Genomic DNA, 144,179 nt, shown 5'->3' with positions numbered 1-144,179 from the left:
CGTCAAACTTGACCAATACGGCCTTGAATTTACCAATAATCTGTAAAATTGCAATATACATGTATATTGTTTTGTGAGTACCTGTAATATTGATAAATGGGCTGATATTGAAATTAATAAAACAATTCCTTTCCCCAGTTAACAAATGTAACAGGAACAGAGAAAATTTACGGCTGCATGGACCATGAATTGAGCCTGGGTCCCAATATCACTTGTCAGGTCATCTTTGCTAGCCAAGGGTTTTCAGTCCACTCATTGGACTTATGAGGAGCAGAGCTAGTGGACCAAAAACCCTTGCCTAGGGAAGATGTAGTCAGGTGCTCTTGCCACTGAGTTAGCTAGGCTGATTTACACAGTCCACAAAGCCAAAACCAATATATTACTCCCTCCCTAAATTGGCTTTACCCTAAGGCCTTAGAGACTCACTACCCATATTCTTTAGCCCTTTGCAGAACTTTCACCTGCAACTAGTCCGAAATATCTGACATTTTCCTGGCTTTTTTCATGATTTGATATTTTACGTGCCAGGAAAACGTCAGAACCGGCGCCATTACTTAAACTGGGAATTCGCTGCCTCCAACCGGAAGCGGCATTCTCGGGTTGATTTTCGATACTTGCGATCCAAATTAAATGTCAAACTCACATCTTATCAATAGTACAATACTTTTAGTACTCATCAACATCGTTTTCATGTTTTGTTTATAAAAAATACAATCCGATGAAAACATTTTATCTGTCTGTCGAGATTTGTTTTCATTTTGTGCATTTTAACATTTTTAAAGTCCTGTATCGAAATGTGGAGTGGTGTTTTCTTTTCATCGATATTGGTGAGTACTAGAAGCATTGTGCTATTGATAAATTGTGAGTTCGGCATTTAATTTGGTTCGCCAGTATCAAAAATCAACTCTGGTTGGAGAAGGCGAAATTTCCAGTTTTCGTAATGGCGCCGGTTCTGACGTTTTCCTGGCACATAAAATATCAAATCATGAAAAAAGCCAGGAAAACGTCAGATATTTCGGAATAACCTGCAACTTGCAAGTAACAAGTCCATATATTGAAAATGGCACTAAATGCAACAGGAATGGAGACAATTTTGGCAGAAATGGAAATCAAACCCTAGATCCATGCTTTATTAGTCAGGTGCTCTAATTACCGAGCCACCCAGACCGACACCCCCAGTCCACTCAACCTAGTTAGAATAATCTAACTGTGTCTCGGGACAAGCCCTCACCCACTCAACCTAGTCAACTACACAAATAAGATTTCCATCATATGGTTAGAGTTATCTACCTTGTCACACTAACTCCACAGGAGGAAAAAAACAGATGTAGGCAAAAACAATGACAGCAGTTTCTTTTGATTAAAAAATATACTTTTCAAATTTGTTTCAGGTGGACTTTTATATGTTATAATAGTATACTTCATGATTATTACACAAGCCGAATATATGCACGTTGTGCACAACTACTTGCAGCTGATTACCTTGTCAAAGACACCACTATTTAACAGAATGGACCCCTGAACAGTCTCTGACGAAACATCGTTGATTCCCAGAAAAAATACAAAAGCCAGGCACAATTTTGCACCGATCTGCAGCATTTTGCCACCTTCCGGCTTATCTCAACACGCGTAATGCTAATGTTTTAGTGCCTACGTATGGTTCGATAACCATGAGTGGAGACACTAGGTGGCTCTTCCAAAAATAATACAGGATCTACTAAATGCTGCAAATCACTTCTGTAATTTCCTAATTTAGGGAAAGCGTTTAAGTGGAATGTAAAATTATAACTGCTATTCATTTATTATCATTTGTCACACATTGAAAATTCAAGTTTATCTCATCCGTGTGAAATATACAGTCAATAAATAAATAAAAATAAAATAATTAAATAATATGTAATATTTACCAAATAATAGGAAAAACAATAATAAATAAAAATAAAGAATTTTTGTCTAGAAAAATTATAATATATATTGAAAATTCAAATGATTCTCCATTTACAAAGTTATGGCACAAATTTTACTTTTTTTCTGCCAGTGACCTTGAACTTCTGTAATTGACCTTTGGTCAAGATCGAGACACACCCTTAAGCTTTGTGTCAAGTATCAACTTCCACTGTTTCTCTGTGTTAGAGTATCATAAACTGGACACAAATTTTACACTTTTCTGCCAATGACCTTGAACTTGCTGAAATGACCTGGTCAAGGTCAAGACACACCCTCATGTCATAAGCGATCCTTGTACTTATATGGGCTTCCCATGCTTCTCCTTTACACAATATGGTCTACACAGGAATATTTATTCATTTTACTAAAAGTGACCTCACTAAAGTGGCCATGAAATTTAAGTTTTTTTGAACAGCAATCTTTGTACATGAGGTATGGACTTCCAATGTTTCTCCATTATAGAAAGTTATAGACCGGGCACGAATTTACACTTTTTCCGCCAGCTAACTTGAACTATTGGAATTACCTTTGGTCAAGGTGATTAGGTCATACGCAATCTTTGTTTCAAGTATATAGGAGATTTAAATGTTTACCCATTCAAAGTTATGGCCCGGAAACGATTGCTCGGACAGACAGACAGCTAGACCGACTGACAAGGTGATTCCTATGCCCCCCCCCCCAAAAAAAGCTTCGTTTGCGGAGGTATTAAAGCTCTTATGACAAGCATGCAGTACTCATACGAAATATCGGAGCCCTACTTCTCATGCTCGTAAAAGTATATATGCTTATTGATAGCATGAATTTTTTTTTTTAAATTTACAATGTATAACAAAGTAACCCCTGTGGAATTAATACAGGAGTAATAAATCCCTACATCATAGGATCCAAGAATTTATTGTAGAAATCATCGTGTATCCCGATTTGAATAGTTTGTCTTAAATTTAGCAAGAAATAAGTTTACGCGATTTCTGTGTCGGTCCGAACCAGAGCGACTTTAGATTGAATGTCATCAAAGCAAACAGGTTATAAATATTGCCTTAAGAACAGAGAATTTGAAAGAATATTTAAAGTCTTCTAGTTTCTCCTCTTTAGGTATTGCAAGTTACACTGAGTATTCTTGCAATTTAAAAAAAATTGAATACTCTATACTTATGAATTTGAGATATAAATTTTCTCTCTGTCCTAGCTATCTACGAGAGAGAGAGAGAGACTGCAATTTTACAAGCACCCCGACTACCGGTACTTCATAAAATTTGTTTAGTATACGCGATATTGATATAATAATTTAAAACCTTCAGTGTATCTTTTGATGGCAATTAAAGGGGCGAAGATTGGTTGAGGACATTTATAAATCTCCCAATATTTTATAATAAATTATAAACTAGTTATAATTAAAACATTTAGCATAAAATTAAATCGCATGTGTATATATTAAAACTGATTAAAATATTTTTAACTTTTGCAACGTGTCACTCCCTCGTTTACCTTGATGTACTAACGTGTCCTTAAACAAACGCTCGCTGAATATTGATTATGAATATTCATGAAATGTTAGTAGGGTTTGGCCAAAAAGAGCTAAGAACCCTGCAGATAATAGTCTTTCGGCAAAATTTATTCTTTGAGTTTTAAAAAAGGTGATATTCTTTGGGTTCGAACCCAAGCAATAAAAATCCTGATTATCAATTTCTCCCTAGAGACCAAAACAATAACCACTAAGCTATAGCGCTCCTATCAAATATTGGCATTTAAATGTTTGTGATATGAACCTTTACTAAATGGACTTCAAATATTTCTCGGAAAGATACGAATGTTGTATCATAAAAGTGTATTTTTAAGGTATAGTGGGTCTATGCTCCACATTTTTGTTGACAGAAGAAACTATATTTTACGCATACTTTGAGAATAATCCCCCCCCAAAAAAAATGGAACAAAGACCCACTCATATGGAAAATTGTGTTGTAATATAAAGAATCGATCATTTTTGTTGTCTTTCGTGTATGTATGCTCTTTCATAGACGAATACTTTCAATCTTTGTGAGATTTTGCGATTTGTAGAGATTCTACATAAAGTATTCGTTAATGTAAAATGAAATATCAGAGAAAACTTTAATTTGTCATAATTTAGGTTTTCTTTTTCACTTTCTTAATTGTCGTACAATAGGCATTTTGCTCGCCTTATTTGCCATTCTTTCTAAATAATTTTTGAATTATTTACTACATAGTTTCGTCACGTGCTATTTTCATCTTTTTATATGTGCAAAAGAATTTTGCCCCGTTTTGAATTCACCAAGACACAGTTGTATTATTTAAAGAGTTCACTCTATTTTCTTTGAATTCTCTCCGTTTTAAATTTGCCCATTTGCGACGAGGTCGAAAAGGACAAAAATTACACGAAGGTGATTATTTACTCTTGCAAAGGATTTTGCACCAGTTTAAATTCACCTAAACAAAGATTTGTTTCAAAGAGTTAACTCCGCTTTCTTTGAATTTGCCTCGATTTAAATTCACCTAAACAAAGTTTTGTTTCAAAGAGTTAACTCCGCTTTCTTTGAATTTGCCTCGATTTGAATTTACCCCCTTGTGACGAGGGCAAAAGGGGCGAAAATTTTCCTGCATACAGTATTACTTATTTTATTTCTTAAACATGTTCTGCCCGTGCATTATTGTTCTGGTAGTCTTTGGTAGCTATATATTCTATTATATATAGGAAAAACAAATTCCTCTGAAAATTCTAACAGCAAGGAACTACAGATCTGTAGTTTGAAAGTTCAGCATCAATGAACTACGTTGTGCGATTGTTTATTTGTTGGTTTGTTTTTTGTTTTAGTCCCTTTCGATAATTTTTCACTCATATTGAGATGGCACCACTTGCCGGCGGAGAGCTGCAAATTTAGATCTTTACTCAGCACTGAGAGCCATTGAGAGTGAGGGATCTTTTTCGTGTCAGCACCTACTGCGACACGGAATCTCGGTTTATACGGTCTCATCCGAAGGACCGATCTCCATGTCCGCAGTGGATTCGAACCCGCGATTCTAGAGCGAACGCTCCAACCACTGCGCAACGCGAACAAATAGACAGTCAGAGAGGTCTAACACCATTGCTCTGACATTCCAGTTTGCTAGACTATATGCTGAAAATGCATCTGCTTTATTGTTCTTTAATCGTTTGGTATTTAGTTTACAGTCCACTTGGCAAGATGAGTACAGTGTACCTCCGTAATCCCTGCAGGTATACTGTTGCTTATCAAGAACTTGCTAGCTTGCGGTCACCCAATTCAAAGAAGAGGATAACTGATTGGGTGTATTGAGTCGTCCCAGCACTTTAATTCGTTTTGGCTAAATTTTTATTCACAGTCTCAGTATGAGTAATATTTTTTCTTATGAACCATGACCTCCTATTCCTTCACCAAAACCAGGAACATGAGGAGCGTTACACACATTCTTAAATGCAAAGGTTCTCTGGAGACACAAACTTTATGTATTTAAAAGTTACAGAAGAGTTATACCCGGTCAATATTACAGTAAATTATATCACTGAATTATTCCTAGCTCTCTGATTGGCTGAGATCCAACATTGCAGAAAAAAAAATACTACGTTATGTTTACCTGCACTCGACCTTCCAGGTGTACATTGGGATCTATTTTTTCTACATTGGACTAAAAATAGATTGAGAACTTCCAAACTGATACAGTCAGTTTTGAAAAGTTATTAATTTCATCTGCACTCAACTTCCACTCAGGTCAAACAAAATTTCAGGCACATAGAATATGGGGAGTGAAGGGGTGCTCCCCCCGCCCCACTCTTTTCTGAATGTAAATTTTTACTATAAATTTAGCTTTTAAATGTCCATTGAATCTCTGGTTGCCCCCTTTTTTGATACAGTATTGTAAAAAAATCCTCCTACATTAATGGAACTGGTGAACATAACATTCAGGCACATAGAATCAGGCTGGGGGTCCCCTTTTTTTCTGTGCGTATTTTTTTTAACTTTTAATTTAGTTTGAAAATGTTAATTAAAAGTTTGGTTGCTTCCTTCCTCCTCCCCACTTTTTGATACAGCATAGTAAAAAAAACATCTCCCTATATTAATGGACTCTAACCGATCCACCCCATTCCCCGAAATAAGATATGAGTTTGGAGAATTCTCCTCTTGTTTTCATGTAAGTTGTCTTTTTTTTTCTTGTAACGCCCCCTTTCAAATCAATTCTACGTGCAGGATATTTTTTTTTCTACATCGCACCAAACATAAATTAAGAAATTCCAAACTAATACAGCTGGTTATGTTTATTTTAACCTGCTTCTCTCACTGGGTTTGGATAGGTCTTCAGCAAATGTAAACAAGAAAGATGGCATGGTTTGCTTAAAATGAGTTTGTATCTTTTAATCATTGAATCAAATACGTAAAAAAAATATTGCTGGAGTTTTTTTCAGTCAATATCAAAATGATGATATAACCACCCTCGGTGCCCGAAGGGCTCGGTGAATATTGTATTCCTCATATGTTTAAATCACCATATTGACCTCAAAACCAATTAACAATAATCATTTTGTAAACAAGATGTGTTTGTGAAACACTGATGCCCCGTATAGCAGCTCATGGCAAAGGTTAAAGAGTTAAACTCCAAAGGCAAGGTCAAAAGATTTCCTTGAAAACCCTTGAGCCAACCATTCAAAAGTAATGGCCAAGTTTAAAGTTTTTCAAAAGTAGGTCAAACTCCAAGGTTAAGGTCAAAAGGTTAAAACTGTGCGTACCCAAGAAATGTCTTGTCACAAGGAATACATAAATGAAATATGAAAGCCCTAGCTCTAACCATTCAAAACTTATAGCGAAGGTTAAAGTTTTTATGCCACCGTATCGAAGAATCGGGGGTATACAGTTTTTGCCCTGTCCGTCAGTCTGTCTGTTTGTCCGTAAAAACGTTAACATTGCCCATAACTTTTGATTGGTTGGAGCTGTGGCTTTCATATTTCACATGTGTATTCCTTGTGACAAGACCTTTCTTTGGGTACCACCACATTTGACCTTTTGACCTTGACCTTGGAGTTTGACCCAGTTTTACAAAATTTTACCAAACTTTAACCTTGGCAATAACTTTTGAACAGTTGGTGTTAGGGCTTTCATACTTCAAATGTGTAATCCTTGTGACAAGACCTTCATTTGGATATCAACAACTTTGACCCTTTGACCTTGACATTGGAGTTTGACCTACTTTTGGAAAACTTTAACCTTGGCCATAACTTTTGAACGGTTGGAGCTAGGGCTTTCATACTTCACATATATAATCCTTGTGACAAGACCTTTCTTTGGATACCAACAACTTTGACCCTTTGACCTTGACATTGGAGTTCGACCTACTTTTGGAAAAATTTATCCTTGTTCATAACTTTTGAACGATTGGTGCTTCGGTTTTCACATTTCACCTGTGTATTTCTTGGGAGAAGGCCTTTCCTTGGGCACCATTAATTTTGACCATTTGACCTTGACCTTCATGTTTGACATACTTTTGAAAAAAAATTTAACCTTTTCCATATCTATTCAATGGTTGCTGCTAGGGCTTTCATATTTCACAGGTTTATTCCTCGAGACAAGACCTTACTTTGGGTAACTACATATTTGATTTGCATTTGAGAAAGTTTAACCTTTGCTATAAGTTGCCATACGGGGGCATCAGTATTTCACAAACACATCTTGTTTAAAAGTTAGTCAGATTCCAAGTTTAAGGTCAAAATGTCAAAATATTTCTACCCAATGAAAGGTCCGATCACAAGAAGTACACATGTGAATTGTAAAAGCCCTAGCTCTAAAAGTTATGACCAAGGTTAAAGTTTGGTAAAATTTTGCATAACTGGGTCAAACTCGAAGGTCAAGAGCTCAAATATGTTGGTACCCAAAGAAAGATCTTGTCTCTAGGAATACACGTGTAAAAAAATGAAAGTCCTAGCTCCGACTAATCAAAAGTTACGGGCATGGTTAAAATATTTGCGGACGAACAGACTGACAGACGGACAGAGCAAAAACTATATGCCCCCGAATCTTCGGTTACGGGGGCACCGGATGCAGAACAGTAGATTATGGTATATAAAACAAAGGGAGCAACCGGAAGTAAATTAGATAGGAAGCAGTGTTTGCAAAGACACAGAAGGATTTTTCTTTTGACACTTTTTTAAAACTCCTTTTATTAGTTCACATGAGATGACTTTGACAGTGATAGATTTATTCATGTTTATCTTAACGAGATTATTTCATTTGTATCAATACATTATAAAATTTGTCATTTGTATCAACACATTTGTCATTATAATATTTGTGCAAATTTAGTTTGACATAGCTTAGTTGGACTGGATTCCTGATTTCATCAAAGCCTGCTCTGACAAGGGAATTCAGTATTTAGTGGTTTTGTATGAACGAATCTCTATGCTCATTCATATTACTAGCCCTCGGCAAAGACAAACAGGCAAACTTTTGTGTGATTCCTCTTGGAACCGATCCTACAATGTCACCAAGTAAACGCTCTTCATTTTAAGCTATCGGAGGGGACGAAAGACTATCGGATACACCACTAGGGCATTTGAAGGACAGCAATATAGTTGATTATGTCGCGGGAGCAGAGACACTGTCTCGATAGCTTCAAAAATAAATATATCTCTCAGCTTCTAAAAGGTCAACTGTTATGTCCACCAGGCTCAGCTGAAATAAATACTGTAAACAAGGAGGGCATAATTAAGTGTAGAAGGAAACTCCGCAGTGACATTAGGCTGCGGATGCGAATGAGATATTTACTACGCCTTAGAGATTCATACCAAACTAACAGGCACAAGAGTAAAAAATTTAACAATAGAAATCCCTTTGAAATGAAAACAAGCAAATTCAAAGAATTGTGGTCCCCCGCTTTCGGTGTCTTAGTGGATGGGATGTCATTATTTATGGCATATTGTAACGTTTTGTTTAATTGTGTGTCCTTTCTACAAAAAAGACTTAAATTATTGAATTGATAACAGTTATGACAAAGATTATACCTTCTCAAAACTACATCAAACTTCATGAATAAGGTCATGAGGTCAAATATCATAATACCATCCCAAAGATCTTGTCACAACTTGTCATGCACATGTGAAAAAATATCAAAAACCAGAGTATACAATGGGAAAGGTCTTGAAACAGGTAATGCACATTTCAAATGAAAATGACATATCTTCTCTCAACCAAAAGTTATCAGCAACGTTAAATTTTTTTGAAAATTAGGTCAAACTTCAGGGTCAAGGTCATGGGAATAGAATCATAGTGCATTTTGAAATGCTTGTCACAGGTAATGCACGTGTCAAATATGAATGCTCCTTCATAAGTTAGTAACACTGAAAATTTTTTAAAAATAAGGTCACTTGAAGGTCAAGGTCACGGGGTCAAATAGCATAGCACATTCGGAAACATTTTGACACAATCACCAAAGTTAAAATTTCTGAAAATTAGGTAAAACATGAAGGTCAAGGTCAAGGGGAAAAATCATAGCAAGCTCAGACACATATTGTCACAGGTAATGCACATGTCAAATATGAAAGCCCTATCTTTTCTCAATCAAAAGTTATAAGCAAAGATAAAATGTTTGAAAAGGAGGTCAAACTTCAAGGTCAAGGTCACGAGATCAAAAACCATAGTATATTTAAAAGGGTCTTGTCAAGGTTTTATACATATATAATATAAAAGCCCTATCTTTTCTCTATCAGATTTTCTTACCAATTTAAAGTTATGATAATTTTTTTTGAAAAGTAGGTCAAACTTCAAGGTCATGGTCACGGGGTAAAAAATAATAGTTTACTTGGAAAGGTCTTGTCACATGTAATGCACATGTCAAATTTTAAGGCCCCATCTCTTCTCAATCAAAAGTTATAAGCAAAGATAATCTTTTTGAAAAGTAGGTCAAACTTCAAGGTCAAGGTCACGAGGTCAAAAATCATAGTATATTTGAAAAGGTCTTGTCACGGGTAATATACATGTTTAATATGAAAGCCACATCTTTTCTACATCAAAAATTATGACCAATTTAAAGTAATGTGAAACTTTTTGAAAAGTAGGTCAAACTTCAAAATCAAGGTCATGGGGTCAAAAACCATAATATATTTTGAAATGTCTTGTCACTGGAAATGTACAAGTGAAATATGAAAGCTCCATCTCTTCTCATTCAAAATTTTTGTCCAAGTTTTAAGTTTTTGTGACACACGGACAGACTGACATACAGACGGATGAGATTTAATGTCCCCTCGCTTTCGCGAAAGCGGGGGACAACAACTGGAATACACACTGATGTTAACTTGAATTGGTCGAAAGAAGGATCTCACTTTTTTAAAATTTGGAAAACTATTTCTAGAGTTCAGCAACTTCATGATTTTTTTTTTAAATATATACATATATATATATATATATATTTGGCAGTTATCGGTAAATAATGGCATTGTTTTAAAGTTAGAATTATCCGATCGAATTTCTCAGTTTCACTCCGACTTTGATGCAGACATATTGATAGGATCTTTATGTTGACTTTTCCAAAATTATGTTTTTCACCAATAACCAAAAGCTCATCTGGTGATCGGTAGCGTCAAAGAATCAATCGGATGCATTTCCCGCAAACGTTGCAATTTTTTCCCGATTAAAGACGTTCTCTTAACATCCATCCTCAACATCCTTCGGAAAATGGTTGATTTCAAATGTCAACAGTTTTCACATTTCCCAAGACGTCATTTATTCTCACCATAACCTTTCCAGGATAGTTGTGAAAGAGTAACTTAAATGTTATACGATTAAAGTGTATTTTTGGTCGTATATAGTACCAGTTTAATACAAAGATAATTAGACTAGAAGGCAGGGTGAATTTGCTTACTAGTAAATGATGTTCTATGGACAACTTATTGATTTGGCACCCACCTTCACAGTGAATCAGTGCCTGGCTATTGCGGATAATATATACATTGTTCCGGATCAATGCTTCTAACTCTATGATATATCAAAGAGAATATACTCATTGGTCTGAAAGGACATAAATGATTTTAAAAAATTCAAATATGAATTCTGGCTAGATAGGCTGCTTCTTAACTGGCATGTTCATCCGTCTTATAACCATGTTCTCAATCACCGTATCACTATATTTGAAAAAATAGAAGAGGTCAAAGAGCATTAACGGTCACCTGAGTATTAAACAACCCTGTAAAGGATCCAAGGAATGGTAAATTGATTATATAATAAAACAAAATTAACTAAAACTCAACATTGAGAAAAGGAATGATCAGGGAAAAACAAAATAATTAGAAAAAAATAACAACTCAGAAACTTGCCTGTATGGGCCAGTGCTATTTCCCCTCTACTCAGTTTTGCCAAACATAACAAGACAATAGTGCACAATATTCACAGGGTGCACCAAGTACACTTCCCACACCACAATGGCCTCTCTTGATCTTTGAATTATATCTAATGTACTTGAAACATTTCTGTGACGTCATCTTTTGTTAAACCTGGTCCAGTAAATTTCTTATTGTCCTGTACTATGTCCAATAAGTTACCTGTAGGTGTATGATATACAATTATTGCTGTTTTTTAGTCAATATGATGATTTAGCCACCTGAGGAGTACAAGAGGAGTATTCAGTAATACTCCCCAGGTGGCTAAATCATCGTATTGACTGAAAAAAAAAGAAATATTTGTTTTATTATATGATTCAGTGATTAAATGATACAAAATCATTATGCAGTTCATCCCATCTTACTTGTTTACATTTGCTGAAGTCCTAGCCAAAGCAGGGTTAACTAAACATTACCAGTCATATTAATTTGGAATTTTTTAAAATCTACTTTAGATGCTTTGAAAATTAAAACATAATGTCAGGCTCTTTTATAGGATCGATTATGAAAGGGGGCATTATCTGAGAAAAATGACAGCTGAAAAAAATCTTTGAGTAACCTCCATGAAAATAGAATTCTCTTAACTTCAAATTTTTTTAGGGGTTGGGTTGGGGGATTAAGGTCCATTAATGGGGGATCAGCCTTTCAATGAATATTTTCAGTCTAAATTAAAAGTGAAAATTTACGCTCGAAAAAAAAAAGATGCTGCACCCCCCCCCCAACAATCATCCCCACCCCAAAATCTACTATGGTCACCTGAGTGGAAGTCGGTAGCATATGAAATAGCTTTCCCAAACTATTTGTATCAATTTGGAATTTCTCGATCTATTTTTAGACTAACGTAGAGAAATAAATCCTGATATTCTCCTGGAAGGTCACGTGCAGGTGAATATAACGTAGTATTTTTCTACTTATTGGATCTCAGTCAATCAGAGAGTCAGGAATTATTCAATCATATAATAATAAGATTTATTGGACAACTGTAGGTAACACTGAAATTAAAACAATTAAGGGGGTGCAGATAAATAAACAGCACTGGAAAAATAATTTAATATGAGCAATGTAGAAAATGAGCAGTGCAAATTATAAATTTTTCACAAAATCATACTATTGAAATTTGTATTAATGATCCACGGTAAACTGAATGTTTCATATGAAATGTTGATAAATAATCCGTGGCACCGATCTTAAACTTCCATAGATTCATCTTCATTACTTTTTATGTTACACTGTTTGATAGACGGAACATCACAGAATCATGGGGACACAAAAGAATTAAGAATCAGATGCATGCGTTTGCTAACACACATTCTTGGGCTTTTTTGCTTAGTTGCACATCCATTTTTTTTTCTACCTTTCACTATTCCGCTTACCAAATTTCAACTGATTCTATGATGTAAACCTGTGTTTTTGTAAGGTGATATGTGACCACCATGTGCCCTTCCAGTCCTACGTTGTTTGAGCGAGTGTCTGTCGTTGCTTTTAAGGCGTGATTAGAGAAAAATCCTTCAAAACCTGCGCACAGTCTAGAAACCGTTGCAAATAAAAAAAACAAATATCAGAAATAATTTAACAATTTCATACTAGAGATAAAAAAAAATCAAGCTGAAAGAGAGGTGGGAGGAAAGTCCTTCAAATCCTGTTGTTTTGCGAAAATCGAGAAACTGTTTCTTGCAAACTCCGAAATATAAGTATTTCTCCGGATTTCACAGAAGAAAACTTCAAGCTTGAGGAATAGAACTAACTTTTACGCATGCGTAGTATACATGTATATTAAAAATGTCCCAATGCAGATAAATAAGACTAAACAAATTTAATGTTCATATCTATTGATATAAAACAGTGACTCAATGATTCCTACTATTGAAAAGGTACAGTGGTAAGTTCAAAAACTAGTTTTCTTTGGCCTAACCTAATGGAAAGTGCCAGACAAAGTCATCCAAACAGAACGAGAACAGTTTACTTGTAGCTGTCCAATAAGTTTACAATGGAAGTGTTCTACATTGTTGAAATGTAAGCCTAAAATGACCATTATGTCAGATATTAGACTCTCTTCCGACGCGCCTCATACCATCTAACATATCAATGGACACTTTTTTTGCGTATAACCATTACATATATATGGTATTTTGTCTCATTTTTATTCATCTATCATTTATAGTTCTAAACTAAGAAAGTACTTTTTATATTTTACATTGTACATGTGCATTTAAAAAAATCTTGTATAATTTTTTTTTCAATGTACCTACCAATTACATTATTTATATTGATTAATTATTATTAGTGAAAAACAAAGGGGAATAACTTCTCTTCTAGCAGCGTAAATATTATCATACATGATCATAATAGAGCCCCACCCTAATTCCATAACCCCTGTTTCAGGGGCTATGAATTTCACAATTATGGAAGAAACACTCTCGCTCATCATAACCATGCACGTAGTTTTTCTGCTTAATGCTCAAAGGCAAAGAAGAAGACTTTCAAAGAATTAATTCATTTTCATCATTTGAGCATAAGCACCTCACCCTTACTCCAGAATCTCTGACCTAGGGGCCATGAATTTCCACAATTTTGGAAGAAGCAATATGTTTTCATTATATAATCAATGGAGCCCCGGCCTAACTCCATAACCCCCTGTCTCAGGGACCATGAATTTCACAATTATGGAAGAAGCACATTTACTCCAATCGCATTTTCTCGGGCCTTTCAGGCAAGCTCAGAAAACACCTCGAATGTATTTACCTCAGCGAACGTTAATTAAATTAAATTACTGGATAGACAGAGTTGAAAGTCCCTTCTGTGGTGTAATTTAGGTAATATCTTTACATTCAATGAAGTTTAGCTCCATAATCTACAGATAAGAGGTCTCCCTACATTTATTTCAAAGTTTATGAAAAGGAGAGTTGTCATGGACGCCTTTGTAACACATTCGCTTGCCGGAAAGGCCCGAGAAGTTGCGATTGACATTTACTCATCATAACTATGCATTTAATTTCTCTGCAAAATAACTAGGTGCAGAGAAGAAGATTTTTAAAGAATTTATGCATTTTCAATATGTAATCAATAGAGCTCCTCCCTAACACCAGTACCTCTGACTCAGGGGCCAGGAATTTCACAATATTGGAAAAAGCACTTTGCTCATTATATCCACACACTTAATTTCTCTGCTAAATACTCATAAGGAAAGAAAAAGATTTAAAAGAATCAATACATTTTCAGTATGTGGTCATTAGAGCCCTGCCCTAACTCCAGAATCCCTGACCCAGGGGCCATGAATTTCACAATCCTGCTTATCATATCTACTCACTCAGTTTGTCTGCTTAGTATACAGGGAATAAGAAAATAATTCATTAATTTCACTATATAATCTATAGAGCCCCACCATAACACCAGAACCCCTTACCCTGAGGTCAAGAATTCACAATTTTAATAGAGGGCTTAATGCTTATTACAATCATACCAACAGTCTGACTGCTTGATGTCCAGGAGTAAAGAAGAAGATTTTTAAAGATTGCAATAATTTTGATGTTTTTTTAATTCATCACCATTATATTATTATTATTCATACATTGTGTTTGCCTTTTTTAAGTAGCAATACATTTCTGAGATATGATTGACATCGTAACATACAAACAGTACACAGCAATAGTCAGTGGCGGATCAAGGATTATTGACGGGGAAGGGGCACTAGGTTAGGGGTCTGGGGAACATGTAACACACGGTTGTCCAGTTGAACTTAAAGAAAATAAGACAATTCATCCGACGGGAATTAATGCTTAAATTTGGATCTTAGGATGACACGTCAATTCAAACGACTTCTCGGCTAACCCATAGTCGAATACCCACGGGAGATCTCGTCTTTTACTTATCACCCAGGGGCAAACTCGCTGAAATATCATCGTCGAATATGCAAATTCGTCGATTATAGATAACCAATCAGAAAGCTGGAACTCTTCAAGTTTGAAAATATTTTCTTATGAATTTGCTATTTATGGTTAAATCGTGATTGTCCGTTAAAACTTGCGAAATTTGTTGTAAAACGATTAAAGGCAAGTCGTACAGGTCACTGGTATCCAATACCAGTCAGGAATAACATAGGAGTAACTTTCTCAAACTGCTAAATGCACCGATGAGTGGATTTGTTTGCAATCGGTGTGTTAACTATGAAAAAGATTTGTCATTGCTGAACATACATACGTAACGCAAACTGTGATTCGTTGATTATCCATCGCGATTCTGTGCAGCAGCCAATCAAATGACCTGTACACATAAATTACATATGACGATATTTCAACGCGTTTGCCCACGAGTGATGAGTAAAAGACGAGATCACCCGTGGATATCCGATGATGCGGTTAGCCATAATTAACCCTGACTAGCATACTGGTTGGAGAAGCTGGTTGGATACAGAGGAGTGGGATCCAAATCCTAACACAATATTATAACACCAGATTGATGTCATGGGTCAGGTATTAAATGAGACACCTTTAAACGACTACAAGTATATTGAATTAAATGTAACGAACATCCCAGTGCAACCAGTCAGGAATAACATAGGAGTAACTTTCTCAAACTGCTAAATGCACCGATGAGTGGATTTGTTTGCAATCGGTGTGTTAACTATGAAAAAGATTTGTCATTGCTGAACATACATACGTAACGCAAACACCAGATTGATGTCATGGGTCAGGTATTAAATGAGACACCTTTAAACGACTACAAGTATATTGAATTAAATGTAACGAACATCCCAGTGCAACATTCCTAAATTAACCTAAAAAATAATTATTTGAGAGGTATATACTATTAGACAATATTAAAAAAAACTGTAAAGATGTAATGATATATCATAGTAACATATCCTATGAAATTTCATGTATTTAAGGAATAGGTGTCTTTTTTCTTGGTTTTATGATGTGATCAAACGGTTTGGACACGTGATAATTTGCATATTATTTATCACGTGAGCAAAGTGTTTGATCATCATCATAAATAAACAAAAAGTTATTACTTATATTTACATTTTACCTAATTCTTGATTCAATAAAAAATATTTTGTTCAATGTTAAGAAATTTCAGCATCCCCACCAGGTGTATTGCTAAGCAACACATAGCGAGAAAGCATGAGTTCTGTGATGTGCTGAGCAAATTGCTTCATGGGGTTATAAAGCTATTACCTTAACTGTAGTTTTATATTGGAGAAAGACATTGGAAAATGTAGATATGAAAAAATGAGATATTTACATTATTTTTTATTCAACGATTAGAAATCTTAGTCTGAAGCCCCGCCCAGTATATTTCTCAGCCACACACAGCGAGAAGGCAGTTCTATTACCCGATCAGCAAATGACTTTATGAAGATATAAAGCTATTTCCTTATTTGTAGTTTTATCTCGGACAAAGAAAATGTAAATATATGATGAAATTAAAAAGAATGAGGTAAACCATTACAAGAGTTCAAGAGTTTACAAGAGTGATTACCTTAATTGCAACCTCCAATATCTTAGCATGGCCACTTTTCTTTTATTCAAGATATTGAATGTTAAAATTTGATAAACACAGGAAACTTCAATTTTATCAGCAGGATCATAACGTTGTATATTTTAGTCTTTGAACAGATGGATGATGGTGGATGGAGGGATGTAAAAATAGCTTTAAAATGTGTTTGCAATTGAATAAAATTCCTCACAATAGCAGCTAAGGTTCATTGAAAATAGATCCTCTCCAACAACTCCACAAGAACTTTTCGCTTCTTAAAAATGAATCGTCTGATACAATTATTGTTCAAATGAAAAACTGCAAGCTGATTTGGAAGAAAGCGCAAAAGACAAATTAAAGATCCTCCACAACACCAAAATCGTATATAAACCTAAGAATTGAGTTCTCTGCAAGTATCTGTAAATTAATTATGTGTAAGAAATGAATTAATGCCCAAAATTCACTACAGTTAAACTTTGGTATTTTGAACACTGATATCTCGAATACCATGCATATGTATGGTATTCTCTTATAATTTTCATTTTTCCTTTCTTCCACAAGGAAGACTGGGTTGTATTTAAAGTGCGCCACTTTTAATGTTGTTTTCTGACACGCTACAATAAGGTGCCATTTCTCCATATAAGCATTTCTACTTCAATTTCAAAGAAACATTGCTAGTCGTTGGAATACGACGGCCATAGTAGCTGTATCTGGGCAAACTACCGTAAGATTTCTATTAATTATATGCCTTTTTTTGGTCCAACATTATGCAGAAGTGACTTTAAACATGTAGTAACTGGTGTTTATATTAATCTTTATAAATAAGGATATAGAATGGTACATAAAAGTGCTTCAAGGACTTGAAGTGGTTCAAACATTCACCGAAGGAAGCAGGAGTGTACTAGCAATTGAAATTATCATAAAACAGCAGTATCACTGTTCATACATTCACATCAGATAACCATTCCAGGAAGTAATAATAAACATGTTATATCTTCATTGGAGACGACGGGGAACATTTCCGTGACATAATCAAACAATGAAGTGTCGACCAATGTAAAAAGAAGAGTCACAATCGTTCTCTCGTCTTGGTGCTCTTTGGGACAAATTAAGAATGAAACTCCAGGCAAATATTAAGCTTATAACCATTTTGTCAATAAGTCATTATCTTTTGTACATTTCGTTTCTGTAATTACCACTACCGCTGGACCGACCAATTAAATCAAACGCTGGTTAAATAAACCGAAAAAAAAAACGTATAAAAATGTAATTTAAGGAAAAATGACCCTTTGATCTAAATTTACATTTTTTAAACTTCCCAAAATTACTTCTCAGAAACAACCATAGCATGAGATTCAAATCGAAAATAATATGAAGTATGTATGAAACAGTGCTTACATTTTCAGAAATATATTTTATGTCCAGTCTTGATATGAAGAAAGTTTGACCAAAGCGACCACAGCGCCCATGTGCCAGTCATCAATTGAGGCTGACAAAGAGAATTGGAAACATCAGCAGAGCGGCAAACATACATGTAGGAGGTCAGGATGCAGCAGGCGAAACCAAATAGTAAAGCTAAGATAAAGTGGCCAGCTAGTTGCAACAAGGTAAAATGGGAGAAGTTCGATAATGATGTAGATACCATTCTCAACGCATCATTGACATGAGGAATAGATAAGAAAATTGAAGGCATGACAACAATAATGTACAGTGTAGGTCTTGAGAGACTTTGCGAGGAGGATAAACAACCAAGAGGAATAGTGAAAAAGAAAAGAAGACAAAGAGAGATCACCATCTTGAGACGAGAATTGCGACATCTAGCAAGAAGGTTTAGAACATCAGAGGAGGAGGAGAGACCTGCTTTGGCTGAATTATTGGTGATCATTAGAAAGAAGCTAAAGATCATGAGAAGGACAGAAAGAACAAGAAGAAGGAAGGAAGGAGCAAGATTTACAGCCAATCCATTCCAATTTACATCCGGACTTTTAGGCAGCAAAGGGTCAGAAACGTTAACATTTGGGAGAAAGGAAGTTGAACAATATCTGCATGATATGCAGAGTGATCCAAGGAGAGACGAAGATTTAGGAGATGATGAGAAACTGATTCAACCAGACAAACCAGATCATTTGTTCGATGAATCAGAACCAAAGCTGCAAGAAGTCAAAGATGTCATTAGGAAAGCTAGAGAAGCATCATCACCAGGACCAAACGGAATCCTATACAAGCTTACAATAACTGCCCGACGGTAACAAAACGTTTATGGAGACATCTGAGAGTCGTGTGGAAAAGAGTGCAGTTAGCTTATAGTTGGCACCAAGCTGAGGGATGCTTCATCGCAAAAGAGGAAAATACGAAGACACTCAAGCAGTTCTGTACCATCTCACTGTTGAACATTGAAAGAAAGATTTTTCAAGTATTTTGGCTAAGAGGATGACTACCTATGTGCTATCCTATCCAATAGGTACTAAATATTGCTGTGCAGAAAGGAGGAATTCCAGGGGTTTCGGGATGCGTTGAACATACAAGTGTTCTAAGACAAATTACAAGGGAGGCAAAAGAGGTGAGAGGAGAACTAGCAATCATATGGTTAGGTCTAGTCAATGCTTATGGTTTCATGCCTCATAAAGTACAGTGTAGTCCAACTTACACTACAGCGGTATCATAATTATACCAGATAAGATACGGTTACTTCGACAAGCTGCCACCTCTCAGAACTTCAAAACGTTGTCGCAACGCCTGGAAGTTGGAATTGTCACAGTCTGTACAGTTTCAGTAATTTTGTTCTCTGCAGCCATGAACATGATGGTGAAGTCGGTTGAAAAGATGAGCATGGTCCATGGATGAAGGTAGGCGTAAAACAACCCCCTGTCAGAAGGATGTTCATACAATAAGCGCAAAGACCAAGATTATAAACGCAAGAAGGACGTTGAAGGAGACTGAGGACATCGTCAGCTGGACTCGTATGGAGATCAACCCAACAAAGTCTAGGAGCCTTGTATTGAAGAAGGGAAAGATAAAGGAGAGAAGCTCAAAGTAGGAGAAGAGATTATTCCATCAGTCACAGAAAAAAAACGACCAAGTGTTTGGGAAAGATCTTTGATGATTCACTGGGAGACAAGCAGAATGTGAGTGATGATACCAGCAAGCAATTGGAGAACTGAATGAACAGCATATACAAAAGCGCCTTGCCAGAGAAATACAAGGTATGGACGTACCAACACTGCTTTCTATGGTCTTCTTAGCTTTTGCCTATGATAGAAAAGGTTTCACAATGTTGTAGGCTATAGGGAAAAAAACGAGGGGCTGAAAGTTCATAAGATTATACTCCTTCAGTGATACATAACACTTGCTCTATGGCCTCTACTTGTGTACGACGTGCCGTTGACATCAGTGGAATTGTGGCGGTCAGACGGGTTCGATCGCCGGTGGCCAGATAGCTCAGTTGACATAGCACCTGACTGGAGATTCAGGGGACCCGGGTTCGAATCCTGGCCTAGTCCGCTGCATTATTTTCCTCTCCCGTTACATTTGCTGCCGTTGACCACCCCTGGACCTGCAGATGAAAGTCCTGCCAGGGGCTAATAAGAACTTGGGTTGTGTCTTCTAGGGAGAAGACAATTTAAGGAGGGTGGAATGTAATGGCTTGGTCCGTGGATATCGGCCTGGGTAGCTCAGTCGGTAGAGCACCTGACTAGTGATGCAGTGGTCCCGGGTTCGATTCCCGGTCCAGTCATACATTTCTCTTTTCCTGTTACAGATTTGGTGCCGTGACCAGGGTGTGACAGTTGAAAGACCTGCCAGGGAAGAGCCTGGGTTGGTGTCTTCGGGGGCGAAGACCTTAAGGAGGGAGGAATGTGGCGGTCAGACGGGTTCGATCGCCGGTGGCCAGAAAGCTCAGTTGATAGAGCACCTGACTGGAGATTCAGGGGGCCCGGATTCGAATCCCGGTCTAGTCCGCTGCATTATTTCCCTTTTCCGTTACATTTGGTGCCGTTGTCCACCCCTGGACTTGCAGGTGAATGTCCTGCCAGGGGCTAATAAGAGCTTGGGTTGTGTCTTCGAGGGCGAAGACAATTTAAGGAGGGATTTGGTCCCTGAGTATCAGCCTGAGTAGCTCAGTCGGTAGAGCACCTGACTAGTGATGCACGGGTCCCGGGTTCGATTCCCGGTCCAGTCATACATTTTTTTTTCTTTTCCTGTTACAGAATCAATGGAGCGACTGAACAATGATTACTTTAGGATATAACCTACAGTTCCCAGAGCTTTAGTAGTGTCGGCTTATACAGCACGAGAGCTATGTTCGACTACCATTAACATCAACCGTCGAGGAGTTTAAAGTCACCAATGTCAGGCAGTTCCTGATGCTGCAAGACAGCAAAGGTGCCAATTAAGGTACGAGAGGCAAGAATGAACATTCAGACTGGCAGAAAGTAATCAGCTAAGAAGACAGTGCAAAAGGCAATATCACGCCTGAGGCATGGTGAGATCGTAGGAAGTGTAGCAATAGACAGGCAAGAATAAGGCCTAACATCAAAGTGAGATGGTGCACAGCGTCCGACGTTGAGAAGAGGCATTTACAAAATGTAGTACAGAGGGATCCGATAACTGTTCACTGCATGGGAACGCTTTCATATTGATTCACACTGTGGGCTACTTATGCCCTTCAGGGATGGGTCGATTACTTTCAAAAGTAATTGATTAAATTACAGTTACTTAGATTTTGAAGGTCATCGATTACAAGCAGATTACAGTCAATTTTAATAGTAATCGATTACATCTGATTACTTTTCTGATTACTTTTCCATCATGCAATCATAGTTCCTTGTGATTACTCTACATTACAATAATGTTGAAAAAGTTTTTTTTCTTGCTAGTTTTTTTAATGTTCGGGAAAGTAATAAGTTTTTTTACAGGACATTATATTCAAAAACAAATACTCGTTTTACACATTTTTTAATTGCATTAAACATCATTTAAAATTTAAAGGCAGGGTTCGGACAAAGCTTGAAATGGTTTATTTGACCAACTGATTTCAGTCTCATATACAAGTAAATATCTTGTATGCACTTCTTTTTCACCATTGTAATCGTAAAGTAATCACGATTACAAAACTTTTTTCAGAGTAATAGATTAAATTACAATTAATTGAAATCATAAAAATGCATGATTACTGATTATTCATGATTACACAGCAGTTTGTAAATATTTACATCCACTGAATACTATGTCCTTTATTTCTTATAAAAAAAAACATTGCCGTTAATCAGTCCATAAACAACACTAAGCAAGCCACCTGCATAGATTTCTTAAGCAACTGCTGTTCCATCAATCATGCATACAATGACATACACATCTTTAATACAATATTTAACATATTTGATTTACTTTGAACGTTTTTTTAAAAAGATATAAATATCAACAATAAAATGAATTTCTTTGTTTGTTAGTACGAGGATTAACGTCGCAGCTATTGCAGAAAAAATTCACATAACCCGCTTACGCGGGTTATGTATTTTTTTCTGCAACAGCTGCGACATTAATTCCCGTACTAACAACCAAAGAAAGCATTTTATTGTTTAATTGATTACATCTGATTGTGATTACCCTATCGATCCCTGTTAACTTTATATTGATGTTTAAAATTGGACATACGGTGTTAATCAATTAATTGGTGTATGGATAGGATCATTTTATGCATAAAATGAACCTAGCTCTTTATTGCAATACATAAATATCACTTGATAAGTTGATTACATTCTAAATTGCACATGGAGCAAGGCACAAGGTAAGCTTAGAAAACTACATAAAGGAAGAGTAGTGCAGATGTAATGTTTCAACCAGTAAGTTCTCTCCTATACGGTTGTTGGACAAAGAATGCACTTATATTTTTGTTAATTTCTCATAGAACACATGATTTATTTTAATTCTATTCCAAAAATTGCCATGTCCTTTAAACTAAAAGGAAAGATTATCAGTCTACAAACAGGCTTAGCTCCACGCTTATACACCTTAAACGCAGGATGGAGGAAGGAAATGAAAGTATAGTATTTAATTAAATCATTAGAATACCCGAGAGCTGTTCCTTCGGAATATATCATATAACAGCAACAGCCACCTCATGTCTTTTCACACAGGAGGAAACTAGACATCCTATACTAGAATGGATCAAATGAAATATATATCGCTGTACTGCAATGTACTACACACGCAAACTCTCGATTCCCGCTTATATTTTACTCTCCTTTAATTCAACGTTAATTGTTATATGACCATTAAGAGGTAATTCGTAATCTATTAAAAATGTTAATATCAGTGTCACATAGTTAATTCCTCTTAATTATAACTCTTTTTATAATGGATATCAGGGTTGTCCCTAAGACCTGGGGGCCGGGTAATTTCCCTGCCTATAACGATGTACTCCCCCGGTTATCCTGGTGTTCCCCCTCAACCCCCTTTTAGGAGAGGAACAACAGAATCCATTCTACTTTTTTAATGTCCCCTGCTATTTCAATTCTTAGGGACAACCCTGGGGAAAGACGATTTTCCCATTAAAATTAAGCTTTAATACATCACCAGATTTTAAAATACTAGTGTCGCCCGCGTGGCGCAGTGGTTAGAGCGTTCGCTCTAGAGTCGACTTGATCCTTACGTCTCGGGTTCGAATCCCACTGTGGGACGTGGAGACCGGTCCTTCGGATAAGACCGTATAAACCGAGGTCCCGTGTCGCAGTAGGTGCTGGCACGAAAAAGATCCCTCACTGCTCAATGGCCCTAAGTGCCGAGTATAGGTCAAAATTTGCAGCTCTTCACCGGCAAATCGTGGCGTCTCCATATGAGTGAAAATTCTATAGAGGGGGTTAAACAATAAACAAACAAACAAAAAATAAAATACCGGGGGTACTCATGTATATGGATAAATGACCCTTAAATCTTTCCGTATGTTTAACTTATGTAAAATTAAACATATAAACAATTACAATTTTTTAGTCGTAATCTCATTTGAAATTGGTAATAAAATAACCATATTCGTTTTATTTTTATGTCTCCGTAATCGAAGATTCCGGGGTATATAGTTTTTGCCATGTCCGTCCGTCTGCCTGTCTGTCAGTCAGCAAAAACTGTAACATAACTTTTGATTGGTTGGAGCTATGGCTTTCATATTTCACGTGTGTATTCCTTGTGACAAGAACTTCCTTTGGGTACCAATATATTTGACTTCTTGACCTTGTCCTTGAGGTTTGACCCACTTTTGCAAAAAATTATCCAACTTTACCCTTGGGCATAACTTTTGAAAAGTTGGTGCTAGGGCTTTCATATTTCACAAGTGTATTAATCCTGACAAGGCCTTTCCATAAATGTGAATGTTTTTGACCTTTTGATCTTGATCTTATAGTTTGACCTACTTTTAAAAAATTTTAACCTTGGTCATATCTTTTTGACAGTTAGCAATAGGGCTTTCAAATTTCACAGGTGATTCCTTGTGACAAGCCCTTCCTTTGGATACCAACAACTATGACCTTTTGACCTTGACCTTGAATTTTGAACAGCTTTTGAAAACCTTTAACCTTCGCCATAACTTTTGAACAATTGGTGCTGGGGCTTTTATATTTTGCATGTATATTTCTTATGACAAGGTCTCCCCCTGCACACCATCAATTTTGACCTTGACCTTGGAGTTTGACCCACTTTAAGAATACATTAACATTCGCCATAATTTTTGAATGGTTGGTGATACGGCTTTTATATTTTGCATGTATATTTCTTATGACAAGGTCTTCCCCTGCGTACCTTCATTTTTGACCTTTTGACCTTGGCCTCGGAGTGTGACCCACTTTTAGAAAACATTAGCATAGACCATAACTTTTGAATGGTTGGTGCTTGGGCTTTCATAATTACCAGGTATATCCATTAACACAAGTCCTTTCTTTAGGTAACAACATTTTTGATCCCTTGACCTTGATCTGGGAGTTTGGCTTCCATTTCAGAAACTTTAACCTTCGCCATAAGCTGCCATACGGGGGCATCAGTTTCACAACCACATCTTGTTTTCTGTAAACATGCCCCCCTCAGCAACAAAAGCTTCTGTATGAATTTGATAAATAACAATTTATAATGCATGTGCCTGCAAACGTGATTTTTTATTCCCCTCCCCGGGGGGGGGGGTGTAAAAATATTTCCCGTTTTTCATTGATTTCTATAGTGGAAAACACAAGTTTTACCAAAATTATAGAATGACCTCTCCTTGTTTTCTTAAATAAGTGATATTTTGTGAAAGTTCATTTGAATGTGTACATAAATATGAAAAATCATTCAAATAGGAACTTTTGAAAATTGATTTGGAGGTATGCGGCAGAACAATGCTATCGCTCGCAGTTTTTAAAACAGTTTGATCTCTTTTTAACGACATTAGAAAAGGATTTTTTAAAAGTATAGTCATTCTGAATATTTACTTAGGCTTGACCCTCGAAATAAGATCTTGACTCAGCATTGCCTAATTAACCAAGATCGATCAACACATTTTTTGAAGTATCGTGAAATTTGGATAATATTTCTAACACTATGTTGTAACAATTACCCGGGCTTGACCTTCTTAATACCTTCATATATTATAAAAATCGAGGGTAGAAAGGCGACAGTAAATATTATTATACTTCTGTTAAAATGTTTCCTATATAAAGTTAAGAAGGTAAACTAACTATCTTTATAGTCTCAAAATTTCCACACATAGCAAAGCTATACCCCGGGGTATAGTTTTTGCTATCCACCCCTCGGAAAATTTTCATGCAATTTTTGCCGCCAAGTTTGATTTCCTGTAATCAATCTATAGACTTATGATGTCATCCTGACTTCAATAGCATTGTGACGTCATCAGGATTTCAGCTCATTCTAGCAGTGTTATCTTATTCCAAATACTTGTTCAAAACTTTTATAATTTTTTTTTTCATGTTTTTACTATGGAACTGTAGTATCAGGTAAATCCAACCCTCAGAAATTATGATACACATCAGTATAATAAAACGCTTATCCACTGGCTGTGAGTGGGATAGCTCTTTCATCAAACCCTTGACAGGAACTATTCCCCTCGGGCAAGCCCTCGGGGAATAGTTCCTGTCGCGGGTTTGATAAAAGAGCTATCCCACTCACAGCCAGTGGATAAGTGTATAATATTGTTTTATGCAAAAAAATTCCACATCATGTGGATTCGTGTTGTTCAAATTGTTGACAGCTAGGTTAGAATGGGGATCAATTTTACATACTAGTTATACTAAGTACATATATATGCATATAGGGAAAATCTTTTTAAAATCTCCAAAACAGTAAGACCACTCCATTCAGAATTCTCGTGTAGTATGGATTCTGGTTTGGTTTGGCCATGACCCCTTGGGGCTAGAGAGAGGCCACAATATAGATCAGATTTTTTTTTTCAAGTAAACGACAGGACCAAGGTGACTCAAGTGAGCGTTGTGGCCCTTTGGCCTTTTGTTATTATTACATATGTACCTAACTGTCAAGTTTCATGGTCTATTAAAATAAGCTCAAGAAAATACCCTTCCTCAGACAGATTTGTTTAATCGTGCCAGGACATCAAGCAGTTGAACAGTTGCCTTGATTATTATAAACATTAAGATGTTTGGTATTAGGGTGGAGCTCTGTTGAATATATAGTGAAAATGCATTATTTCTTTGAAAATCTTCTTCTCTAACCGAGGGTATTTAGGATGAGCAAGGGTGCCTCTTCTAAAATTATACATTTCATTGTCCGTGGGTCAGGGGTTCTGGTGTTAGAGTGGGACTGTGATGCATCTATGGTAAAAATAAAATTATTTCTCTAAAAATCTTCTCTGCTCCAGGGCATCTAACCAGAGTACAAAGTTGTAATAAGCAAGGTTATTTTTTTTACCAGATTTTTAGGTCATCTGAATCAGGTGACCTATTGCTTTTCGTTTTTATCCGTGTCGTGCATCATCCGTCGTGCGCTAATATTTGAACAGCTTCAATATTTCAGCTTCTTCTCTGGAACCGCTGAACCTATTTCAACCAATTTTGGCATAGAGCATGTATGAGTAAAGGGGAGTTATGAATTTCGTGCCCCCCCCCCTTTCCGGGGCCTCAAAATTATTGCAATCTTTAAAAATCTTCTTCAGAGTAGATCAATGAATATAAGGTGAGGTCTCTGTTCCATATTGCTTGAAATGCTTGGAAGATGGCATTTTCATTTAATTCGTGTATTTGGCTTTGGTTTAAGTACAAATAAGTGATTAATAGATTACGGAATTGTATTTTTAAAAAAATGTAAAATCATTGTTCTAGTTATTTTAGTTCCATACATTTTCTGCGTGACAAAACCACTTACTGGTTTATAAGTATTTTATTCTAGTTATTACATGATGTGGAAGCACATCTCCATATACCAGTATGTTATGAAAAAAAGAAGAATTTTTATGACAATTCTTAAGAACCCCTCTATACACTGCACATTAAAGAGTTCTAATTCCATGGTATTTTATGCAGTTAGAGTAATCTGTCCTTGCATCTAAAATTAAATAAATTGAATTCTAAAGTTTATTACTCAATTTAATTTGTAACAAATTAAAGCATCCTGGGCATTCATTTGGCCTAGATGAAATAACTGGATACTTTATTTGCATGTATTTTCCCATTTAAGTAAGCAACAGTGATTTGTGTTCACCAACACTTCATTGTCTTTGAACGTTTTTCCTAGGGATAAATGGCAGGTACCCTCAGTTAAAAAGTAAATAGAAAAAAATCCATACGTGTATTTACATCTTTATGTTGTGTTCCTCAGAGTCCAATAAAAGATTTTGCATTGGTGTATAGAGAGTCTTAACATATACTTAATTTTGCTTGTGTACATTGAGTACATTGTAAATATATAAATATATAATTTGTCATCCCCAAGGATGCTTTACGCCAGGTTTGATTAAAATTGGTCCAGTGTTCTGGTAAAGAAGCAGAAAATGTGAAAAGTTAACAGACAGACAGACGGACGTACGACGAACAACCTTCGATCGGAAAAGCTCACTTTTCAATGCAAGCCTTTGGCTAAAATTACACATCTAGTTCATCATTTCAAAAATGCATATGAACTGTTGATTTATCACATCTACCTAACAGCTTAGTGACATCTCATTGTTTAAAAGTTCATTTTCTCATACATGGGAAATTTAACTTGTATTTATTTTTGTATGGAGTTGTATCAAGTAATCCTTTATGGAATGCAATAAGACTGACTAAAAGCAAAATCAGAAAAAAAGTAAAATTAAAGGTGATAAGGAAGGTCAAGATCAGAGAGTTAAGAGATCCCTGAATTGTTCTCACTAATTTGTAGCACTGTATTAAGTTTGATGACAGTAACTTAAATTTAAGGTAACTGTAAAATGATGGAATAGTAAAATCAAGGTATAGGAAAGATCAAAGTAAGAAACAAATGAAACAACTGAATTGCTGTCGCCAATATTTTTCCTTGCATGAAGTTTGATTAAAATATCTTCAACATTGAAAAAGTCATAGCTAGGAAAGTTTAAGGTCAGAAACTTATACAGTTGTATACCTCTAGTCAATGTTTATCAGTGTGTGAAGTTTGATGCAAATATCTCGTACAGTTTTGTTTTTTGTTTTTTTTTTTTTGTTTTTTGTTTTTGTTTTTTTTTTTTTTGAAACCGAGGTACACGCAAAAAGAGGAATATTGAGTTTCGAGGACATAGAGAGGCCAAAGTGTAAAATTATGAAATAGTTGAATAATTCTCTATTCTATACGAAAGGATAATGAAATGAGATTACAATAAATATATTATCACTGATGAACAATTTAGATTTCAGGCTGGCCGCTCAACTAGCGATGCAATATTTATGTTAAAAGTTAAAGAACAAACGTTAACAACTTTCATATTCTGGTTTATTTATTACAAAAAAGTCTCTGATACAATTAACAGAGAAAAAAATTATGGTATAAACTGATAAAGTTTGGGATAACAGGAAAATTCCTCAGAATCATCCGATTGTTTTACATTGATGTACGTGCCTGTGACAGAATGTCCGAGGAATTTCCAGTAAAACCGGGGTATAACAAGGGGATGTACTAATCACCTATACTATTCAATATGTATGTTAACGACTTGGAAAATCATACTTGATAAATGTCCATTCGTAAAATTAAGGAAATTATCTTTTTGTTTTTTTAATGTTCGCAGATGACACCGTAATATTCGCTAACTCGCCAGGGGAACCACAGAATATGCACGACGCTTCACATGAATATGTTTCCTTGTGACATGTGACCGTAAACACTGCATGCAGCTGGAAAATCCAAAATGTTGGTATTCAGAAAAGCAGAATGCGTTAATTTTTCAAGGACTTATAACAACGAATTCTTGGAACTTAATTGTTCGACTCCTTCTACTAGGGTTGTGTTTACAACGGTAAATTTAATGTTACTTAAAAGAAATTAGCTGATCAAGGTCAAAAAGCATTATTTGGTTTGAACCATAATATTCAGAAGTTTGAATTCAACATGAAAACGCGTAATCAACTTTTTGATACATATGTTATTTCTCACGGAAGTGAAATTGGGGATTTCATAAATTACCAGAAATTAAAAGATTGCAATCAGTGGATGAGTTCTGATAGAGAATTTGTTTCCCTCTCTTAAGGAAAAAAAAAGAGAAAATGGTGGAAGACCTAAAAGAATAAAGGTCTACCTTGACCTTTCAGTTTTTGACCTTAAAGTCAGTAAGAATCTTTTAAGTACATGGCCGTAGGAACCGGGGGAGGCACGGGGGGGGCGTGCCCCCCCCCCCAATAATTTTGCCGATATATAGATTACTATAGTAAACATAGATACTATATGCTTGTGCCCCCTCAATAAAAACGTCTGATGACCTTTTTTTTTTTTTTTGCTTGTCAGGAAATTTTTGGTAGTGCCCCCTCAACTGTCAATTGAAAATGTATGGCTGTGCCCCCCCCTCCCCCAAACAGAATTTGCTTCCTATGGGCCTGAAGTAAAAGAATCCAATACCTTAAGTTTCGTTGCAAAATTAAACTAACAAAGAACTAAAGTTATGATCTGAAAACGATGTATGCAGTATATGAATTTCTGACCTTGATATTTGACCTTTTGACCTCAAAAACCAATAGGTTTTTTTGTTGTTGTTTTTTTTTTGGTTTTTTTTTGTTTTGTTTTGTTTTGTTTTGTTTTGTTTTTTGTTTGTTTGTTTGTTTGTTTTTTTATACTGACTAACTGTATAAAATTTTATTGCAAAATTTCACAGAGCAGAAGTCATTACTTGGAAACCATTTTATGGATACGAATTTTTTCCCTTGATCTTTTGACCTCAAAATCATCATGAGTCTTTTTAAAGTCATTAAGAGTTATGGCATAAAATTTCATTGCAAAGTTATTACCAGGAAACCATTTTTTCAATTTATGAATTTCTGACCTTGACCTTTGACTTTCGACCTCAATATCTTTTTAGGCCACAGGGAGTTGTGATAATAAATTTCGTTGCAAAAGCTCAAAGGCTTTTTTGAGATATTGTCTGGAAATGAAAGTGTTACATACAGAAAAAAGTATGAACTTCTGATCCTGATCTTTGACCTTTTGATCCCAGAATTGAAAGCGGACTTCTTTAAGACGTTGAGAGTTATGGTAAAAAATTTCATTGAAAAAGCTTGAAGAAAACTAACGTTATAATCTGGAAAACATTTTATTTCCAATAGATGAATTTCTGACCTTTACCTTTGACCGTTTGACTTCAAAATCAAAAAGTCCTCTTTAGGTCATAGGACTTGTGATATAAAATTTCGTTGCAAAAGCTCAAAGGCTTTTTGAGATATTGTCCGGAAACGAAAGTGTTAAACACAGACAGATTGTATGAATTTCTGACCTTTGACCTCAAAATCAATAAGTGTCTTCTTTAGGCAATAGAATATATGAACTTCTGATCCTGGCCGTTGACTTTTTGATCCCAAAATTGAAAGAGGTCTTCTTTAAGACATTGAGAGTTAAGGTATAAAATTTCATTGAAAAAGCTTGAAGAAAATTAAGTTATAATCTCGAAACCATTTTTTTTTTCAATGGATGAATTTCTGACCTTAATCTTTGGCCCTTGAGTTCAAAATCAGAAAGTGTTTTCTTTAGGCCATAGGGAGTTGTGATATAAAATTTAATTGTAAAAGATCAAAGGATTTTTGAGATATTGTCCGGAAACGAACGTGTTCCACACAGACAGATTGTATGAATTTCTGACCTTGACCTTTGACCTCAAAATCAATAAGGGGTCTTCTTTAGGCCATAGGGGGTTGAAATATTAATTCATTGCAAAAGTTCAAAGGCTTTTCGAGATGTCCGGAAACGAAAATGCAGTATATCCCTCACTTTCAGTGAAAAAGGGGGGTGGGGGCAAAAGTATCTTAAGTGATGTTTTGAAAGTGAGCTAAACACAAAATGGGGAATAGTGGGGTCAGAAAATTATGATACAGTTGAATAGCTCTCGTCAATGTCTATCAGTGTATAAATTTTGATATAAATATCTTGAATAGTTTCTTTATAGGTGAGATGAGCAGAAAGTTCAAATTCATAGGAAGGTTAGGGTCAGGAAATTATGATAAAGTTAGATAGCTCCCATTAATTTGAATTAGTGTATGAATTTTGATAAAAACATCTTTCAAGAGTGTCTTTGAAACTGCCCTCAACGCAAAGTATTACGGACGGATAGATGGAAGGACGTCTCGACAGCAATTTTATATAAATCAGGCCCCCGTTTTACAAAAGAACTATTAGATTAGAATGTAACTTTGCGAATAACTTTTTTTTATATATTAATTTGAAACTGGTCTCAATCTTTGAAAAGAAATAAGAGCGACATTTTTATGCCAGCACATTTTTAACAGAAACATTAATTTTGCAAGATTTTACAATCAACTGAAGTTTTTGGTCTTAGTCTTTTATTCTTTTGTAAATCTGACCTCAGATTCTCTATCCGCTCCTTTTTTTATTGTTGCTAAACCTCGTCAAAAAGGGGAGCGGATCGAGGATCTGATTTTAATCAGTTTAAGATCAACGGAAGACGGACATGACAAACACAACATGCCCTGGTCATATTCGTGGCGGGTCATAAAAATACATGTAGCCTCTAGAACAGCAAGGCCATGTTACTCGTATTATTGAAGCATCTAAATCTTGTATGGATTCAAGTTCAGTTGAATCATAACCTCTTGGGGCTGGTTTGGGGTCGCACTGTAGAGTCAAAATTTTTCATGGGATTAAAGGGGAGAAAAATCTTTCAAAGTCCACAAAGAATAATTTTTTTTTTCTATTTCTTGATTAGCATTTCCTAACAAGCGTGTTCAGAAATGGCTATTTTAAATCCCTAAACTCGAATGGGATTTATAGAATTAAATGTGAATCTGTTATGATTCTATTGTGAATCTAAAGGCACCTCTTATGAACAGAACCACTTTAAGTAACCACGACTATAATAAAGATATCCCGTATTTTTAAAATATATGTGCATTCCTAGTATGTGATTAAAAAATCGCAAAGATCTGGAATATACTGGTTGTATCTCTTGATTTATTTCCTCATATGGAAAACCTCGCTGAAGTCACTTAAATCTTTGATGTGGAAACCAACATGTACATTAGAGGGTAAAAAATAAAATGCCCATCCTCTGTGAGTCATTCCATTCAGTAGGCCTAAAGAAATGATTTTTAATTTCTCTGTCTGAGTGGGGCATAATTATTTGGATTTAGATACAAGTGACATGCATACAACATGATGAAAAATATGAATTATCCTAATTTTTAATTAACTGAAGCTGTTTATATGACTTTATTCTTACTTTCAGTATATATCCAAATGAGTTTTATTCTAATATAGCCTACATGTATAAAGTTCCATTGTTTAAACATAATTTACAATCTATAATGTCTTTCTTGAATGCGATTTTTTGTGCATTCATGCACTGCCTGGAACAGATCACGGTAGAAGAGAGAGAGAGAGAGAGAGAGAGAGAGAGAGAGAGAGAGAGAGAGAGAGAGATTTTAAAAATTATGAGCTAAAGCAAAGAAAGAAATTCAGGAAAGCAGATTTAATTCAATTTAACACATAACTGCTTTGACCAATTAACGCGATAAACTGAGTTGGTATCTATTAGCTATATACTGCTCATTGCAGGTGTAGCTTTAAATTTCAGCCGCATATCTAAGACCGTGTACAGATTAACAAAGAAATGCTGATGTAGCAAAGATATCTCTTATTAAAATTATATATTTATTGTAAAAAAAAAAATGCAATTCTTATATTTATAGTTAGGCTAGAAAATATTTGAAATATTGAAGAGATTAAATTAGCAACCTGTCACAGGAGGCGGATCTCGTTTTTCGTAAGGTGTAAATCAATAATCAGGTAATTCAAGTTATGAAGTTGTGATCCATTCAAGTAAAAGATAAATAAGTCAATATTTTTCTTGTCTCTAAATCACTTGTTTGTTTAATCTTTTCTCGACATTCCAATGCTACATTATTTCGGTGTAGCGGACCGCGGAGGAAAATATGAATCAATTGAGTTGTTCGGCCATATTGTATTTGTTCCGCCATTAGAAAGAGTGGATGTGTTTTGACTTTACTTCGATATGGATTCCTGTTTATGTTATGTTTGATTGGAGTTCAGATGTCCCTTCCTCATTATCTATTGACTATTACAAGTCAATTAACGAGGATGACTTTTGCCTCCTGACTAGGATTTTCCGATGGAAGGCGATCAAAGAAAACAACAGCGCTTCACAAAACGCCGCGAAAGAGTGCACAGTAAGCTAGACCCGGACGGGGGCAAAGATGAGATGGACAGTTCTCCCTCTCGGTCGGATAGCGACAAACCCAGGGCCAAGCCACCTCGACGACGGAGGAACCGTTCCCATTCTCATGATGAAGACATTATTGATGGATTTGCCATCCTAAGTTTTAAATCTTTAGAAGATTTGGTAAGTTTGATAAACTGACTTCAATGACTTACAACATTTTCTACACACCATATATCACCGTGTATTTTGTTTGAGTTAGTGCCTTGAAAACATATTTAGAGTGTTGAAAGCATTAAGATGTTTATGCTTTATCAAGAGATGTGGGACGAAGAAAGATGTAATTTAATCCGAGATTCCTCTGGCCATCATAATCATTCATGGTCTCTCCCCAGGATATTGTGCCTTATGGTCTGGCATTTCTGGTTCCAGTATTGTTCTCATTAAGTGCAATAATCTATAAACAAATTTATTTAAATGGATTTTACTCTGTCATTTGTATATTTATCATGAAATTTACAATCAGCTGATCAGCCTAGACATCAGTCCTGATTAATTATCATGTGTATTGAACTACTATCTAAGGCAGTGGATCAATTATTCTACTGTCACATTCTTTTGACTTTTGTCTGCATAGTAAATGACCATTAAATGTATTATGATGAGAATAATTATTTTATTTTATCATCGTTCAAACAATAATGTTGCCATAATTTTTATTAAAATTCAATCATGCACATATGACATCGACCATGTTAACAATTTGAACAACATGAACATAGGCCTAAAGTGCACGGCACAGAATGAAGAATTATATCAAAGAAATCAAAAGGGGTATAAAATAAAATTGTATTTTATTTTAATCAGTCATCTTTTTTTTATCTTTTTGATACAAAAAAAAAAATGAAATGTACAGAAAAATTGCTAGCAGTTTGAATAAAAAAGTGTTCCTTCAGCACACTTATTATTAAAAAAGAGAGATGGTATTCAATGCACTTACTGCAAAAAATCCCTATATTTTGGAATTTTTGGGAGATCAGTATCAAGCAGTGTTTAATTTGTTATGGAAACATTTCTGGTATAAAAAGTTGTCACAGTCATTACTGAGGAAAATAAACCCTGATTGGATACGGAGGACAGTCTTTTATGTTGAAAGCTTAGGTGATAATCTTGTGAAATATAATGATCTGAATTCAAGGCATCATTAAGAAATATCTGAAATGTTATGATAAAGGTATCATAGTTTTTAGTTATTTTTTCTATGTGGGAATGAAGTAGAATCCCACTCTAAGAATTTGTTCTTGATAAGGCAAATTTTACTGAGATATTACAATTTTAAAAATGGATGCTAGTAAATTTAGATTGTTGCAATTGTAAAGTTTAAGAATAAGGACCACCTTAATATTTTTCAAGGGCAATTTTGAAGAAAATCCCTTAGAGGTGATAATGAAAACTGATATATTTTAATAAAAGATCAGTGTAACATTTGTATACGATAATATGTTGTGTTATTATGTATTTAGCAACTTATTCATTTTTAAGTGGATGTAATTTACACCACATAATTAGTGTCTGTGATAAATCATGAGCAAGAATGATGAAATAGAATTTAATAAAAGTATATTTATATATATATGTAGGACTACATTCTTCATCCTATCAAAATTAGCAAGAAGATTGTATAGCTTTACAAAGGATGCATAGACAATCAAATCAATCTTGTTAACATTTTGTTTGGTGTTACCTTCAAAATTCCAAGACTCAACAAAATCATTTCAATGAATTAAGAAATATTGGTACTATGCACAATACCTGAAATGTTCAATGTGTGAATTTGATGAACTTTACTCTGCCTGTCTTACTGAAAGCTATGTAATGGCAGTGTCTAATTTAATCTGATGTGAAGTATTTTTCCCTATTGCACAAAAACAGATTAAAATTTTCGAACATGAATTTCCTCTTGTTGCTCTGAGGTGAACCAATACTCAAGTAGGTGTACAAATATTATAGTGTAGACTGTAGATAGTCATACAGTGTTAGATGATTCTGATAAACAGCCATGTAGCTTCAAATGACAGTGCTTGTTTTGTTAAGTTCATATTAGATGGGTTTTCATATTTATAGAAACATTCTTTCAGTGCACCTTATATAATAAATTCATCCAGTGGTAATACTTGAAGTTAATTGATTGGTGCATGCAAGCTATGTCATCCCACAGCATACAACAGAACAAAGGAAAGTCTAACAGTTTTTTATCGTTTGTACTTTCCTTTCAGAACAACTTGATGAAACCCTCGAAAACCATTGAACAGAAAGACAAAAAGAATGATTTTGTTAAAAGAAAGAAAAAGAAGACAAGAATAAAGGTAGTGTTGATGTTTACTGATTATATGTCATTAAGAGGATTGTTACATAACAGGGCTGTGATCAGACTTCAGAGCTCTGGAAACCTGAATTGTCAGGCTTTAACCTTCTAAACAAACATCAGATTTCGTTACAACATCTGACAATGCACAGTTTTAGAATTGTTAAAAATTTTAAAAATGAAGGATCAGTAAAATGAAAAAAAATCAATTGTGAACAGGTGACATATGCAGTTGGTATGTCTTGAAATATGAACATGTGTTTTCAGTTATTAGATTTCTTTGAGGGGAAATTTGAAGGAAGGAAAATATTAAATGATCAGTGGAGGTGGTTATTGACACAAGTTTGACTAGATTTTTGTTTGTAGTGGATGTACTGTTGAGATTCTGTTTGGTTTAGAAGACTTTTACAATAGAGTAGCCAGTTAACTTTAAACTCAGGTTGATTCATGTTGGGAAATGTGTCATACGAATATTGTGAAAATTAAACAGTGTCAAGGTTCTTATAATCATTCCAGTAAAACCAATTTATTACCCCCACACCAATATTTTCTCTCTGAGTCATTATCCCCCTTTTTTATCTGATTGTCACTATAATAAATCACATGCAAAGTAGTTACACAAATATGTTTTCTCACATTATTTCTTTCAGTTGGATTCACCATGTAAATATGTGGACATTCTTTCACTGTTTCTCAACATGTGATAGTTTTCTATGACAGAGTCCTCAATGTACTTCATACACAAACCCTTTCCCCCATTAATACCCCCTTTTATAAAGATTTTGGGATAAGCCGCTGCTATAAACAGAAAAGGAGTGACATGGTTAGAAAGGACAAGCCTGGGTCACAGGGTGGGTAATGAGAGTGATGGATGAATTAGTCCTCTGTATAAAAGCTGTCAATGAGAGAGACTCGCGCATGTCATGACAGGAGACTAATAATTAGCTCACATGCAACTGATAAGAATTCTGGAAAAAAACTGCCCTCTAGGAGCAATGATACACTGGATTACATTGTCATGTTTTAATGTAATATGCATGCCTTTAATGTTAAGCTAACCACTTTCAATACCTTTATTCCTTTTAGAGGGGGAGTCATATGCCACAGTGAAAATAAGTGTAATACTCACTGGGAGGCTAAGTTCCACAGCCTGGAGCCCGTTTTAAAATTGGCTCAATGCTTGATTTAATTCAAGATAGATTTTGCGTATAGTGCAGTCATAATTAGAAGAATGGTAGCCAGGATTATGAGAGGCTAGCTGTAGGCTTCTCTTTAAATGTGCACTTTTCAGATTTATTTTGTCAAGCATGATGATTGCCCTTTCATGTCCTTAAAAATACGGCATTTTATTATAGATTCAAAATGTTATATCAGTACTTCTTATTCATTTTAAATATTCTGTCATTATATCTGGAGTCAATTCAGATGCTGAGTGTATTTACCATACATCCCTTGGTTGGCCCTTGATATGTGAATAAATACACAATATATATTACAAGACAATCTACCTTATAGATGCAAATTAATTTTGATTTTTCGTTAAGACCTAATGTGTCTAATTTGCATCAATCTTATGATCTTATGTTACCCACTGGCCAGAACTATTTGGAGATAATTGTATTGAAATCTCCTCCATATCCCTCTGAGTGATCTCCCCTACATACATCTGTAGGAATTTTCTATGAATATGAAAATAAGTAATATTACAAATACTTTAGACATTGCTAAAAGAGTACTAAAATATCTTGTGATTTATGACATTATATCAGCGTAAATTATAACACTGTGTCATCATCTTCTGGTCGTTTCTGAAGTGAGATGTTAAGGTTAACAAGTGCTCTGTAATTCGTAATTTGATAAAATTGATCATCAAGTTTAAGTTAAATGTTTTTATTTCTATGCTTTACTCTACTACTTAGGAAAATAGAAGATCTGTAATTTTAATAATGTATTATTATATAATATATCCACTTGTCTGTTAGTTTAATTTTGTAACAGGCACTCTAATTGACCTCTTACTTTCTCTTTGTATGATCAGTATCAGTGTTTAATAATTGTTTAACTGGAATATATCTTATTATATGATATTAATTACTAATTCTGACCTTTAAGAAGGTACTTAGAGAGAGAGAGTGGAAGTAAAATACAATATATATTAATTGTAATTAATGTCAAAATGTAAGATGCCAAAAAATAACAACCTGCATTAAGCTTGATACACAAATTATACATATCTTCCTGTGCGGTCTAGAACTGAAGTAATCATACACAGAATTCTGTTGATGTGACTAAGACTGAAAAAGGATTACGAAAAAAAACCCCTCAATTTTGATATGATTAGTTTAAAATTCTGGAGGAAAAAGCTGTTGAGAAAGATTTTAAATTTGCTCAACGGACACAAATGCAGAGATTTGTTATTCTTCATTTCCATACAACACTGCTTTTGATATCTCATACCTGAAATAAAAAAATATTAGAATCATACAAAATCATACAAATTATTATGGCTCTTTATACATTTTGTTTATAATTTTCTTATTATTGTTTTCCTTATAATAGAAATTTATTCAAAAAATATGAAATTTGAGTTGCAAATAAAAAAAAATGATTTGAAATTTTTAAAAATATTTATTTATGACATGCATGTATACTACTTTCCCTGTGCATTTTTAACATGATAAGAAATTTTGTTTGCTTCAGTACCATGCAATTTTTCTTTCTTTCAGATTTGCTAAACAAATACAATTTATCTGCATGTTATCTCTGTCACTATCATCATTATTTTTTTTAATTATTAATTTCAGTTATTTACTAATTTACAAGTACAAATGTTTAAAAGATCACTTAATACTTTTTTAATTTTGTAAAGGACTGAATTCAAAATCAAGTGTATGATACGAAATCTAATGGAAAATTGATTTTTATGAAATTCTTGATGAGCAAATTGATGTTCAACAAGTAATGTATTGGACTATAATATAAAAATGGATATATTAAAGGTAATGCTACCATGTATAGAGTGATTATTAACATGGATTGACATTAAGAGTGTAGAATTGCATATAATTTACATGAATTTCCTGAGCCAGAGATTTCAGGATAATGAGGATTTGTTAAACATATTGGAATTATATCTAGGGTCTATGATTCGTTATTGATGATAATTTCTGTTTTTCTCATTGCTAACCTGCACAGATTCCCTATGACTATTAGATTTATGTGATTTTAGATTTGGGGAATGGTTTCATTCAAAATTCAAGCACAGGCAATTTAGGGTTAGGTAACTAGAATTGACTATTGAAATAGTTGCTGAATATGTGACCTTTTAACACAATCTCTAACAAGTGGGGGTGAGGGTAGGGATTGCTGATTGCAGTGCAGGAGGCTCCCCTAAATTCCCTGAAACTTTCTGTGTGCCAAGAAATTTTTTTCTATCCATATTGTAATTTTTATAAAATTGATTAATGCAAAGGGTTAGATTTTATGCTCTCATGTGGTATAATGCCCCATATAAATGCACATTCATATGAAGCATGAAGGAGTTAAGAGTGTCATATGAAGACTTGTACATCTCCTAGAGGTCTGATAGACAGAGTAATACTGAGTCAATGTCTTTGTCTGGAAATGTACCTGTGTACGTTTGTCAGTATTGAGAAAATGTAGATAAGTTGGGAAATTTCAGGACATATATAAACTAAGAGAGACAGGACCAGATCTAGAAGTAAACTTTTGGTTCGGTCATGTAACCCAGTGAATGCACTTCATCACTCAAAAATGTATTATAGAATGTAATGGGCAGTGGCTTGACTTCATCCTCTTGACTCATTCAATTTTTGAAGAACTTTCTTGGAAAACAACTGCCATAAGATATGCTGTCAGAGTTCTAATGCAAAACTTGACGTTTGTGTAAACAAACAAAGGAGAGGGCAGTTGATGAGAGAACTCCTTTGTCTGGTGTCTTGAAGACTTCTGTAACTTCTGGTTAAAAGTTCCTTGCTGGCCGACTTTTCATTTTCTTAGTGAAGATAATCCTTGTGTTAGCTTCAGCATCAGGTGCCTTGTAATAGTTTTCTTGTTTTCTTATTACTGATAGGATTAATTAATTTTGTTCATGTGAAACAAGCAAGGAAATGCATCTCTCTGCATGCAGAGTTCTATGGTTTCCATATCGCTTTTTGTATTCATTACAAATGAACACTACAAAGAACTTTGTCATCCATGGATGATTTGTTACAATTTTTTAGAGAAAGGAAGATACCAAGACAGAAGTTGCTCAGAGCTAACATAGCATAACTTTGCATTGCATTGATATCAAGATGTATAATGTATTAGGTGATTTATATGTATCAGATAGAGCTCAAGTCAACATTAAGATACATCTAACTGACGGAGTCTAGTTATGTCTGGATTTATAAGTTTCCTATTGCAGTAAGCCTGATCAAGGTGTAATGGACAGTTTAAGGTTTCATTTTAGTTTTAAAAAAATTCAGTACAGTAAATGGTGTGACTGAACATAGATATAAAAACCTAGTCATTTTTTAACTCCGAAATGTCTGAATTTTCACTGTAAGTTTACTTTTACTCTGAATTTATACAAGTTGTATTTTAAATCCCCATCACATTTCCCAAAATGACCAATGGCTGATGGTTTTTGAGGCAAAAATAGGATTCTTCTGGCGACAGTTGGCAGTACATTGGCTGTTGTCTTGCCCGACTATGACCTCTTTTTTTATCGGCTGACCAATTTTGTGTCCGTTGAGCAAATTTAAAATTTTTCTACGTCAGTGGCCGATTCCTTCAATTGCAGCAGTCCTTGAATAGTCCGCCAACCAACCTTCGATCATCGTCCGACCATCAGCAGACAGTTTGTTAAGTCAGTTGTTGGTCAGTTGACATTTAGGAATTGTGTTTTTGTAAATGTCGACCAACAGTGAAAGTCAAACTGCAGCTCAGCAAACAATGATCGGACGACGGTTGGTCGAGTCATAAATATTTTTAACTTTTAAAGACATCAGTGTTCTTAGAAATTAATGTAACTACTCTGTGTCGCCCGATACTAGTGTCAGCAAATCATGTTTTTTCAGCTGACGATTCGAGAAAATTTGGTCGCGCGACCATCGGCTTAAATTTGATCTAGGTATTATCAACAAGAGGACTGATCAGCGAAAAGAGTTTATTGCAGTGTAGAATATGGGGTGTAGCTTTCAATCATAATTTTTACTAGATATGTAATATTACAGTGATTCATCGATTGTATTTGATTGCAAGGGCTCATGATAGCCACATCGCATCATCAGGTGTGTATAGCTATACAGTACAAGTTACAGTACAAGTTAATTTTTATTGTTTTGAAAAATCTTGAAATTTACTTGAAATTTAAACATTCGAATTAACTTTTTTTCAGAACTAGCCCAATCAGGCTAGTGATGGCCAAACTTTACAGACCCTAGTAACAACTTTTTACTAGCCAGAAATCAACTGGGATATGAAAATTAATATTTAATCAAGATAATTTTTTTCAGACAAACATTTTTGATTTAAAAAAAATAATACAGGTAACTCTTGATGGCTGGAACTTCGATCTCTCGAAGTTCTTGATCACTCGAAGTGAGTCTCCGGTCCCGAATTTTTCCCCTATATTACTAAGCAAATTTACTCTTGATTTCTCGAACTCTTGATCTCTCGAAACCCTTGATCCCTCGAAGTCAAAATGCAGTCCTGCTTTGCATATTCTATTAAAATTTACCCTCGATACCTCGAAGTGGCTACATGTATGTGTATACAAGGTTATATAATGAGCACCTTTACCTGGACATTTAAATGGCCCCAGGCAAAAGACGCGGGTCTCGAGGAACGGGATGTTTATTCAAGTGACACTTATGCTGCAAGGTGATAATTGGTTTATAATTAATCATATTTTGCCTATATGCTATTGAAATAATTATCGTCGACTGTCTTACGATAATTTAGAGGAAAGTAGTAATTGATTAAAAGACAAAACACTAATTTAATTTTTATTTAGAGTCAGTGTCAAAGTTAAACGAAATATGAAAAAGGCAGAAACAGCCTCAATGTCAATATGATGACTATTATTGGACAAATACTTACAGAACTGCGTTCAATGATCATTTTAGAATAGTCAAAGCTATGTACGATGCTGTACAATGTCGTTTTCATGTAACGAATGCGTAGTATGATGTCCGTATTACAAAGAATAAATAAATATACATGAAATGACGATATACATTTTTTGCTTTACTCAGTTTAATGAAATATTCATCTGAATTACGAAAAAAATATCGTTGTTTTATAAAAACAACGTGTAAAAGGTTAGCACTGCATGAAAATCATTACATCCGGTAATACTAATTCTAAAACCTCTCAACAAACCCTGACAATTCCATACTCTTGAAAACTCGAACTCTTGATCTCTCGAAGTTTTTCCTCGGTCCTGCGGACTTCGAGGTATCGAGAGTTACCTGTACATATATAACACTAAAAATTCCACTAGTCCAATCGGCCTAGTGTTGACTTACATTTTACAAGCCCAATCAAATTTTACTAGTGTTAATTAGGCTAGTCCTTTTGGTGCACACTGGCTAGCATGTAGTGTTAGGCCTACCTAAGTTTAGGTGGGATCTAGCAGATCTCTGGATGCTAGTCCAAATGTTCTAGTCATGAAAAAAGTTAAAGTTGAACCCTGAAAAAAGTCCCTTTTGCAGGTTACCAGATGTTTTCATGTTAAAAGCCTTAAGGATGCATTCACATTATTTGATTGATTTGACTAATGCTTTAAAATTTTCATAATAGGGCATGGAATAAAAGTATAGCATATTTTATCTTAGAATCTGACAGGTTGACATCATGTTTTAACTGTCCTAGTCCATGTCTGTAGTAAATCTAGAAACAATTTTCCTAAGTACTATTCATAATTGGATGGTAAAATGAAATCCAGAAAGCTCTTGCTGGCAGAGAGAATTTGATTTCTAAAGTCGAGGGCCACAGTGTGCAAGCTAGTAATTCATTTGTTTGTCTTGCAGGAGTGTTGTTATGCAATGAAGGCACCATCATTTTAAAGTCAAAAGACCCTCTATAATGGGCAAGAGAAATCAATAAATCTCAAACAAAAAAAAAAGATCACTGCTTATACTGGAATATTTGATGAGATGTTATGATTGTTGGCACTTCATTCAGAAACGAGAATGAGGTTCCATGTCGTCCTGAATAATTGATCTGGGTAGATATTTTTTGAACATCAAAATTTAAAAGAGTTATAGTTCTTGTTACTTACACATTTTTGACAAGTTCATATTTTGACATGCAGGGTCTCCCTGCTCAGGAAGTTTAGATGTAAAATTGATAAAGTGAAATGGCTTGCATAATGCGTAACTGGGAATAAAAATTTCTTTCAAATTTGTGGTTTTTAAAAATGATTGGCACTTGACAACCATAGCATTAAAGGTGTTTAAATGAAGTGCATGTGGTGTTTTAAAGCTGTACCTATCTACAGTTGGTGAAGCATACCAGTGGAGTAACGGTGTATACTTATACATGTAGCATGACATATGACAACTCTATTACAGTATACCTGAGGACAATTTATTTAGCCTTGGTGGTCCCATCAACAGTGAAATCTAAAGACTATTTTATTGTACACATATAGTTTACCTGTATTTTAAATTGATTAAAGACAACACTCACAAATTTAATGTGTGAATTTTCCCTGTGTTGTATCTTTCCAATTCTTCTATGAATTCAAGATACTCCAAATAGTCGAGCTTCCAATGAACAGGTCACAAGAAGCTTTGTATTTAACTTTTAAAATAGAATAGCATTTCTTACCAAACCAGTTGGCCCAAATGGGCATAAATATGTAACATATATTATAATTACATATATAGTAACAAATAATTGGATGCCTCTTTAAGAAGGTGCATTTTCCTTGAATTTAAACTTGCATGTGGTTTATATAATATTAAGCTTAATTTGCAGAATTTTGCATTCCCTTAATTGCCATGTCAATTATTAAGGAAAAAGCTCACTGTACTCTCAAAGCTATATGCAATCTGATTAAAATACAAATACAGCGCTCTGCGCTTTGTGCTATGAAGAGATCTGTATTTTAATCAGATTGAGCTATATGATACATTTTTCATACTCTTTTTGTCACTAAGAGGAGAAATGCAGCATTAGCTATTCAATAAGGTCAAAGAAAAAAATGTTTGTTACAGTTACCCAACTGACCCTAGATTTATGTGCTGATCCAAATGCTTTTGTTGTACAATACAAAAATTGCATGTCTGTGTATTCCTCTATATATTACATTTTAGACATAAGTTCCCTACCACTTTGTGACAGCTGTAATGTAGATGCCAAAAGTTCTTACACAGAAAAAAGTGAGCTTCATAATTGAGTGGTCAAAAAGTTTTGTATTTCAACTTCATTTAAAAAAAAAAGAATTTAAAAAATATAATCATACCTACTGACCTTTTTTATTAGCATGTAATACATGTAGTAAACTACCTACAGACTTCTTTTTTAAGCAGTAAATGTAGTAAACAAACATATTTTTTTCTTAGGTCTTATGATACTTAGAAAAGAGCATTTATAAATGAAGGCAAGGATGCCTCAGATACTACTGCTTCAGATTTACATACAATCTGTTTTTATTCCTTGACATCAATACATTGATTTTTCTGTCCCATAAGTAATCCCTGAGATTTATAAAAACCATGCATTTTGCTTGGTTGTGGCAAGGAAATTGACCTGGTGCTAGGTTTAGCCTGGGATTTGGTATGTTTGTGCTCATTCGCAGATTGAAATGATGCGTAATTCTTTCATCTCTTGGTTGGGACAGAGTAGGATCGGAATTCTAAGCCTCCTTGAATCTGATAAATGTCTTCCCTTCTAAGTAATCTTTTTCAATACTACCAATTTAGACTTGGGAGGGGTGTACTGCATAAAACGTGTTTGTCAACAGATTTCCGTTGAATTAAGTGTTGGTTTATTGCTAATTACAGAAAGAATTTCTCTCTCTTTTCTACCTTTGTGGCTGATGTGTTTTTGGAGTATTCTCTTTATTGTTGCACCTACATGATATTTTGGTAGCTGGATTCTCGTCAGGAGATTCATTACGTTTCTCGTGTTCTCAGTAGAGTGCATGAAAGTGTTACGCCTGTCAGCTAAGGCACAATTAGTAGAGAGGGCTTTTTATTTGCATGAGGATTTTGTAATACCAGACAAATTTAACTTCATTAGATAAAGTGGAGGTGTGATCTATGTATATCTGTAAGTAACTTGATTTATTAATGAATTACTTTAATTTTATGCACGTAGAATGTGTTCAACATAGATTTGAATAAGCTTTTGTGAGGAGATTTATGATAAGTTATGTTTAATTTATATTGAATAAAAAAAATGTATATTAAGATTATTGGATGTTAAAAGTAATCTTTCAGGCCACCAAATCAGGACATCGTTGTAATTAAAAGAAAATAAATTTTGATTTTTAACGTTATTGTCCAGAAAATATAGGTTTATAATTTCTTTCAGATTCAGTTTATAATCCCTATTTCATTTGAGCTTTGTTAATGTAAAAACAAGTGGCATATTATACAAAATTTTGAAGTTGAACACCTTTACTTTTAAAAAAAACTTTGTGAAAATCTGGTTTGAATTAGAAAATCTTGGTATATTAGAGTGGGAAAAAAGATGCTCGTGATATTAAGTCATTTACAACAGTTAGTAGATAATGCCAATTTGCATTCATATTAACAAGAATGAACAATTTCCCATGCTTGTGATTGTTGTGTTGGCATTTCTGTCAGGCCTGATATTGTTACAGTGGAGGAGATCTGTCCCTTCTGGGGATCCTTCCAGCAACACTTGATAATATCAGATCTTTTTCCTTCTACTCCGGAGACTTTCCAGAAATTGTCAGGAACTGTAGCATCAATATTCATTTGCAATCTTGTGTGTGTATGTCTGTGTGTTGTGTGTGTAGTTTTTATGTTCTGATAATGAACTTTGCAGCTATTTTGTTTATTTCTAAGAGATAAGACGTCAGATAATAAAGTGAGAGTACTTTATTTTTCATGCATGACTTTCTTTGATTGAATATTTAATTTAGTACAATAATTATTATGTTTATAAATTCATGTCGCTATTGAAAACAAAATTAGCTTACTGCAATGAAGCAGAATGGGATTGTTAAGTGAAAACAAATTTGGAGGCTTTTCTCTTTGAAAATAAAAAATGCTTCATGTGATGACTTTACCAGAGCATCAAATCTTTTTTGTTCAATAGTTAACACATGCTTTTGAAATTCAACCCCCCTCTTCGTGATTACTTTTCAAGATGGCTGCCAAAAACAAACAAATGGTCAAATAAACAAAACAAGCAAGAATGACAATATAAACTTTTCATTCCTGCCTTTGATGATTAAGTTAGAAAATCTGGAGGGAAATAACTTCCTCTAGCTCCTTTCAGTGACATATTGAATGGGAGTTGACTTCATCAGGAGGCTTAGAAATCTGTCAGAAGCTATAAAAACTTGTCTATCTCTTCAGAGGTTGTATGGCTGATGGAGATTCAGTGCTGGCTTGTTTAATGAAGATTTGTGCTGGTGATAGGTTCAGAATAAATCAATTGACAGAAATGTTAAACCTCTTTTATGGAGAATTAATCCATTTTCACCTTAGTTATAGGAATTCCAATTATCAGAATGCAATGAGTCCCTGATTACTTATTATATCATCATTGATTAAACAATTAGAACACAGAGAAAGATCTGTTACTGCACACACATATTAGGAAGTGGTAGGGCAAAGAGATTTATGGTGTTAAATTGTCTTTGTTAATGTCATAAAAAACAGAATTTGTCCTTTATTAGCACAGTCTATTAGCTTAGAAATGTAAAATTTCATCACAACTAAGCTTGCCTTTAGAAATTTTTGATTACCCAAAGTAATAGTATTGAAGTAGATAACCTGCTTAAACATATGAAATACACTTGCATCCTCCTATCCTAATCTTGACAGTTGATTCTTTAACACCTCCCTCCATGCCTTTTTTAATTTTGCGTATTTATTGGTGATTGTATAGAATATGTATCAAACCTTCACAGTAAAAATAAGTTTGTTTTAAAAATAATGTTTATTAAAAGGTATTTACAGTTTGTATAGGAAATTGAAATATGTACACTGGACATGGAAGCATTTCCTTTTATAAAGAACATTTAACCATATGGCTCTTTAATCCTTTTAAGCTACTTTATGGACTGATTTTGCATTCTTTAGCCAGGGTGCCTGAGTACAGTTCTTATCAAGGCCAAATTTGGCATTCGAAAATGTCTAATTTTTTCCCCTTTGAACTTAGTACGAAAAACATAATTTTTAATTTATTCTATTTTATTTTTTTTTGGGACTCAAATTTGCTGAGCAATGTGTCCATATTTAGCAGCTTTGATACTCAAAAAAAAAAAAAAATACATCAACTTGTAATCAGCAGGTTGAACAAAAAGCTTAAAAGATGAATTATGCATAAAAATGATTAAAGAAATCATTTTTATGGAAGAAAATTGGATGTTATTGGTATAAAAAATTCTTTGTCAGGGCAGAATTGTACCACAACATGCTTTCATGGGATTGAAATTTAATGACATGTTTGAAGATAATTTGAGACATGAACTGAAATGTAAATGAAATTTAGTTCACAATTGAGTGAATATGCATTTAAATGCTCTTGTGAAGTCCTAAATCTTTTTCCTGAAATAAAATATGCACATTAAGTCTTATAAATGTGCTACCAATTGATGCCAATCCTTTGTGCTCTTTATACTTTAATGTCATAATCATTTTAAATGAAGAAGCATCTAGAGCTTTTGATGTGATCGTAGTTTTATTTTTTATCACTGAGAAGAAAATTTTGACACTGAATAAGAGCTCCTTCTCATTAAGTACATCCCTGTTGGGCTGGGAGAAAGAGACAATTATTTTGAATCTGATATAAAAAGCAGGACTGTCAACCTAAAGGCAAGCATTCCCACCATATAGGAGGACGAGAAGCAATAAGAGATAATGGTCAGCCAGTCTATAAAATCAGTGTCTGCTGATGGGCATTTTTCACTGGAAGCAGATCAGCTCTCCTTTTCCTATTTGCTCATTGTCTAGTCTCTGCAGAAATTTAAAGTAAATTTGATTACTTGCTTGAAGAGTTGGACCGTTCAGGCAGATATTATTGCCATGTATGGTGTACTGTATGGAGATCAATACATTTTGAGAGAATTAATATCGGTTACAAACCTTCGGCCTCATATCGATTCACAGTGTGGAGTGAGGAAGGCGACATATCTGTATTTTAGCTTCTTAAAGAGGGTGATGAACATTTGATAGCACAAGGGAAATTTCTCTGTCGCTGGATAGTTTACTGGTAGCCATTCACTTTAGCAGGTAGGATTTGTAGAGCTTGAGCAGTGATGTGTGTGTCAAGGCGTATTTGCTCTTGACCATTCATCCATTCAAATAATAACACTTTGTCGAAAAGCAAATTATTGATTGGCAAGTGCATTTAGTTTTATTTTCAAGCATTTTAAGAGTCTAATCAACTGTACAGTAGCATGTTTCCAAGAGAATCAAGTAATGATGGTTGTCAGTTCAGGTACTTGTTAGCATGGGTAGTTTGATTAATTAATTATAGAACACCTCCAATGGCATTGGCCTGTTGATTTTAATACTATGCTGAGACATACACTTAATGCAGTAATTTTCAAATGCATTATATTTCACAGATTGCTCTTCAATTTACAGAGTTTATATATAGAATAGAAGACTTCTGAAATGTGGTGTCATTAATTGAAGAGCCCTTGATCTGCCAGATGTCTTTGCACCTAAAATGAATAATTTCATGTGTGGCTCAAACAATTTTGAGAGGGAAAGAAAAAGGAGCCTCAATAAACAATCTTTCATCTCTAGTGCAGGGGATTGTTCCAAAATCTCTTACTTTAGTATAGAAAGTCTTGAAGCTTTTATAAAACAGATGATATGTGGTGTAACTTAGATTTCAAGCAATGCAGATTGTGTTGAAGTGACATTATTGAAAATGCCTCATCAGTTGATTAATTCAAATTTCATAAGATTTCTCTATCAGACATGTAATTTTTTGCTAAAAAAAGGTTATTTGTCATTTTAAAAGGATTACAGTAATCCATGGCCGTCCTTTGGGCTTTTTGGCTGATTGAAGGTGGTTCTTAACATAGTTAATATCACTTGTCTGGAGGGATCTGGTGTTTAATTTTGGTGAGACTCTGTCAAAAACTTGCGCTTCAAAATACTACAGTAGCTAGAAACATTGCACTTTTTATCTTAAAGAGGGTAAGGCTGCTCATCACAGGGAAATGCTGGGATTACATAGCACAATATCCAGTCTTTTTTATCCCTGATGTGAGATAATAATCAATAGCAATGACTTGGGCACAGCCACGCTCCACCATTTCCTAGCACCGGACATTATCCCAGGATATGTTCAAGTGAGCCCTTTAACACAAAAGTAATAAAAAGTTTATATCAATTCTTTTCTTAATCATAGATTTTTGAGGGAAAGATAAACTAATACACAGCTGGGTCCCGGCCCCTGTTTAGAGGCATGTGACAGATTGATAAGAAAATCCTTGTGTATGAAGTGTGCTTGTTGTCCTTGTCTGTCTCCGAGACACAGTGTAAAATCTGTGAACAGGAAACCTAGCACACCACAAAATCCTATCAAGGTTCCGAGTAACATCATGTTTTGTCTCTTTTTTTAAAAGGCAGTGTCTTGTCAAGTTGGCAGAAGAAAGCATTTGTGTTTATATGATCTGTTAAATTAAGACATTTAGCAGGGTTTGATGTCACATGTCAAGATTAAGTCATGTTTTAAAAAGTAGCAAGTAGAAGGGAGGTGGTGATTTAAGGAAAACAAATGGTAGTCAAAGTTGTAACAAAAGATTTTAGGTTTTGTAGATGTGTACTTTTTAACATGTCAAAGATTATGTTCATATGCATGTTAGGTGCCTAAAATGGGAAATTTAAAATTAAAATTTAACCGCAGATAATGACCATGTAACTTAGACTTGTTAATTTAGCATAAATTACATATTGTCTCTTTTAAATAACATTAAACTAATCTTGTCCTCTTTAGACAAAGAAATAAAAAATATATTCATGAAAAAAAATTCGTAAATCTGTGGAAAAAAGTCAATTAAGGCATGAAATGAGATGTTTTTGGTGAGAAGAATGAATTACAAAAAATATTCAAAAATGTATGTGTGAGAGAATTGGAGAATTTTGACGAAAACTAGGAGGATAATCCAATATTATGTGATGGTTTGTCTACAAAGTGTCAGACACAGAAAAAAAGACTATCAACAGCTTATATTGGGTCATTTGTCATCATTAATACCAGAAAAAAAGGAGAAAGAAAGAATAAAAACACTCCTTATAAGACTGGTGTCGAGTGAAATATAAAAAAATGTATTATCCATATTTTACTCATGCAGTAGATCATTAAAACAAAAAACAAAAACAAAACACACAGACTTAATAAAATTGAGACTGTTTGGGAATATTTGGTTGTTACTGTACAAGGATATGCAAAAATTTCAAAATTTCATGTATACTTCAACAAATACATCTTTAATTTGAAGAAAAATAGTGTAATGAAGGTATGATGTCAAATATGTAGCAGCAGTAGAGCTCTCGCTCCAAGTCAGAAGGTTGTGGGTTCAAGCTCTGGCTGGGACCAGCCTTATAAAGTTGATAAAAAACAGGTAGCAACTGCTCCTTCACCTAGACTTGGCATTATTGAAGTGAAAGCTGCAGGAAATTCAGATAAGACCTTAAAAATTGAGACCTCTTCTCATGGCAGGCATTGGCATGCTAAAGAATCCTCACTGCTCAATGGCCCTGAGTGTCAATGAAAGATCTAATTTTGAAGCTCTTCACCAGTATTTGGTGATGTCTCATATGAGTGAAAAAATCTTGCAAGGGACAACAGTAACCAAACAGTCAAGACTTGTTATTCCAGACTTTTGTGTTCCTGAGCAAATCATCCAGATCAGTGAAGCATCCAGATAAAGAATCTTTCAGTACTGGTAGAAATGTAAATTCTGTTTCCAACAAATGTTGTCTGGAAGGTGAAGGGTTTGAATTGTGTCGTTTGACGAGGATTTACTGTAGTTGCCTGTGTAATTTGGGTATATATACAGAGTTAAAGTGTTTTGCAGTCTTTGGACTATGCACATCAACTCTTGTGTGATTGGTAGGAAATGCATGATTGGATAATTTTCAGTTATTTCATTGGTTAAAATGCTGTTCAAGGGAGATAATTTTCTAGTGATATAATTTTCATAAAAGTTAACAAGTTTTCAATCTTAAAAAATTGCCAAAATGAACCAAAAAAAAAAGACTGCAATAAATGAAACTGACACTAATTTTTTAAAGCAACTATTAAAAAGAGTTTCTATGTATTTATGGTACACAGGAATGGTTTTTTTTGGTATGCAAACATTCAATTTGTGTTTATTCTTTGTTTTGCACTGTTTTCTTCTCATGATTGATATGGTGTTTATCGATTTACTATTTCAGGTTGTTGCTAAAGACAAAGTTTTTTGAAAAAAAGCTAAATTTTTAGAATACTGTAAACAAACTTCTATACTTACTTACTAATAAGTAATACTTATGCCTGTCATTCGGTGAGGAACATAGGCCATCAATGACAGTCCTCCAATGAACAGAGTTCTGGGCTGCTTTTGCTTGCCATGTCCTGCACCTTTAATTCTGCATCTTTGTCAGGCCTCCAGGTGTTTCTTGGATGTCCCCTCTTTCTCTTGCCCTTTGGGTTCCAGGCCAGGGCCTGGCATGTGGTGGCTTCCTTAGGGTGTGTCCAATCTAACCCCACTACTATAGGAGGGATTTTTTATTCACCAATGGCGAACAAGTCTGTGACAGTTAATATTCACTAATGAGTTTTTGTAAATAAAACATGACAAAGCAAGTGACTCGTTCGTGATGATAAATATCCACAAGTTTGAGTTGCTTGCAATTCTCACTAATATTTCTTGCACGTGTATAATAATTGGTTTATGTTAATATTTAAATTTTGCAATATTGTATAGAATTTGGAATTTGCTGATTTTGGAGTTTGATTTGTAATTTATATAGAATCTTTTAAATTATTTTACAGCCCTGTAGACCTTTATCACCTGCCCTGAACCATCGATTCAGTGACAATTCCTCAGTACACAGTCCGTACAGTGACAGGACGGAAGAATTCTCAGACCAGCGGTCAGGATGTCGCGATGGAGGACTGAGTGATGTAAGTTTGTTGTTCATTTCTTAGAGTGATCATGAAATGTAATGTTGACTTTACACTTAGAAATACTTTACAGTTTCTTTCAATCTTTGCAGAAATGACGCTCTTATACAAATGCATTATATATTTTATTCAAAAATAATCATACATTTGGAGGTTTATTCAACATTAGTCATACATTTGGAGGTGTATATTTATTAAAAAAAAAAAACAACAAACAAAAAAACCAAGATGTGTCCTTATTAACATTGCTATGAATAAAAATGTTTTTATAATCACTACAAGTTTCATTAAAAATTTAGGGACAACCCCAGAATACCCCCCCCCCCCCCCCCCCCCCAAAAAAAAGTACATCAAGATTGTGAAAGGTCAATTCGGTTACTTTCTTGTTAATATTCACTGTAAATATTCATGTATTGTAGGTCAGTACCCATTCAAGCTCTGGAAGAGGATATTTGGTAAGGCTTTTATATTAGTAAATCATCTTCAAGTTGATACATCAAATAGTAAAGGGCAGCATAACAAAAAAGATTATGAATTCAATTGTTTATGTGGTATCTCAGTATTTATTATGTCATTGGCTTAAGTAACCTGTGACTTTGCTGAGAAAAAAAACAAACTTTGTATTTTGTTGAAAAACTTCATTTGGACCAGAGCATGGAATAGTTTTAGAAGATTTTAAGGTTTAGTCAGGGATTCAAACCATGTTTTAACTTGTAGTTCAAATTCTGAACTTCTGTTGTCTGCTGAACACTGAGAATAAAAGTAGTCATCCCCCAAAGCTAAAATACGCAGATTAGAAAATAAGAGAAAAGCGATCTTGGTAATATAATTTGAGGGTGGAAAATGCAATATCCTGATATTGTGTTCAGTGCAACAACTTGCAGCAAAAATTTAATGTGCTGCATCTGTCACCCTCAAGGTCTTGTTTTTCCGTTTCCATATTATCAGCTTGAAGCTGTAAACCTAGACAAGCTTAAGTTCCATACAAGGCATAGAGGTCTCTTTGTATTGATAAAAAAGAAGACACACTACTTGAAACCTAACCCTGTAATAAGCCTGGCCATAAATCTCCGGGTTCCCGATTCATCAACACAAATTTGACAGTCATTCAGGGTCATTGATTTTATTCTGCATTTAAATTATACACAGATTTTGAAATCTTAATTTGAAGCCAGAAATATCGACAAGCCTTGCGACAAATTTTTGTGATTCATGACAAAGAGAAAGCAACAGAAAATTGTGTGCAATTTACTGACACACAAACCTCATTAATGACTTTACCCATAATGCAATCTTCTTTCGCATGCACATGAATATTAATATGCTGTCGTTTGTTGTTTGCAGTGTGACAGTGAAAGTGGAGATGAACGGGTAAGTGCATTTAAATCATTCAATGACTGCTTGTCTTTTTTTACAGACATATCGGTGCATATAATAGGTGTCAATGTAATGTTTGTCAAAATTGAAATCGATAGTGTACTATGCTAATCCAGTGCTTCTGGAGGCTTATATCTTTTGTTAACACGACACTGGCGGGGATATCCAGCGACTGTTTGTTATTGCTTTTGTGTTGTGGATTATGAAGAAAGGTGAGTGAATCACGACTAATGTCAGTTTGGAGAGCTGTAGAGTTTGTACTTTCTCATCTGAAGAACCTCTTGAGCTACATACACACTCTCTCTACTTCACACACACTGCATTGAAGGACACTTCGGCATTGTCAAAGCCAGGGATAGAAGGTCTGTGACAAAACGTAAGAGCTGTATTTCATTGTGAAGGGCCGTGTGTGTAGTTTTGAGGGTGCTTAGATTCGCTGCTTTGTGCAACGATTGTAGAATAGCTATCGTGTTAACTAATTTTATGTTGGACTTCTGTGAAGATTCTTGCATATGAATTAGGATGTTGGAAGAATAAGTTTTAATTCTTCAACTTGAAGTTGAGGTAGAGGAAAAAAATTACAGTAGATGTAGTCTCAAGAATGTTTTTAGTCATGTACTGCTAGCATGTAATATTTAATGATTTCAGTATACTCCGATGTGTATAAAGAAAATCATGTGCTTTATATGATGATAGGATAGGGAAAAGGAAGGAGATATATTGCTTGACAATGCTTTAGTCTCTGTGGTTTTTTAATTCTCCAAAGTTAGGTAGTATTAATGTGATAGGATTTCCATGAGTCTACTATACTTCCTTTGGAGATGACAAGCTAGAAACTCTGAAGTCTTTTTGTCACTTGATGTAAGATATTATCAGAACAGCAGTGTTATTTTTCATTGATGAAGGCAATTTGACACACAGTTCTATTTATTCATGAACAAATACAGTTAAATTTCAGTATCTTGAACACCAATACCTCGAAGACTATGGATACTGTACGTCTTAAGTGAGTTGCAAGTCCCAACCACTTTTTCTATATGTCTTTTAACCTTGATATCTGGAATCCTTGCAGAGTTTCCAAAAACAAAATATTTCTGTCAGTCATTCGGACTGATGACTTCATGCATTCTACCAGTCCAAAGCAAATTCTATCAGTCCTAATTCTAGTATAATTCATGATGTAATTGGCCTTGGTTGGGACTGGTCTTGTTGTTTCACCTGAAAGTATACATCAAATTGCTGCAGAACATCAATGCCAACCTAACTGGACCTTAATTGAAAGTACAACAAAACCCCCAAATTGTTGAGACAGATAATAATCGGTCACGTGGAGCATTATTATAGCAAATTGCATCAGACATTTCAATTTTCTATCAGTTTTGCCAGTAGGACCAATGGTTTTCGGAAATTCTGTCCTCACATATCTCTCAGTTTTTTTCTCGGCCCCATGGAGTTCAAGATGAGGTTTGACTGTATTCTCTTTTTTCATGTTGCATCATAAGAAAAGTGTTAATATATTGATTGCTTTGTTGGCTGTTAAATTAAGGATAAAGCACAGAGTTTTTACCAAGTGTTGATGCAAAAATAATAACAAGGCTTTCTGTTATAAAAGAAGACTGTGTTTCATTCAATCTTTTGGAAGAGTCCTGACTGGTTCACCTCTCATTCTGTAGTTCAAGGGTACTGGCTTTATATTAAGAAAAGGCAAGTGAAATGTTAAGTACAAAAACATATTTCTGTTCTAACTACAAAATAAAAAGGTTGTGCAGTAGAATGATTAAATAAGTTATCTTAAAGAAAGATTTAACAAATTATGGTATTTAAAAATTGTAATATACATCATTTAGTTTACAATAACTGCTCTGATAACAACCTTGCATTTGAAAATGCATGAGTGCCATACTTTATCAAATCTCCTCATACATGCAAAGCTGATACATTAAGTTTTGATTTTATATCCCCCCAACAGCAATGTTGTGATGAAATTGAAAAGAATGTTTTATTTGAAAACACCAAAGAAGGATACAAACATGAGCCTCACAAAATTAATGACTTGGCTTTCTGCTGCAGTTTTCAAGGACTAAATTGTTTTTGATGCAATCTTTCAAATTAATGGTCAATTTATTGCCAAGTTGCCTGCATGCATTGCCTCTTCATATAGTAGGTGCTTCAATCAACAGATTAATTATACTTGATGAAATAATGGACCTTGGTAACTATTTCAATATAAATTCTTGAATGCAAGGGTTTTGAAGTATTAAAAATGAGCCTAAAGGGTTTAATTTTAATTTCCCACAAATTTTGAGGAGTGGGTGCATAATACAAACATTTAGGAAATCCTAGTATTTATTTCAATTCTGCTGCGGCCAAAGAGGTTGAAAGTTGAGATACAAATGGACATATAATTTGGAAATCTAACACACCATTATTATCATATGGTTATGACCTACAGTTATTGTAATGGAGACATATTGTGACGTCAAGCAAGTGTTGAAGAAATTACGACTCTTCCTTATGTATCATAATATGTACCATTGTGTATGACAGCAGTTATTATTGTGGAATTTTCATTTAATAAGCAAGATATGAGGTGAAGAACATTATTAGATTGGAATATTACTATGTTTGCTTTCTTTAACAAAATATTAATGTCAGTTTCTCATCTTTATTTGTTCATATGCTTCAATATTTGTGACCATGATAGCATAACCTTTGTTGTTAATAATATTAATGGACAAAGTTATATAAAGTATTAAAGATTAATAAAAGAAGCCAGAATTTATTCATTAGATAAAATTACTGGGAGTGAGTGATTTTATTGCAGTGAGTATGTATTTCCTCTACGTTCTCACTTGTATTTGACCTTTATGATACTTTGACATTCGTTACTAATTGCCAGTGTTTCTAATTACTCCTTAAATAAATCACCACTTTGATTACTACATGTAGTAAAGTAGCAGTAAAACGACAGAAATGGTACTTTAATTCGATTTTATTCATGATATCACGCAATGTAGCATAAAAGACTTTTCACTTTTGGGATAGTAGTCACAGGAGTGTCCATGACTGATTAAACATTTAATGTTAACTCAAAAATCAGATCTTGAGTAATAATTATAATGTTGAATGTGTTAATTTGATTCCATACCCTGATTAATATTATTAAAGCAAGTGAAAGCAAGAGAAACATGAATTAAAATAATCTGAATAATGTGCAGAACTTTCTGATTTATACCTGGTGTGATGATTTACAGTCAAACCTCATTATCTCGAACTCGCTGGGACTGAGAAAAAACTTTTGAGGTTTAAAAACAAAGAAAAATTGGTTGAGACTTAAAAATCACTCCAATATATTATCCATGGTATTTGAGATATCAGTGTTCAAGATACTGAAGTTCAACTGTACTTGACAGTTTCTGTATAACTTGTATGAAAGTTTTTATGCATTTTTTCACACTTTATTGTCACAAATGCATTTTTCTGTGATAAAACCTAATTAATGATGTTGCTATCAGAATCCATGTGCTTAAAAATCTGATGGTTTTTGTACAGCTATGATCATGATGATGTAACTTTTGAATCATTATGAGGGTATCTATCACATGTTATGCTTTAGGGATTTCTATTGTTGTGTTATTTTATGAGTCACGTAATTTGTTAAATTCAAAAGATGGTTTATCTTTCATGTTTTTGTTTTTGTTTGGTCATGCTGGCTGGCAGGTACCCTAAGGAGGCTATTTTAGAATTTCATTTCCTAGTGTAGACAAATTAAATTGGTAAAATTATTGTTAAAGGAATATGATCCTTACTTTTATCTAATTGGCAAAGTGAGGAAGGGGGAATGTTTTTGCCCTGAAAAGGATAATACTTGTGGTACAGTTGATTCCCTCGATGAAAACTTAAGATGTATGCATTTTTAGTTTTCCCTCAGCCAAACACAATTTCAGTGTCCTATTGGGTATTCAACTGAAATGGTACAGGAAAGATGTAAATCTGCCATTAAGGTGAATTATTTATCCCACCGACACCATCATACTGTAATACATTCTCACTCCGTTCAGTGTGGGTATTAGACGAATTAGTTTTTATCAGATGCCTGATTCATGGTCAATTTGGGTCTCTTGTTTTCTTTTTTAATATCCTCTGGAGAGTCCTGGCTCACTTAATGGCCTCTTTTGTAGCTGGAGCTGGAACAAACCTCTAACTATCAGTATGCACCAACAAATGAATTTTCTGGAGGAAAGTACCTCTCCAGGGATCACTTGTAATTGTCAAAATAATTGTGTTACGGTAATTGAAATTCATTTTTCATTCTGTCTGAAAACATAAAGCATTGCATTAGTCTGAATGTTCCATAGATGGTGTGAAAGCAGAATAAAAGCAAATTTGATTTGCTTCGCAGTGTCTTATTTCCCCAGTGGCGTTTATTTGTCAGCACTGTATTCGAGGCAGTGGAATTACTGCTACTTTTTTAAGCATGGTTGATGGGTTACGTTAAATGATCTCGTAACTCTTTCACCTCCCTCTGTAGGTCCATCATGATAAAAGTCCAACTTTCTCATTCTGTTTTAGGGAGAAAATCAATTTGAAATTTTATGATGAAACAATGTTTTTAAGCCAAAAAGCCAATTAAGGAAGGAGAATGTATATAAATAAATTAAGCTTTTTAATAGTTTAACATTTTTTTAAAATTGACCAGTCATATGATTTGTGTGTTTGTGTTAGAAGGAGATACGAATATGTGATTTATACTCTATGAAGAGTTATGAATGAAGGGGGAGGGTATTGCTTAATATCTGCATTTAGGTGCAGTCCCTTGTTAATTTCTGTTGAATTTCTTAAAACGTTCCCACCAGTAGGTATCTTCCATCACTTTATTTATCTCTGCTGGTTTTGTGTTTGTGCTCTCAGTGATACAATGCACTAGCATTAAAGAGACCTTTTTTTTATTATTTTTTTTTTTTATTATGCTGGATGAAAATAGATTATATGAAGAATAGTACATAAAAGTATAATATTTCATTCTTGGCAGTTGTGTCATAACATTAGCTCACTGTGTCTGCTGTGGCCATTTTTTAGTTGTGTCACATATATGTATAACATGGTCTTTGACCCTGTGTATGTTTGTTCTGAACCTTTTAGCAAGTTTTAATGGGATATTGGCAAAAGGTCTACGTGTCATTTTAGTTGTAAGTAAATATGGGCAGATTTTCAAACTACCCCTCAAAAGGCAGGGCTTACCTTTCATTAGCCAGCTTTAAATGTTTTTCCTGTTGGTAGTTATTTAAGGAGTATATTGTATTTACTGATATTGAACCATTGACACTCAAATCAACACTCATCTGTTGATCTGGTTAAGTCAGTGTGTTCGGTGAGATAAAAAAAAAAAGCCATGAATGATAAATCTAGAAAATATGTTTATGGACTTTAAAAATTTGACAGGGTGGAAATTGTATTTGAAGTCTGTGTTAAATTGAAGAATAGTTTATCCATATGGATCATAGTTCTTTTCAAAGACAGATCAAATACAAAATTTTCCCTAGAATTAATGATCCATGGCGCTGTTTTCACCCGGCTTTACGTGCTAAAAAGGATTTAATTAAGATCTCTCTGCTACAGACTTTTCTTATTTGTGACATTTTTTGTAGCGAACATGAAATGTTATTCAACACAGCATTGTGTGGACCTCTCTCTTTAAAATATTTAAGCCCTCTTAAATATTGGATTAGAGCCGTTTTCGTTTGAAGTTAAAAGTATTTGGAAATATTAACACAGTTGAAGCTTGTTTTATTAGCATTGATAGCTTCTGACATAGGACAGCTGCTCATATGTACATGTAGTTTTTTTGTTGCGAAAAAATTGATGATAAAAATGTACATTGCATATTGAATAATTTACATGGCGACACAGCTGTTGATAGCTACAGAAAGGGACATCCTTCACAAAGTGTGCAGGAGAAATAATTTGTATTGATTGTGCATGGGCTGTTATATTGAAAAATGTGTTGAACAAGGGATACATGGATTACGCATTAAGTGCCTTCTGCTCACTAATACACTTGAATGGTGAGTACTGTATGTTTTCCGTAAACGAGGCAAAAAACTAATTGGGGAGCCTATAGAATGTCAAATATAGCAGGCATGATTACAACTAATTTCTGTTTAGTTATCGTAAAATTGAGAATCGATTTCTTTTTTTCCAATCAGGTTATGTTTTCAGAGATACTAAAGAAAATTTAAGCCAGCGGATATCTCTTAGTCTCAGCAGGCAATTTCATTTAAGGATTTGCTCAAATAGTATAAGTGTATCGCGGTCCCACACGGAGAATATGATATCTCTCATTATCAGATGTTATTTCATGTTTTATTCTTAAAGTTGAGATACCTACAAAGTCAAGGGATTCTTTCATTTTAAATTCCCTAGACACCTTTATATGACTTATCAGAGCTTTTTATGCAATCTTTAAGGCCCCTGTGATTACTGTAGCAGAGCCTTGCTATTTTATGTTTTGATGTTGATCTGGGGTTTAGCTGAATGCAAGAGAGTGTGGAAAATGCATTCATTTGAACTGTTAAAAAACATTGGAAATATTCATCAATAATAGAAAAACAACACAAGTCGACAATTATTGAAGAAATCAATGTTAGATTTTTATCTTTTGTTCCAAAAAAGGTAGCAAAGAGAGAGAGAGAATATCCGACTGATTTCTGAAATTCTGTGTCAGGTATGGATGAAAATCATTTGAGCGGTGCTCTTCTGCATCCTTGCGTTTGTACAGATATTGATCTGCTGAGCAAGAGCTAGTGATCTATCACCAAGGATTTATGTAAATTTGTGCATTTATTCATACCATGTACAATTACATGCATGGAAGCAATTGGTGGATGTTTGTAGTGTATTAATAATAGCTCGACCAGATAAGCTTGTAATACCAAATATTATCATGGCAGATATTGTCAGCAGTGTACTGTTGTGTTGGCAGCAATGTTAGTAGCTCCAGCAAACATAGTACAGCATTGATAGATTCTGACAGCTTCACAGGAGAGTACGCATATCATGTAGGTTTTTTTTTAATGGGAATAAGTAAATTACCTCTTGGTGAGTATGCTTGCTGCTTTTTTGTTTAACCCTCATTAACCAGTGACAAAACTGAGCAGGAATTAGTGATAAAGCTCTTGTAATATGGTGTTTATTTTGCTCTCATTAGATGAATAAGCTTTTCAACATCTTTGCAATTCTCTCCAAAGCTATGGACTCAGTATTAAACTAAACAACCTTCTCAAACACCTTACAATTAGAGGGCTGTGTTCAGGATGATGGAACAGTGTTTGTGCTGGGACCACCTCTCCCCACTCACTCTTTTGTGTAACTCTTTAATCTTGAAGTGTTTGATAGGTTTTAAGGAGTAAATACCATCCTCCATTATCCACTTATACAATATGAACAATACTTTTTATTTGATCATAGAAAGAAATTTTGAAGGACTGTTGAACTGTTTTATTTTTAGATGAGTTATTTTTGTCATGTTGTTAAGGCTTGTATCAGAGTCATCAGATTTAGACTTGGTCGATGGCCTTTGGATATTAGACTAAGATGCATGGATAAGAGAGAAAAAACTCAATTGTTGGTTTATTTTATATACAATCATCTTAAATCCAGAAAATAATGTCTCTTAAAAGCAAGTGGATAACTTGATGATCTGTGTTACTCCTGTGTATGATTTGCCTGGTACGAAGTGTATCACTTCAATGTTTTAAAGAGTCATATTATATATCTGTGGTGAAAAATGTAAGATGAAACTGATGCACTTGATGTTACTGGTTTTTTAAAGATCTATTAAAGAGAGCTGAGAAGCTTTCAAGCACTATCATTAAAAGATTATTATATACATTATTACAAAGATTTATGTAATTGAAATGAGTTAGAGGGGGAAAAAAGATTTTTTTTAGAAAAATAATACATCCTGTACTGTGATTAAATTTTGATCTAGGTGCCTATAATTAAGTTGGTGTGGGATTAGATTGGATATGATTAACAAACTAAGGGCTAGTAATTCAGTGATCTGAACCTAAGCCGGTATTTGAATTTTGGTTGAGAAGAGGATATAATGCCCAACTAGAGACAAAATTAAACCTTGTTAATAGCTTTAAGAGTTTAGGATAAATAACTTAATGATTTCTTCAAGATTTTAGTAAGAGAACAGCATTAATGGATTACCAATATGACTTTCTTAAAGGTCTCATTTAAACGTGAAAACCACATTGAAGTAAGTGTATTATAAACCAAGACTTAGTAGTTTACAGATCTGGGGAAGCTGAGAATTCTTGATATGGGCCTGGACTTTGTTCTGTACATGCTGTTGAGGTGATATATTCTGTGGAAGCTGACAGAATACTTGTGCTTTGCTGTTGGGCAGCACTTGAGTCCATTCGGCAGGCTTAGGATTTATGAAACATCTTGTCAGTTCCTCCCTCTCTGTGTATATTATTTGTCTGTCATTGATAAACAATCACTGGGTGATTTTTTTTTTTTCATTGATTGTGATGCACCATGTAGTTACAAGATTATTAGTCTGTAGTTACTGCTCACAAAAAGATGGTGAGAATCATTGTGTCATTTCCATTATTATTTTTGGTCTATTCTTGATATTGCAGTCATAATTGGAAGCATGTTTTATTGAGGCTAGAATCTGATTTCATTTAAAAAGTTAATTTGACGGTATGAATTTTTATTACAAATATGTGTTTTTCTTTCCAGGCATCTAATGCAAGTTCAGATTTATTTTCAACATTGAACCATAATCGTAAGTATTAAATTTTCACAATGCATTTAAAATAAGAAACATTCTTGCAGCAGTTAAGCATGAAGTACTAAATATTGATAGCTGTCGCAACCTGTTTTTGCCCATTTAGATTCATTTGTCAAAAGAGAAACTTGTTGCATGTCATATTATCTGTAACAGTACATTATTGGTGAATGAATGCTTTTTGTTTGATTGACAGGAGAATGTCCTGCCCCTTCCACCACTTCCTGCAGCAGTCCCTGCTCTACACCAATCACATCCACTGCATCGTCACAGACAGATAGTGGTATAACCACGGCAACTGTTACTACGACGACCGCAGTCAGTGCATATACCACTGCCACAGAAACCAACCCTACAGCTTCTACCACCACCACCACCAGTTGTACTGTTGGAACCACGACAACCAATTCATCTGTGATAGCTAATGGACCTTTGATTACATCAAAAGAGAAACCAAGGTCACCCATCTCATCAAAACCAGTTGATTCTAGATCCCCTCATTTGAAGAAACCATTTCCGAGAGCCTCCAGTGACACACTTCTGCACAAGGACCAGCACAAATTTTCTCCCTCTCCCGTACGAACCCCTCGGAGGGAGGACCCTAGAAGTGACAAAGACTTTCCTTTGCCACCAAGTTTTGGATTTTCCAAGCCCTGGCATAGGTATAATCTATTACTGAGTTTCTGCATCTTTTACAAGAGTTCAATTCATAATAGAATGCCAACTGGGGTAACATGTTTCCAGTACATCTGTTTATCAGCTGCTGTTTAAGGAGATCTAAACTGAATTTTTTTAATGTTATATCAAAAAGAATATTTTACGTAATATTATTTAATAATTTGATAATTGGTATCTTAAAGAGTATCTTTCATTAATTCCCAATTTAAAACAATCTCTTGTCTCATATAAGTTGAAAAAATTGTGAAAATCAATTTCATTTCCTTATCATCCATTCACAGACATGATGAATTCAATTTTCTATTGTATTGAAGGGCTTTTTCTCAGAAAGAAAAAAATGTGAGCTACTGCAAAATAAAATCAGGCAGTCTAGAGTATTTGATAACATTAGTCAGGTTTAAAGAAGGATTATTAATCTATGGGGATTACTTGAAAAGAATATCACTTGGAATAGTGAAATAACATTTGTCATCAAAGTAAGCAATTTGATTTGAAGTCTACTTATAGATGATGATCAAATGTCTAAAGGAAGGAGGTTCATAGAGGGAAATTTTCTTGTCTGTGTGGACTGAAATACTACATTGATCTTAACCAAATCACTTGTCAAATAATTTGTCAGATATTTGTCAGGAATTGAATACTTTGCATTACTTTCGAATTTTGTGCCAAGTGCTAAAATAATGTTTTAACACTTTTTCACATAGGCATCTGATCAGCAAAGCAAACAAAACACCAGCACAAGGTTAAAATCCCCGATAAGTCTGATTTACCTGTTCTGGTGAACTTGATTTATTCTTTATTGTGAGATAAACTGGCTTGGATGGCTCTAATCCTTCCTTTCAAATCTGCTTTTTAATGTCGTCTTTAGCTTGTCAACAGCTGAAATGCATAGAGATAATGCCTTATCATGCGATGAGTCTTTACTGTTTTTATATGTGTCGAATATGAGACTAAGCTTATCAAATATCACTTTTCATTATGCTAATTGATTTGTTGAAACTTTCAGTATGTCAAAAAAATGCAGATTATGAAATGGATGCTGTCTTAGACATTCACCTGTGGACCTTGTCGTGCAAGAAATAAGATTAATTCAGGGAATGAAATGATATTAAATGAGTGTCGTTAATCTTCATTATGGGCCTAAAGATCAGAGAAATGGGTTTTATTCAGGTGTTTAAAACTCACCTGTTATATAACCTGTTCATCTCCCCATCCTGTTACCTGACGCTTCTCTGCCAAAGCCGACCTGCGCTGATCTGTATTTGTTGGCATGGAATACAAGTGCATACTGATATGCTCGGATACAGATTTCTTTGGCAAAAAAAGAGTGATTTACAGACTGTCAGTAAAAGTAGTAATGAGATCTGATAATTACTAGAGCCTGACTTCTGACTGCTGACAAATGATAAGTCTCTAATTCACATAGGAACATGTTATAAATTAGTTAAATGTCAGAATATCTGATAGAGAGAACAAAATTTCAGGAATAAAATGTAATTTGACTTCAAATGTATATTAATCCAATCCATAAAACATGCATTATTGATTTTAAACAGCAGAACCTACATCCGTCTTTATTAAAAACATCTGGAATGTAGAGTACATAAAGCTATTGTTATTTTTTCAATAGGGGGCCCAGAAAATTGATTTATAGTAATGCACAATGCAAATAGTGTTCAAACATATTTTACAGTTTTGTAAATTTGTATATTATTGTTACAGAACCATTATTTTAAGAAATATCTTGCTTCAAATAGCTTGAAAATTGATGTGATTTAAAGAAGGCAGCTTTCAAAAAGTGTCTTCATTTATTTATTTATTTATAATGATTCATATTGTTGCTGATATACATTCAATTCTTTATTTTCCTTTATTTCAGTGGTAGTACCCCCCATCTTCACAATCCCTACACCCCTGTGACCCACTCCCCAGGGATACCTCAGTTTGGTCTGCATTCCAGTACTGCCGGTCACAGTTCTTCATTCTCCAGCCTGCCCCCCAGTCCCCTCCATAATCTCCTCCCTCCCCCAGGGCCTCAAAGTATGTTTGCAGCTCCCCTGCCTCCAGGGGCTGCCAATGGTTCTTTGACATCACCACACACAATAGGAGGAGCCGGTTTGTCAGCACATGCTTCCCCAGAGTCCATGTCCCTGGCTAGTAAGTGCTTTTAGCTGAGCAATGAAGAGTAATAAAACTTGCTTATTTCTCATACTAGAAGCTCATAATAAAAGATTTTATATTTTATAAAGGATTGTAAGATTTTGTTTGTGAGAGTATTCATTAAGATTGATATATAATTTTGCTTCATTTATGCATGGCTAAAAACAAGTTAAAATAAAAACTGAAAAATCACTTGAAATCAAAACTTTTACTATGGAAAGTAACATATAAAGTATGAAAGATGATACTTTTCTTATTGAAGGTCAAGAAATTTTGCGTGAGGAACTAAATCGACGATTTTTGGCAGCCCAGGAGCGGACGAGTCTCCCTGTTATTGGCTCTACACCGTACGGTCGTGCGGACATCCACCAACATCAGCACATGCATCAACATCAACACCAGCACCAGCACACACATCAACACATGTTTGCCCTGCCAGGTCTTACTGGGTCATTAGTCCCCTCCCCAGCCCCACATTTGGTAAGTCACAGTTACCAGCAGTGAAAAATAGTAGGTAGATTATGATGACAGGCCATCAAAGTCATATGAGATATGATGACAGGCCATCCAAATCATGACAAGATAAATGATACTGAGATAAGAAAGATAGCATGCAGGGTATCAATATTTAAAATGTGGAACAAAAATATATTAATTCAGTAAAACTTGTCTAATCTGGACACCACTGGGCACTGGTTCCATAGAAAATGGCTGCATAAGACAACATTCAGATTAGATAACATTTCATTAACAATTAAATATACTGAAAGGGGCTAAAAGTTTGCACAGCCATAGGCAAGCTTTCAGAATGCACAACATCCAGATAAGACGAGTTTTACTGTAACTAAAGGATTGAAACTTTTGATTGACTTCACAAATATTTTCATTTATGTTAAAAGAAAATATTTATGTGTTTTAAACTTATTTATTACTTTACAGTATGACAAGGTCCCAAAACCATTTGAGTCATCATTTTATAGAGCGGTAAGTTGTTTTGAATAAACAATAGGTAGTGGTTTTATGCATTTCTATGACAAATTATTTTTACTTTCATTTAACATACTAAGTTTTTTTCCCCCCAAATATATCTATGGAAGAAAATAGAGTTTATAATCAGTGTTATGCATAAAAAAATGCTGTTTAGATTTGTGGCTAGTTTTGTTCCATTAAAATAAGAACTTTCTAAATTATAATGTCAATTATCCACTGAGAGCTGTATAATTGATTACTTCAGACTCCAGGCTTGCTGGGCTATCCAATGGTGCCACCTCTTGTTCATTCAGGAAGTTCCCTCAATTCCAGTTCATCGGGAGCTTTTCAACCAAAGGTTTGCATATTTACTCACCTCCATAAAGAATTAGATATTCAAGAACCATAGAACTACCTATAGACATGTATGTACTAATTATGACCTAAATTATGCTTTGTTGTCTTGCAGTAGATATAACTGGTAATCGTTTATGTTTCATTTTTAAAGGTGTTGTTAAAAATTTAGTTTTCATTATCAATTGTTATACATCATTTTTGAAAATAACAGTAGTAATCTTTTGATTTCAGTGAGTTTAATGTATGAAATTAAAAAAAAAAACTGTATGAAACTCCATAATTGACACACTTTATGTGATGGGTGAGGAATTATAAATCATCACTCATTTGATACACAGAAGTGACTGATCACTGTCAGAGCATTCTATAATATATGCCATGTGTATGTGCTCCCATTGTAGAAAGTAGCTGGTGGCCTGTTACATCCCGGTCAGCTGATCCCGACCCTGAGAGAGCAAGAGAAAGTCCCTCCTTCAGCTGCTTCTCTGCCCCACCACAAAGTTAGTGTAGCCTCAGGCTCTATCCACACCCTCTCCTGCTTAGTCAATATGTTCTGTCTACATACATGTTGTTTAGATGTTCTATGTTATATATCATAGTTGCATGCACTAGTATATGTTTCAGAGTGATTTTAGTTGAATTAAGGGAAAGGTGGAAGGGGCTCTCCTCAAGTGCTGTACTCTGTACTTTCTTATCAATTGTATGTGTAATAAAATGTAGGTGTACCCCATGCAAGTGCAATAAAGAACAATCTTAAAGGACTTATCGCATGTTTCTAAATTATTTGAAATTAAAAGCGTAAAACGTTCCTTATGACCACAGTTTATAAATTTTGTGTTTTTACTGCGGATAAACCGCGGTAATTAACCAATTATTGACTCAAATGAAAACCCCTGAATTAAAAATCTAACTTAATTAGATAGCGATCACGTGACCCTGTGACGTCAAAGGCGACAATGGCTGATCAGCTCTTCACGTAAATCTTACTAAAATATACGCGATACAACCTGAATTTTCTGCGTTATGGAAGACCAAATCACTGATTTTATCGATATGAAATTTAATATCCAACCTTATATTTTAGAATTGTCAGCAAGAAATAATCTGAAAAATCCGTTAACATTGTAAAAATAGCAGCGACGATAGCGAGGGAGACGCGGCGAAGACGAAGAAACTCGCCATCACAATACAATTTGATTTGTCATTTTATCACATGTATTAACTTATTTGATTCACAAATTTAATATTACATAAATTTGTTATTCTTCGTTTTTAACATAATATTAATTTATGCAAGTATGCTTTCATATGTTTTGTAAAGGATGGCGGTCTTGAAAAATAATTTTCCGATCACGAAACATTGCCGTAATCAGACCTACAGATTCTAAATGTTTGGAATAAAAAACGAAAATATCTCAAAAGTCTTATACGTTAGAACTAGTTAATGTTTCTATAGTAATTGAAAATTACGTTAGGAATTAATTTTTTCAGCATTTTTCATAATTAAGCTGCATTTGTCGTTGATAACTTCGAAAATAATGTGCAACTTCTCATCTCTCTATCACTGAATTGTCGCCTATGACGTCAGAGCAGTATTTTGCCGAAATCCGACTGAAATATGCATATTGCCGTATTTGAATTTCAATTCTCAATATCTCTTAAAATATGCTTTTAAAAACGTTTATTGTATTCAGAATTTTAATAAACAAGGTTGTAGATAATATTTTTCATAAAATTAAGATTTTTGAAAAATCATGCGATAAGTCCTTTAAGATGTTTTTTCTGAAAAGCAATGGTAATGATCTTTCCCAATTTGGTAAAATAAAATCTCCACGTTACTTTAGATAACTGAATGACATGTATTTCTGTTCTGTACGTGATAAGCTGTCTTGACGGTTTCCCCATGAAGCTTTCGGTATCTAGATGGCTCATAGTTTTTTTAAATGTTGTGACTTGTAATCTCTCTATAGACTTCTGTGTGTTGAAATGGCCCCTAAGAAACCAGTGGGGTTATTAGATCTGAAAAATTTAAGAACTTAGGTAAAATAAGACAGAGAAAATGCCTATAGCTTCAGTAGACTAAAGATTAAATTTGGTTTTAAAATGTAGTGTTTTTTCATTAATATAATATGAAATTGGATTAAACAATACTTGATTACTTGTATATAAAATATTATTTTGATAAAAAAAGTATTTTATTGTGAATAGGGCTGCAATGATTTATCATGGTGCACCTGAATCACAATGCACAGTATTCGATTCAATTTTCAATTCAACAGCCTTAAATTACAATTCGGTTCATTTTACATTTTTTTTTCAGAATGAAAACAATGTTTTTGTTGTTTTTTTTTTCTTTACAATTTACAACATTAAAAATGGTGGATGCCAGTAGTCAAATCTTTGTAATTTTGATTAAAAACCCACAAGCGAACCTTATGTCCCCACTGTGGAAATATTTTGGCCTGAAAGAAAAATTAAATGCTGCAATAGGTATAATTTGTTTTACAGAGATTAATTTTAAGTAGGGAAATACCACAGACAAGGCGAATCATTGGAAACAAAAACATAGTACATTTACATATCTACAATGGATCAACATATTTAAAAGTTAAAACAGAATGAAAATAAAACAATAAACAATTTATTTCCAATCAAGAGCCCACAGGCATGAAGAGATACAATTATAGACAAAGTTAAAGACAGTGATCAAATATGAGATAAAATTGCATTAAAAAAATTATAAAATACATACAGAGCAAGTTATTGTGCTTTAAAATGTTACATTAAATGATTTAATAGAGAGGTTGTTTCCAAATTGAAGTAAAATATCAATATATACTTGTAATGATCCAGAAATATATTAGAGAAATATCTTAGATATTAAAATTTACAAACAATAAAGTTCTTTATTATATTATCAGAGAATTAGATAAATGTTTATTTGAATGGAAAGTAATTGAATTGTGGCCTAAGAATTGAAAATTGAATTGAACCCTAAGATACCTCAATCATATATGTAGCCCTAAATATGATAAAGAAAAAAGAGAGAAAAATATGTAGACAAAGTTTCTCAAAATTACCCTCCCTCTTCATTTCTCACACTGTCTGTAGTGCCTTTAATTCATTAAAAATGTCTTCATAACACTGGACACCAAGTTTGCTAACAATTCATTACTGTTTGAGTAGCTTAAGTCAAATTCTTTACCACATAGCTCTGCTTTCAGTAGTTCCGAAACAGTAAAGTGCACATCACTTTCCATGACATTACTAACTCTTTTGAGCAGATTTTTAAGGAATCACTGTCTAGTTAGTAGAATATGCCATGGACATTAACGATAGTTGGAAATGTGGGATAATTTGCATAATGGGCAAAGCCCGTTATGCATAAATTATCCCATGTTTCCAACTATCGTTGATGTCCATGGCATATTCTACTAACTAGACAGTGATTCCTTATATTTCCATTTTATTGTGAAAAAAAATTGAAAATTTAGATTTTAAAATTGTAAACTAATAGATTTAAATTACACGAGGCCTCCCATGTCAATTTCAATAGTCCCTGCCCACTGACGTCAAACACAAAGACAGCCGCACAGGATTTACATGCATATTAGGCCACCTTAGCTCCTGACCTATTGTTTGGTGAAATTTACATTCCGGTAGAATGATCAAGAAATCAACTCAACTAACTTTCAAAGAGTTATCACAGAGAAAAAAAAAAAGAAATGGAAATATTTACATTTCATCTGTTTCTTTGTAGACTGACAACCGTCTGATTCAGTCTCTACCTCTCAAAAACTGTCTTTGCCATTTATATACAAATGTACAGTTCACTTTTGATATAGTTCTTGGTTTCTCTAGCATTTTCAGATTTAGAGTTTTCCTGAGTGCAAAACAAAATTGCATTGCTTACTTGCTGCTCCACGACATCCTTCAATGTCATCTTTTTTTGTTGTTTTTTTTTTTTTCAAAGAGGACTACCTGTCTTTTGAAATTGATTTCTTTTTAATGAAGCAATGTATTACATTACAATTTGGCATCTGAAATTATGTAACAATATTAAATTTGAATGTTTAAATTCTATTTTCGTTCAAGCACCATTTATAAGAGATATGACTATGGACTTTATATAGTGTATTGTTCGTGAATTACTCAACTTTGACCATGCTCGATGACCCTATATGCAGTCTTAAATGTAGGATAATTTTAATGTAGCTCATGTATTTGGATTTTTCTATTCAAATTATTTAGATTTATTGCTAAAATATGTCTACCAAATTTGGTGATGATGTTAAATAAAAAAAATATATGACAAAAAGTCCGCATATTTTTGAATGACCCTTGTACTTTCTGAGCCAGGCAACTCGTATCAAATATCTGCATTTGAATCTTGATTGTGATATTACCCTTGAATAGCTTGACTTCAAGTAATTTCACTAGATATACAAATGTTTTGGTATAAAATTTTACTTTTAGTGCATAGAAGTCTTTGCCCCATATCTTAGTTAATAGAAAAGGTACATTATGACTCAAATTTAGAAGATTTACTTTGCAGAAAAATGAGTGAGAACCTAGTAATAAAGAAAAATTATGTTTTAGTATGTGGAAATGATTGATTTTATATGTTTTGTATGAATGTGTTATTCTATAGATTTTAGATTACTTCCACTACTAAAAAGAGTCTTACATACTGTATTAATATTATAGCAAGTTAAGTAAATATTGATTTAACTGACAAATGAAATAAAATTTCTTGTTGATTATTTTAATTTTTTACTATCTTGTTTTCAAACAATGGGCATTTTCCCTAGGTTATACCCCTATGTTCTTTTTTTGTAAATTTCTAGTGGAAGGCTGTATTTAAATTAAAGGACACTGATCCAACCACCCTGGTACAGTAAGAACAAAGTTCTGAGGAGGCAGACTAGCAATATATGAACACTGTATACAGACCTATTTTCAACAATGTTTTTATTTTGCATAATTTAAGGCAGAATAGTTTTTTCCTTTAAATATTGATAATGTGAAATTAGTATTTAGTTAAAGGCATTCAAAGACTTTGAATTCAGTCTGGAGTTTAAAAATGATATTGTTAAGGAGATGTGAAAATAAGTTTGAATGTAGTCAGAGCTGTATACAGTATTTTAGCATTGATGCCACTTAATCCTGACCCTGTCTCTGAACTCAGGACAAGAGAAGCCTTATCCTGTTACAAATTTTGTACCCAAAAATCATGGAAAGAATACATTAGATGGTATTAAACACTGATTTGCAACTATTTGAGAAAGTTTAAGGTACATGAATTAGAATAGATGAGTGATGATGTATACATGTGTGTACATGTAATTTACTGTCATTTCAGAAAAGTGGGAAGTGGTGCACCATGCATGTTCAGATTGCCTGGAAGATCCACCGCCACCAGCAGGAAAGTTCTGAAGTCTCCAAAGGAGGGGAGGGGAAAAGTCTGGACCCCCTACAGTCGGGCCGGAATCTGTCCAGTAGTAGTCTCCACAGACCCACTGATCTGTCCACACCATCCTCACTGCTAGGTATGGGTCCATTACAGTAGAACTGTAAACATTGATTTCTTTGTTGTTAAAAGCATAATTTAGATTCTTCATTATTTAAGTTCATGGAAAGTGTAGATAAATGCATCAATAGTTTTTATATGATTATAGTTAATAAAACACTGATAAATCTAAAAGACTGGTTGATCTTCATTTGAAATTAAATGTTGAAATTTATTTTGTTGTTTTTATCACACACTTGTAGGTATGAGCTCATTCCCTAGGCCCTCACCTTATCCATTCTCCAGTCATGAAGGTTTTGGTGGATTAGGAAGAGGTAATTAAGAATTGATCTTTATTTCTCTCTCATCATTGTGCTTCATGTCATTTCATGATATACAATAAAAGTACATCAGTTTATATATGTAAGTTAATTGCAGTCCAACAAGGAATAATTACCTCATGACTACTAATGTTTTATTAATTTTTGTTTATTGACAAATAGTATTATATATATAACTTTGGTTGCAATGTTATAGGTGGAAGTCCATTTGGTACCCCAGGTAGGGAAATACCCAAAATTCCAGGTATAGCTTCACCACAGGAGTGGAGTCGCCTGCATAGATCTTCCCCTTTGTTTTCTGGATCACATTGGTCCAAACCAGATGAGAGGGAAAGGGAGATAGAGAAGGAAAAGGAAAGAGAGAAAGAAAGAGAAGTGGTGCTAGGACTGGACAGACGAAGGGAAGAAAGGGAAAGGTATACAAAATGAAACAATATTTTTCACATTTCTGAATAAAGTGTATGCTAATGCTTACATAGGATTTGTGTAGAAATAAATTACTGTAAAAAGAAAAAAATAATGTTGATATGCTGTTTGCCATTTGAGATCATGAATATAATTAAAATAGATGAAAATCAGCTTTATTAGTGTTAATTGAAATGCATAAAAGCACCTAAATGACTTCATACCCTTAATTCAAGGCTTAAACAAGTAAGTGGCCCAATGGCTCAGATACCAGTAAATAGTAAAATTCGACTGCGCTTTTATAAGTTTAATGTGATAGAATATTGGATATTTGTTAAAAAATGTTGCACTATGAGGTGAATTCTCATTTTAAAGCATGTCATTAATATAACAACACATGTTTTCTGCAAAATGTTGGACCTGCATCCTTTGATTCAACGATGTAATCATGAAAAGTAAAGAACCTCCTCTTAAAATGGATGTCCAGAAAATTCTTTGCAGTTTAAGAAAAGGTGAAACATAATTCATGATAGAGGAATCTCGTGAATAAAATTTTGGTTAATCCATGGACCTAGAGTAATCAGGATTTTCAGTACATGTATAGAACCCTAAAACAATGTAGCTTAAGAGGAGAGAGTCTGGTGTTAGTGATTGTTTCAATGAAAAGTTTGAATTGGTGGTTTTTGGTCTTTGCTGATCAACTGAACCACTTAAATACATTTTATGGCCCAGCTGACCTATGTGACATAATTATTTGGATTCCTGCCTATACAGGACATTTTTGACTTGAACTTGGACAATATGAATTTGAATTTGTTGTGAAAATGATATTAATATAATACATTTTCCATTGTACCAAATTAAAGATTTTTTGTAAATAAAATATTCACAGAGCAATTGCTTTCAGAAGAAAATGTTATTTGTATTTCAGAGAAAGGAGGTCAAGTGATAGAGAACGTCGGGGAAGTGTTGATTTAGAACAGTCTAAGGACAGACCATTTATTGGTGGAGATGTGCGACATCCTCACACAATCTCCTCCCATTCCAGGTCACGATCAAGGTCACCACTTGTGGGAGGCAGAGTGGGCTCTGCCAAATCAGATTCTAGTTACAATCGTGATGAAAAAGACATCATTAAAGTGAAGGAAGAAAAAGTGGATGAACCAGAGGTCTCTGCACTGGACAGAGACAAATTCAGACCAGATTATTTACTTGGTGCATCTAACTTAATGGACCGTTCAAGGCTTCTGGGTGGGCCTTCTCAATTTCCTTTTGGTGCAGATAGGATTCCCCCTCCCCAAAGTTTATGGGGATCCCAGGAGAAGAGTTTAATGGACTTCACTAGTTACCACAGTCTCCAATTCCAAAGAGAAATGGAACAGGAGCGGGAACGTATGCTGCGAAGACTGCAGCCACCATCTGTGGGTCTGTATGACCCTGAGAGAGTTCGCAAGGATGAAATTCTTCTCCAGGAAGAAAGACTGAGGCGCGAGTACTTTGATCGCTTACCACAGTTTGAAAGGGAGCGTTTTGAAAGAGAAAAGTTAGCCTTGGAATCTAGCAGGCTAGGCCATTCTAGACATTTTGATCCACTGAGAGCTAGTGGTCATTTTCCAAGAACTATGAGTCCTCTTGTGAGTCACAGTGGGCTAAAAGTAGGCTCCCCTGCTTTACTGCAAGGACCTCCCCCTCCACTAATTCCCTCCTCTTCAACCCCCACCAACAGAAGTCATTCAAATTCACCTGCTATGACTAAGCTTAAACTCCCGAGCAATTCTGATCTGGACAAGAGAGACTCTTATTCCAGTTCTAACTTAGATGGACATGGAAGGTAGCAGATGAGTCCTTAATAGATCTGATTTTATTAACTTACTATAATCAGAGGTCAATCAACTTTATTTTTTTTAAATCAAAGTTTGTCTGCCAGCTATTAACTTTATAGTTTTTTTTTTCACTTCTCACAAATTCTTGTGTTATTTTGATATATGTAAGATGTGACACCCCCTTCCCCATTTTTTTCTGGGTGGGATGTTGATTATGTTTGCTTGATAGAAGAGCCAAATCTTTCAAAATTAGATATTGATAAATTGGAAATTATTGTACTAATTTTGTGTTTTTTAATAGAACCTCTGAACTGTATTTATTCAAAACATTTCAGCAAGAGTGGGGTTAAAATATAGAATAATTTGGTTTTCACTTGGGGGAAAAAGTATAGGAAAGTAAGATTTTTTTCTTCTCCTGAACAATATTCTAGTAAATAGTTCAGATAAAAATTCAGTGGTGGTACTGATTTGAGTTCACATTCTTAGTAAGACTAGATCAGGTGAGCTCTGTGGCCCTTAGGCCTCCTTTTATTATATCCCAGTGTGTGGCAGCTGTTCATGACAAACATTAGTTTTTCCTAAAGATCTCTTATATACTACTCAAATTGTAAATTCGACTTATTTATGGACCGAGAGTCATGAAGTTACAAATTTATACCTTTCTTTTTGTGAAATTTTGTACTTAGTTTAATATTCATATGTATCTAAAGTGCATGTGGTTTTCTGTGATGTTGAATTTGATTTCATGAAATAGTATTAATGTTTCAAGTTAAAAGTTAAGGTCTATGTACAATTCATGTACATGTCTCTTATCATCTTCATCTTGCAGTTTAGTCCATGGAATAAAAAAGGTTTTAATAAATATGCAGAAAAGGTTACAGCTTGTTAAATGCATTGTTTGCACAGTGTGGTAAACAAATTGCACATATGATTTGTCTTATTATGGAAAGTCTATATATATATTTTTTAATATGTATACAAAACAATCTTATAGCAAAGCTTAATGCAATATTTCATACAAACCACATTTTTATACCAGTAGCATCCAATGCAATACTTCTTTGCCTCCTTGCAACATAGTTGCCAGGGGTTTTCAATATTTTATGTACAGATATATATATATGTAATGTACAGGTCATGATTTTTTTTAAAATACATGTAATATGTTAGATTTAGATTTTTTTTCATTAAGATTTGGGGTATTATAACTGTAAATTGCTCCCACATTTTCTCAAAGCAACAAATGACCCATCCATCTACAAGATGATGTGTGTTGTAGAATAAATTGTTAACTTTTGCTGGACCTGTTTATTTCCAGTAAATGTAAAGGTATAGAACAAGCCATGTTGAGCTTGCTGGTCAAGCTTCTTCAAACAAAATAATTTATAAATTTATAGAAGGAAAATAGATCCTATGTTGATTTAAGGTTTGCTCTCAGCAAATAAGTTACACACAAATAGACTGTTACTTATACATCAGTACAAGTACAGGTAGACTTTCTCCCAATAGAATCAGGGTTATTTGTAGTCTGATGCAAATTAATATATCAGATATCAAATCAAAGAGTTTTAATATATTGTTAGGTCTTAAAGAATGAAGTTGTGCTTACTATCAGATTTACAAAATGGTGGTCATTAAAATTTCCTCTGTGTAAATATAGTGTACTGATATTACTTTTATTGGTGTTTGCATATACACAATTACATGTCAGTATATAATCACAAACGTGTTCAGTTTTTACAAGCTGAAACCAAAATAAAATGTGAAAAAAGAAAATATGTTGTGTTCCTTTTTTGTCATTTCAAGTGCAGTATTATTATTGTCTATCATTTATATTATATGCAAGTTTATTCTATACATATACAGTGTACATGTATTTTGTATCATAATGAAAAGTATGCAGTAATGCAATATGCATTCACAATTAGTACAAAAGAAATATGCAATAATGCAGTATGCATTCACAATTAGTACAAAAGAAATTCATGAGAAACAAATTGCAAGTACCCAGTAGAGTTTTTTAGGTCATCTGAGTTAGGTGACCTGCTGCTATCCATTGCCGTTGGTCGTTGTTTTAACATTTTCAGCTTCTTTTCTGGAATGCCTGAGCCAATTCCATCCAATTTTGGTATATAGCATCTTTGAGCAAAGGGGGGTAAAAATTATGAATTTCATGGTCTCTACCTCCCTTGGGCCATAATCACCAAAATTAATGCAATCTTTAAAAACCTTTACTCCTGGGCCCAAGACCATAAACTGATTGAACAATAATATTTTAAAACTTGCATGTTAGTATGACATACAAACACGTGATGAAAATTTAATTTATCTTTTAAATCATATCAAAGTTATACAATTTAAAATTTTGACTTAAATCTGTTCTCAGTTTATCATTTTGAGGCCTGGACACATAGCAGCTAAACTGTAGGCATGATGATAATAAGCAATAAGCTCTCTACCAAAATTATGAAATTCATTACCCCCAGGATCAGGGGATGGGGCTTTATTGATCATATAGTGAAAATGCATAAATTCTTTAAAATCTTTCTTCCTCCATGTAATTTAACAGACAAACTAAGTGCATGGTTATGAGGAGCAAGGGTGCCTCTTCCAAATTATGAAATTCATGGTCCTGGGGTTAGGGATATATATGCTAGGAGGGTGTGGCTTTATTGATCATGTAGTGAAAATGCATATGTTTTTATAAAACCTTGTCTCCCCCATTTTATTAAGAAGACAAACCAAGTGCATGATAATGATGAGCAAGAATGTGGATCTATTGATCATGTAGTGAAAATGCATAAATTCTTTATTAATCAGGTGAACAAGGGTATCTCTTCCAGAATTATGTATTCATGGCCCTAGCAGCTGGGGTTCATGTGTTAGGGTAGGGATCTATTGATCATATAGTGAAAATGCATTAATACTGTACTTTTAAAAGAAATCTTCTTTACCCTTGTATGTTAAGCAGACAAACTAAGTGCATGGTTATGATGAGCACTAGTGCCTTTTTCAGAGTTGTGAATTTCATTCCCTGGGTCAGGGGTTCTGGTGTTGGGGTTGGCCTCTATCATATTATAGCAAAAATGAATTGATTCTTTAAAGTCTTCTGGTGTATTTAGCAGATAAACTAAGTGCATGGTTAATATGTGTTAGGACAAGGTTCTATCGATTACAGAGGTACCTCAACCTTCATTGTGAATTGTCATAACCAATTGATTGAATACTAGTAGTGTAGTGTCCTGTGGGTCATAGCCCCTTTCCCCTTCTATCATATTGAATGGAATAAAATACTTCAAAAGCTTTTCAGATTAGAAGCCATTGTGTTGATCTTTGATCAACCTAATTCTCTTGTTTTTGAGCAATAAGTCTTCCTCAAACAGTTTATTTGCTTTATTATTATTTACAGTGAAAACTGTTTAATCTGAAACCTTTGAAATTTGTTTCAATGTGAACTCCGACCTTTATTTTCACTCCCATTTTTAGCTCACCTGAGCTAAAGGGTCAAGTGAGCTTTTCTGATCAAAATTTGTCTGTTGTCTGTAGTCATTGTAAACTTTCACATGTTCATCTTCTTCTCCAGAAGCCCTGGGCCAATTTCTCCCAAACTTGGTAGAGTATCCTTGGTTGAAGGGGATTCAAGTTTGTTCAAATGGAGGACCACACCCTATTCCAAGGGGAGATAATTAAGAGATGGTGAAAATTGGGTGGGTTCATTTAAAAATCATATTCTTTTAAGAACCACTGGACCAAAAAAAGATGAAACTTACGTGAAAGGTTGCTGACAAGTGTAGATTCAAATTTCTTCAAATCTTGACCTCTGGGGATAAGGTGGGACCACTATGTGCGATTAAAGTTCTTATCAAGGACAGCAAAGCCATGATCAGTCATATTTATATGGAAGTATCTTCAGGTAGTTTAGATTCAAATTTCTTCAAATCATGACCCAGTGGGATAGGGTGGGGTCACAATTGGCGACCAAAGTTTTACATTGGAATATATAGAAAAAATATTTGAAAATGTTCTTCCCAAGAAGATCAGAGTCATAATTAGTCATATTTATATGGAAGCATCCTTAGATAGTGTAGATTCAAGTTTGTACAAATCAAATCATGACCCCCGGGGTACGGAGAGGCCACAATGGGTGATCAAAGCTTTGCATAGGAACATAGAGGAAAAATCTTTAAAAATCTTCTTCCCAAGAACATCATAGTCATAATCAGTCATATTTATATGGAAGCATCCTCATTTAAGATTCAGGTTTGTTCAAATCATGACCCCTGGGATCAAGTGATTTACATAGGAATATACAGTAAAATATGTTTATAGCAAAGTACCAGAGACAGAAAATTTTGCTTCATTATAAACATAATTAGTTATATACTTTTCCGTGTAGCTCACAACACATTTTAAAAGAACGGGGAAGGAAAATCCCCTTGCTATACAGATGAAAAAATCTGCTGGACAAAGGGGCAATAGTGACTCAGGTGAGCATTGTGGCCCATGAACCTCTTGTACTATTTTCTGTGCTCTTTACACAATGCAATTCAACACCCTGTCCATTCTGACACAAAATCTGTGTCCAAGTGCATGTTGGATTATACAGGTTTCACTGCATTGCCATTTTATGGATCCTTAAATCCTTTACAGGATTTGTATTAATTATACTCATCTGAGCTTTAAGGCCCTTGAGCTTCTTTTCCTAATATGAAACATTAAAAGGCTTCTCAGTAACTGTTTTGAAAAATTATTGTCAACAACAATACTTTTGATCCCTATAACATAGTAATATTTTTTGTCCAGATATAATTATCTCAGAATTTTTTTTATGAAAGCTCAAGTGAGCTTTTCTGATCACCTGTTGTCTGTTGTCCATCTGTCTGTAAACTTTTCACATTTCATCATCTTCTCAAGAACCACTGGGCCAATTTTAACCAAAGTTGGTACAAAGCATCCTTGGGTGAAAGGGAATATAAGTTATTAAAATGAAGGGCCAAGCCCCCTTCCAAGGGGAGATAATCAAGAAAAGACAAAAATAGAGTGGGGTCATTAATAATTCTTCTTCTCAAGAACCACTGGGCCAAAAGAGCATTAACTTATGTGGAAGCATCCTGGGGTAGTGTAGATCTAAATTATTCAAATCATGACCACCAGAGGTAGGATGGGGCCACAATTAGGAATCCAAGCTTTACATTGAAATATATAGGAAAAATGTTTGAAAATCCAAGAACCACTGGGCCAGAAAAGATGAAACTTATGTGGAAGCATCCTGGGGTAGTGTAGATTATAAATTGTTCAAATCATGACCCCACGGGGGGTAGAGTGGGGCCACAATTGGGAATCCAAGTTTAACATTGAAATATGTAGGAAAATTTTTTGGAAATCTTCTTCTCAAGAACCACTGGGCAAGAAAAGATGAAACTTATGTGAAAGCATCCTGGGGTAGTGTAGATTATAAATTGTTCAAATCATGACCCCCGGGGTAGGGTGGAGCCACAAATGGAATCCAAGTTTTACATTGAAATATGTGGGAGAAATTTTTGAAAATCTTCTCAAGAACCACTGGACCAGAAAAGCTGAAACTTAAGTGAAAGCATCCTGGGTAGTGTAGATTCTAAATTGTTCAAATCATGGCCCCCAGGGGTAGGGTGGGGCCACAATAGGGAATCTAAGTTTTACATTGAAATATGTAGAAAAAATCTTTGAAAATCTTCTTCTCAAGAACCACTGGGCCAGAAAAGCTGATACTTATTTGGAAGCAACCTGGGGTAGTGTAGATTCTAAATTGTTCAAATCATGGCCCCTGGGGGTAGGGTGGGGCCACAATTGGGAATCCAAGTTTTACATTAAAATATATAGGAAATTTCTTCTCATGAACCACTGGGCCAGAAAAACAATTTCACTTTTTCATAAACAAAATTTACACAATGACAAGGTAATTCAATTTATTACATAATGATGTTAATGAAGATATCAAGGATTTCTAGGTCCTCTCATCCCATCAAGAGCTCTAAACTCTTTCAAATCTTGTACTTCTATACTTCATATTTTTTACAGTATGGTTAGATGTTTTAACCTATATATCTTGTATTTACTGCAGACAGGAAAATGGTGAGAAGACATATAAATCTGGACTAATGGTCAAAGGTTGAGATCAAACATTTGTAACTTGGAGACTTCATAGTTTCTATCGCTATGCATGTGGAGAATGGTTTTGAAAAGACAGCTACATATTTAGAGTCAATTGGTTAAAGGGCAAGCAAGATTAAGGGTCAAGTTTATTTTTATCACTATTTTGATGCAATGCCATGCATAATTTTTAACCTTTAGTCTTCCTGCTTACTACACAGATGAACAACTGAATGAATATTTCAATGTTAACCCAAAGAGTCAATTCTATTGAAATGTTTATTACATGTTTATGGGATGCAATAAATGTTTTCAGCCTGAAAAAAGTCTCCTCTGTGTAAATAAACTACAGAATATGATGCCTCTACATTTTGCAGTCATGGTCAACCGCTCTCCCCTTCTTGAACACTTTAAAGTCACATGAAGAACTTGAGTGCACTTCATCATTAGACAGACTTTAGTTCTTCATACAATTAAAAGAAAATATAAACAACAAAGACCCATTCTCATGGGACAAATTAAAGAGACAAGAAAACTGCAGGGCCTTCTTCAGCTCTGTTTCTTTTCTTGTTCTGATTATCTTGACTGATACTGTTCCTGTGTACTCAATCTTCAATAACCCACCCTGGAATATTCTTGGAATCTGTATAACTCCAAAGCAAGAAACATTCCGCTTTTTTAAAATGTATGAAATTTACATTTGAACAGAATAATTAAAACTAAAAAAAAGAAAAATTCAATACCATGAAAATAAAATATTTATTTATACTGTAACAAAAAGGAGGTACAAACCAGTGACATCTATCACATACAATACACGAGTCCTACGGACCCCAATGCTCACCTGAAACAGTGTTCTCTTAATAACATATAAATGTATTATATAAGTGTTTATCAAAGCTGTTGGTATAACCTCTCAATTAAAAAAGTTATTCCCGGGACCTAGCAAACATTAGCAATTTTTATTAGGTTTGTTCTAAATCAAAAACAGAATACATAACTCTAGCTCAAATTTAAGCCTCCCTTATTGAAACTCTTCTTTGAAGCAATAAAATTTTGGTGACTTGGTATGCATCTGTTAGATGGAAATAAAAAACAGACATCAGGCACACTTTAATCAAAACAGCTCATGTGAGACATGATCTCAGCTGAACATAAAAAGTACTGCATTTCATCAGAAAGTCTTGTCCAACCAGGGCCTCATCAACAGGACTTTAAAATTAATAATGCAAAATGTTGGACCGCAGCACGTTTCTGAATTACATCACATTTTTTTTTTATGATCACTGATATTCAATCTCTTCATCTCTTTTCAATCTGTCGCAGCTGTTTCTTTTTCATTCTCTTGATTTTGGCTGTATTTTTAATCTGTTGCAAGATAAAAATTCAAATTCAAATTACTGGAACACAGAAACTAAGGGATAAAAAAAGGCCTCCATCAAGTGTGAATGGGACGAATATGAAACAAAATTATTAGAATCATCTACATAGCACAACTTTTCCAACTGCAATCTTTACTATGGGAAATTCCTGCAATTACTTCAGTCAGGTTTTCTTATCAAAGTTTGTTTATCACATGGCTAGCTCTCTGTCTGTTATCAATTGTAAACTTTTTCCACATTTTTTTTTTGTTTTGTTTTCAAGATCACTGGATCAATTTCAAATGAACTTGCCACTAAGCATCTCTAGGTGATGGGAAGTAAGGTTTGTTCAAATTAAGAGACATGTCCCCTATCATAGGAGATCAAAGCAATAGTGAAAGTTGAATGGGGTCATGAAAAAATCTCAAAATACCACTGGTCCAGGGAAAAAAATAAGTAGTCATAGATGGATTTCACATTTACAAATCACAAACCTATCCTGAAGCACCTGAGTTTTTTTCAAGCAATAAAAGGGCATGGCACTAGAAAAAAAATTATTAACATTTGAAATGGGATATAGGGTTTTAGTCAATTAATTGATATATGGACAGGGCTGTTTTATGCAAGGTGAACCTAGCTCTTTGTAGTAATATTTCTGTATTTTGGTATGTCCCATTTTCTCTACAAATAAGGACTTCACTACACAAAGGGTACCCGCAATTTCGTTGTCTTTTAAATAAGGGATTGCTAATGTATTAAATATATGAAAAAATATTAATGGGGTAATTTTTTTTTTGTTTATTCTTTTGTAAATTTAGGTAGTTTTCCTGAATAATTGTATATAAATCCACAAAAATGGTCCATATTTGGAAATGACCCCCATTTCTCTACAAGCATGTCAAGATAGTAAAATTTGATTTTAAAATTTCTCTTAGCATTTATAAACAAATATATATATCCAAAATTTCAAAGATTTTTCAGGTCTTTTTTTTTAGGTCACCTGAGTCACTCAGGTGACCTATTGCTATCTGTTTTTGTCCGTCGTCGTGCGTCGTCCGTCGTGCGTTAACTTTTGAACATTTTTAACTTCTTCTCTAGAACCGCTCAACCAATTTCAACCAAATTTGGTATATAGCATCTATGGGTGAAGGGGAACAAAAATTATGAATTTCATGGTCCCTGCCCCCCCGGGGCCTGAGGGGTGGGGCTAAAACCACCAAAAATAATGCAATCTTTAAAAAATCTTCTTCTTTACTCCCGGACATGAAGCAGTCAAACTGTTGGCATCATTGTAATAAGCATTGAGCCCTCTACCAAAATTGTGAAATTCATGGCCCCAGGGTCAGGGGTTCTGGCCCCAGGGTGGGGCTATATAGATCATATAGTGAAAGTGCATTATTTCTTTGAAAATCTTCTTCTCTGCTCCTGGGTATTAAATAAAGTTACAAAGTACATAGTTATGATGAGCAAGACTGTCTCTTCCAAAATTGTGAAATTCATTGCCCCAGGGTCAGGGGTTCTGGTGTTAGGGTGGGGCTGTATTGATTATATAGTGAAAATGCATTTATTCTTTGAAAATCTTCTTCTCTGCTCCTGGGTATTAAATAAAGGAACTAAGTACATAGTTATGATGAGCAAGAGTTCCTCTTCCAAAATTGTGAAATTCATGGCCCCAGGGTCAGGGGTTCTGGCCCCAGGGTGGGGCTATATAGATCATATAGTGAAAGTGCATTAATTCTTTGAAAATCTTCTTCTCTGCTCCTGGGTATTAAATAAAGGAACTATGTACATAGTTATGATGAGCAAGACTGTCTATTCCAAAATTGTGAAATTCATGGCCCCAGGGTCAGGGGTTCTGGTGTTAGGGTGGGGCTGTATTGATTATATAGTGAAAATGCATTAATTCTTTGAAAATCTTCTTCTCTGCTCCGGGGTATTGAATAAAGGAACTAAGTACATAGTTATGATGAGCAAGAGTGCCTCTTCCAAAATTGTGAAATTCATGGCCCCAGGGTCAGGGGTTCTGGTGTTAGGGTTGGGCTGTATTGATTATATAGTGAAAATGCATTAATTCTTTGAAAATCTTCTTCTCTGCTCCTGGGTATTAAATAAAGGAACTAAGTACATAGTTATGATGAGCAAGAGTGCCTCTTCCAAAATTGTGAAATTCATGGCCCCAGGGTCAGGGGTTCTGGCCCCAGGGTGGGGCTATATAGATCATATAGTGAAAGTGCATTATTTCTTTGAAAATCTTCTTCTCTGCTCCTGGGTATTAAATAAAGTTACCAAGTACATAGTTATGATGAGCAAGAGTGCCTCTTCCAAAATTGTGAAATTCATGGCCCCAGGGTCAGGGGTTCTGGTGTTAGGGCGGGGCTCTATAAATTATATAGTGAAAGTGCATTAATTCTTCGAAAATCTTCTTCTTTGCTCCTGGGTATTTAATAAAGTAACTAAGTACGTAGTTATGATGAGGAGGTGGGCCTCTTCCAGAATTGTGAAAGCCATGGCCCCTGGGTCAGGGGTTCTGGTGTTAGGGCGGGGCTCTATTGATTATATAGTAAAAATGCTTTAATTTTTTGAAAATCTTCTTCTCTGCTCCTGGGTATTATTTAAACAAACTAAGTGCTTGGTTATGATGCATAAGGATGCCTTTTCAAAAATTGTGAATTTCATGGCCCCAGGGTCGGGGTTCTGGTGTTAGGGTGGGGCTCTATTGATTATATAGTGAAAATGCATTGATTCTTTGAAAATCTTCTTCTCTGCTACTGGAGACTATTTAAACGCATAGGGATGCCTTTTCAAAAATTGTGAATTTCATGGCCCCTGGGTCAGGGGTTCTGGTGTTAGGGCGGGGCTCTATTGATTATATAGTAAAAATGCATTGATTCTTTGAAAAACTTCTTCTCTGCTACTGGAGATTATTTAAACAAACTAAGTGCATGATTATGATAGACAAGGATGCCTCTTCCAAAATTTTTAAATATATGGCCTCATTTTTTGGGGTTCTTGAGGAGGGGGGGGGGGGGGCTAGGGCAACAATGCTTCATCTATCAGTGTATTTAACTTCTAAATTGTTGTATTATACTCAGGTGACCGTTAAGGCCCTTGGGCCTCTTGTTTAAATTTCAACTAGCTTGGTCTGCCTCATTAAAAATCAATTATAAATACAATCATGTAAGGAGTTCTTGTTGATCAACAGATCATGATTTTTACCTTTGAGGATAACAATTTTTAATTTATAGGCATTCAATAATTTCTTTGGTATAAAATGGCTTTTATTAACATGATTTCAGTGTTTTCAATGAGAATTTCAGTGATGCTTTTGCTAGTCATAGGCCTAGGGTGTAAATCATAATAAGGATAAAATTTTAATGAGAGATGTAAAAACTTCATTCATAACAAATGTTACATGTATTTGCAAACTTTGCTGGATATCAGTTAAGACCCATTTGAAAAACTTTGAATTTAGATTGTATGCTTATTGAAAAATAATTGAAAACCATAAATCATGCTAAAGATTAAAGCGTTTAAATAGTTAAGGAAATCATTTATCTATATACATGTACATGTATTCATTTGTCATGAAAAGAAATGAGAGGCATGCAAGCATAATAGCCTTTGGGTCTCTCAATATGCTTATTTAAAAAAAAAAAATTAACAAAAAATCTTGTAATTCCTCTGCTACATTTCCATGATCAAAATTTTAGTCCCAAATCAAATCAAAAATATTTCAGCCTTGGTACTTTCTTTTCTGACAAGATTACAAACTGATGTCTTACTCCTGGTTTCTAGGTTCCTTCAAAATATTTCACCACATCCTCTTTATTTCAGAAGCACTACTTACCGTTTGTACGACCTCTGATTTTCTTTCATTTTCTAACCGTCTTCTTTTGTTTTCCTCTTGTCTCATTCTTTTCATCTTAAAGATCAAAAATAAAAACCAACTTAGTTCCCACAAAAATTACTCATTTCTGATCACCATTTATATGCTTCAGTTTTCAGTGAGTACAAATTTAGTAAAATACAAGACTAGCAATTCTTGGCTTCATGCAGTTGCAGTATAGAGGCTGTTTCCTTGGCCTTCTCTTACTTCCAACTCTTTTGCTCGCTTCTCTTTTAATTCATTTTCATAGTTTTTAATTGATTTTTTCTCTGCTCTCTTCTTCATCTTCTCGTCCCAGTTTAGTGCCTTCTTTTTAGTTGTTCGAATGGCAGAAAACCTATTTGATAAACATGTAATGATAATTGTGATTTTATTTATAAAATAATGTAAAGTGTACATATCATTAACTGCAGAACTGTTGCTCTCTGGTTGAGAACATTTGGACAGACAAACCAGAGAGCTACAGATCCAAGTAGAAATGAAATAATGAAAATAAGTACTAAATTTTATGTAACCAGTATTTTAAAGGAAAACTGTAGGCTACTTGATTAATGTACATAACTTGGCATAATTCCTGATTATTTATGTGTACTGGTATCTCATTATATTGTGGTACTTATTTCTTTTACTTTAGTGTAAAAAAGTTATTCTAAATTCTTACTTTAACTTTTAATCAAGTGATATTCACAAATCTAACAATGAGCTATATTTTTAGTGGCAAATCATCTTCCAAGCTTGCTTGGTTTAATATGTAGTCCATCTTTTAAACTGCAAGTCTTGTTTATCTACTAAATTGGAGAGTCTCATTGTACATGTATCACAGTGTTGGAATACATGGAAGCTTAACTGGTATTATTACTCTTTATTTGAATAATTTTTTTCTCCATTGTGCGTTCCATACTTTTTTCATTATCACATACACAAGTCAAAAATCAGAAGACAGACAGGGTCCATTAACAAAAAGGAAATGTGATATGTCATGATATGTATCCTAACTTTGGGAAAATACCGTGATATACAATGAACCTGCGATATAATGAGAATGAGACATGTAGTATTTAACAGGTTGTGACCAATATTTTTTTTTTCATTTTTTGCACTGTAAATTTATAGCCCATTTGGGATATTTTATCCCAAACGGTCTATTGTATCTCGACTTAGTCCGAAATAGGCCTATCTGACGTTTTCCAGGCTTTTTTCATGATTTTGATACTTTACGTGCCAGGAAAACGTCAGAACCAGCGCCATTACAAAAACTGGAAATTCGCCGCCTCCAACTGGAGGCGGCATTCTCGGGTTGATTTTCGATACTTGCGAACCGAATTAAATGCTGAGTTCACAACTTATCAATAATGCAATGCCTTTAGTACTCACCAGCAACGTTTATATGGGTTTGTTATGAAATATACAATCTTGTGAAAACATTTTATCAGACGGTCGAGTTTTCTTTACATTTCGTCCATTTTAAAATCTTGCAAGACCAAATCGAAATGTAGAGTGATATTTTCTTTTCATCGATATTGGTGAGTACTAGAAGCATTGTGCTACTGATAAATTGTAATTTCGGCATTTAATTCAGTTCGGAAGTATCGAAAATCAGCTCCGGTCGGAGACGGTGAAATTTCCAGTTTTCGTAATGGCGCCGGTGTCGCATAATTTACGTTCCGGATACTTCGCGTTCCGGCCGGAACCTTAAAATCATAATATTTGTTCCGGATTTTACTGTAAGTTTGGTTCCGGCCATGACTGCAATCTTCGAATCGCGGTATCTCTCAATTATTATCGTCCAGTTTTCATTCTATACTGAACCTTAGAAGTAGTTTTTTTCCTTGAGGATTAAGCATGGCGCAGCGGCATGCCATTTTCATGTGGCGCAATGTTCTTTTTATAAGGCGTCATGCCCTTTTTGTACAGCCATTTTTAAAAATAAATAAATAAATAGCCTAAGTAAAGATGGTGAAATACGCTTTCTGATACATGTACACCGAATAAAATTTGGTCGCATGAAAGGCTTTGTTTATCTAATGCATACAAATTAAATCCCTTTGTTTATTTAGTGCATGTCAGGTGTGAATTTCTCGCTTGAATGTACGCAGACCCGGTATTTACAGGGTAAAGAGGATAGAAGATAAACTAGACTGAGATTACACAAGCCTAAAAAGAAGCACAATGTCAAAGATAAATTTGATCAGTAAATTTTAATTTTATAATCTGATAAAGTAAAGAATTAAATACAAAATGGTATATGTATTTACAGAGATGCATTCTCTGTTTAAATGATATTACACGTATTGCAAATTTCACAATGTCGAGCCTCGAATACTTGGCTTCGATCCATTCCTCATAGATGTTATCACTAAAATGGCATGAAAATATCGTTTATATCCCATTAGAAATAAACAAACATAAAATATATAATTCACTGATGAAGATAGTTATATAGTTTTTTGTGATAAATTATGAAAAGTAAAGACCAGCCATGTTGATTGTGAAAATAGCAGTGAGGTAAACTGAATTAGCTCAAATATTTTAATAAGATAAATGTTTTAGCAAATTTTAAATGATTTTTTTTATGTTTTAAAGGCCTTGAAATGAACTTTTCTGTAACTTCCATGCATGTCCTACCCACCCACCCCTTAATGTATTTGGGACATGCCAGGAAATCCCGTCCATTTTTCCACAGCGATGGAGTCAATAAAAGTGTAATTGATGCAAATCACCCATATTCTCCTAATGCTGGCGAGACAATTTTACGGCAGCAGATTTGAGGGGGTGGATCTTACGCTTTCCGTTTTCTTAGTCAAAGAAAAATAAACTTCTACCCCAGGAAGTAGCCTCCTATGCCCTGAAAAAAATAGTTCCTGTCAAAAAACCTTTATTTATTTACAAAATATGTAAAATACACTAGACACAGGTACCAAAATTGTAAAAATAGACTGGAAGGAAATAAAAAAAAAAAATCAAAAGGAAAAAATAATAATTTTATATGTATGGAACTACAATACGTTTTATTTCCACTATGGAAGAGTTACACTTCTTAGTGCGCTCTTTTGTGAAAAAGTCGGAAAATGTACAAATCTCGCGGGATTTCTGAGACAAACGTAACATAAAATGAATGTCGATGAACAATTCCTAAGAAAATGCAAGTGAAATATTTTATTGTTGTGGACTTTATATACATCAAGAGTAGGAATGACAACAATATCAATTTATATCTACTGTTGATCGTACGTATCTATTTATCGTATGGTACATCTAAATACAATACACATGCCTCGGAAATGTCGTATTTTTTATTAATGGATGATAAATTTAGGGTTCTCGCTCTCTTACATATGTCTTTTAGTTCTTCTACTCTTCAATTGGAATGACAAATACATTTAACATTTAAAATTGGATTGAGATTGGCATGTTTTGTATTATCTGCAACGCCATGCTGTCCCACTCAGACGACCAAACGCGCCTCTAATTTTGAAGAGTTCACTAATAGAAATAGAACGTATTGAGTTCTAAGTTCATTTTCATTGGTCAATTACCGGTATGATACCTTAATAAGGCGCGAGACTTCCACAACAACCAAGTTCATCGTGCCTGATGTTAATTTATACTAGGAAAAAAATATTTTGATATATAAACACTGAAAAATTTGAAAGGCTTCTAATTTTTACTGAACAATTAATTAGTTCACTACAATTTATTTCACTTTCTTTTTCTTCTTTTTTTACTTTTTAACCGCATATGATTTGCATGGAAAATCGCCGCCCCCCTTCAAAAAAAAAAAAAAAAAAAAAAAAAAAAAAAAAAAAAACCGGGAAAAAAGGTGCAAAGGCATCTAAATAATAAGTATTCTAGCTTTAATTTCAAACCAGTAAAACTTAAGATCCTTCCCTCAAAACTGCTGACATTAATTGCCTCGCACACATCTCCCTGCGGAAAAATCACAGATTAACGCTAATTCCGCTTTTATTGAGTTCGCTCTAAAACTAGAATGCGTACTTTTTCTTGGCATGAATAACTTTTATTCCTCGGTGTTTTTTATACATAAAACACAATAAAAAAGTGACAATTTTTATGACACTTTAAAACGTTATCGCTTTATACATACCATTATGTTTAATGAATATCAAAATTTGTAGAGAAAAAATCAAATATATACGGGAGGTCAACATTACCACAACATTGCGAAAAATTTCAACATATTACCGCTACATTTCTACAAAATTTCAGGCGATCATTACCGCTACATTTTTTCAAAAAGACTTTTGCCGATTACAATTCATTACCGCTACATATTGAATCTACCATCAATGGCACTGAATATGAGTTCTCTTCCATATAGTTCATCCGCAATGTAGTGACATAGAATTTGGACCTGATTTCTAATCAATATAATCATTTAATCTGTCATCGAAATACAATAATTATTATTTAGCGTTAGTTGAAAGTCATAAGTTTGTGTAAAATTGCGGCAATGCAGGATTAGTGATTAAAATTTTCTGAAATATTTTAATATATAAAATAAATTTTAATTATAAAATTAAAAACAAAAAACTTCCTGCTCAAAGCCCTCTTTCACCTTCCCATGGTGAGCAGGGGAAACAGCTCTTATGTATGTACATGTTGCACTTTAAATCAATCTGTACATGTATAAGCCACTGGTTACGAAAGAGGCAATGTAGCGGTAATGTTTACTTTTAAATGTAGCGGTAATGTAACCTTTTTTGTAGCAGTAATGAGTATGTAGCGGTAATGATAATTTTGCAAATGTAGCGGTAATGATACGCACCCATATATACATGTAGGCAAAAGGCAAGCTGCAATAATGTAACACTCATCCAGTTTTTTAAATCTCAGTCCCCTCCCCCAAATTTAAAAAAAGGAGGAGGTTATAACAGCTCCAAAAATAAAAAAAAAAACGTTAGTTAATTATCTGAGCCTCCCTCCCCCCAAATGGAGGAGTTTAAATTATAGCATCTGCAAAAATGTAAGATTGTTAATTTTTTTTTATCATTTGCAAATTAAAAATAATTATTATTCCAGGTTACAATTTCTAAGAGTAATATCAAACAATTTTGTTTCCTGTTCATTTTATTCCACCTTATAAAAAGATAACAGTAAAGTTTTTTCCAGACTTTTTTGTATCTAACTTGTTTCTGTTCCACTTCATAACAAAGATCAAGTAGTCCACAACCATAATTATTGTCTGAATTAAAGTTCCGGGTTACAATTGTGGAGAGTATTTTCAAACATATTTGTTACATGTACTAGGTTGTTTCTTTTCCACTTTTTCACGAAGAAAAATTAATTTATTACGGATAAAAATTAATTAACGTCAATCTTTTGTTACAAGGTTGTTTCTTTTTTTTACTTTCTTACGAAGGTAAAGTAGCCCGGAACCAAAATTATGGTCATAATTAACGTTCCGGGTTTGAATTGCTGAGAGTATTTTCAAATATTTCTGTTACTAGGTTGTTTTTTTTCCCAATTTATCACAAAGAAAAAGTAGCCCGGAACTAAAATTATGGTCATTATTAACGTTCCGGGTAACAATTGCTATGTTTTTTCAAACATCTTTTGGTACTGGGTTGTTTCTTTTTTTACTTTCTTACGAAGATAAAGTAGCCCGGAACCAAAATTATGGTCATAATTAACGTTCCGGGTTTGAATTGCTGAGAGTATTTTCATATATTTCTGTTACTAGGTTGTTTTTTTTCCCACTTTATCACAAAGAAAAAGTAGCCCGGAACTAAAATTATGGTCATTATTAACGTTCCGGGTAACAATTGCTATGTTTTTTCAAACATCTTTTGGTACTGGGTTGTTTCTTTTTTTACTTTCTTACGAAGATAAAGTAGTCCGGAACCAAAATTATGGTCATAATTAACGTTCCAGGTTACAATTGCTATGTATTTTCAAACATCTTTTGTTACTAGGTTGTTTCTTTTTTTACTTTCTTACGAAGATAAAGTAGCCCGGAACCAAAATTATGGTCATAATTAACGTTCCGAGTTTGAATTGCTGAGAGTATTTTCAAATATTTCTGTTACTAGGTTGTTTTTTTTTTCCACTTTATTACAAAGAAAAAGTAGCCCGGAACTAAAATTATGGTCATAATTAACGTTCCGGGTTACAATTGCTATGTATTTTCAAACATCTTTTGTTACAAGGTTGTTTCTTTTTTTTACTTTCTTACGAAGATAAAGTAGCCCGGAACCAAAATTATGGTCATAATTAACGTTCCGGGTTACAATTGCTATGTATTTTCAAACATCTTTTGTTACAAGGTTGTTTCTTTTTTTTACTTTCTTACGAAGATAAAGTAGCCCGGAACCAAAATTATGATCATAATTAACGTTCCGGGTTAGAATTTCCGAGAGTATTTTCAAATATCATTGTTACTAGGTTGTTTCTTGTTCACTTTATTACAAAGAAAAAGTAGCCCGGAACTAAAATTATGATCATAATTAACGTTCCGGGTTAGAATTTCGGAGAGTATTTTCAAATATTTCTGTTACAAGGCTGTTTCTTTTTTCACTTTATTACAAAGAAAGAGTAGCCCGGAACTAAAATTATGGTCATAATTAACGTTCCGGGTTACAATTGCTGTGTATTTTCAAACATCTTTTGTTACTAGGTGTTTCTTTTCCACTTTATTACGAAGATAAAGTAGCCCGGAACCATAAATTATGTTCTGGGTTACAATTTCTGGTATTATACTTTCATGTAAATTAGTTAAAATTGATTCGTCGAGAAACATTATTTTGTTAAAAAAACACGATTACCCTCTGAATGATGAAGCCACGCCCTCCAGCGTAGCAACATGCAACATTGCAACACTGTTATATGTATTTGTATAAAACTTCAGTACAATATAATAAATATTGCATGTAGTTGAATGTAACATTGAAAATTTTCACCATTCGAAAACCATTGTCAACCTCGGCTGCGCCTCGGTTGACAATGGTTTTCTTGGGGTGCACTCAACTACATGCAATATTTATATAAGAATAATTTCAAAGCTATTTGTTACCTGTTCATTTTCTTTCACTTTAAAACACAGATAAAATAACCCCGGAACCAAGTTAACGGTTATGATTGACGTTCCAGGTTACAATAGCCAGAGTAATTTTAATTTCACAGATGTATTTCTTGTGACAAGACTTTCTCTAGGATACCAACAATTTTGACCTTGACATTGGAGTTTGAACTATAAAAAAAAAATTAACTTTAACCTTGGCCATAACGTACTTTTGACATTTCATGCTAGGGCTTTTATATTTCACATGTATATTTCATGTGACTGGTCCTTTCCCTGGGTATCATTGATTTTGACCCTTTGAGTTTGACCCACTTTGTTAAAAACTATAACCTTGGCCATATATAACTTTTGAACGGTTGGTTCTTGGGCTTTCATATTTCACAGGTATTTTCATTGATATAAGTCCTTTTTTGGAAAACAACATTTTTGATCTCTTGACCTTGACCTTAGAGTTTAACTTGTACTTTAGAAACTTTACCCTTCACAAAAGACTGCCGTGCGGGAGCATCAGTGTTTCACAAATGCATTTTGTTTTTTTATTACTTCTCACTTTACCTAATGTGTTTACGTTTTTTAACCATTAATCTAAAACAATTCCAGTATTTAATGTGAGTATGTAACTCTGTCTTTGACACATAATCTTTCAATTTTAGCTGTAAAAGTTTATTATTATTTATTAATTGCTGTAGACATATATCTTATCGCATTTCAACAATAACAAACAATGCAAAATAATACACAATGGCATTGTATGGTAGTTTTATAGATTACACAATCGTCATATACATGTATAATGATATCATGGAGAATTACCATATCATATAAGAAAAAAAACTTTCTCTCAACTTAAAAGCATAATGGATATATGTCCCAAAATTACAGAGATCATGGACGGTGTGAGCACTTAATAATTGTGCAAATTTGAAAAAAAAGATTTCTGTCAGTAATACTTCTCGACATATTTTTAAAGAAGCTTTTCAAAATGCAGGCAATTTAAAAATAAAATGGTATTCATCCTCTACTTCACCACTGCCCCCTCCCAGTTAAAGTTTTCGTTCGTGCGTTATAACAACTCTCATTTCATCTTCAACCCCCCCCCCCCCCCACCTTTTAAATATTTCTAGATCCACACATGTTCATTTTAACACATTCTACACATTCCACTCTCCCTAAGTATTTTATTATGTCGTCCTGTCTCATTTTCAAGATTATAAGATGAAAGCCTAATTCGACTAACTTGAAATGGAGCTGTGCAGTTTTAAACTGACGAAAACTACACGCCGCATTTTCATTTCACGGGGGGAGGGGGATATTTTCCATTTTCCACTGCATTCTATAGCGGAAAACATGTTTTAACAGAATTACAGAGTAATCTCTTCTTCTTTCCAAATAATTATTGTTTTGAAACTTCGTTTATTTATATATATCATTCAGATATGCCTTTTGAAAATTGAGGTAGGTGACAAAACAGTTCTGAATACATGGTATATAAATCTCGGCGTTCGACATTTTAGCGGGGGAAAATGGACATTTTAGCGAAAAATGTGATATTTAAGCGGAAATTAAAATACATATGGACATTCAACAAATTGTTATGTAAAATATAAATATATCTATGCCTCTTCCGTTAGCCAGTCGGGCTAAGTTTTCTGCCCCCTGCGGGGGGAGGGTGTAGGATTTTGCGCAGACTTAACAGTACTATTCATTTCTCAGGATTGTAAAATACAAATCTGTATCTGTATTACATTTCCTCTTCAGAGTTATTATTACAAACGCTGATACCGGCACTTACCTGTATAAATAAAAATGAGTTGAGTTTTATTCAATATTAGTTTTTAGCTGTGTCGTTTAAAACATTGATTGTTTAAAAAATAAAAAATTCCGAGAAAAAAAAAAACCACAAAATTTTTTATTGAATTATTACAGGAAATTGTTTTTCTTCATAGTAAATGCTTTATAAATTTTCCGCTGAAATTAATGTCTATTCACACCTTTGTAAGTCCTTCGCCCATACATCTCCTATTATGTTCATTCATGTATTGTGATTTAATGATATAGTTACAAAACGCAGTGGGTGTTTGAAAAAATATATATAAAGATATTAAAATATTATCAATAATTTTTTTTAATCGTAAATATAATTCATCTATCAGCAATACCAGCTGATCAGGGTGCCCCTTGCCTAAAACTCCTTTAAAATTGCGGAAATGACATACAGCGATTCGCATGACTGCATATTGTATCGATAGAAGGGAGTCATAAAACAACATGATGGGATATATCAATGTAAACAAGTTTCACACCTTCGCGTTCTTTTGTTTATACAAAGAAACAACATAATTACGTATAATCCCATGGATTATAATATTGGTACATGCATTAATTTAAGACCGTATATTGGGACTTCTTCTAAATCGATATACGTTTAAATGCTGCTGCATCGTATAACCCGTTAAGAGAAAGAAAAAATCCAAATTATTTGTAAATATAAATTATAAATAAAGTTTTAAAAAGGTGCTTGGATGCCCGGAACGTTTATTATGGCCGGAACCAAACTTACGCGGGCCGGAACGTTTATTATAGCCCGGAACCAATATTATAGGTATTTAGCGTTCCGGCTGGAACGCTAAGTTACCCGGAACGTAAATTATGCGACACCGGTTCTGACGTTTTCCTGGCACGTAAAATATCAAAATCGTGAAAAAAGCCTGGAAAACGTCAGATATTTCGGACTAATCTCGACTGGGCGATTGGTCCCAACCTGTTTAAATATTGACTGTGAGTTGGCAGCTTGTTTTTTACTCTTTGTTTTGAATGTGAAAATATAACATTTTAAAACCTTGTTAAATGTTGACCCTGCTTTACATTTTGATCTTTGAGAAGTTTGTCTATACCATCATAAATTGATAATATGTTGACGGTGCGACCGTTGGGGCGAGCGCAGTGTTCACTTCTTTATTATGATCCGCCTCTTCAAACCGCACGAGACATTTGGAACGTCTAGACTGTGACGTCACATGACGTCGTATGTTAGCTGCATTTCCATAAACAAAGTTTAAAAAGTGCAAATATTTTAAAAAAGGACGTTTAATCTACTATCTGCAGGCAATATCCATTAAATTAAGGTGAGTTTATTTTGTGTGAATTTTTAGTTGTTGTCACCGCGTGAACGAAGTTAGCAGCGAGAACAAGAAGCGATGCATTGTGGGTCAGAATTACTGCGGAAAAAAATTCTGTTGAATGAATGTGCAGTAGTCCGAATTTTCTCTTCGCCCAGGCGTTGTCGTTAGAGCTCGCAGTGACGAGCGGCGCTTCGCGCCGCTCGCTGCGCTCGCTATTAAACATCTTTTCTATATTTCTCATGCACTTCGAATTTCCTCAAAGAAACCAAAGAATACTTCAAAAGCAAATACGATTACCGTTCATTTCTTATTGTTTTCCATGGCCTTCCAGATTTTGGTTTACCTCGTGGTATATTATGGTATGTTTCTACGACTGAATTTACACGGTCTTTGCTTGTATCACTTTCCATAATGCCCTCAACCGCCACAACACACAAATTGACAAAACAAAACACGTGTACTTTTGTTGAAAAAAAAATAGAAAGGTTCCGATTAACCGGAAGTTAAGCTGACAACTTTCATTTTCTCAAGAGGAAAGATGGGCTGGTGTTATGATACGAATATTATCAATATAGTGTTGTTATTTTAATGTGGATTGATACTTCAAGATGATCAGTGATGGCATCAGCATTAGATAGACATAGTGTGAAAGAGAAGATCCTAGAGAACGTTGCTAAAGCCGTCAAAAGTGTAAGTTTTCAATGTAAACATGGGAGTCAAATGTCACATGACTAACCCTATTGTCTTAGTCAGTAAAAGTGTGTATGATATATATGTGGCAAAAAAATCAGTCTCGTTTTCAATACAATTTAATATATGTTAATCATAATAGATTAAAACCCATTCAATGAAACCTTGGGAAAATCTGAAATGATAAAGCATGAAATATTTGTCTAACTATCTTTTTCAGATTCAAGGTAAATATGTAACAGCTGATCCTGAAAATCCTGTCTTCCTCGGAAATTACGATGACTCTTGTCAGAAGTTATGTGAAAACCTTGATAGAGTTTTCTTGCATGGGTAAGAACACTGGTTTCTCACTATCTCACTGTACAAAGGAGAAAGACAAGGAATCATATCAAATCTGAGATGCCATCTATCCACAAGAACTTCTTACAGTTGAATGTAGCCTCTTGGCTAGAAACATGTCTTCTCTGTAAAACAATTATTTTCTTTACTTAACATTTCAATACTTTGATTTCCTCTCCAGCATGTCTGTATATTTAACTCTAAAAGAAAATATATGTGCTGATATATAAAATCATTGCAGGACATTGCTTAAGATATATGTAACACTATGCAAAGTGCAAGAGTACATAACAGTAGCTTTCATGGCACTTAAATGTTACTCCATTTTGCATTTTATGTTCAGTAAGACTCACTTATAAAGAAACTTCTTGGGACACTTGTAAGTTGTAATATGAGTTCCTTACAACCAAACTTTTTATTTACTGCTTTTTATTAGTAAGTTATTAACTATTAATAATTATAAGTAAATTCTTATGTACTCTTTAAGCATTTCCTGAGAGTACACTTAAGTAATTGTATTTTCTTCATCACTTTAATAAAACATATACTTTGTTATTGACATTTATATACTATGGAATTGGAAAAAAAAGCTAGTGGATATTACCAGGGTAAACTTAAAAATCTTGAATAAAATTTGATATTATAAAAAGCTGGTTTACAGTGACTCATCTTGATTATTTATATTCTTTTGTTTGTTTTACAATGTCTTATTGTCAGGCTGAAGCACATACAGCATGGATACTGGAAGGTGGTGTCAGAATTTACAGACAAGCAAACTCGTAAAGATATAAAACATCTTCAGCATGTTACAACAGACTTGGGAAGAGGTATACATTTTTGTAACTTTCCCATAATGTCATTTATTATGGCAAAATATTTCATTTCCAATTTATAGTTTCAAAAGTCTATTGTTCAACTCTGGTTCATAATATATCTTTCATATAATGAACATGCAAGTATTATAAAAAAGTAAACAGCTGGGCTTAATTGAATTGATGAACTTTGTTTTGTTATAGAAGTGATCAATTCCATTTTAAATGAACAAAAGTATTGTAAGCTGATTTTGAAAGACCCCTCTTAAGCTTTGATTTATAGCTTGTATATCTTCCTTGTATGGACAAAATTCTAGAGAAATGACTTTATTTTTAAATTACAGGAAGAGCATGGCTGTTCATGGCATTAAATGATTGTTTGTTAGAGAGCTATGTGAGATGTTATGAGGAAAACATCAAAATTGTCCGAAAGCATTATGTCAAAGAGGCTCTGCTTTTAAATCAACAGGTGATATCCAAAAGGAAACATAAAATGCAGAATCAACTTTTTAATGACATGATTGTTTAAGTCATTGTGGTTGTAAAAAAGATTGAATTTGTCTTTTTAAGCAAACAGGAAATATATACTTGTATAGTATTATCAATATAACAAACCAATTCAGTGTTTTAGCTGTATTTTTTTCAAATTGAAATGAAGCACATAGTATGTAATCAATGTCCTCAGGTGCTCTTTTTCGTAAAAGTTACATGATATAAAAAAACAAAATCAATGCTATCTTTAAATTTTTTTTCTTTGCAGAATGTTAATGTGTTGTTGACTTTGACTGCAGGCTTAGAGTTTGTAGTGTTTCAGTTAGATTATGTAAGTTATAAAATATTACATTTAGTTTAAATTTATCTAATATAGATTATATTATAAATCTATATAATAATGTATTATATTTGGCAGAGGTACATGTACCATGAAAATATTTTAGACTTTTATTTAGCACCAATCTGAAATGTAATAAAATTAATTAAAATTACCATTTCAAGACCACAGTTTATTGAAAAAAGATCCACTAAGTAATACCACGTTACATTACTTGAATCTGAAAAGAGCACATTACAACAATCCCCCCCCCCTTTTTTTATTGTCAGACATCTGTGTTTAAGTACATCTTGTAAGCATCATTTTTTAATACAAAACAAATATTCATTAAATTTTTTAATCTGAACAGGATATTCCATATTTGGACTTGGGTGTATCTCCCCGCCCCAGATCTGTCTCCCAGCTATCAGTTGATGAAGACCGTGTGTCACTGTGCAGTATGGACAGTATTGCCTCAATCAGACCCTCGGTATTACACTCTTTTACACTCTACTAGTATTGTGATTATTTAATAAGTACTGTAAAACATGCTCATAATAAAATCTTTGATAATGAATACTTCAATGATGATGAAATATTTGGAATCAAAATTATACAGTGTAACTATAAATGGAAATTTTCTTGAAGTAATGAGTTATGGATGTCAAGATATGAAGCATTTTGCTGTCCCTGATTCACTATAAATAAACCTATTTTGCTGAATTTAAAATAACATTGTAAAATAAATGGTAAAAATCTTCTTTTTTTTTTTTTTTTTTTTTTTTTAAATTTTCAATACTGAATTATATCTATTTTTAGAGTGCATACTCCTCTATAGAATCCGACACAAGTGACACAAGGAGCATAAGCAGCATTGATCCAAATCTAAACTCACTGAAGAGTGAAGGATGTGTGGATAATAAGGCACAGAGACTGGACTCGGTTGTTGCCGGTGAGCTTGAGAATGCAGAAGAAGAACCAAGTATCGAGGTTATTAGGCATAAAGGGCATAGCAAACATGGGCATGGTAAAAAACGGAAATCAAAGAAAAAAAGCGCTTCTCCTGTTCTGATAGAACCTTTAGATGAATATGAGGAGGATTTTGTGGAAAACGTAGAGAAAAAGTTGGTGGAAGATCCGCAGCCTGAAGTTAAACTTGTGGAAAAAGAGAAAGAACCAGGGTATGTCTCCAAATTTAGAGAAGAGGAAAAGCTTGAAGATATTCTGAGTTCTATTGGAGAAAGTCACACAATACACAGAAATGATTCATCAGAAAATAATTTAAATAGTCAGATAGACAGAGAAATGGACAACTCTCAAGAACACATCAAGGAAATGAATGGAATTAGTTCTAATGTGAGTGAGAATGAGAATAAATCACCAGAGGTTGATGTGTACAAAAGTCAGGAGGTAAGGGACTATGATTTCAGTGAAGTTGATGAAGACAGTGAAAAGCTCAATCATTTTCATACTGAAAACATTTCTGTAAACCAAAAAGTACCAACACCAACACTAAGTGATGAAACTGATGTGTGTTTGTCTAGAAGTGGGAATGTGCAATATGGTATTTCTAATAGCCATGACAATATATCCTGTGATATTGAAGAAAATTATGGCCAGTCTGAAAAAGTAGATAGCAAACAAACAGATAGTAAATCACAAACTTGTGATGAAAGGGATAGTGGTCCAGGTTGGCAGAACAGTGAAGTGCTTAAGAGTTCATCAGATGATCTAAGTATATACTCCTCTAGTTTTTCTACAGGAGATAAAACATCTTCAGCTTCTCAAATGCAGGACATGGTTGATCACATAATCAGCCAATCAGATGCCTCGTTACAACCACACATGTTTGAGGAAGAGCCTGAGGAGTTGATGCTGAATGAAGAGAAAGAAGTGAATCAACTCCATCCTGGAGAAGTCAGGTAGGTCGTGAAGTTGTTTTGTTGTTGCAATAAAATTATAACACCATAACTAAACAAAGATTACTATAAAATCACATATTTTTTGGTGAGGTCAAATTTTTGTGGTTTGAGAAAAAAATATTGATTCATGGGGTTTTGATTTTGTGGAGGAAAAAGTGCTGAGTTGTTACTGTATACAGGAAAATTTTTGTCCCCATTTTATTTTCGCCCCTTTAGCCCTACTTACAGATGGGCAAATTTAAATTGGGGTGAATTTAAAGAACACAGTATAATTTCTTAAACAGAGTTGTGACTGGGTAAATTTGAAATTGTTTGCAAGTTTGAAAGGGCGAAAATAACGTGGCGAAAATAACCATGTATACAGTATATATTTGAAATTTTACAATTTATGGAGGACATGAATTCATGGGTCACATTTACCTTGAAAAAACAAGATGAAACCCGCAAGAAAATTAGTGATTTCATAGTTTATCATAGAATTAATTGAACAAATCATCACTCTCAGTGTCCAAAAAAAAATATGTGATGTAAAGTCTCTAGTTTTGATCTACTACCATACTTTCAACATTCCAATATTTTAGCAATGTGATTTTAGATTTGCCCAAAATTCAGAGTGCTTGTTAATGCCTCAGTTCATACTATGTGTAGATTTTGTTATCTACTAGACATGTGTTTATAGGTTAGAGAACAACACTAGGCTGGAGCTTATGCTGAATATATTTGAAAACTCAGAGGAACAGTTTGTAAGGGTAAGTTGTATCTTACAAATTTATAGCATAAGTTTATGGATTTCAGCAAAAGTATTTTAATTATTCCTCTTTCAAATATATAGGGTTCATAGTACACTTTAAATTACATGTACTATGAAATTATCCATTCAAGTAGCTACTAAACATGTTTGACATGTGTTTTAAGTACTACTTTCACATGAAATCCACATTAAGCATTGTCTACTTATCTAAGTAAATTCAAATTTAAGTGCATTTGTAGGTACATGTATATTTTGCTGGTAACTATGAATGGGTGCATTAATTATTTCTGGCACAGTAGGTGAATCCAACTTAAATTAGGATAGTGTATTTTACATACATCATAGTTTAACCTCCGATTTACTGATCATAATTTGCTGATCAGTGATTTTCAGTAACTAAACACTCTATATTTGACAGATGTACGTGTCACGACTGGGTCACACCGATGGAGACGACCACCCTGTGTTCATACTTCTTACTGACCATGGAATCTACCTCCTAAACCAAAACCAAAGCAACTTTAAATTCATCAAGGACTGTTCTATACCGTACTCTTCTATAGACTACATCTCAGTAAGGAGTTGCCCTTCCCGTATATTTAGTTCTTTTTTATGCTATTTAGTAATTATTTTAAAATGGGGTACTTTTAGAAAGAAAATGACATACAGTCAAACCTCATCTCAAACTCAGTAGGACCAAGAAAAAACTTCAAGATATCCAAAGGTTCAAGATAATGTGGGTAAATTATGTAAAGAAAACGTTGTTGGGACTTTGAACTCACTTCAACATATCCATGGTATTTGAGATATCAGAGTTCAAGATAGTGAAGTTAAACTGTATGTGTTTCATATTTTTTGAGTAGTGGGTAACACTACTTGGTATGAATGCAGATCGAACTGTAGCTCTCCGAAAAAATATTAACAGACCGGAGAGCTTTAGTGCCACTGATAGAAAAAAACTGTATATTTATTGTGCTTTTTTCTTTTTACTGAAAAAAATCAGAAAGTGTTAGTGTATATGACTTAAAATAAGTGTGTTATTATTCAGTTAACCATCTCGGACCAGATCATCCACATTGTTTGTAAGAAACGTAGAAACCAGTACTGGCTCACAACAGGAAGTCAGCAGGTCACAAGGTAGTGTTTACCGAAAGTGAACATGTAGAATGTCTCTTACATCAAAAACTTATTGAAATTTATTCTGAAGCACCATGATTCTACTTTGGCCAAAGATTAGAATTTTCATTTATACTCCCATTTCTTATGGACAAGAAAAGAAAATAACAAAATTCTTCCTATAGTAATTATATCACAGTATGCAATTCTCTGAAGATAAGTTATTTTATCAGGTGTATCATAGACTGTATACAGGAACAGATGAAGCATCTACAGGACAAGCAGATTAGTGTTCTATCTGATGCCAAAACTCAGATGATAGCACTGAGAAAGCACATAGCAAAGGAAAGCAATTGCGAAGTAAGTGCTTTTTACAAATATATGTGTATGAAATGATAAAAGTAATGATAATGTTTTAAAAAAATACAAAAAATGGAAAGAGCAAACAACACACAAAATATTAACAAAACAGGATGAGCACTCCCTGATCCCTTGCATTCTTTGATTTAGATGTCAGAAGTAGAAATTGCTTGCTATTCTTTGGTACACTGGGGATCAGATTTAGAATCCAAGAAACACAAAATGGACACAGCATATCGGGAGGGGCACCTGCTGTACAGAGTAGTGGATTCCTCTGGGGGACTATTAGGACTCAGCAGTCAGATTTTAAACACAGTACAGGACCCCAAGTCTCTATTGTATGGACAGAGCTGGAAATCAGGCTATGTTATATTGAGGTGACATAATAAAAAAGTTTGATCTCAATGCTGTTTGAAAGGAAGTGTTTTCCCTGTGTTATTTTTGTCCAAACAATTTTTTCAACCCATTTTAAAATTTGGTGCCTTAGAGTTATGCACTCTTTGTCTTTGAAGCTCAAAATTAAATTTGCTCTTATGAGAGCAAAAGAATGGAAATGAAATTGGATCAAAACTTTTCTATAACAAATTCACAGAAGTCAAAAATGATTTTAAAGACTTACAAGAAATAACAAGCTATTTTACTATACATTTGACTGTCAATTGTACAATGTAGTTTTTGTTAATCAGAGATGGAATGTTGTGTGTGTACCCTGAGAAGAACGGGAAGCCCATAATGTTTGTCCACATGGGTGATGATTGTACCGGGTGTCGACGCTCCAGTAAGTCTGACAGAGATCACTGTATAGAAGTCATAAAACAGGACGGGTCATCTTGGCAGTTTGCATTAGCCAATGAAGAAGAGGCCAATGACTGGCTGCAGAGATTATGTCAGGCTGTAGCTGAGGGCTTACAGGTAGGACCGAGATAATTGAACGTGGCAAATTCAAGGTCACTGGCAGAAAAATGGGAAAATTTGTGTCCGGCCCATAACTTTCTAATTGACATTGGAAGTTCATACCTCATAAGAAAACTGCTTATGACCTAAAAGTGTGTCACGAACTGATCCAGGGTCATTTTGTCAAAATGAAGGTCACATTTAAAAAATTTATATTATAAATCATTGCAGTATACTTTATCACTCTGTTGACCTTTTATATACAGAGTAAGGTTGTGGGGATTATGAGCAGGCCATATCTTTTTTCACTGAAATATAATTATGTTGGGCTAGCTGGGTAATAAAAGTGTACAGGTATTTATGAGTGCATGTACATGTATATACAAGTACTGTATATATGAAGAGAGTGGCAGCTTTTCAAAACTTTACCATTAAATAACCCACAAACAACTTAAAAAAAACCCAACAACTTAGGTCTAATTTTTGTCCTTTAATAAATTAATTGCAAAAATGTTTGAGTAGTAATGATATGTATAATTATGATTTTGTGTTTTTTTGTAGAAAAAAGAATTGGCTAAGCCGAGTTGTCTGCCCTGTTGTGCTATCCTGACCTCCAACAAGCTCTTCCTTTTCCATGAGGACCTACAAATCAGTTTCTTCAGAACCCTGGGCAGTGCTAATATAGCTGATATTGTTTGTCTTCTTGTTGATCCAGCATTGAACACCTACTGTATCTTAGTGAGTCTACATACACTGTATTGTTTATTACTTCTTGGTACTTTTCTTTTGACCTTCAAACATACATGTATAGGGGTACAATCTGTATCTGAGTGCTTTAATGCATAATAAACACACCTTTGAAATTTACTTGAGATATAATTAGCTCACCAAAGCTAATAAAGTGTCCGGCGTCCGTCTGACGTGTGGTGTGTGTTGTCTGTAAATTTTTCACATTTTTGACAAATTCTCCAGAACCACTGGGCCAGTTTCAACCAAACTTTCCACAAAGCATCCTTGGGTGTAGGGGATTAAAGTTTGTTCACAGAAATATCATTAAACAATCTTTTTCTCAAGAACAGCAAAACCATTATTAGTCATATTAATACAGATGCATCCTCAGGTAGTGTATATTCATGTTTGTTCAAATCATGACCCCATGGTAGGGTGGGGCCACAACAAGAGAGTCAAAGTTTTACTAGGTATATATAGGAAAAATCTTAAAAAATCTTCTCAAGAACAGCAAATCCATTATTTGTCATATTAATGTAGAAGCATCCTCAGGTAGTGTAGATTCAAATTTGTACATATCGTGTCCCCCAGGGGAAGGAGGGGGGGGGGGCACAACAGGGAATCAAAGTTTAACTTAGGAATATATAGGAGAAGTGTTTATTAATCTTTTTCCCAGGAATGATTAGTCATATTAAGAAAGAATCATTTGTAGGTTGTGTAGATTCAAGTTTGTTCAAATTATGGGCTTACAGAGTGGGGCCACAATGGGCAATCAAAGTTTCACATAGGAATACACAGGAAAAAGTCTTCTAAACAACAGCAAATTCATGATTGCTCATATTTATATGGAAGCATCCTCAGGTAGTGTAGATTGAAGTTTGTTCAAATCATGACCCCCCTGAGGTAGGGTGGGGCCATAAAAAGTTATCAGTTTTACATAAGAATATGGTGGAAAAAGAATCTGCTGATGTCAAACAGAAGGGCCATAGTTACTCAGTAGAGCATTGTTGCCCATGGGCCTCTTGTTAGTTGTATTATACAGTTGTGGAATGGGTATGAGGGAAATAGCAAATTTATGGTTCCCCAAGGGAAGAAACTATTTCCCGAGGCGGCGAAGACGCCGAGGGAAATAGTTTCCTGCCGAGGGGAACCATAAATTTGATATTTCCCGAGGTCCCATTCCATAACTGTTTTATTATACTGAAAAAATCATGGGAGATTTATTCAACTAGAGACTCAGACATTTTATTAAAACAATATAGAGGCATTTAAATAATCACAAATGCATGCGATTAAAAATATTGTAAGATAACTAATGCATCAATACCGAGGAAAATAAAATTATCAAAACATATATAATAATTTCACTGACACTTCGAAGGATCATCGTTGTCTTCATTTTGCTAACTTAGAATTCCAGTATGATTTTGACATCGCATGTCGAAATGTTTTGACGTCATAGTTACATTCCTAATAACATTACGTCACAGACTCGAGATTCCTTGAACGCTCCGCCCACTGTTCATTTTAATTGGTTAAAATTATTAATAAATATTCATGAGGGAGTAGTCCCAGGGAGTAGCTCCGATTTTTCAGGGAGTAGTCCTCGGATGAGGGAAGTAGTATCTTCTCAGGGAAATAGACAGTTTTATGGTATTAATTTTATATAGAGTAATAACAGTAGAGGTATCATAAAGATTAATATTAATACATGTATTTTTATTAAAAAAGATTTTTATGCTGCACATCAGTAATATGCTATCAATTAGTAATTAAAGTAGACCATGATCATGACTAGGAGCAGAATTGATTTTACTGTGGATCATATTCAAATTTTATTTTCCACAGGAGTTTGAGTCCTATGATGGTGGACATAGTCAAGACAAATGGGTGATCTACTTCAATGACGAAGCTGAAAAAGAGAGGTTTTGTCAAGTTCTCTCTGACATGTGGATAAAATTTTTCCAGGTAGTGCTTCATTTCTTATGATGCAATATCAGGACACAAATGATTTGCTCTCTGACATAGATTTTTTTTCAGTTTGAAAAATGTGTAGTATACTTTAAATTTGTAAGTACACTGTGCTCAAATGATACTTCCTTACTTATGAAGTGCTGAGTATGTTGTGGTCTACAATTTTATGTAGAAAATATGGAAGACAAGAGACCACACAATAAACTGCAGTACAGTAAAACATGCTTATATTAAAGTGCCAGGGGGTGGACAATTTTAATTCTTTACAAATGTTATTCATTATTTCAATAAGTTCATTACATGTATATGTTTTAAAACAGGGAATGAAAATTACTTCACTGTAAGCATGAATTCAATATAATAAGCATGGTCACTGAATCATGTTTTACTGCGATATCATGTGTTGATCAATGATGGTGTTTTCACTAGATTGAGGAGATGCCAGTGTTTGAGATAGAAGATTTTTCCTTACAAAGAACATGTAGAATGACTGCAACACAGCTAGAGAACTCGCTCAAAGTCAGGGAACAAAAACATTAAAAAAGAAGAGCAGGATAAACTGAAGCAAAGAGCATGAACCAAAAAAAGAAAAAGAAAAATAGAGTATTACTGATTTCCTGTGGGTTGTCATTCAGTTTCAACATTTGAATGGAGGGATGTCTTTTTTTTAAAAAAAAAAAAAAAAAAAGGAACCTTATGCAATAATGATAAGCTGTGATTATTTTAAGTTAATTTTCCTTTTAAATTAATTGCTTTAAATGTGAAAGAATCAGAAAGGGAGTTTTTGATAGACTGTACAAGAGCTTGGCTGCCAATTATTTTTATATCCATCTTTATTTGAAGGTGCATTGTGGTAAATGTATTTATTTTCATTTATTTCAGCAAGTATATTTGTGAATGATTTGTGTTGACACTATTTTAAAGGCTGTTATTTGTTTTTATGTGACATACTCAATTACATGTAAATTATTGTGAAAATGAAATGGTTGATATTGTTCATGTTTTTATTTTGCATTGCAAAGACTGTTTTTAATAAAAAGAGCATCTAATTCTCTGTCATGTTATTACATTTAAAAGTTGAATTAACAATAGGCTTATGGACAATTATGCTCACCTGAGTCACCATTCTCTTCCAGACAATTAAATTGATCAAGTCTTTTTTTTAATCTAAGCACTTGTGTTCCTGAGGAAAATTCCTGGAAAACTGAAGCATCACAATTACTGAATATATGGTTTCAAATTACAAGGTGTTGTATATGTATATTTGTTTTATATATATATATATATATATATATATATATATATATATATATATATATATATATATATATATGTATATATGCAGTTAGCCAGCTGAAGGAAAAGCAACATCATACATTTTTTAGGTCTATATGATGATTTAGCCATCTGAGGAGTATAATATTTGTGGAGCCCAAAGGGTGAGATGAATCTTGTACTCTGTTTGTGGCAATAATTGTTTTATTATAGGATCGATGATTAAATGATACATGCTTGTTAAGCAAATCTTGCTATCTTTCCTGATTGTTTAGATTGGTTGAAGTTCTAGCCAAATATGATGAAAGAAGAAAGATAAAATAAGTCAGGGTCCAGATCAAATAACTTCATAACCAAGTGTATCAATTTAGAAGTTCTCAATCTATTTTGAGACCAATGTAGAAAAGTAAATAATAGACGATCATGTGCAGGTGAGCATAACTAAGCTTGATTTCTAGAATGTTGGACCTTGGCCAATTAGAGAGCTCTGAATAATAGTGATTTTTATAATTCTTAATATTCATTTTTTTTTTTTTTCATTATTCTGAAGTATTGATCTTGCATGCATGTGTTCATTATAAAGATGTTTTAGACTGTATGTGCTTTTTCACAGAACTGAAATCAAATTCCTTTGACATACCAGTACACTGTGTTTTGTCAATATGCTACTTTCACAACATTCCTTGTATTTTGTCAGTGTTGGACTTGTACAATGTTAGTAGGACATCATTATAGTGGACCTCCAGGGATACTCAAGTCACAAAATTGGTAGTTTCTCATATCCGGTAAATATCTCCTTATCCATCTTTTGATTACAAAATATGACAGTAATAGACACAAATTCAAAATAAGTGAGTTAATTTGCAAATCATTTTTTATAATTCAGTAAAGAAAACTGACACATATTTGTGTGACCTTTATTTCCATCACAAAAACAAGTATGAACACTTAATTCACATATAATTGCAAAACATTTAATATCGTGCACAAATTTCTGGTCTCTGTTACTGAAGTTGCTTAAATGTGACCATTGCACACTTTAAAACTTCATTTTTTGTGCATGTATCTGATATTGTAAATATAATATATATATATATATATATATATATATATATATATATATATATATATATATATATATATATAGAAAATTGATTATTAAAATAAATTGTTTTAAATTTAAAATTAAAAAAGATCATTAAAATATTATGTGGACATTTTTGTAAAACTGTTATTAATGCATAAATAATCACCCATTTTCGGCAATCTTCATCATCAATATTTTTATTATACGGTTGAGAATAAAATTTTGTGAAATACTTGCTTTCATTTGAAAATGATATGCATACAGAGTGAAAAAAAAAAATGTGGTAAATTAAATTGAACACTTCAGCAATTGAAATTTACATCAAAAGAATCTAAAATTCTACTGATTTGGAAGCAGTATACATTGCAACTATAATAGCACCTCTTCACAACCAATACTCCATTATTAGGGGACTTCCAATATAGTGAACATATGCATAAATTTATAAACAAAACATCTTGTCAGAAATTTAAAAGCTGAACATGTATTGTAATACAGCAATTCTGTCCAAAAATTGTGTGTGTGTGTTATATATCTGCTGAAATTTTGACTAAACAAGCAAACAACATAAGACATTGCACAATAACAATAATATTTTATCAATGTAACAACTAGTAACAATTTTAGACAATTGCACAATCTGTGGGATTTCATAAACATTTTGAGACAGCAATTTTAAGTCAGGAATCATAAGGTAAGATTAGAATTGTGCTGTGGACATCTCCAGCTCTAGTTGTTGCTATTTCTTTTTATGTGCTTGCTCTGCTGCAGCTCTGAAAGTAAAAATACATGTATAGCAAAAACTGTGCCTGAGTTTTTCCCCTGGTTTTACAAATTCCACACACAGGCATTGCAGACACATAAATTAATTTTTAATTTTTTTTCACAAAGCAATAAAAAAATTTCAGTCAACTGAAAGCATTTTTGCACCATAATACATGTAGTCTTAAAACTTTAAATATATATAGTTGCTCACTTTGCTTCAGCCTCTTTTCTTTCTATTAGTTGCCTCTTCCATAGAGGCATGTTCTTAAACCTGGCTTCTATTTCTTCAAGCTACAACAAAACAATTTGATATATTTATACAGAAGGATACATTCCAATACTAGTGAAATCAAAATACAGAACAATTTCTAACTTCAGTTGCAAAATCATAAATAGGCACACCATATTTGTGAACTATCATAGTGTAAACTAAAATACTATTCGCAAAATATTCGTGAGTAAAAGCAGGTTGCTGAAGACAAACAAAAATTAAAAACCTAGTATTATTTATAAGATTCCAAAAACAGAGGTTACTGCTTTCATCAAACCTTGTCATCTACAGTAGAATTACTTAATTTGAGAACCTTATTAACTTTAGCATAATAAAAATAACAAACAATAAACACAGAAATAAATTCATGGCAAAATCTCCTTCCCTTCACAAAGAACATGAAAGAAAGATACTACATATGGATACAAGAGTGAATAAACCATCTTGACACTGACTAATCTCAGAATCACTTAGCTATATGTTGTCTCATATCAGTTTTATTTTTGATGCCATAAAGCCTACGCCACTGTGTTACAATGTTACAAAAAGTTCTAATAGGCAATAGGGCAAAAGAAAAAAATCAAAGGAAATTCAGTTTTTGTAGTTATAATAGAAAAACAACATACCTTCCTCTTTTCCTCGTGCTCTTTAAAAGCTTTCTCTGCAACATTTCTGGCCAACATTTGTCGTTTCCAATCTGGCATTGGGTTTCCAGATTTATCTACACTTTCAACTTGGTCCAAGAAATTTTTGGGATCAAAGTCTCCCTCTAATACAATTTTTTCTTTCTTTGGCTACAATGAAAATACATTTCACATTCAATGACATATTTTCACGTGGCAGTTGATTGGTTTTCTTTAATGAGCTGATTCTAGGATTGCTTTACTTTCGCCATGAAAATTTAAACAAGGGGTTAATGGGCCTTGATGGTAAACCGAGTTTCTCAGGTTATGAACACATTTGGCCTGGAATTAGTCTAGACTTTTTCTAGTTTGATGAAGAATCTATAACCATCATCAAATTCGTACAGCTTGTCTCCTAGAAGTTTAGGATAAATAAAATAAACTTGAATATATGATGATTTTAGCCCCACCCTGGGATCTGATCCATTGCCTGGAAGCATCAATTTTATTTTTTTTGATTGAGGGCTAGCTGCTCATTTTAATCATGCAAAACTTTGATGTGCTACATGTCAATAAGCAAAGAACAAGATTTCAAAAGATGTACATTCAATATATGGCCATTTTAGCCCTACCCTGGGTCCTGAATGCTGTTACCCAGAGGACAGTAATTTTAGGATTTTGGTAAAGGATTATGCACTTATTGTATTCATTTAATCTGACTGCCAACTAGATGTCCTTAATAGTGGTTTCAGAGAAGTGAAAATGTTCCAAAGTCTCTGCCTATTGCATGATGCATTATGACAGATGAAAATAGAATGCAAAAGGTCACCTAGTGACTCAAGTGACTTACAAAAAGACATTCACTTGGATATTTTTAAAGAAAGGAAAATACAATATACTTTAAAAAAATAAATGCAATGATTTGGAAAGGGTTAAGGAAAAAATTCCTGCCTGATAAGAGTGTTCACTGGAATTATGATTAGCAGCTCCATTGGTTAATGAACCAGTTTTTACTGGTCCTCCAAATGAGTATATGAAGTTCATTTTTCCTTCCTCAGTTGGTTTTTTGGTTTTCTTTAAGGTTGGAGCAACAGCAGCTTTCTTCAGTTCAGCAATCAGTCCCGTGTGGGGTGGAGTAGGACTACTCCTGGCTGACCCCGAAAAGGAGGAAGAAGTGGGACTGGGTCTTTGTGAATTCTCTGACTTGTCTCTAGAAAATATAATTCCATGGCATAGAAGGGTGTTTTATATGCATCTCAAATAACATAATTTTTATATCTTTTTTTTGTTTAGAATCTTCAAAGATGTGTTTTGATAAAAATATCTTTAATATTCTCTTTTACAGTGAGCTAAATGCAAAATAAAGAAAAGTAAGGACAAGGTCATACATTCTGTACTGATTAAGTTGCATAGACCTCTCCAACATGTATCAGTATATGTGTTTAGATAAAAATATCTCGTAGTTTCTTTGAAATTGAGCCAAATGCAAAATAAAAACATAGGTAATCAGAGATTACAGAGCTCACCTCAACGAATGTTGTCTTTAAGTAAGGCAAAGTCCCACACTAAACTAATAATCTAGGAGTGTGCATCCCTAGATGCAACATTTATGCAATTTTGGTCTGACAGGGCTTGCAATTACTTGGGAATAGACTTATCTGAAAACTTAAAACTAGTCACTCATCCAGAAAATGTAAGTCAAATCCAGCATCCGAAGCAAGTTTTGAGATTGTTCGTCCCTTGATGCATCATCCATGCAAGTTTGGTTCAGATAGGCCTTATAGTTACTTGGAAATGAGATCTGCTCCAAAAACTTTAACCTGGTTACTCATCCGGAAAATGTAGGTCAGATCCAGCATCCGAAGCAAGTCCAGTAGTGTACATCCTTAGATGTATCATCCATGCAAGTTTGGTCAATATAGGGTTTATAGATACTTGGAAATGACATCTGCTCCAAAAACTTTAACCTGGTCACTCATCCATAAAATATAGGTCAGATTCAGCATCCGAAGGAAGTTCAGTAGTGTGCATCCTTAGATGTATCATCCATGCAAGTTTGGTCAATATAGGGCTTATAGTTACTTGGAAATGAGATCTACTCCAAAAACTTTAACCTAGTCACTCATCCGGAAAATGTAGGTCAGATCCAGCATCAGAAGCAAGTTCAGTAGTGTGCATCCTTAGATGTATCATCCATGCAAGTTTGGTCAATATAGGGCTTATAGTTATTTGGAAATGAGACCTGCTCCAAAAACTTTAACCTGCTCCAAAAACTTTAACCTGCTCCAAAAACATTAACCTGGTCATTCTTTAGCTGAAATTGCAGCATCTGAAACCTTGACTGGTACAATAAAACACACTAGAAGCATCCTCCATGCATCTCTGACTAATATAGGCCATAGAAGTACTTGAAAAGAAAACTGCTCCAAAAACCTTAACCTGGGACGCCGACACCAACACCGAGGGTATTACATAAGCTCCCCCAACTTCGTTGAGGTGAGTTAGTAAGGTCAAGGTCATGGTATAGATCTATGTAAAAAATTACACAGTTATATAGTTCTCACCAATACATAACAGTATATATTTTAAGATAAAAATAACATTTAAAAAATTCTTTGAAATAAAACCATAGGGTCAAGGTTAAAGGGAAGGTCATGGTCAAATGATTTTATTGCAGTTGAATAGCTCTTGAATAATTTCTTTGAAACTGAGTTAAAACAAATTTAAGAATTGTACAGTCAAGGTCACAGAGAACATCTAGGTTTTAAAAAATGATGCAGTTGAATGGCTCTCACCAATATGTATCAGCTTATAAAGTTGATTAAAATATCTTGAATTGCCTCTTTGAAAGTGAGCTAAAAGAAAATTTAAGACAAGTGAGGTCAAAGTCAATTGGACGGCCAAGATTAAAAAAAATGTTGAGGCATTTGAATAATTCTCATGTATCACATATATCAGCATATGAAGTTATATAAAATATCATGATTAGTTTCTTTGAAACTGAGCTAAAAGAAAATTTTAGACAAGTGAGGGCAAGGTCAAAGTCAAAGGGAGGTCATGGTAAAAAATGTTGATGCAGTTGAATAGCTCTCACCAGCATGTATTAGCATATGAAGTTTGATAAAAATCTGAAATAGTTTCCTTGAAACTAAGCCAACACAAATTTAAAAATAGGAAGATCAAGGCCATGGAGAAGCTCAAAGTGAAAAAAATTGATGCAGTTGAATAGCTCTCATTAATATGTATCAGTATATGAAGTTTGATAAAAATATCTTGAGTAATGTCTTTGAAACTGTGCTAAAAGCTAAGTGAGACAGACGGACAGACAGATGGACTGGACAAAGACAGAAGGATGGAAGATGGACATGACAAACCTATCCGGCCATATTCATGGCGGGGCATAAAATTGCCATCTAAGTTATCTGTTAACATGGAGTAAAAGTATACATTAGAACTCTGCGATATGCATGCATATCTAAAGGAATCTGAAATGTGCATACTAACCTAGGCTCAATTCTGCTACTGCTGATATTTTCATGTTCACAGTTGGTTGACTCCTCCCCATTGACCTGCACAGTTTTGACTTTGTCATTGAGCTCTGTCAGTAATAATGTCCTGCTGCTTCTATAGGTATGGGGAGACAACTGTTCCACCGCTTCCTTCTCCACTCCATCCATCCTGCCTCTATTGTGTAAAGGTGGCACCTGAATAATAGGGGCTGCTGGTCTCTGAGTCAGGGGAGGTAACTCTCTGACCCCACTATACCTCTGTAGGAAATCTGAGGTACCAAAGGATTTGGTCCGGGTAACTGATTTGTTGAAATGGATTATAGAATGCGTAGAGTCAATGTCTGGCTGACTATGTGAGGAGTCCTCTAGGTTATCAAATGAGGTGGTACTTTGAGAAGATGTATGGTTGACTGGTTCAGTTATGTCCCAGTTATTATTTGTCTCATCTGACAGCTCAATTTGTCTGTAATCTCTCTTTTCACATTCTCCTGTCTCCTCTGAAAGTGTGCAAGATCCAGAATCTTCACAATCTAGGAATTGAACAAAATCAATGTTAATTTGTCAATATACTGATACATAATGCACCTAGACACATAATCACTAACTATTAAACAACACCACAATTTTGCCTACAGCATATTTACCTTGTAATCAACAAGATTTTCTATTTCTCAAGAGTAAATGCACATGTATATTGACATTCAAATTGACAGGATCTCAACTAAATGATTTTAGTGTGTTACCCAGTTTTTCAAGTCAAACACTAAGTTTCTGCGTATATTTTTCCCATATGAAACATCAAGAAACATTACGTTGTGGCATTGGAGCCCTATAAAACTGTTACACACAACTCATAGTGAAAATTAAATCCTTTAAGAAAATCTAGTGGTTACTGGTGCAATTCCATTTATTCATTCCTCAAAATGTTTGCAAAAGGTGAGTTTGGACCTTTGATTTCAAATGAAAGTCTTGAATGTAAGAATCAGTCAAGGTGTAAACAGGAAACACCTACCTTGCCTTCTGGATCTACTGGCAATGGATGCTGTCTCTAAATGATGGGTCCAAGACTGGTTGGCTTCTTCCACATCAACACCAACTTGCTACAAAACAAAGACAAAAGTTTATCTTACCTTAAAAAACAATATGCATTTTCAAAAATTATCGCATATTATGAATGGATGATTAAAAGTACCTCAAGCATATAAGAATATACTTACTTGTTCATAAAACATTTAATTTGGCAAATAATGCACCAATGCTACCATAACAAGATACATAAATAATAAACATTAATTAAGATAATGTATTGGTACTATAAAAGTATAGACTAGTATGCCATAACTCACAAAGAATTGATAATTATCTTGGGAGAATTCATAAATTATTCAAAAATATATTAGTGATGTCCTGTTGGGTGCATCAATGAGATATCTGTTAACAAAGTCTGCATAGTCTCATTGTTATCCAGTTATCTTTATTTTTATCCATTCCAATTCTAGCTCATTTCAAATATATTTAGTTATTGTAAAGACTACTTTTCATTGCCTTCCTTTGACCAGGATGAGTATTAATAGTCTCAGGATCAAGACAACCCTCTAGAGATAATTAACCTTTGTTCTTTAGTATGAACTCTTCTGCCTCTGCATTATAAAATTTATATATATCTTTGAAACTTTTTAGTGGTAGGGTTTAAAGGAGTCTCTTTTCATATAATTTTATTTCATTTTTGTCTTAGAAAATTAATCTTTTAAGCAGACATTATCAGAAATCCTTATTAACTATCAGGAAACTTGACAATAATCTGAATTGGATCAAGAAACTTATGCATGTAGTCTCCAATATATTTTTTTAATATAATCACAGTGTTACAGGTAGATGTAAAAACTATTCCCTTTAATTTGTTAATATAATTAAACCTTAAATTAGAATGCAAATAATTACAATTGGCAAAAAGATTGACCCAAACTCATGCAATGCTAAAGAAGTTCAATCTCTTTTCACAAAAGAAACAAATGTTTTATAAAAGATAATTTATTAAATATCACAACATATTGCACACAAAGAAAATTCAACAGCTGCACAATGTGGAAACAAATACCTGGTACATCTAAAGTGAAATAAGTAATGTATAAAAGATCATAATATCTGGCTGGAAAACTTAAATACAACTAACAGTAATAATTACAATTAACATAGCATACTACTATTAATATAGCAAAATAGATATAAAAGATGGATAATTAAACTGCAATTCTGCAGTATTCTTTAGTCCCTTAAGAGATTTTGTGATTCCAGATTGAAGAAGACTTGAAAATGAAAAGAGCATGCTGAATATGACTTGAATTTGGTTCAAACTTAAGCTCAATATATATAGATATACCAGTAAACTAAATAACTGCATGTACTGGTAACCAGTTACTAGTGTAAAGGACACATTCTCTGATTATTAGGTGCTATGTAGTGAGGAATATGGTAAAATATAAAGTGAGATTTTAACAATTCAAAACAAGACAACACATTCATATTCTAAAAAGCATATATCTTATTAAGGTAAGCTGTTAGGTTTCACACATACATACATGTACATATTATAGAGCCCTATCATGACCACAATGCTCAGGAATATCCATCATCTGACTGTTTCACATTCATCCATACTGAGTAATTTTTTCAAATTAATATGGCAATCAAAGGACATGAAAAAAAAAACAACCTCACTGATAAAGAGGATGAAGAAATGTGTGGCTTTATTAATCTGTCATACTTTTCTTCAGAAAAAATACCTCAGTCAAATGAAGGCTATAGCAGACATGTTAATATTCCTATTGCTCCAAATGTTGCACATATCTTTGAAAACACTAGACAATTTGAACTAGGTTTTAAAACTTAAGAAATAGCACTATATAAGAATTTGAAACTTTATATTTGAAAGACTGACAAAGGACAATCTTTGACTAGAAAACTGATGTGAACTTAGGATCACATCAGCCAAGAAGCACAAACACAGCCATCCTATCCCACTTTTGAGTAAACCTATTTCTCATTCAATCCTTTTTACCTTGTGAAATACATGTATTTTATCTAAGAATTTTCTTTAATATTTTAGTTTAGCTAAAAATCACCAAGTAAAAATGATGTTTTTATCAAAAAATTTTATATATAAAGTATACAAGTTCAATATACTGTATTTCTATCTCTACCACTTTTAATATCTTTCTATAAAAAAAATAAATTAAGTTGAATCTTCTAAGACTTTTAATAATAAACAAAAACAGTGAGAATAATAATTTTGTATTTATCTTTTGTTATAGGAATTAGGAGGAACTGGGTTATTTGACAGCAAAGAAATTATATCACTATCTACTTTTATAATTAATTTTATAATTTTTTATTAATTTTATAATTAAAACCCTCCACTCAATACCATGTTATTAATAAGATTAATTGGTGCATATACTGTTGTCAGCAATCATTAGAATAAAAAAAATTGAAGAAATCTTCACTGGGCAACACATGTAATCACATAAGGTTCTGCTAACACTTAGGTGTATTCATCTTAAATGTTGTTAGTAAATTTCAACAAAATACAAACTGTTAAAGCAGAATTAATACTATCATCATTGAAGCTTAATGAATTATAAACATATATATGTATTTGAAAAAATAAAAACAAGAGGGCCATGGGCTACAATGCTCATCTGAATCATCTTGGTCCTGCTGTTTTCTTGAACAAGGTTTTTAAAAAATCTTGGATATTCTCTTGGAGAATTTTGATTCCTTTTTGTGGCCCCATCCTAATCCCAATGGGCCATGACTTACCCAAACAATTCATGACTGATGGGGATGGTGAATATCAAACTAACTATGGAGCTCCTGGTCTGGAGAGGAAGAATTTTAAAGATATTCCTAAATATTTTGTAAAAATTTTACATTAAATAAAAAATATATGTAAAACTAAATCATTCTATCTCAATGTGACCACCCTAATCTGATGACCATGATTTAAGAAACTTGAAACTTCAGTACACAGGGATGCTTGTATATCACAATTTCTTGGCCTTGCTGTTCTTGAGAAGATTAAAAAGATTTATCCTATATATTTCTACGTCAATATGATCTCTAGCCCCTGGAGCCATGTTTTGAACAAATTTGAATCTATATAAATATCTATGGAAGCTTCACATCAGTTTTATCTTTACTATCCAGTGATTTTTTATATGACCCCATCATATTTTCACTATATCCTAATTATCTCTCCTTAAAAGATGGCATAGCTCTTCATTTGAACAAATTTGAGTCTCTTTTACCTATAAAGAATGCTTTGTGGCAGGTCTGATAGAAATCAGACTTTCTCTGGTGCAGAAGAAGTTGAAAATATACAGACAACATGACAGACTAACATACTTTTAGATCAGAATAGCTCTCTTGAGCCTTCAGCTCAGGCAAATTTAAAACCTGCATATGGTTGGGTACAATTCCTCTATGGTGAGATCATTACGCTTACCCAAACATCCCTCTACAGCAGACAAAAAAATCATTCTTTGGGGCAAAAAAATCAACAAATTTACCTCAAAGTCAAGTATGATTAAAACAAGAGAAACCCAGGAAATTTTACAACATGCTCATTAACTTTTGATTATTCATCTTGCAGAAAAAATAAGAGTCAAGTGAATGGTTACAGCTGCATTAATTGTGAATCTTCATATAGAAATGATAGCAGGATAAAAATGAAGGACTTTTGGATTCTTTTTACAAACAAATCATTTAAGTTTAATGAATACATTTAGATTTTTTTTTCATGAACTTAACATAGCTTTCTCATTTGCAGCAGTATTATCAGTCATCAATACATGTAGCACAATGAATTGACATCTAAATGCTTTTGAAATTTGTTAACTCATACTTTTAAATAATCATTATTTAGTTGAAAATGTTATCATTATTCAATTGAAAATGTTATCTTTTACAATCATCTTTTATTCAAATGTATATTAATTAACAAAAAGTAATCAAGTAATAGAAATTACTTTTAGGAATAAAATTGTGGAATTTGTTTGTTTGTTTGTTTTTTAATCTACAAAATACAGGCAAATCGTGTTATCTTTAACTCAAGGGGATCAAAAAAGAAATTTGAAATATCCAAAGATCTGAGATATTGAGGTTAAATTATATAAAGAAAAAGTGGTTGGGACTTCCATATCACTACAATATATCCTTGGTATTCAACATATCAATGTTGGAGATAACATAGAGTTCAAATGCATCATCAATTTACACATTAGACAAAATATTATACCGGTAACCATTCAATTTTTCAACGCAGAATCTGAAATACTGGTTAATAGATTAAAAAGCCCCAAAAGTTGCAATGCACTAGGATATATTTTATTCAATTAGAGGGATGCTTAGCCTATGATCTCACTATAGCATTTTGCCCCACCTGTTTAAAAAAAAAAAATCTTCCTTTTCAGACAATTTTTGTTTTTATTAATAATTTTTACATGAGATTTCAAAATTTGGAATCATGTTTACTCTAAAATTACTGATATGTAATATGAATATTGACCCATATACATAGATAATGCATATGTCACACATATATATTGAGGAAAAAAAAGACTTAAATAAAGTTTCCACTGGTATCCATGCATAGATTTGAGTAATATTGTTCTGATGTTACCTTAGTAAAACCTTACGGGGTCCTTCATCTGTCAATAATAAAAGGGTTAAACACAATAGAAAAGAGCAAAACAATGGGCCATGCCGTATATCTGACATGCAAAAAACACCATTACGGACATAGATATTACACAGCATACATCATGTACTTGAAAAATTAATGTCAAAGTCATGTATGAATGCAAAATAATTATCAAATGAACTGGAAATTGAGATAATGCTATGGGTGTTTTCAATAATACTGCATACTGATAAAATGACATTTATTAAGCTGACATTCTTTCAACATGACAATTTTACATTTCAAAGAGTGTATGCAATCAAAGCACTGTGAAAATTTTGGGAAAACACCTTTAGGTGGATTGTGTAAAAAAGTTTGATTTTAATCACAACTGAAAAACATAGAGTCCTGAAAACTTTACTCGGAATTTACAGATTTTCTGAAAACTTTACTCAAAATTGATGGATCTTTTTTTTTTTGTAAAGGACATACCTACGTAATAGAGGCAAATTAAGGTCACAACAAAGATAGTTTACACATTTTCAATCAATTAAAAGATGATAAACAGGAATTGACCCAAACTTTGGGGAACACTGATCTTGATGTTTTACAGAAAATGACCAACAGATGACATAAACTTCCATGTACTTGTAATCTCTTAAGGACTTTGTTGTAAAGTTAACACTTACTTTTACTTTGATTTCTTTAGCACACTGATCATTAGAACACCTCTCTGCTAACTCAGAGGCTGTTAAACCTTGGTTGTCTGTTATATCTGGATTACAGTGGTTCTCCAGTAGAACTCTCACAACCTGAAATGTGGACAAGGTAGCTGCCTTAATTATAAAGTGTAGTTATCCAAAGGCTGCTGTAATTACTGCTTCGATATAAAAATTAACAAAATGTAACATCTATTTTCAGCTTGAAAAAAAAAAATCAATTAGGGTATATATGTTGTTTTCATTAAGCCTTATATCATCTTTACACTCATTACCTGTAAACTGAAGGACAAAATGATGTCCTTGAAAGTTTAATCCACATCAAAAATTGTAATAAATCCTTATTAAAGTGCATACCAGCATCTGAAGACACTGGATGACAAAATCTAGAATGTAATTTAATTAATGAAATCTACAAAATTATATTGACTCAGATGATGCAAACCTCTCAAGCTGAATAATTCAATAAGAAATCCATGACAGCCAAGGGTCCCTTTTTCCTACACCACTAACTTTGAGTGGTAACAGATGTCAGAGATATTTTGGAGACCATCAATAATTACATAGCAATGACAGTGACAGATAACCGAAATTCTAGTAATTAGCAAATAACCTCGGCTTTTCCGGTCACAGAAAATGCATGATCAACAATGGCATCATTATATAGCAATTAAAATCTATGGCAACAGGTAGTCCATGTTCCAGGTAAATGTAGATAGTGCTATAAATATAGTTGTGACCAGACACATTTTATTGATTTTTAACTTCATGATGATGAATTTTCAAATGCCTTGTGAATATACATCTAAGAAGAATTGAAGACATGAGCAAAATCATACTACTGTATATCTACATAAAATGAATTGATGGAAAACTAAAGATCCAATCTTTTGAACAATATAACATCTGAGATCATAATTTGAAAGTAACTAGTATTAGTTCAATAGAAATACTTATCAGTTTTATTTCTCAAACTCTTGAAGAACAGCATTAAAATTTACTCTACGGAAAAGAGGCTTGCAAGTATTTTGCTCATAGACCTTGCATATACTTGAAACTTCTTCTTTCTTATATTCAATACAAGGAATTAACTAGAAATATGTCCATAGGACATGAATGCCCCACCCAGGGTTCCTTAGTAATGGAACATGAAAAGAAATGTACCTTGCCTCTTTGTTTAAGATTAGGGTAAATGAGGAATAGTGAGGTCAAGGTCATAGGGAAGGTGAAGGTCAGAAAAATACGACACAGTTAAATAGCTCTTGCCAATTTGAATTAGTGTATGAAGTTTGAAAATATCTTGAAAAGTTTCTTTGAAACTGTTATAAACACAACAAATAGTAAAATCAAAGGGCAGGTCAAGTTAAAAAAAAAAATTGGACACAGCTGATAAGCGCTCACCAATATGTATATGTGTTTAGATAAAAATATCTTGAACAGTTTCTTTGAAATTGAACTAACTCAAATTTAAGAATAGCTTATAAGGTCAAGGTCATGAGAAAGTCAAGGTCCAAAATTCATTTGAATAGCTTTCTCCAATATGTATCTGCATATGAAGTTTGATAAAAATATCTTCAATAGTTTCTTTGAAACTTAGCTAAATGCAAAATGTCATGTACAGACAGATGGAAGGATGGAAAGATGGAAGGATGGGAAGACAGAAGATGGACATGACTAACACTATATTCCCCTGCCATATTCATGGCAGGGCATAAAAAGTACATGTATACCAATGCTTTCCTATCTACCAGAGAATGCTTTTTAACTGTCAATGAGCCTCCCCTACCCACCCAACCACCCATGATATCATGTAACTTTGATATGAAAGAATGTATTCCAAATTTATACTTTTCATATTTTATAGAGGCATTTGTCAAAAGAAATCATTTTTACCTTACACACATAATATAAGGAATCTAAAGTATATCTATTTTAGGGTATTCAAAATTATCACATCCATAAGTCATGGGCAGCTAATTAGCATAAGCATGAAATGGCAATATTAGACTTCCTATTCATTATACATATGAAAATTTATAATCTGGCAATGATCACAAATTATCTCACAACAGTCAGTTTATAAGGCACTCAAATGTGAATCCTGTTAAAATATAGAAGAACACAAATAGTGTATTTACCCGTAATATCTTATATGGCTCTCAAATTTTCACAGCCTCTTAAACAGCATGAACATCCATTTGCTTTTAAGTTTGTATTTCCAAAATCATAATCAAACAAACTGCAACTGCATGCACACTTTATTTTTCTTCATGTCAAGGTATTCTACAGGTATCAATTCACTGTTTGTTAAGGACGTTTACCCTACGAATCACTGCAGCCCACTCAAAAAATGAAAACCTTTCTATTAAAACAGAGGAATGATAAATGTATACCTTACAAAGCAGACATACATAGAAATCTACCTTTTTCTGTTTCACAACTTGCAGTATTGATTGTCAGAAATATCAAAGTACCTTGGGTTGATGTAATCCTAGCTTTCACAGTCAACTAAGGTGTTGCCACATCCTCTGCCAGGAAGCAGGTGCAATGTTAATAAAGTGTGACTGTTATCTTGCATGACAATTGAGAAAGAGTCACCACTGGGTTTGAAAACTAAGATAACCTAGCAGTGGTTTGGAGACATTGTATCTATGTTCTATAGAAATGGTATGATAATCATGCAGGCCAGAGGTGTGGATGATAAATTAGGCTATATCCTAACAAATTATTACCTAACACTTCTGATGCCGAGTCAGGCTTTTGCCCCTCACAACAACCTTATTGGTCACCTTGTACACAATACGTACTATGCGAAAGTGTTTACATCATTACTGATTACTGTATTTCAATTTTATTAGTTTTTCGTCCATCTGTCCAGGTGTGAGTAATGTAAGGACATATGAAATGATCAGGTGAGACCCTACAAACAAATACTAGTCCACTTCTATTTAATTGTGAATAAACACAATAATGGGGAAAATTAATAGTTTGCTCTCATTTTTTTTTCTATGAATATACTTCATTTTTTTTTTGGGGGGGGGGGGGGGGGGGGGGGAGAGAGATTACAAAACAAGAGGCCCATGGGCCACAATACTCACCTGAGTAACTTTAGCCATGCTGTTCTTCAGATTTGCAAAAAGATATTTATATTCCCATGAAAAATTGTGACTCCATATCATAGCCCCACTCTAACTCTAAGGGTCTCTGAATCCACACAACATGGGGATGCTTCAATATCATTATGATTAACTTGGCCTTGAAGTAATGGAGAATTTGTAAAATTTTATCCCTATTTTAGCTTACTGTAACTCACAGTGTGTAATAAAAAAAAATGAATCCACTCAACTTGTGAATGTTTGCATATGTATGGCATGACTGTGGTTCTTGAGAAGACTTTCAAAATTTATTTCCCATTAAGGCCCAATATAAATTTTGATCCCCTGTTGTGGACCCACTCTATCCCCAGGCACCATGATTTGAACAATTCAAAATCTACAACACCTCAGTAACCTTTCACAAATCTTTCATCTTTTCTGGTCCAGTGCTTTTCAGAAGAAGATTTTTAAAGAGTTTTTCCTATATTTTTCAATGTAAAACTTTGATCTCTTACTGTGGTCCCACCCTACCCCCAGGGACCAAGATAAGAACAATATACAATCTACACTACCTCAGAAAGCTTTCAAATAACTTTCAAATCTTCTTGCCTAGTGGTTCTTGGGAAGAAGATTTTTTAATGACCTTACTCTATTTTTGCATTTTCTTGATAATCTCCCCTTGGAATAGGACTTGGCCCTTCAATTGAACAATTTAGAATGGTGTCTTCTACCTATTCCCACTTTTTAAAAATCTCAATTCCACCTATTCCCAATTGAAAATAACAATAGATGTTTTGATAGTAATTATGCTTTTACGCAAATTAGACTAATTACATCCCATCTTAGATTTACCTGCATTTTGTACATTTTAAGACAGAAAATAAATAGATATATGATAAAAATGATTTATTTAAATTAAATATATGGATTTTAGAAAATAAAAAAAAAAGATTTATTTAAAAAAAATATATTTAAATAGCGAATTTTAGAAAATAAAATTACTGGGGAAAACAGGATTAAATCTACTTAAAATTTTCCAATTTTTCTTTATTATTTAAATATTAGTTAAAAGTCTGATTTATAATTTAAAAAAGTCAATATACCTGTCCTCTATTCCAAAAGGTGTTCATTAATCACTGTTTATACAGTAGTTATATGTTTATATTGTTAATTATTTGTTTACACAAAAATTCCACCTATTCCCACATAAAATTTTACAATTTCCTACCTGATTTTCAAAATGTAGGAATAGGTAGAATAAACCTTCAGAACCCCCGTCACCCAAGAATGTCAATTGTGCCAATTTTGGTTAAAGATGGCCGAGTGGTTCTTGAGAAGAAGTCAAAAATGTGTAAAATTTATAGTTGGATGGACAAACAAACAGGTATAAATGTACAGCTAGACAGGTGGACAGATGCCGGACAACACTGGTGATTACAAAAGTTCATTTGAACTTTCAGCTCAGGTGATCTTAAAACCAATTCTTAATACATTTCTGATATACTATAGCACAACAGTAACCTTGAGATGTCCCACTTCTGCTGCATTGTGTAGAGGACTGCCTCCAAGGTTATCCAGGGTGACCTTGGCCCCTCCCTCTGTCAACAGCCATCTAACGACTTCAGTATGACCCATGCTTGCTGCATAATGAAGACAGGAAGCTCCGTCAAAGTCTCGTTCATTAACATTGCATTTCTGTTCCAATACCTGTTGAGGAAAAACATTGTTTGTATTTGAACATGTATTGTATGTTTTAGTTAAAAGATAAAACTCCTGAATCTGAAGGCTATGAGGCAATGACAATAAACAGTTTGATAGAAAAAGGCTGTTTTTTAAAACACTGATTCTACAATATATTGTAGTACCTCAGAGGATAATTTAATGACTGGAATTAGTATATATGGTATGTTCAGATGGTTTCTTTGCAATATTTTGACATGCATTAGCCATGGTCACTTTTCTTCTATTGAAATTTCACTATGTTGATTAATTGTTATTTTTGTAAGAACAATACTACAAACCAAAAAAAAACAATGAGCTGTGTATTGTGCAACTGTAAAATCATTATATGAATTTTTTCAGGTCAAATCTGTCCTGTTGTCAAAGATATTTGAAAGCTTTTTCCTAACAACAAAACAAGTGGCCCATGAGCCACAAAGCTCACCGGAGACACAGCTTGACTCTGTGATATTTCATCAGATTTTAAAAAGATTTTCCCCTCATTATTCACATGAACAAGAAATGTTATGTGCCCTCCTGTGGCAATTTTGAAAAGGATCAACTTTAAATTAAGGATATCTGACTTTGATCTCAATAGGGATCACCTACTACTAAGAGTATGTATTAACATGTACTGTATGTGTACTTAAAAAAGCAGGCTTCATATTTTAGCGGCTTTGGCACAAACAACAATGCGCTAATTCATGAATACCGCTAAGAAATCATTTATAAATACAATATACGGCACGGACATGTATAGCGCTAATTCATGATTTTGCCAACAACTCCATACCCAGTGATTGCGCTAAATTTTGAATACGCTAATTTATGTACACCTACAGTATCTTCTTGCTTTTATTTTTTTTTTTTTGTTGAAACACATGTAAAGATTATTGATTAACATTCCACTCGTGAATTCATATTCTTGCAATTTGAGGTCAATAAGTAATTTTGAGATATTAAGTACTCAGACACATAAAATAAGGAATCTACATTATCTGTCAAAGGGTTCTCAAGATATCTTCAAATGTCCAGAGTAGTTTCCCTTGACCTTTAACCTTGTGGCCTCAAAATTAATAGGTCATCTACTCTTTAGGGGGTAGCAGTGTATCAAGTTTCATGTCTGTCAAGCAAAGGGTTTTCAAATTATTAAGCAGACAATATATTCCTATGCTAAAGTAGTTTGATCCTGACCTTTGACCCTGTGACCTCAAAATCAATAGGGGACATATACTTCCTACGGGTACCAGTGTACAATGTTTGATGACTGTAAGGGAAAGGGTTCTTAAGATGCTGATTAGACAACACTTGGTCTACTGAGTGTTGTCTACTTTTATCTTCCTTTGATAAAATCAGATCTCTGTTGTTGCCCATTCCCTGCCTGGGGGGCCATGATTTGAATAAATTTGAATCTGCTCTTTCTGATGATGCTTGGACATTAATCAGACAAAACATGGCCCTGTAATTCTTCGGAAGAAAATTAAAGATTCTTTTCTATACATTTCCATGTAAAACTTTGATACCCCCTACTGTGGCCAGCCCCACCTCCTCCTGAGAGGATTTTTTTAAAAATTGCCCAGTATATAATATTCCTATATGTACAACTTTGATTCCTTATAATGGCCCCTCCCTAGCTCAGGATCCATGATTTGAGCAAACTTGCTTTTTCGCTACATGATGATGCTTGCAAATATCAATTTAACAAAACCTGTCCCTGCTGTCATTGAGAAAAAGATATTTAAAGAATTTTTTCCTATCTATTCCACTGTAGAACTTTGATCCCTTCAGACCCTTCTTGTGCCGACCTAAACCCCAAGGGCCATAAATTGACCAAAGTTGAATCTGCACCCACTACAAGGATCCTTGCATACAATATGACTATCAAATCATGGCTTTAATGTTCTTCAGAAGAAAGAAATTTTTTTAAAGATTTTTCCCTATATATTCCATTGTAAAACTTTGATCCCCTATTGTGGCATCACCCTACCCCCATGGGTCATAAATTGAGCAAACTTGAATCTACTCTATACAAGAAAGCTTTCATGTAAGTTTTGTCTTTTTGGTCAAATGGTTTTTGAAAAGATTTGTAAATGAATCTACCATATTTTATATATTTCTTAATTATCTCCTCTTGAAAGAGAGCATGACTCTTTATTTATATAAACTTGAATCCCCTTCACCCAAGGATGCTTTCAGCCTTTGTGGCAAGTTTGGTTAAAATTGGTCCAGTGATTCTACAGAAGAAGTTGAAAATGTGAAAAGATGGATGTCGTTTACCCTTTGATCAGAAAGAGTTTTTGGCTCATGGGGGCTAAAAATTGTGAAATTTCAATAGTGTTCTTTTAATTCATACAATAACTTACCAAAAACTTCACACAATCAAGATGTCCACTTTGGGATGCAGCATGTAAACATGACATGCCATCATATGCATGAATTTTAACAGTGCCACCTTTTTGAACTAGTAACTTGAGGACCTCTAAATGCCCACTCTGTGCAGCAATATATATTGAGGTTGCTCCATTTGTCATTTGCATGTTCACAGATCTGTAATAAAATAGCATGACATTTTCACAAACAATGCATAGGGTAATCAATTCTACAACCTTATACTAAAAAGGACATTTTGAAAGAGTAAATACTGAGAATCCTATCATCTCATACAGACAGACACCGCAGAAAAACTCACTCAAATGCCCCTTTACCCAACATTATTTACAGCAAATCTGAAATTTTGTTTTGTCTGCGCACATGATCAAGAAATCATTAACATGTTTTTCAAATTTAAGCATTTATAAAGTACATGGAGAATTACAATGAGAAAAAATGCCTATGGTTTGAGAGAACGGCCTCATGTTTAAGTTTTGCATTAAGATTTAAAAACTTCCCATCATAAATGGAAAAATAAAAAAAAACAAATATTTAGAAAGAATATAGGGATGGAGAAGTCTAAATATGTCTAAAGCCAGAATACAATATTTATGTATATCCACACCCCAGGCCCAAGACTTAGTAAATTTTTCATTAAATTTGAGGCACTGGATTTAAGGGCAATATCAAAATTTTTAACAAGTATCGTAAGTACTACATTTCTCTAAACATACTCAATTTTCTGGATCATGCCATAATTCCTTGCAAACTTTGATCATACATGGTGGTCAAAAGATATATGTGACCAAGATATAGTTCATACATAGAATTCAAAGGAAGCATATTTGTGTCCTCTCATAAAACCTATATACCAAAGCCTTAATTCTTTAATAACCTGTGGCCCTTTCACAAATTTCTTACGACTCTTAGAATAATCTAACTGTGTCTCAGGACAAGCCCTCACCACAGTTACAGTACGTCCCATATAGTTGCAATGTAGCAAATTGGAGAGGATCCACTCGGAAATGGCTTTGAAGAATTCAAAAGGAGTTCCACTGAAAATAACTACTACATTACTCACAACAAACCCTTTTGAGTTTGTATATGCTTTTAAGTTTACCCTAAGAAATAATCCATATAAACATGATAAAGACAAAAATTCAACTTATTTTCTCAACATTTTTTTTTTTTGCTTCAAATTTATAAGCCATGTTGACATTCAATTGGAACTCTCTGGATTATTGTAGTTAATGTGTAGAATAGAGTTATCTGCCTTGTTTATTTTGCTACATTGCCAACACATGGAACAAATTCTATCATTAAACTGGTCCGTAAAACAAGATCATTTTTATGACAGAATGTTCTAGCTAGATCTAAATTAAAGTATATATAAATATATATTATATATATATTATATTTTATATATATATATTATATATATATTATATTATATTATATATATATATATATATATATATATATATATATATATATATATATATATATATATATATACATATGTAAATGTTTTTGATGATATTCAATGAATTTATACAACTACGCTCATGCCAATAGTCACAATGTCAGACCTATTGTTTAAACAATTCTTCAATATTCTTTATATCTGATGCATGTGTTAATTTCTCGTAAGGATTTAATATAGCACACACCTAGGAGAATCCTTTAATAGAATTTGAACAGTGTCCACACTTCCACCAGAAGCAGCAAAATGAAGAGGGAGAGCACCACTTGCTGCTTTTATCATCGCCAAATCACCCCGAGTATTATCAAGAATCCATTCTACAAGTGAAGCATGCCCATATCTAGCTGCCAAATGCAATATAGTTGCTCCAGTGCCATCTTGATCATCTGGAGACAAAGGAGGTTTGGCTTGTTTCAATAACCATTGTACAGTGGCTAATTTCCCTGAAGCTGCAGCATCATGGGCTGGAGTAGAGCCCACCATGGACCGCTTGTGGTGGTTGAACTGTCTGGCCTGAACAAGATACTCTATAACATCTACTCTACCCGCCCTTGATGCATAATGGCAGCAATTGGCCCCCTTCTCATCTACGATCTTGTCTGTGAGTTGTTCAGAACTTAACGTCGACAGAAAAGAAATATTTCCATCTGTAGTTGCTGTGAAAATTTGACTTGTCACCATTTTTTTCAAAATATTGTCCAACCTACATTACTCACTCGCACTTGTCGTCTGCAACCGGAAGTTACCTCACTTTTGGAAAAGAAAATCACAAAACGAAAATGTTGTAAGATCGAAGCCGACCAAATGTCATTGTAATCGATATTGTAGTTCATACTTTTCTTATTCGAACGGTAATCCAACTTTTTTAAATACCATTTTTATTATTTATTTTTTTTTATATAAAAGTGCAAAGTTCTGAAACATAAGGCAAATAAAAAATGAAAACTATCATATGAATGGAAAGCAGACGGTAACAATGGCGGCGCGTCAAAGTTGTCAACAGCGGCAAACATGAATTAAGAGTTAAGAAATCCACCAGTGAATACCATCCAAAGTTACTATTGAACTAAACAGTAATTTTTAGCAGTAATGATTAACTTTTGATACAATGGTGCAATAAATACTCTTTCGTTTGCCTTCATGAAGTGGATTAAATTATCGAGTAGCATGAGTAGATCTAGGTCACAAAACTCAAAGCTTTCTTTGTTAATTGTAGTCATATTGTGGAGTAAATGGCGAATACATTACATCTAACAGGGAATGCGTCGGAATTGGATAAGTTGATCCAAAGCTTTGGTGGGTATTTTTTTCTACATCTGATACACAGATGAATCTTGAAAATAAAATTCATTTTATTACACAAATTGCAATAATGGGCCATTGATGGTACTCCTCATTATGTTCACACCAGTTTACACTGACAAGCTTTATGAATGAGAATAGGACATTTCTCAAAATTTTAGTACAATAAACATCATTATCTTGAATATGATGGGTCTGAAAAAAACTTGAGATACCAAGGGTTCAAGATAATGAGATTGAAATACTTAAAGAAAAAGTGTTTGGGACTTCTAACTTGCTTCGGCAAATCTATGGTATTTAAGATAATGATGTTTAAGATGTGGAGGTTCAACTGTACCTATTATTTTTTCAGAATTTGAGAACCAGCAATATGTGAAACTGATAGAAGCTGAAAATCAACAGATTGATGGTATTATCCTGACAAAGTCTCATCAGTTATATGATAAAGCATTTTGGAATATTATAATTATTGTTTTTTCCATGTAATATTTTTAAGATATCTTTCTTTAGCTTTAGAAAAAGATTTACTGGATAAAAAGGATACCATTACCAGACTGCAAGAGCAAATATCAAGTTTTGATGAAGAAACAAAGAGAGCCCACAAACAATTTACTATTAACAGAGAAAATGTAGAAAAGTAAGAATTGAATTAATTATGTCTGGAAAATAAAGTTTACATAACTGTGATTTTATTTAAGAAATAAGGTATCATTTTAAAAGTTTTATCAGGATGTAAATACGGGTTGGTCATGTGATCAAATCCCATAAAGCCCAAAGGACTTTATGGTAGATTTAATCACATGCTAACTCGTATTTACATCCCGATAAAACTTTTTAAATGATACCTTTTTACTTATATTTACATTTGTGACTTGATTTATTACAAATAGTAAGGTACTGAAGTTTTAAACCCATAAATGATTTATTTTTTCAAAACTCGTATACGGTATAAATTGAATGTTTTGGACACGTTGATCACTTATGATGTCACTATGAAATTACATTGATCATTTATGACTAAACAATCAATTTATGGTCACATGACGAACTTGTTTTACACAGGTGTAAAAATGCATTGTTCCAATAGTGTTATATGAGAGAAAACATTTGCAAATGTAAATATTATGCAAATAAATAGTAGCCAAACAAAATATAAACAATTTTGACATGAAAATTTGGCAAACATTACCAAAAACATTCACAGACACTACTTTCTCTCACACACACACAGAGAGATCTCGCCTTATACACACGCACACATACAAAATTCTATAAGCACCCAGAAGGAAATTAGTTCTCAAATTGATTGGCTTTGTCCTTAAGACAATTTTAAGGAGTGATGATAATAAGGGACACAGGGTAGAGTGCATATCAAAGAAAACCTGATCAAATAACTTTTTATTTTGAAAATGTTTAAGTAATTAATATGGTTGACTGCATGTCATCCCCCCCCAAGAGGGCACCTCTGCTTTGGCCCAGGGTTCCCGTAATTATACTCTGGGTCCTGATAGATTAATTGGTATTTGGCCACCCAGACACGGACTTGTAAGCTGGTATTGATTGGTCAGAGGACCATCTCTGCACACCACCTTTCTGCAAATTGATATTACCTTTCTTAAATGAAAGGTTACGATTCTGCAAATATTTTTTTATGATTCCACCAAAAAATATTGCTTCGATTCTGCAAATAACTACCTGGATCACTGGCACACAACTAAAATGTATATATATAAATTTTATAAATTGATGAAGTAAATGTACAACATGCACGATAAAATATCGCATACCTAGGGGTTGAAATTTTGCATAAATATTTACTGTTCTGAGGACTACTGAGCTTGTGAATTCACTAGCTCATTGGAAATAAATAGGGATGGCTATCTGCATTTGGTTAATATGGTAAAATAGTTTGTGTGTATATCAATATACATGTCCATTACAGCTTAGTAAAAGTTAATAAATTAGTTAAAAAATTAAGTTAATTGGTTGGAACGACCGCGTAAAGTGCTATTTTCATATAATTCAATATTTTAAAAACCCCTCTGAACGTAAATAAGTTGGCGTTTTAACATAAATTTGGAGGTAAATAAGATGCTCCATGTTTGAGATAATGGGGGTAACTGATCAATTTGTTTAAACAATGTGTCGTTACCCAGCCTTTCCTGTATTTCTTTAATGATACTAATTAAATCACTGTTGATTACTCTGAACAGATTATAAGGTGTATCTTAAACAATCTTGTCTTTGCAGTTACCCATCAAATTATATCATTAAACAAACATTGTAAATTTAGAGATAGTTAAGACTTATAGCTTTGATTCTGGAGACAATACAGAATGAACTTGTGTCACATCTGGTCTGAAAAAATGTCATGTTATGTCTCTGATGTTGCAGGCATGTTTCATGGCTTCCTTAATATGTTCTTGTCTACTAAAATGCAAAAATAAATAGTGTTCTGATCAAGCACAATCATAATAATACTTGCCTTTTTCAGTCTTCTGTATATGAAGAGAGGAATAGAGCTAACTTAAAACAAGATGTGTTTGTGAAACACTGATGCCCCCGTATGGCAACTTATGGCAAAGGTTAAACTTTCTCAAATGCAAATCAAATACGTTGGTACCCAAAGTAAAGTCTTGTCTCGAGGAATATACCTTTGAAAAATGAAAGCCCTAGCACCATCCGTTCAAAAGTTATGGCCAAGGTTAAAGTTTTCTATAAGTAGGTCAAACTCCAAGGTCAAAGGGTCAAAGTTATTGGTATCCAAAGGAAGGTCTTGTCACAAGGAATAGACTTGTTAAATATGAAAGCCCTAGCACCAACTGTTCAAAAGTTATGGCCAAGGTTAAAGTTTTCCAAAAGTAGGTCAAAATCCAAGGTCAAAGGGTCAAAGTTGTTGGTATCCAAAGGAAGATCTTGTCACAAAATTACATATGTAAAGTATGAATGCCCTACAACCAATTGTTCAAAAGTTATGGCCAAGGTTAAAGTTTTTCAAAAGTAGGTCAAACTCCTAGGTCAAGGCCAAATGGTCAAAGTTGTTGGTATCCAAAAGAAAGTCTTGTCACTAGGATTACACATGTGAAGTATGAAAGCTCTAGCATCAATTATTCAAAAGTTATGGCCAAGGTTAAAGTTCGGTAAAATTTTGCAAAACTGGGTCAAACTCCAAGGTCAAGGTCCAAAGGTCAAATATGATGGTACCCAAAGAAAGGTCTTGTCACAAGGAATACACTTGTGAAATATGAAAGCCATAGCTCTAACCAATCAAAAGTTATGGGCAATGTTAAAGTTTTTGTGGACAAACAGACAAACGACAGACAGACAGATGGACGGACGGACAGGGCAAAAACTATATACCCCGAATCTTTGATACAGGGGGCATAAAAAAGAAACTGTATCTTCACTAGTATTTTGATACGATTAACTGGTTAATCAGTCAGAACGTCTTGCGGTTAACAGATTGGCAATTCCGTATTCAATTGCCTGGCATCCCTAAAAATAAGTTAAGACGAAATGAAACAATCTTTGTTGACCTTGTGTTTACTCATCATCTCTTGGTTCCTTTCCTTTTGCATCAAGCTGTAAAACTGATGCTGACAACCTGATATTTTAATTCAAAATAACACTAGAATATAAGGTGATGTGACTTAAACTACTGGTCTGACAGACTATTGGTGAGTGTTTATTAGCTAGTCTGCCCCATAAACTGGAGGACTAAGACTTAGGACCACTGTATTTTTAACTCCTGATACCAATAAGATGTCACCTGTGAATATGGCATACTTTTATAATGGCACTCAGTAGCACTGCATAAAAATGTATGTATGAATGCTATTAGATATGATGGTGCATTTAATATTAATTCTTACTTTCTGACAGATACAAAATGAGTTAAATGACACCCTAGCTGTAGCAGTAAATGAAATGTTTTATACATCTATGCTTGTATGAAAGTTATGCTCAAAGCCACAGTATATTTGGTGCCAGTACATCTTACAAGTCTGTTCGGGCACCAAATTTGTACCAGGAATCCTTAAGATTTCAATTTTGGCAATGTTTCGTATATTTTGCATATATATTCTTTACACAGAACATCAAGTTAAGTCTTTGTCACTCTATCCCAAAGTTAAATTGCAGAAACATTGTGCTTAGGTACAGTAATAGCTATATACATGTATATTTATATATTTTTTGCAGAAAAGTTAAAAAAATGCTTTGCAAAATCAAACTTTCTAGATCCATTTAAGCTCATGAACTTAATTTTATTATTTTACATTAATTTCATGAACTTAATTAAATTAATCAGAAATTGTATTAAATTTTGAATTTTATTAACCAAGAAATGCATTTCATAAAACTATTCATTTTAGTATGTGGAAAATTTTGCAGAAAATATACAATGTAAAATTTTTGAGTATGTATTCAAAATTGAGATGAATTTTGATAGTTTAAAGAAAACAGCTATTGTACTAAAGGAGCATGAGGAGGCCCTACAGAAGAAAAATGTTGCCTTGCTTGAATTAGGAGAAAGTGAGAGGTAAACAGGGCTGCTCCCAAGAATTGAAATAGCAGGGGACATTAAAAAAGTAGAAGGGGTTCTGGGGTTCTTCTCCTAACAGAGAGTTGAGGAGGGATACCATAATATCGGGGGATAACATCTTTATAAGTGGGGAAATTCCCCATGTCTTAGGGACAACCCTGGTTCAAACAATCCACATGTAATAATAATAAAGAATTTGAGAAATTTTAATAAATGTTAAATAATTTTTTTTTTTTTTGGAGATTTCAAAAATATAAAGGTATTGAAGAAGCCAAAATTAAACAGAAATATGCAACATAATTGATAACAATTAAAATTTCTCTATTTTTAGTAAAGAGAGATCCCAAATCCTTGAGCATTACAAGAACATATGGAGTGATTATGAGGCTAAATACAAGAGCTTTCCTCTTGCTAAGGCTTTGGACAGTCTTCAAGCAGAAAACAGGCAACTGGAGGAACAGCTGAAACAAGAGGAAGATGAATGTGGAAAACTACGAGAGAGACTGGCTAATTTAAGTGGTATTACAAACATTTTTATCACGGGTTTTTCTGTATATGTGTCTGATTTTCCTGTTTGTCACACGCTTGTGTCTCAGAAGTTAAGAAACTTTTTATATCTACATGGCACTTAAAACTTTATCTGATTAGTCAACCAAAGCAGCAAATCTCTTCCTCGTCAACTTCCAGTGTGATAAATGCATATACAACATTTGATTTTGCATGTAGGAAAATAAAATCATTGCAGTAACTACTAATCATTTCATGGTTTTGGCTTCAATTTAAACTTTTTCTTGGTACATGTAATTTGTACTATATGACACATTTTCAGCTAACTAGTTCATCTCATTCTTGGTTGCTTCAATGCATGCAGCAAATTCATCTTATTCTGATAAAATTATCTAAAACATGTAAACCCTTGAAAAGAAAGAGTTGGGTATACACTATATAGAGAGCAGTAGTTTGACTACATCATATACTGTAGATCACAAAATTTTTGCGACACCTTATCTTCAAGAGAGAATTATTTGGTTTTCTTGAGCAAAAATTTTTCACAGAATTGGTTATTGTGATATAATCTTTAATTATGAAGTATGAGTATAATTTTTTTACAACCAGATGTTCTCACATAATTACACAAAAATAAAGTTTTGGCAAATAAGTGATTTACAGTATTTTGCTAGAATTTAAATACCATAGTGAGGGCTGGACTATCATTTTTGCTATTTAGAGGGAATATGAAGCCCTTTGAATTTTGATTGGTGTAAATGCATTAATTAAGATTTAGAATTTGTTGAACTTGTCATATTTTGTTGTAGGAGACATTTCTTTTGAATCATTCCACATGGTCAAACTCCTGATGGTCTTTCTAATGACTCATTAAATAAATAATTATTTCCTTTTTTCAGACTCAAGTTACAGTGATGTGGGGAAATTTAATTCATTTGCTGTAACAATGTATCCTTTTCTCACAGTGTACGTACCAGGAAAAAATGAAGATTTTTTTTTTAGTGAGGCAAGATTAATAGTACATGTATTTACAACTTTTAGACTAATGCTGCTGCTATGAATCACATTGCAATAGTAAACAATTGAAATGCAAGCATTTTCAATATGGATTTTAGTAAAACAGTTTGATTCCTGTACTTAATGACTGTTAGAGCTGGAATTAAACTTGAGACCAAAAGTGTATTGAAAGAATATGAAAAGGTTGTCTTGCATCTATCCAAATCACAGGAAGAAAAGCAGAGACATCAACTGGTAAAAAAAAACAACAGATAATAGTCAATATAAAAAAAATAACTGAGATACACACATATATATGTTACAAATTTAAAAATAATTGTCATTATAAAAATGACTGAAATGCACTTATAATATTTTAAGTAGAGGTACATTATTTTTAGCAATCAGATTTGTGCTGTAAAACTAAATGTCTCTCAGATCATATTGGCTTTTGAAAAGTCGTGAGACAAGTTTCATTTCATTTCACTATGCATGACATTATGGACATTTAATGATTGAGTCTGTCATCCTTGCAGACTCTGAAGCATACTCAAACCCAACCAATGGCCATGACACACACTACACAGAGTAACCAGCAGCAAAACCAGTCCATCAGTCCTCAACAAGAAAACGCTGCTGACACATACTCTGATTCCATGCTTATAAGGTATATAAGATACAAAATTTTCCCACCATGCAAATAAGAGGCCCCTGGGCCAGAGATCTCACATAAGTCATCTTTGCCTTAACTATTCTTGTTTAGAAGATATTTAAAGATTTTGATTCCAGTATTGAAATATAATCCCTATTGTGGTGCAACTTAACCTCAAGGTCCTTGACCAAATTTGAATACACAGTATGGAGATGCTGAATATCATTATGACTAACCATTGCTCTGCTGTTTTGAAGAAGATTTTTAAAGAAATTTCCTACATATAAAATTTTGATCCCATAGTTGAGCCCTTTTCAAATTCCAGGGGCCATAATGTGAACAAATATGAATGGATACTAATTTGGAATATGCTTTCCTGCAGCCCAGCTTTCTTAATACATTTCTCCCACACATTTGAAGATTTTGATTTGCTAATGTTGCTTTCAAACATGTAAAGTTCAATTTATAAAACTGCAAGGGAAGTTAAATATATAAATCTAAACATTTCTGAAGGCTTGGCTTTGCAAAGGATTCTGATGAATGAACTTTTTGCTGTTGTTAATGTGATGCAAAAATGATAGTACTGTAAAGTTATGATGGAAAAATGATAGTCCTGTAAAGTTATTTTGAAAGTTACAATTCCATGATGAAATGATTCAAATAACACAAGTATAACCAAAACATCCTACTTGAGAAAATCATTAATTTTAGTGTAATCAGAGAAAGAGAGGATGATGAATCAGATGTCCCAATGCAAGTAATAGACAACTCCCAATCTACACAAGAATGCCACAGTGGAATAAAAACAATCCCTTGTTCTTCTGGTCCTTCAGAACCTAGCCAACAACACAACCAGGAGGAACCAATGGTTTGCAGCAGCTCAGGTGAAAAAACTTCAGATGAAAAACCTAGTAGTCTGCTTAGAGGACAGGAAGTAATGACCTGTACCAAACAGGTCCCGGTAGTCGATGAACAGGGTGACAACATCAAGACAGTAACTTGTCTTCCGTCCAAGCAGCCCCTCTCTCAAAGAACCAGTCCAGCAGTATCAAAACTGGACAGAAGAGCCCCACTTCCACAAAATAGTCCAATGATGCCTAAAGCATATTTACCTTCACTAGCAGAAATGAGGGCAAAAGTTGCAATACCAACTCCAAAGCCTAGTTCAAAACTTCAGACTGAGAGCAGGTAGAGATACCTAAATCTGCAAAACCTTTCCTGTTATTTTTAAAATTATTTTGCATTGCATTGTTTTAGATTTATGATTACTTGTGACAGTATATTTGTTACAGTTCAAAGACGCATCAGCTTCTTATCCCATCCATATCAAAACTCTCCGTAAGTCAAGCTGTTACAGTTCCATTAAGTAACTCTGGGAAAAAAATGTCCAACCAATGCTCAGAACAAATCCGGAAGCCTTTTGCCAAAACTACAACAGCTGAAAATTTACAGGCTTCTTTTGGTCATCAGGTTGAAGCTGCAATCCAATCAAATATACGTTCCAGTGAAATTACCAATAATAAAATGTCACTCAAAGGCACTAAAAATTTTACTACCCAGTCTGAGAGGCCGAAGATTTCAGCATCTTGCAAAGGTAAAATCTTTAACAAAATTTGTGGAAAATGTATGTGAATTTCAAAGATTGACTTACAAAATTAAGATTAAAATGATTTCATAGAGCAAAGAAATCCAAACTCTACCTCAACAAAAGTTAGTCATCACGAAGTGACTGCACGTGAAACTTGTCACAGGGAGGAAATTGAAATGCAAGAGGTGGAACCATCCAAGACAGTTACCACACCTCAAACACCGATAGTCTCAGCAAACACAGGCGATGTAAACAGTGCCAGTTCTACACCAGGTTTGCTATTTTTGAATAAACATTGATACTAATGATGTAGCTGTTTCGTCATAAAAATATCACATCATGTGATGTGATATGATTATATGTATCACAAAAAAGATTTCATAAAGGCTTCCTTTCCATCCAGAATCTTTGCAAGGATCTACAGCAAATAGTGGTGGATTAAGTCCATTTGATATGGCCAAACATTCTGAGAGAATTCAGATGTTTCATAAGTCCCCAGGCCTTCCACCTGGTCTCTACACTTCAAAGCCAATGTTGACTTCTTCAGTGGTGGTAAGCTAATAAATGGAATAGCTTAACTCATATTTTATGATGCATTTGGTATTGTTAAGAACTGCATGTTGTTTTTAGGATCTCGTGGTTTAATCAAGTATCCTTTATATCACAGCCATAAATATATATATTGTTAAAGACTCGCTTAATAAATGAAAAGTAACAAGCTGTTGGGTTCGATGATAGAGTATATTTTCAAAATATGTTAAAGCAGGTGATCAAGTAGACAGTTTTTTTTGGTCTTAATTATAAAATGGTATATGGCACTAGAGAAGGAGATTGTTTGTTCCTTACTCCTGGCTGTCCTAGGGTAGGGTGAATTAGTAGGAGTATTTGGTACCTGGCAAGCAAGCACACCTAGTATTAAATTCTTAAAACCCCTCACACACTCCTCTAAAATATAGTATATGAAATACAGCAAATTCCAGATGGTTGTAATTCGCTGGCCCCCTTACCAAACTGTTATGTTTGCTGCAGACCTGCAGCAAGTCTGCTGCAAGTTTGCAGCAAACAAAATTGTTCGCAGGAAGAAAATTTTCTTGTTCGCAGATGATTGCCGCTAGCTGCGATCTTGTGGCAAACATTGCAGCAATTGCTGTAAGCTTGCAGCAAATTCGCAGGAACTCAACATGTTTGCAGGAACATTGCAAGAAACATACACGCCAATCTGTTGTTCGCAGCAAGTTCGCAGGAAACATTTAACAAATTGAATGTTTGCAGGAAGTTCACAAGAACAGTAAACAAGTCAAATCAGCCAATGAAATGCAGATTGTACTGGGGTCAACACAGAATTCGCCATTTTGAAATGTTTGAATTGAGGTGTAGATGTTTCAGTATTTTGTTAGGAATACTTCCCATTTTGAACATGTTGAATGATTACAAAAGCAAAATTCTGAATGTAGGTGTATATTGGCATACACAACATCTAATTGGTAAGATCTGATTTTGTTTTACTTTGATATGAAACAGTTATCTCTTTAAAACATGTTCAAGTAACATGTTCAAGTAACATGTACTTGCTAGGTCAAATCTTTTTATGAATTTTAATCTTTATTTTAATATCACAATTGTATGTTTCTTTAAATGTATTAAAGGTTCCAAATCAACTATTATAAATGTTTTCAAATAAATTAGTATTAACCATAACTTTTATTGTTAAAGGAATGTGCGAAGTTTTAATTTTCTGTACTTGTCAAAGATTTTTTATTAAGAATAGAATGTAAACATTGTCAAGGAACATAAAGAGAGACTATCAACACTTCAGAAACAAGCTTGCATCATTTCAGACACATGTGGTGGATTTTCTCTATAGTTAACAGATTAAGGTCAGGACAGAGACTTTCTGTGAACTTGCTGCTTGTACGCAGGAATGTGCCAAATACAATAATTATATTCCTTGCCACAAGTTAGCAGTAATGTTTGCTGCAAGCTTGCAGCAATGTTTGCTGCAAGCTTGCAGCAATGTTTGCCGCAAGCTTGCAGCAATGTTTGCCGCAAGCTTGCAGCAAGGTTTCCATATTTGGAAAATCCAGTGTTTGCTGCAGACTTGCAGCAAACCTCATTTGCATGGTAAAATGTTTGCTGCAAGCTTGCTGCATACTTGCCGCAAACTTGCTGCAAACCCAAAGGCTTTGTATAGGCTGCCATGGTTTACTTAGCTTCATTGCAGCAAGCTTGCAGCAATGTCTGCAGCAAGTTTGCAGCAATGTTTGCTGCAGACTTGCAGCAAATGTTTGCAGGAAGGCAATATTTTTGGTAAGGGGGATCTTATAGGTGAAGATGAGGATAATGAAATGATGTTTAGTATTGTAACAGGAAAGGAGAAAATGTATGGCTGGACCAGAAATCAAACCCAGGACCCCTGCATCACTAATCAGGTTCTCTACCGACTGAGCAGGCCAGACTGAGCAATCCATGGTCCAAACCATTACATTCCTTCCTCCTTAAATTGTCTTCATCCTTGAAGACACAACCCAAGTTCTTATTTGCCCCTGGCAAGACTTTCACCTGCAAGTCCAGGGGTAGTCAACGGCACCAAATTTGTAACAGGAAAGGAGAAAATGTATGGCTAGACTGGGAATCAAACCCGGGATCCCTGCATCACTAGTCAGGTGCTCTACCAACTGAGCTACCCAGGCTGATATCCACGGCCCAAACCATCACAGTATATTAGATCATTAAAAATATTAAACATTTAAATAATATATTTATTAGAGTAAGAATTTATTGACCTTGTGATATTTATCCACTTGTTCATTGCAGACAAAGTCTAACTCAAAGATTGCAAGTTCAGAGACTCCATCGTTTGTAATGCAAGAAACTAACGTAAATCCATTCAGTGTGAATGAATTCAACACATATGATGAAGGGAGACCAAACCATTTTTCAGGTATTTAGCATAACAGAGTGAACAGACTCCTTACATTCTGTTTTTTTATGCACCACTTAGAAGATATTTCCTTATCAGCAGTGAACGGAGTAAGTGTCTATATCTATGTTTGCTAGAGGATTAAAATGGGTTACATGTATTCTGAACACAATGTATACTTATACTAGCAATTTAATACACAAAAGATATTTGTTTATTTTTAGTGTATTACTGTGGAAAACAGTTTAAATAAAAAATTACAATTGATGATCAACTTTTATTACTGTGTCTTTTTACATTACAATGGCATATTTGGAATTCATTCTATATGTTTAATAATGTGATGTTATGTAGTGCTTGCTGAAAAAGTTGACTCTGCTGTTACAAATTGTTTCTATGTATGTATCACTGTAACAGTAAGGTGTGTAATTGTATAAGAGTACATGACTTAAAAAATGATTTCATTTCCAAGGATTCAATGAGTTGGACCTTGGTAGCAGAGGATTCAGCTTTCACAGCAATACAAATGATTCCCCTGAATCACGTGGTTTCACCTTTGATGATTCGACAACAAAATCTGCAGAACCAAGAGGATTTAGCTTTGGAGATTCATTCCAATTTGGAGGGGATTCTGCCAAGGGAGATAAATGCGAAAATTATTTGTCAGTGTTCGGAAGTGAAACAGGTGGTAGTCAAATGGAATCCAAAGAAACTAGTTTCACTTTCTCCTTTAGTGGATTTCAGTAATAAGAAAATCTTGTTGTTCATTGTTATAAATTGTTAATTTGTATTTACAGTTTTGATTATTTTCCATTTTACTGCTGTTATTAAATAATTATGAACTTTTAAAAGCTAGTGTATTTTATAAAAAAAACCATAAGTTTGGCGAACATATTCATTCCATGTACATGTTAATGTTTCTTGTAAATGTCATTTTGAAACATGAATTATTTATGTAGGTATAGTATGATAAGAAGGCCCATGAGCCACAATGTTCACCTGAGTCTCCTTGACCCTGCTGTTTTCATCATCAGATTTCTTAAAAGATTTTCCCCCTCTTTATTCTGAGGAAAAAAAATTGATACCATATTGTGACCTCATGGGGTATGACTGAACCAAACTTGACACCACACAGTATGGGGATGTTTCAATATTAATGTGACTTACATGACCTTCTGTTCAAGAGAAAAAGATTTTGCATGCATTTTGCTGAATTTCATGTCCCAAATTAACCCCCCCCCCTTCCCCCCACATTTAATCCCAAGGTTCACAAAAAGTTCGTACATGTTCCGACACGTAACTTTGAATCCTTATTTTAACCACCCCTAGCCCCAGGGGCTATGTGATCAAAAATGAATGTACACTACATTGAACTGCTTGACAATATGACTAACCATGGCCCAGTGGTTCCTGAGAGTTATTTATTCCCATGTGAAATGTGCCCTACCTACCTGCTTAGTCCAGGATTCAAAATAAATTGAATCTACACTTTATATATCTGAAGTTGCTTGGATGTTATTATGAATAATCTTGTCTTGAGAAAGATAAAGTTCTTCCTCATATATTTCACTGTAAACTCTTTGATCTATTGTTTGGGGGGGGGGGGGGGGGTTGATTTGAAGAAGCTATAACCTACACTATGTCAGGAAACTTTCACAGTTTCATCTTTCCTGGTGGTGTTCAAGGATTTTTTTTAATGAGCCCTATTTAGTTTGCATTTCCTTGCATAATTATTTCCCCTTAAGCTCAGGTGAGCTTAAAAGGAGAAAAACTACAGCAACTAATGGTTCAAGTTCTTTGCTATTAACTTGAGGTAGAATGAAAACTGATGAAAATTTACTTGAGGCCATATAGGAGTGTGTACAATCAGAGCCTTTCATATGTGCAACCTTTGCATATATTCAAAAGAAGCACATCGTTTGCATTGCAAAACACAACTATAAGCAGGTATCAGCAATAGTACTATTTATTTTATAACAAATAATAAAAATGCAAGTAATATAAATACATATATTAAAATATTCCATGAGCATCTTTTAATATGACAATGCATCTTGATTCATATCACTTGGGTATTGAAGCAGAAAACTCCATCTAATTTAATGAAATAAAGATCCTGGTTTTAATTTGATCCAAACTGTTTCCAATACAATTAGCAATGAAGCTTCTACCAATCTTTTTTCTGGGTGCTGGATGTATTGCATAAGAGTGCAAACACTGATAAATTTTAATGAGCATTATTTTACACATTCAGTCACATGCAATACAAAATCTTTTCCAAAGTTGGATGCTTTTAAAATATCATTAAACCACAAACCTGATTTTGCCTCACAATCTGGCAAAGTGCTTGGGATTATGGGTAAAATTTGAACAT

At 33.9% G+C, this 144,179-nt stretch overlaps 6 protein-coding genes across 11 annotated transcripts in view; 3 read left to right on the top strand and 3 right to left on the bottom strand.

The window, feature by feature from the left end:
* LOC133206123 (endoplasmic reticulum resident protein 29-like) overlaps positions 1-1,683 on the bottom strand; it is a 4,556-nt gene extending 2,873 nt beyond the window's left edge. The window contains exons 1-2 of the mRNA XM_061342054.1: positions 1,483-1,683; positions 1-40 (exon numbers count right to left, since the gene is read on the bottom strand). The exon at positions 1-40 is cut by the window's left edge and continues 99 nt beyond it. Coding sequence (XP_061198038.1) covers positions 1-40; positions 1,483-1,599 — 157 coding nt within the window. The 5' untranslated portion in view covers positions 1,600-1,683. The remainder of the gene's footprint in view (positions 41-1,482) is intronic.
* Positions 1,684-33,392: 31,709 nt separating this feature from the next.
* LOC133205485 (autism susceptibility gene 2 protein-like) lies at positions 33,393-76,542 on the top strand. Of its 5 annotated transcripts, none has more exons than XM_061341312.1 (16): positions 33,393-33,812; positions 35,906-35,995; positions 52,210-52,341; positions 52,761-52,796; positions 53,686-53,712; positions 62,476-62,521; positions 62,721-63,186; positions 65,082-65,359; positions 65,625-65,842; positions 66,302-66,346; positions 66,597-66,689; positions 67,090-67,188; positions 72,051-72,237; positions 72,461-72,532; positions 72,735-72,954; positions 73,875-76,542. In XM_061341312.1, exons 1-16 carry the CDS (start codon positions 33,582-33,584, stop codon positions 74,776-74,778), a joined length of 3,144 nt encoding a protein of 1,047 aa, XP_061197296.1. In that variant the 5' UTR covers positions 33,393-33,581; the 3' UTR covers positions 74,779-76,542. The 5 variants fall into 5 exon arrangements, with proteins under 5 accessions (XP_061197296.1, XP_061197295.1, XP_061197297.1 ...); XM_061341311.1 differs by having other exon boundaries at positions 72,051-72,243; XM_061341313.1 differs by lacking the exon at positions 67,090-67,188 and having other exon boundaries at positions 72,051-72,243.
* A 5,093-nt stretch (positions 76,543-81,635) lies between these two features.
* LOC133206023 (coiled-coil domain-containing protein 86-like) lies at positions 81,636-96,743 on the bottom strand. Its single transcript, XM_061341928.1, has 4 exons — positions 96,601-96,743; positions 86,350-86,479; positions 86,104-86,178; positions 81,636-82,263 (listed from the first exon to the last, which is right to left on the bottom strand). Exons 1-4 carry the CDS (start codon positions 96,711-96,713, stop codon positions 82,198-82,200), a joined length of 384 nt encoding a protein of 127 aa, XP_061197912.1. The 5' UTR covers positions 96,714-96,743; the 3' UTR covers positions 81,636-82,197.
* Positions 96,744-96,863: 120 nt separating this feature from the next.
* Positions 96,864-107,724, top strand: LOC133205467 (pleckstrin homology domain-containing family M member 2-like). Its single transcript, XM_061341288.1, has 16 exons — positions 96,864-96,993; positions 97,214-97,323; positions 98,050-98,159; positions 98,489-98,613; positions 98,905-98,967; positions 99,326-99,445; positions 99,775-100,877; positions 101,557-101,626; positions 102,047-102,202; positions 102,677-102,765; positions 102,978-103,104; positions 103,255-103,481; positions 103,791-104,016; positions 104,560-104,736; positions 106,576-106,695; positions 107,131-107,724. The coding sequence occupies exons 1-16, from the start codon at positions 96,922-96,924 to the stop codon at positions 107,239-107,241; spliced, it is 3,006 nt and encodes a 1,001-aa protein (XP_061197272.1). The 5' UTR covers positions 96,864-96,921; the 3' UTR covers positions 107,242-107,724.
* A 1,450-nt stretch (positions 107,725-109,174) lies between these two features.
* LOC133172679 (espin-like) lies at positions 109,175-130,037 on the bottom strand. The gene is made up of 10 exons (XM_061307629.1): positions 129,485-130,037; positions 127,808-127,991; positions 125,247-125,432; positions 120,601-120,723; positions 115,244-115,331; positions 114,227-114,761; positions 111,674-111,932; positions 110,726-110,893; positions 110,040-110,119; positions 109,175-109,836 (listed from the first exon to the last, which is right to left on the bottom strand). Exons 1-10 carry the CDS (start codon positions 129,976-129,978, stop codon positions 109,803-109,805), a joined length of 2,151 nt encoding a protein of 716 aa, XP_061163613.1. The 5' UTR covers positions 129,979-130,037; the 3' UTR covers positions 109,175-109,802.
* A 252-nt stretch (positions 130,038-130,289) lies between these two features.
* LOC133206400 (uncharacterized) lies at positions 130,290-142,637 on the top strand. Of its 2 annotated transcripts, none has more exons than XM_061342363.1 (15): positions 130,290-130,351; positions 130,514-130,593; positions 130,952-131,008; positions 131,110-131,236; positions 135,050-135,139; positions 135,474-135,661; positions 136,549-136,597; positions 136,801-136,900; positions 137,182-137,312; positions 138,009-138,485; positions 138,590-138,891; positions 138,976-139,158; positions 139,289-139,437; positions 141,700-141,826; positions 142,278-142,637. In XM_061342363.1, exons 2-15 carry the CDS (start codon positions 130,530-130,532, stop codon positions 142,550-142,552), a joined length of 2,319 nt encoding a protein of 772 aa, XP_061198347.1. In that variant the 5' UTR covers positions 130,290-130,351; positions 130,514-130,529; the 3' UTR covers positions 142,553-142,637. The 2 variants fall into 2 exon arrangements, with proteins under 2 accessions (XP_061198347.1, XP_061198346.1); XM_061342362.1 differs by having other exon boundaries at positions 130,294-130,370.
* Positions 142,638-144,179: the final 1,542 nt, after the last annotated feature.

Source organism: Saccostrea echinata, unplaced genomic scaffold (genome assembly GCF_033153115.1).
Source record: "Saccostrea echinata isolate AGI-Se365-2 ecotype Australia unplaced genomic scaffold, CSIRO_AGI_Sech_v1 ptg000054l, whole genome shotgun sequence".
In the NCBI taxonomy this organism is placed as follows: Eukaryota; Metazoa; Mollusca; class Bivalvia; order Ostreida; family Ostreidae; genus Saccostrea; species Saccostrea echinata.
Note: the sequence above shows the minus strand (reverse complement) of the source record. Positions and strands in the feature narration are given on the sequence as shown.

Excerpts from the sequence above, each read along its gene's own strand:
- LOC133206400 (XM_061342363.1), top strand. The coding sequence starts at position 130,530 with ATGGCGAATACATTACATCTAACAGGGAATGCGTCGGAATTGGATAAG. Across the intron at positions 135,140-135,473 it reads GAATTAGGAGAAAGTGAGAG|TAAAGAGAGATCCCAAATCC; the intron begins GTAAACAGGGCT and ends CTCTATTTTTAG. Across the intron at positions 137,313-138,008 it reads TCTGATTCCATGCTTATAAG|TGTAATCAGAGAAAGAGAGG; the intron begins GTATATAAGATA and ends CATTAATTTTAG.
- LOC133205485 (XM_061341311.1), top strand. The coding sequence starts at position 33,582 with ATGGAAGGCGATCAAAGAAAACAACAGCGCTTCACAAAACGCCGCGAA. Across the intron at positions 65,360-65,624 it reads AGAGTCCATGTCCCTGGCTA|GTCAAGAAATTTTGCGTGAG; the intron begins GTAAGTGCTTTT and ends TTCTTATTGAAG. Across the intron at positions 66,690-67,089 it reads CGGGAGCTTTTCAACCAAAG|AAAGTAGCTGGTGGCCTGTT; the intron begins GTTTGCATATTT and ends CTCCCATTGTAG.
- LOC133206023 (XM_061341928.1), bottom strand. The coding sequence starts at position 96,713 with ATGGAAAGTGATACAAGCAAAGACCGTGTAAATTCAGTCGTAGAAACA. Across the intron at positions 86,480-96,600 it reads AAAACAATAAGAAATGAACG|GTTTTCTGCCATTCGAACAA; the intron begins GTAATCGTATTT and ends TTTATCAAATAG. Across the intron at positions 82,264-86,103 it reads AATCAGAGGTCGTACAAACG|ATTAAAAATACAGCCAAAAT; the intron begins GTAAGTAGTGCT and ends ATCTTGCAACAG.
- LOC133172679 (XM_061307629.1), bottom strand. The coding sequence starts at position 129,978 with ATGGTGACAAGTCAAATTTTCACAGCAACTACAGATGGAAATATTTCT. Across the intron at positions 114,762-115,243 it reads CAGTAGATCCAGAAGGCAAG|ATTGTGAAGATTCTGGATCT; the intron begins GTAGGTGTTTCC and ends TTCAATTCCTAG. Across the intron at positions 110,120-110,725 it reads AGCACGAGGAAAAGAGGAAG|CTTGAAGAAATAGAAGCCAG; the intron begins GTATGTTGTTTT and ends GTTTTGTTGTAG.
- LOC133205467 (XM_061341288.1), top strand. The coding sequence starts at position 96,922 with ATGGCATCAGCATTAGATAGACATAGTGTGAAAGAGAAGATCCTAGAG. Across the intron at positions 98,160-98,488 it reads TACAACAGACTTGGGAAGAG|GAAGAGCATGGCTGTTCATG; the intron begins GTATACATTTTT and ends TTTAAATTACAG. Across the intron at positions 104,737-106,575 it reads TGAACACCTACTGTATCTTA|GAGTTTGAGTCCTATGATGG; the intron begins GTGAGTCTACAT and ends TATTTTCCACAG.